This window comes from Acinonyx jubatus, chromosome A3, assembly GCF_027475565.1.
Source record: "Acinonyx jubatus isolate Ajub_Pintada_27869175 chromosome A3, VMU_Ajub_asm_v1.0, whole genome shotgun sequence".
NCBI classification, from domain to species: domain Eukaryota; kingdom Metazoa; phylum Chordata; class Mammalia; order Carnivora; family Felidae; genus Acinonyx; species Acinonyx jubatus.
This window is the reverse complement of record NC_069388.1, coordinates 115004741-115148919: the sequence shown is the minus strand read 5'-3', so window position 1 is coordinate 115148919 and position 144179 is coordinate 115004741. Positions and strand designations below refer to the sequence as shown.

At 38.5% G+C, this 144179-nt stretch overlaps 3 protein-coding genes and 1 pseudogene across 10 annotated transcripts; 3 read left to right on the top strand and 1 right to left on the bottom strand.

The window, feature by feature from the left end:
- The first annotated feature begins 41382 nt into the window (after nucleotides 1-41382).
- On the top strand, nucleotides 41383-84130 carry PPP1CB (protein phosphatase 1 catalytic subunit beta). Of its 3 annotated transcripts, none has more exons than XM_027033461.2 (9): nucleotides 41383-41535; nucleotides 41748-41887; nucleotides 64655-64786; nucleotides 66662-66892; nucleotides 69003-69107; nucleotides 70982-71053; nucleotides 76280-76431; nucleotides 79351-79485; nucleotides 82260-84130. In XM_027033461.2, the coding sequence occupies exons 2-9, from the start codon at nucleotides 41836-41838 to the stop codon at nucleotides 82362-82364; spliced, it is 984 nt and encodes a 327-aa protein (XP_026889262.1). In that variant the 5' UTR covers nucleotides 41383-41535; nucleotides 41748-41835; the 3' UTR covers nucleotides 82365-84130. The 3 variants fall into 3 exon arrangements, with proteins under 3 accessions (XP_026889262.1, XP_053057041.1, XP_026889263.1); XM_053201066.1 differs by having other exon boundaries at nucleotides 41480-41498; XM_027033462.2 differs by lacking the exon at nucleotides 41383-41535 and having other exon boundaries at nucleotides 41673-41887.
- On the top strand, nucleotides 57360-60228 carry LOC106967919 (40S ribosomal protein S2-like; annotated as a pseudogene).
- Nucleotides 84131-92451: 8321 nt separating the features above from the next.
- Nucleotides 92452-130328, top strand: SPDYA (speedy/RINGO cell cycle regulator family member A). 6 transcript variants are annotated; one of them, XM_027033466.2, is made up of 9 exons: nucleotides 93553-93691; nucleotides 96311-96392; nucleotides 97476-97728; nucleotides 100653-100711; nucleotides 102817-102902; nucleotides 108482-108653; nucleotides 122071-122359; nucleotides 124886-124950; nucleotides 129074-130328. In XM_027033466.2, the coding sequence occupies exons 2-8, from the start codon at nucleotides 96375-96377 to the stop codon at nucleotides 124903-124905; spliced, it is 897 nt and encodes a 298-aa protein (XP_026889267.1). In that variant the 5' UTR covers nucleotides 93553-93691; nucleotides 96311-96374; the 3' UTR covers nucleotides 124906-124950; nucleotides 129074-130328. The 6 variants fall into 6 exon arrangements, with proteins under 6 accessions (XP_053057040.1, XP_026889266.1, XP_026889264.1 ...); XM_053201065.1 differs by lacking the exons at nucleotides 93553-93691; nucleotides 124886-124950 and adding an exon at nucleotides 92452-92696; XM_027033465.2 differs by lacking the exons at nucleotides 93553-93691; nucleotides 96311-96392; nucleotides 124886-124950 and adding exons at nucleotides 92452-92696; nucleotides 93429-93535.
- TRMT61B (tRNA methyltransferase 61B) lies at nucleotides 126888-141658 on the bottom strand. The gene is given in 9 exon segments (XM_015064189.3): nucleotides 126888-127154; nucleotides 129381-129462; nucleotides 129549-129626; nucleotides 130329-130555; nucleotides 131228-131319; nucleotides 136252-136442; nucleotides 139355-139457; nucleotides 140592-141454; nucleotides 141457-141658. Coding segments are annotated over 8 exon segments (1731 nt in total). The 5' UTR covers nucleotides 141590-141658; the 3' UTR covers nucleotides 126888-127154; nucleotides 129381-129418.
- Nucleotides 141659-144179: the final 2521 nt, after the last annotated feature.

The window sequence follows — 144179 nt, the reverse complement described above, 5'->3', positions numbered from 1 at the left end:
ACAAGGGGACAGAGGTTGGAGATGGAGTCAACTGAGACCACATCATCTAACAACGGGCCTCTCTCCAGGAGTGCCTCTGTCTGTTCCCCGGGTGCCAGTGCTCAATGCCTGTAGCCTGACTTGCCTCAGACCTTCCCTCTGTGTTTCCCTGCGCCTCCCACATCCTGGCGTAGTTTCCTGCAGTTACCATAATGAATTTCAAGGTATTTGGTGGCTTTGAACAGTTGAAATTTATTCTTCCACGGTTCCAGAAGCCAGAAGTCCGAAATCAGTGTCCCTGGGCTGAAAGCATGGTGTAGGCTATAGAGGCTCTAGGGGACAATCCTTCCTTGCCTCTTCCAGCTTCTGTGCCCCTGACATTCTTTGCTTTGTGGCTGCATCACTCCAATCTTTGCCTCTGGCTTCACATGGCCGATCTCTCTTTCTCTCTCTCTCTCTCTCTCTCTCTCTCTCTCTCTCTCTCTCTCTGTGTGTGTGTGTGTGTGTGTGTGTGTGTGTGAAATCTCCCTCTGCTTCTCTCTCACAGGGACACTGCGGGGGCACTTGGGGCCCACCTGGAGAATCCAGGGTCATCTCCCCATCTCTAGAGCCTTAATTTAAGCACACCTGCAAAGACCCTTCTTTTTCTTAGAAGGTAACCTTACGCTCTAGGGATTATTCTGCCTCCACGGAGCCTAACACACCAGTGGCTGGGCGAAGATCCCAGCTTGCCTTTCTTTGGAATGAGGTGGCAGGGACAGGGGTGTGATGAGGAGGGGAGGAGAGCTGCCACCAGGGCAGAGGCAAGACAAAGCAGGGCAGAGCAGGGGTGTGGGAGAGGCTGGTGGGGATCACATGGCCACGGGCAGGCTGACATCAGCGAAGCCATGGGGCAGAGTGGAGCTCCGCACCAGCATCTGGGCAGGGGCATGGTAATGGCCTCCAGGAAAAGGCATGAGTCACTTGGACACCCGGCCAGGAGAAGGAGGAGGCCAAGGCCTGCTTGACCGAGGGCCCTTGCCCAACCTCCCTCTACTGAGTCCAGCTGAGCCACACTGACTAGGACACAGTCCCTGTCCTTGATGAGCTAATCCTAGTGCAGGAGGCAGGCATATCTTCATTTTCACAGGGTGTTCCCTCTTTCTTCTTCTATGCATATCTCTTAAAGGACACTTCTTGGACTCAGAGCCCCCTCAAATAATCCAGGGTGGTCTCATCTCTAGATCCTTGACTTGATTACATTTGCAGGGACTCCTTTTCAAAATGAAGTCAGTCGTATTCACAGGTTCTGGATGTGGCCTACGTTTTGGAGGTCATCTTTCCACCAACTACACCTCCCCTGTCAAAGTTTACCTGCCCTCTGCTTCCTTCCTTCAGGTTCCAGGAAGATGTTAAATATTTTGAGCTACAATGTTAATGACTTCATTTGTTACTTCTCTGATGTAGCAGATGATGCCTAGAGATTTAACCCCTTTGTCAAGAGAATGACTTTCTGGGAGCTAGAATATCAGGCTTCACTTGGGCCACTGGAAAAAATGGCTCTGGGAGGAGGCTCTTGTGCACTGCCTTCCCAGAAGATCACAGCTCACTGGATTTGCTGCCCCTCTGCCCCAATCACAGGAAATCATGGGACAAAGGGAAGCACTGTTTAACCATCCCGGCTCTTCCTGGGTTTCTTTTTTGATTTTTTGTTTTTCTAAGACTTTATACAACATAGGTTTACTGATTAATTTGATATAATAAAAATGGGGTCAAATAAAAATTACAACAAAGTAAATAATATTAATGATGTGATGTCTATTTTTTCAGATGAACAAACTATGTTTTTTTTAAATATAATTTATTGTCAAATTGGTTTCTGTACAACAACCAGTGCTCATCCCAACAAGTGCCCTCCTCCCTACCCACCACCCACTTTCCCGTCTCCCCCACCCCCCATTTACTCTTAGTTTGGTCTCAGTCCTTAAGGGTCTCTTATGGTTTGCCCCCCTCCCTCTCTGTAACTTTTTTCCCCCCGCTTCCCCTCCCCCATGGTCTTCTGTTAAGTTTCTCTAGATCCACATGAGTGAAAACATATGGTATCTGTCTTTCTCTGCCTGGCTTATTTCACTTAGCATAATACCCTCCAGTTCCATCCATGTTGCTGCAAATGGCCAGATTTCATTCTTTCTCATTGCCAAGTAGTAGTCCATTGTGTATATAAACCACATCTTCTTCATCCATTCTTCAGTTGCTGGACATTTTAGGCCTGGGTTTCTATACAACTTTTCCTTCTTTCTGTTCCTAACCCTTCCCTTCCAGCCCAGTTAATAGTAGCCCTACACTGTGCTGAGTAATTTACAATATCTTATTTAATCCTTAAGACATTCCTGTCAGTGTTTCTATGAGTATCAGTATCGCACTTTGTGGAAGAAGACACTGAGGCTTCCAGGTTCAAGGGCAGAGCAAAGACTTAAACCCAGACTATCTCTTGTCCCAAATCCCATGCTCTTAGCTACTCTCCTGAGGAAACTCCTACAGACCTTATAATGGTGTTGCTCTTGGAACTGGGCTGTCAGAAGCATGATGGGAGTGGTCAAGGGAGCCATGGTGGAGGGCACTGGCCCTGCTTCCAGAAAGTCAGGATGACAGAGTGTGATAGTTGATCCTTGACGTCAAGAGTGTATGTGTGTTTTTTTATTAATGCCACTATGACTGAGAGACCCTCTTCTTTTTAGGAGTGAACAGTCTCAGGGCATCTGGGTGGCTCAGTCAGTTAAGTGTCCAATTTCAGCTCAGGTCACGATCTTGCAGTCCATGGGTTTGAGCCCCAAGTCGAGCTCTGTGCTGACAGCTCAGAGCCTGGAGTCTGCTTCAGATTCTGTCTCCCTCTCTCCTGCCCCTCCCCGACTCACACTCTGTCTCTCTCTGTCTCTGAAAAATGAATAAATGTTTAAAAAGAAAAAGGAGTGAACAGTCTCAAATCAGCAAAACTGAGAGGGATGAATGTGAAGCAGAATCCCTCCCAGTGTTTTCCTGTGAGCATGGGTAAAGGCAAGAATGAGGGGAAAAAGACCATTGAGAAAACCAGCCTGAGTTTATGGTTAAGGTAGGATGCCTGCGATGCCCATAAAGGTATTAAGTAACCTCATTGTCACAGCCCAACCAGGAAGAACATTTGCCCCAGTGATGATCTGTCAGACTTAACTGCCTTACTTCTCAGGAGGGAAGGAAACTGACATGTATTTGATTTTCAGACTATTTCCCTTACATTCTTGTACTTACTCCCGAAATGATCCCCTGAGGAAGATATTACCGCCCTCGTTTTATAGAGAGGACGATGGGGCTCAGAGAGTGTTTGTGGTTTGCCCAAGGTCAGTCAACGAGTCAATGACAAAGCCACGATTTGAGCTCGTGTCTTCTCACTGTAATTTCAGGGCTTTTTTTTTTTTATATTTCAGCTCCACAGTGATTATAAAACCCTGGCAATGTTCGATGGCCTGTTTAGATGTAAAGAAGGAGCCACTTGTCTTATAGCAAGGTGAAATCTGGAGACACGCCAAGTCACGACTGGTTTCCACAACTGCCCTGTGCCTCCTTATCACCCTGGTGGACTTTGTCCACCTCTGCCTAGAAGACTCCTTCTTGAACTTTAAGATCCATCTGAAATGTCTCACCTCTTTGAAACTTTCTACATCCACCACTCTCTGGCCCCAAGTAGAATAGCGTTCTTTTTTTTTTTTTTTTTTTTTTTTTTTTTTATTTTCAGAAAGGGAGAGAGAAAGAATCCCAAGCAGGCTCGACACTGTCAGCCCAGAGCCTGATGCGGGGTCAATCATATGAACTGTGATATCATGACCTGAGCCCAAACCAAGAGTCGGACGCTTAACCAGCTGAGCCACCCAGATGCCCCAGTGTTCTTTTTATACACATTCCCTCAGATCCATATAGATAGGTATGCTTTACTAATAGAGCACTTTGAATATGCCTGCCTCCTGCACAGGATGTGAGCTCATCAAGGACAGGGACTGTGTCCTAGTCAGTGTGGCTCAGCTGGACTCAGTAGAGGGAGGTTGGGCAAGGGCCCTCGGTCAAGCAGGCCTTGGCCTCCTCCTTCTCCTGACCGGGTGTCCAAGTGACTCATGCCTTTTCCTGGAGGCCATTACCATGCCCCTGCCCAGATGCTGGTGCGGAGCTCCACTCTGCCCCATGGCTTCGCTGATGTCAGCCTGCCCGTGGCCATGTGATCCCCACCAGCCTCTCCCACACCCCTGCTCTGCCCTGCTTTGTCTTGCCTCTGCCCTGGTGGCAGCTCTCCTCCCCTCCTCATCACACCCCTGTCCCTGCCACCTCATTCCAAAGAAAGGCAAGCTGGGATCTTCGCCCAGCCACTGGTGTGTTAGGCTCCGTGGAGGCAGAATAATCCCTAGAGCGTAAGGTTACCTTCTAAGAAAAAGAAGGGTCTTTGCAGGTGTGCTTAAATTAAGGCTCTAGAGATGGGGAGATGACCCTGGATTCTCCAGGTGGGCCCCAAGTGCCCCCGCAGTGTCCCTGTGAGAGAGAAGCAGAGGGAGATTTCACACACACACACACACACACACACAGAGAGAGAGAGAGAGAGAGAGAGAGAGAGAGAGAGAGAGATCGGCCATGTGAAGCCAGAGGCAAAGATTGGAGTGATGCAGCCACAAAGCAAGGAATGTCAGGGGCACAGAAGCTGGAAGAGGCAAGGAAGGATTGTCCCCTAGAGCCTCTGTAGCCTACACCATGCTTTCAGCCCAGGGACACTGATTTCGGACTTCTGGCTTCTGGAACCGTGGAAGAATAAACTTCAACTGTTCGAAGCCACCAACTTCATGGTAATTTGTTACAGCAGCCCAGGAGACTAATATAAGCTCCAAAGAGATTAATTTTGCTCTCCTAGTTTCTTCCAACTCCTCCCCCACTCTCAGTTTAACAACTCTCTTATCTGCCTCACACCTTCCTGTTTCTTATGGCCCCTTTCTCTCAGAACCTAGAACAATAACTGCCATTTACTGAGCATCTACCATGTGCAAGGCACTAAGGCAGCAGCTTCACATGGGCTCATCACTAATCCAGGCAGGAATGCCATAAGATGGGTCGTGAGGCCCAAAGAAGTGAGGTAACTTATCCAGGACAACACAGCTGGAAAATTCTGGAGCTGAAGTCTAAACCCAGCTAACTTCAAAGCCTTTAGCCGTAGGCCTGGTGCCTCACTGCCCAAGTGGAGGCCTTCTCTAGTTGACTGTTAGTTGCCCAGAAACCTATTGACACGTCATACAAATAAATGTTTCTTATGTGCCAGGCGTTGGGCTCAGCATTTTGCATACATTATTATATTTTTATTGTCAAAGGAACTTCATGAGGTGAGAACTATTATTATCCCTTTTCATAGACCAGGAAACTAGTGCTAGTGGTAGAACCAGCACCTGGCTCTGTGGGGGAGGGGGTGGGGTCCCGGACCAGTGTCATTTCCTCTGATCTGCTCTGCCTCCCATTTGCTCAAGTACACTGGGCTGTAATTTGACTTGGACTTGGGTCAGACTTCTGAAAGGCTCCTGTGTTATCCGAAGCCTGGAGGACTTCCATCAAGTGTATGTGTGGAGCTAGCTTGTTAGTTTCCAGAGAGTTCAAAACACCCACCAGGCCGCAAAAATATTCCACTGCCCAGACATTCACAAACACCCTGCCCACATTTTCAAAGTCTCTCTACCTAGTCCTATCTGCGCCCTCCTCCTCATTAGAAAAGTTAAGAGTTATACTGCAAATTAATATACTAAAAAATTCTACAAAATATAAATCATTATAACATTGGTCATTATTAACGATGGTACTATAAAGATTGGGATAGAAGAAAGCTGTTAAAATATGTATCCCAAGTAAAGCCTTAAAAAAAGAAAGCATCTTAACGGAGGCGAGTGTAGGGAATAAATCCAGGGAAAAGAGAAATAAGAGGAAAGCAAGATTGTCCATATTTATAAACCCTGAATAAACTCTGATTTATTTAAAGTCAGTGGTAATTTGCATAATTTCATGTGAAATGTTGAAAAACTTAATTGAAACAGCAAGCTGCACAGCACGGCCAAGAGACAACAAAGTGTCTTTGGAAGTGAGTTAGGATTTCCTGGATCATCTTGGTTTTTTGGGGGGCTTAGGAAGGAAGAACAGTCTGACAAAAGGAGGAAAGAACTCTCCCTGGTTGTCAACAGAAGGAGAATAATGAAAAGAGAAGAGAACCATCGGCTGAGAACTTGGGTTTCAGGCTTTGCTCTTGACTCCTTTGCTGTGTGACCTTGAAGAAGACACTTCCCTTCTCTGGGCTTTGGCTTTTCCCATCTACAGATGACTTCTGTGATGCCTTCAAATTCCATAAGGATATTTTTAACTACTATAGAGTCATGACCATGGTGGTTGATTTTTTTTTTTTTTTTGAGAGAGAGAGAGAGAGAGAGAGAGAGAGGAAGAGCATGAGCAGGGGAGGGGAGAGAGAGAGACGGAGAGAGAGAATCCCAGGCAGGCTCCACACTATCAGTTCAGAGCCCAACCTTGGGCTCAAACCCACGAACCATGAGATCATGACCTGAACTAAAACCAAGAGTCAGACACCTAACCACCTGAGCCATCCAGACACCCCACAACCATGTTTTATATTTTGTTTTGACTTTCTTCTCACAGTCTCATAAACAACTAAGAGAATGAGTCCAGGAGATATGGTTGCTGCTGAACACACCCATTTCTCCGGGAGGCAAAATCACGCAGGTATTTGGCTAAAAATCTTCAGAAAAGAGTTCTGTCTCACAACCAAAACCTAAACTCAGTGGAACTACCTTCACGGTGCTGGTTGGAGCAGATTTACTAACAAGGAGGTCCATGGACGCCTCTGTCTGAGTCTTTTTGTTTCAACACTCCCAGGAAGCCAGTCCTGTCCTTAAGCCTGCAAAGTAAACATTATCCTCTGCAAAGACTGGAGTTAGCAGTCACGAAAGTCAACGGTACTCCTTGAAAGGGAGTGTTCACCATTCATCACTCCACCAGTCCCTGCTTTCAAAGTGTAAACATACACTCGGGTCCCCTGGCAGATCACTGTGGCCTTTTATCCCAAATCACCAAAACCCGTGGGCAAGATTCAGAATTGTATTTCACGGCTGGTCCAGACCATAGTTTGGGGGCAGGAACAGACACAGGGAACAAAGAGGCAAGATTCTGGGGGTGGAGGGCAGGAAGAAAAGGGTGTCTCTGCTGTGCTTTCCACGGAGCTTTGGGTGATATTAACATGCTCAGAAAATTTTACCTGTAAGTACAGAATTTAGACTCATCAGTAAGCATTTCTTGCCTTAAACATTTATTGTAGGTACCATATCATTTTGTTCTTGTTAATTAAGATGCTGCTTCATTATTGTGTTAAATCTGCATCTTGTATGCATGTCCTGGATCCACACCGGACTGGCAAATTCTTCAAAGGTAGAGGAAGTTCCACCTGTTTGGTTTCCAAGCCCAACAAGACGCCCAGCACAGAACTGAGCCAAGACAGGCAGATCACCTTCGCCAGGAAGTCAACAACAGCTCCTCACTGTGCCCCCAAGGCCCCTTTCCCACCAGTCCAACCCCATCCATTTCTGTGACCGACAAGGCAGTACCTCCTCTCCCAGGTCTGGGAAGAGTAAGGAGGGCACTGAGGAAAGTGCTATTAGGTTCCTACATTGCTCAGACCAGTCTATACCCCATCTTGGACTTTCTGAATAATGATAACATTTATTGAGTACTTACTATGTGCAGGCATTGCTAAGTGCTTTATCTTGCAACACAACTCTCATGACAATACTATGGGATAACCACTTCTATCATCATTTTGCAGATGAAAAAGCGGAGACCCTAAATACACAGCTATGAAATGGTAGACCTGAGACTCAGATCGGGGCTGGCTGATTTGAATCCTGTGTTTTAAAATCTAGGATATTCTGCTTCCTGAATTAGTTTGTGAGTTTCTTAAGAGCAGAGATCCTGTCTTTTTCTTTTCTGTACTCTCACAGAGAGTAGAGGAATCCTGGGCAATAGTAGACTTTTGGCATCTACCTGTTAACTGACTGATGGTTGAGAGATCCACACCCAGCGCAGTCAAACACCAGAGATAAGAGTGACAGGAGGACACATAATGATCTTACAAGGATTGTTTAGGGAACTGCTTAGAGTCAGGCCAATTTTGGGGGAAGAAGTATAGACATAGAGACACCACCCCACCCCAGGAAATCTCAGAAACTTCCAGAAAGCCTTGGAAAGGAAGGTGGTCCTCTCTGAGGAAGACTCTCGAAAGAATAATGACTCATCCAGATACAGGAGGGCACAATGGGTGGCTATGAGATCAAACCTAATTCAATGTCCCCATCACTGGTGGTCACTAAGGAGCCACAGTTGTTCTTTGCAAGAAACTGCTCATCTACTGTCCTGTCTAAATTCCAGTTTAGAAAAAGGCACAATTTTCAATTGTTCCTACATTTTGGGTGGCCTACAGAATTTTCCTTCCTTTTCCTGTACTAAAGATGTGCAAGATTGCAGCACCATTTTCCTAACAGTGGATGTTTCTATATTTTATTTGTAAATCAGTTATTTGGAACTGAAAATCCATTTGCCATAGGGAAGCATGTTATTTAAAGAGGTTAGAATCTCAGGTAGGTCCTGAAGATCTTTTTTTTTTCTTTTACCCATTATTAATAGCATGAGTCTGATAGTACACATCACCTACAAATAGTCACGTGTCATAGGAAAATGAATTCCCAATTCTAACTCAGCATGCTAGGACAGGACTCCCTCTCACCCTTGAAACAGGGATTCCTGAGAATGAGAAGTTTGGTGGCAATGTGGTATCTGATGGTTTTCTAAGTGGGTTTGGAGAGGAAATCAAGATTTGAGGGCATAAAGTCATGCCATAGTGTCATCAAGGAGGACACATCTGTTGAAACAGAGTTTACCAACATCCCTGATATCTGTTGGCTCAGGATAGTACATATGAGGATAGAAGTCACACTCTTGATCTCCTTTAGAGTGTCTTAAACTTCAAAAGGATTTCTACTACACTCAACTTATTAAGTCCCTGAAGTAAAAAAATCAATCATCCCTAGTTCCAGCTCCAACCCAATAACCCAACATATTATTCCATTATTTCATGTTAAAGGACAAGGGGTTGAAGAAGGAATGACTCCAAAAAGTCCTCATTTATGTAAAAAAAGTAATAATAATAACAGCTATCATATTTTAGTACTCACTTTATGCCAAAGGCCTTATAATTTACTATGTTTTAATTTATCAAATTCTCACAACAACCCTGTGTGTAGATTTAATATTGGCCTCACAGGGAATATGAGGAAACTGAGGGTTAGCATGATCAAGTAACTTGCCTTAGATCACATGGCTAGTTCGTGGAAGAAGAATCAGGATTCAGACCCTAGATTTCAGGCTATTCACTGCTATGCTGTACTTGTTTTTCCAGAAAAAAAAATCCAAAGAAAGATACCACAAAGCAAAACTTGCTGTAAGTATGTTAAAAATACATATTTATATTTAAATGATAATCTTAAAAAGTGATATAAACATATGCTGGATCACTAAGCAACCCAGTTATAACTGAGTCCTGTCACACAATTTAATGACTCCCTTTTCTTTTTGTTTATGATGGATTTCAAGTCAAGGGGAGGCCAAATACTATTCTGGCACACTGAATGAATGGGGGGGGGGGTTTGCAGTAGATTCAACAAAGACAAATCATGGGAAAACTGTTTCTCCATGCAGTCAAGCAGCATATAGTACAGACACGTCACACTCTCAAGGACCTCCCCTTAGCTACCATCCTCACAGTGGAAGCAGAGACATTACACAAATTCCATCTTTCTGTATCCAGCGTGACACTCTATGCTGACTCATCATTTTGAGAACCAGCTACTTGGCTGTTAAAGTGTTTTAGTCCTCACTGAGAATTGTTAACAAATAAAGTTTGTCTCCAAGTCTTCTCTTAGCTATTCTTCTTTTTTGATAATACAATGAGTAGTCATAAATATCCTTTAGAATTTTCTCATTTACCTAGTTAAAAGAAGTTCTAAGAAACAGGAAGGCAGAAACCTGCTAGTTCAATCCTCCCATACGAGTAGCACATCCAGCCTGTTTACAAAAAGGAAAGAATCACAAAGTTGAAGTTTATTACAACGTCAGAAAAAGTGGGAGAGCAGGAAGCAGAGAAAAAGCAGTACAAATAGAAACCACAAAATATGAGATTATAGCAATAAATCCAAGTAATCAATTATCAGTAATCACAATAAATGTAAATGGATAAAACTGTCCTATTAAAAATACAGAAAATATTAGATTGAAAAATATTATAAATCCTGATATACTTTTCATAAGAGGCTTGCTGAATTCTAAGGATGCAGAAGGACAGAAAATAGAAGTAATGTAAAAAGACAGAGCTGGCAAATACTAACCAAAAAAAGCCAATGTGGCTATTAGTAATATCAGACAAATGAGCTTAAGGCAAAAAAGGATTAGAGATAAAGCGAGTCACTAAATTTTGGTAAAAGTCTTAATTCATCAGGGATATGTAACAACTCTAAATATATATATTTAAAATTCACATAGAAGGAAGGGTGCCTGGCTGGCTCAGTCAGTGGAGCAGGTGACTCTTAATCTCGGGGTTGTGAGTTCAAGCCCCACGTTGGATGTAGAGATTACTTTAAAATAAAATAAAATAAAAATAAAAACAAATAAAGAAAATTCACATAGGAGTCACTTGAAATGGTCTTAAAGGTTGAGTAGGAGTTCACTAGATAGGCAAGGGGACAAAGCCAGGGAGAGGGGCATGCGAGACAGAGGAAACATCCCACACCAAAATCCAGAGATGTGGGAAAACGTAGCACGTACAGAGGTCTAAAGCATTGGATAATTACATTAAGAAAGAAAAACTAGGGGCGCCTGGGTGGCGCAGTCGGTTGAGCGTCCGACTTCAGCCAGGTCACGATCTCGCGGTCCGAGAGTTTGAGCCCCGCGTCGGGCTCTGGGCTGATGGCTCAGAGCCTGGAGCCTGTTTCCGATTCTGTGTCTCCCTCTCTCTCTGCCCCTCCCCCGTTCATGCTCTGTCTCTCTCTGTCCCAAAAATAAATAAACGTTGAAAAAAAAAATAAAAAAAAAAAAAGAAAAGAAAGAAAAACTAAAACATTTGAAGTGGCAATGATTGCACATCCACAAAGCCTTAGTTTCTGTGACACTTTTAGGTACCAGAAAGAAAAACTGGACCAAGTTCCTCTTCAGCATAAAATGAAAGCCACTAGAAAAAGAATACTACATCCATAAGGGGGGATGGGAGAAGTAAAAAGAGCTGATGGTTTCATTTTCCCGGGCCAAATCCTCCATTGCAGATTTGCAAAGCCCCAGAGTAATTCACTCCGGTGATGTCATTTTAGCCTTGGTTGGTTGCACATCCTAAACAATCATGTGACCAACACCCTTTGGCTCTCACCGAGAGTCCTAAACAAGACAGGCAGCATTGCTCAGCCTGTGTGCTAGCAAGCTGCTTGAGTTCCTCACTTTCATAATTACAATCTGACTTGTTACATGTAATACAAAGGCGGTAAGAAAGGAGAAAGACAAACAAGCGTGGAAACTATTTCATATTAATGCCATGACCTAACACATCCATTTGATTTCAGTTGGCAAAGGAAGCAGAAGATCCAGTTTGACAAAAAAAAGATCAAGAAAAGTTGCACAATGGGGTTCTGAGTTGGGAACATCCTTTATACATTGTCAGTTTCTACAATGACAGGTACTTCGCTCAGTCGTGAACAAAAGTACTTCAGTGAGTGGCCAAAAGTCTTAGGAAGTAATGTCACTTCAGAAGAAACTGCTTTTAAAATTTTCAGACAAGTTAGACAATTTGTGTCCTTTGAATCTGGATCCCATTTTTGTTGATATTTTTAACTAGGGAATCACCAAATACGTAGTGGGAATTGACACCCACCTGCCCATTTTTTATTTTGATGGTGAAACCTGGAAACTGAGGAGGAGTGGCTGGAGGGATGAGGGAGAGATTGTCTCCTTTTCTGGTGTTTTCAGAAATGTCCTTTTCTGCAAGTGAAACCTGGATTTGGCTTTAATCACAACGGAGATTATTTTCCACATCAAGGAGAGTGGAAAACAGGTCTCAAACCCTGTGCCCTATTTTGTCTCTAGCTAGCTATATTTGTCCCTTGCCCCGCAAGAGCTCGTATCCCCTCTTCTCTTGTCTGCTCCTCCTTTCTTTGTTCATCCCTCCATTCTTTTCTAGCCCACAGAATGGCAGAACTTACGCAACCCAGTACTTTTTGTAGAAGCTGCTTTGTTCCAGTAATTGAGCAGGTATGTATCTGCTGCCTGCCACATGCCAGCACTGTTATAGGTGCTAGGAAGACAGCAGTGAACAAAGCAGATAACAAAGAGAACAGAAATCCTCTGCCACTGAGCTGCATTGGAGGGCTGTCAGGGAAGGGGCTCAGAGGAATTGTGCCGTGGGCTGAGATCTGAGTAATGGAAGGAGTGAGCCCAGGAGAAAATACCTGGAAAGGTGTTCTCCAGCCACAGGGAACAGCCCAATGCAAAGGCTATGAGCAGAGCATTAGCTCTGTGCATTCCAGGAAAAGGAAGGAATTTGCTGAGCCATTCCTAGGGTCTAGTCACCCACACATGAAGGCCACTTGTAGCTGCTAGGTCGCTGGGCTGGAACCATGTCAAGGAATGCCCCTGCCAAAGGTAAGGTCAGATTATAAAAAGCCTCTAATTCTGTTCCAAGCTGGAGGGGTGGGGAGGGAGGGTCTGTGATTCCAGAAAATCAGTGTGGCAGCCATGGCATAGAGTAGTAAGAGACTAGAACCTGAAGAGAGGAGAGGAGAGGCCTGCACGGCAGTGCAGACTCCAAAGGTGGTGGCAGAGAGCAAGAGAAAGATGGGGTCTCCCTAAGAGAGAGGGAATGGGGTGGGGAGGGTATGGGACAAGTGTCTTCAGGAGGAGGTGATCAGTGTGGATGAGGTTTTGTGGGGGTTTGGAAGTATGAGATGGGAGAAATGAAAACATTTTGTCCACAGAGTTCCAGAGTTTGAGGAGAAGGAGGACAGAGAACCCTCGCAAGAGGTCTGACAAGGGAGAACATAGAACTGGACAGGAAGTGGAGCGGGAGCTTCAGGTTCACGGAGGGGTGGAGGAGACGGGTGGACCGGTGCTCACATGAACACAGGCACAGGCCCTAGCCCAGCCTGACACACACACACACACACACACACACACACACACACAGCAACGGCAGGTGCCTTTTCAAAGTGTGCCAGGGTGAGGGAAATGAGCTAACCATGTCTTTCTTAGCCTTAGAGGATGGCCAAGCCTCTGTTTTTATAGACTGCGTTCGAATACCTTCTTAACATTTGTTCTCTTTCAGTAAACATAAAATCCACATACCCTCTTTTGAAATAATTTGGAATTTCAAAACCAATACAGCAACTAAAAACAAAGCAAGGTGATTTCTCAGGTCTCTTCAGGTCTCTTATACATCCTCTTCCCATGTGGTCTGTACCCTCTGACCTGTGGGACTTTCCTGGAGAACCCTTGCTGAGTTGCTACAGCCTAGCAGTGTGGCCTAGTCTGCATCCCAGCCTCAGGCTGCATTCATTAACTCAAAAGGGAAAGGAAACAAGGTAACAACTTAGTGGACTGCAGACACTTGTCCTTACAAATAGGGAGAGGGATTTAGTCAAGTGAAGGAGAAGGGTGCTGGGATGAAGACAAAAGCTTGCCTTGCTTCAGAGAGCAAAGCTAGACTCAGTGACTAAGTCTCAGTGACTCAGTTTCAGATTTAAGAAAAATAGTTCTCAGTGACTCAGTTTCAGATTTAAAAAAAGCAGTTCTCATTAAAGATCAGGACTTTCTGACAGTGGAAGTAGTAAACATTCAGCACAGCAGGTGAGCTATGTTGTAAAGCAGGAGCCTGCCCTGGGTCGAAGGTCCCTTCTAACACATTTGTCCTATGAGCTGATTTCTATCTAACTACCATGAGCAAGGCACTGAGTGATGGCGTTCACAAAGACTTCCGTTCTTTCTCATCAGGAAAAGCCACTTAAAAAGAACTATCAATGTCATTAGCCATTAGAGAAATATAAATCAAAGTCACATTGAGATACCACTTTCCACCAACTAGGATGGCCAAAATCCTAAAAAAGACAGACAGTAAAAAATGTTAGCAAGGACATGGAGAACTTGGAACCTTCATGCATGGCCAGTGGGAATGTAAAATGGTGCAGCCTCTTTGGAAAACAGTCTGGCAATTCCTCAAAAGTTAAATATAGAGTCACCATATGACCCAGCAATTCCACTCCTAGGTACACACCAAAGAGAAATGAAAATTTATGTCCACACAAAAAACTTGTATGCAAATGTTCGTAGCAGCCTGACCCATCATAGCCAAAAAGTGGAAACAATTCAAATGTCCATCAACTGATGAATGGACAAATAAAATATGGTCTATCCACACAATGGAATACTATTCAACAACAAAAAGGAATGAAATCCTGACTGACAGCTGCTATAACATGGGTGGACCTTGAAAACATTATAAGTGAAAGAAGCCAGTCACAAAGATCATATATGGTAAGATGCCAATTATACGAAATGGCTATAATAGGCAAATCTATAAAGACAAAAGTAGATCAGTGATTGTCTGGGGTCAAGGAGTGAAGGGAAAACAGGGGGGAAATAAGGAGTGTCTACCAGTGGCAATGGAGTTTTCTTTTGGGATAATGAAAATGTCCTAAAGTTGATTGCGATGATGGTTGCACAACTCTGTGAACGTACAGAAATAATTGATGTGTATACTTGAAATGGATAAAGTGTACAGTATGTGAATTATATCTCAATAAGACTGGTAACTAAAAAGAAGAAAGGAAGGAGGGAGGGAGGGAGGGAGGGAGGAAGGAAGGAAGGAAGGAAGGAAGGAAGGAAGGAAGGAATCTGATACAAAGCTCAGAATGCAAATTGACTGGTAGATCCCAGACCTGTTTAGATTCAGGCTTGCAATGCGTTGTGGAGGGAGGGGGAGGGGAGTTGAGTGGAGAGAGAAAAGAAAAGGAGAGAATGAAAAGGAAAGGGGAAAGGAAGGGAAGAGAAGGTAAAAAAGAAGGAGAAAAGATAAGGAAAAAGAAAAAAAAAGAACTACTCTCCCCAAAATGGGAAGTAAAGTTTGAGCACAACTGTTATTTGTAATTTGCTTGTTATAGCAGGATCTCTACCATATAAATTCATCTGCTTCTGAATTCTGACGCTGGAAGTATTTTTTAAGATGATTTCTCCCAACCCTCCAGACAGCACCATCCTGATACCCAGACAACAGAGCCCCCTCACTTGTACCGCATGTCTACCCCACACACACCAGATTGATTAGAAGGAATAGGGGAATAGGGGTGCCTCTGGCCCTTGAGATCCAGCACACCACACTGGCCCAGGGAGCTCCCTGACCCTAAACATTTGTTCTTGAGATAACACCATCCAGGACTCCCAGAAACACTGCTGGACCTCTCTTGCCCTCTGTCTTCAAAACAAAAGAAGTTTCACGGGCTGTGTTGCTCGTGATCTTAGAAATAAAAATTGCTTTGGAAAGATTTGAGCAGTGGAAGCTCCTAGGTAAGAAAAGACAAATTAAGTTGTCAAATCCTTTCTCTCAAAGAGTATGATTGCAATAGACTCTTGCATAACGAAGTATCATTACCCAGCAATGCTGAGCATCCCTATTCTTGCTTCCCTTTATCTCACAGTCCTGGTGGTACTTTGAGAATTACATCGTACTCGCAACAGTTGTACACAGGGACTGAGGACATTTTGCAACAGCAAACAGTTCGTATTACTCCTCAAATATAAATATATAAATGTAGCTGTAGCACGCATGAAACAGAATGCTGATTCTTTATATTGACAACTGGGTATTAAACACTAGGATGGCAATAATTTAATATGTATATAAATGTATTTAGTAAGATTTAACAACTCTTTAGAGTTAAATTGAAAAGTTCAACTCTATTTAAACAATTTTTACTTAAAATGTTGTTGTTTTCATGTATTTTTATTTTGCCTTTTAATTTTAATAGATAATATGAATATTTTAAAATAACAACTTTTGAAAATATACAAAGTAATTACAACTTCAAAATTTCCATTCACTTTAACTTACATTTTGGTAAAAGTATACTCAAATTTTTAAACATTTTGAGAACAATTGCACTTTGTTTTTCATCTGTTATGACTGTCAATGGAACACAAATGACATGAAAATCTTTATGTAACAGCACAATTAATGGTTTTGCTGAAATGAAGAAAATAAAACAGATGTTGTAGAATAAGTGAATGATTTGTGAATTATTTATGTCTTTTGTTACTCATACAAAATGTGGCTAGCTCATCCAAACATGTGCAAAATAACTAAATGTACTCATCTTTGGTATATTGCCAATTTTCATCATACAAAGACCAAAGCTTTGTTTTTTTGTTTTTTGTTTGTTTGTTTGTTTGTTTTAAAGACCAGAGCTTTGTAAACATTTTCGGATTTCATCATTGATTTGTCAAGACAGAAAGCTACGACACCTTTTACTTAACATCTTTTAGCTTTCTTTACAACTTTTAAATGTATGGACATAGGGTATGTGGACCTCTGTCTGTGCCCTGACCTGGCCTGCTTCTTGAGTGGTCCAAGTTACCCAGGCAAATATAAAGGATGCATTGGGGACTTCAAAGGAACGCTTGAATCTATGCCTTTCTCTCCGAAAATAAAAATAAAAATTTCAGGAATTCCATTGGGTGGTCATAATTCTTTGAGCACACTTAAAATTCACCAGAGAGGGAAAATGAAACATGCCCCCACAACCTTGGAGATGGGGAAGGTTTATGACTCTTCCTTTGGGGTGAAGGAGTGTCAAGAAGGGAGGAAGAGGGAGAGGAAAAGCAGGAACTCACTCACACTTCCCAGTGCTGGTGGCAGGGGCCATTAGGAGCCACCCACCCCACTTCACAGTGGAGGTGGGGGGGGGGGGGGCTGGCGGGGATCGGGACTAAGAGATAGCCTCCTGCTCAGGACTTGATTCCCAGGGAGATACCCCTCTTTGGTGCTGATCTGGGGGCTCCTCACCCTAGTGGGGGTACTACAATCCCAAGGACACACAGGCCAGAAAGATCAAGACAGGAGTGGGATCAGAAGCTCTTTCTAGAACATGCTCAGCCTTGGGCCTGGGCCTTGCCAGCTCCTAAGACTTTTGTGCTAGGAAGAAAACCGAATCCCCTTCAGGCAAATGAAACATGAAAAGAGCCCTTTCCTCCTTGCAGAAGCAGCCCTGAGCCAGGGAGCTGAATTTGGCAAGGGGAGCCAGGCCTGGATTTTAGCCCTCCACAGCTCCCTTGTCTGGGCACCAAGCACAGGCACAACTTGTCCCACCACACATGTGGCTCTGGCCTGGGCAGTGGCGGCCACATAGAGCGGGGAAGGTGACCTGACTTCTGGTGGCAGCACACTGGAGCAGTGATTCCGAAATTCCATTCCATGCATCCCTTGGTTCCATTGAGCTGTGTCTGACCCCCACTCCCCAAAACACACATCAGCCACAGCAGCTCGTTGTCGCCTGATATCTAGTGTAGGTTGTGTTCTTGGCTTTGGCTTTGTTTTTGTTTGAAAGAAGGGATTGTACAACTTAAAAAAATTTTTTTTCTTTACTCCAGATCTAGACCAGCCACATCATGGTCTCTGGAGGCAATGTGAGAGAAGGGACAGTGAGAGAGTGCAATGGTGCGTTTCAGGGACATCAACAGCCACTGGTTTTGGGCCCCTATAGCAATAGACGGGCTCCTCTCTTTGACCCCACCAGGCACTGTCCTTTGCAGTGCCTGCAACTCAGAATTTTTTTTGGACCTTGGATGGGGAGTCTCTCTGTAAATCCAAATTACCACTTTGTTAAACCTTTCACATGCCAAAATAGGCAAATTTTATACATACATATATATATATATATATATATATTTTTTTTTTTTTAATGTTTATTTATTTTTGAGAGAGAGAGAAAGAGACAGTGTGTGAGCAGGGGAGGGGTAAAGAGACAGGGAGACACAGAACCTAAGGCAGTCTCTAGGCTCTGAGCTGTCAGCACAGAGTGCAACGTGGGACTTGAACCAACGAACCATGAGATCATGACCTGAGCTGAAGTGGGACGATCAACCAACTGAGCCACCCAGGCACCCCAACAATATATATTTTTTAAACTTCCACATTTGAAAACCCTTCTAGGTATAATCCACAGTAATATACAGCCAACACAGCAATCATGACAGTCCCTCATTTTCCTGACTAAATTTAGAAACAAACATTTTCGGAGTATGAAATTAAATAACAAAGGTCATAGGACAATGAATAATATGCCATGTGTGGTTAATTACACTTGGTTCTAAAAAAAGTCATCGTAGTCTGTACATAAAAATTGCATGTGTAGTTATTTCAGCTTGAAATGTCATAGGGTTACTTGGTTTCAAAGAGAAAATGGAAAAGCACAAAGATATTTACATAATACTGATAAAAAATACTTCTTAAGAGAATGTAATATTTAATTCTTTATTGCTTCCCTTTGTCCTGTGGCTGACTTATAAATATGCAATGCACAATTCTTTGTGTCATTGAAATTAAGGGTTCATAGTATTTTCAGTCTTTTCAGAGAAAAGAACCAAATAATTTAGATACAGAAAAGATATGATTGTTTCCCAGCAGTTACCAAATCTGAAGAACCATTGTAATCATAAAGTAGATAGAATTACATTTAATCTTTTTCCACGAGGAGATAACCTGTACCTTTAACTTCCAACAATGCTGTTTTGATGTTCCCTTAATACCTCAGGTTTCAAAAGTGAAACATGTCTGAGATCCTTGAATGAAAATCACTTGTCTGCCCAATTTTTATCTTTGCCATAATTAAAGCAGGAGACTTAATTGTGAATGAACTCATTCTAATACTCGAATAAGACAAAATAAGCAAGCCACATTGTTAGTAGCAACGATAGAAGTGATAGCTCTGGGCAGTCTAGCAAATGCTAATGTGACTTGGGGTGTTCACCTAAAAAATGACACACACTGAGGTCAAGATCACCGTTTCTTTTTTGGGTGATTTTGCCCCACCGTTGCCTAAGAGATCAGAGAAGGATTTTCCCTCTCTATTTGTGTTTCCTATCACCCTAGGAATTACACTTTTGCTCCTTCTGATTGGTTTAGCAAACATTATTGAATACTTATGAAGTGCTACACACTGTGCTAAGCATTAGGAATTCAAAGATGAAAAAAAAAATACAGTCCCTGTGGTCAAGGAGCCCAGTTTAGAGGATTCAGTGGGGATACTGGGGATACTCAGTGGGAATACTTTGAGATCAGAGGAGGGATTCAGTTTCTCCATCCGGATATCTTCTCTAGGGTCCATTCAAACTCTAAAATGTACATGATTCTACTTGATGACTCCGGGTTTCATATTATTTCAGATAAGGTGTTTAATAACTATACTGATACAGCCACAGTACTTCTAGAATGCTGATGCCAGGATCAGCCCTAGTGTTTTCCAGGTTCCTCTTAAAGTTTTCCTGGTGTTATTACCCTACCTAAAGCTCCACAGTTACCTTTTGCTCCTGGCAGGAGGGGTGTTGATACGAGCATGTTTTGCAGGTGCAATGCACCTTCAATTCACCCTCATTTGGTGGAGAATAGTTTTGTCATCTTATTCAAGTGACTTACTTGCCACAGATTGAAATTCTAAACAAATTTACTTGTCTCCATTCCTTTCGGAATAAATACAAGTCTGACACTCTCCCCTCTCCTATTTTAGAAGAGAGAGGCCTTAAAATGGTTCTATCTTGTGATTTATCGGGTGGCTTCTTGCCAGTGAATGAGACTGATCCCAGCCACAGTCTCTTGGTTTTGCATCATCCAAACTTGTGGGGTTTGCTGATTCAGGAATCATTCTGTTCTTTATAGCTCTTCTGTTGGCTGCTTCTAAATAAGGAGAACCATTCTCCAGCTTGAGTTATAAAACTCATGTTTGTTTTGGTTTGGTTCGGCTTTTTAAATTTTATTTGAAGAGGTGTCAAGAAGATCCAAAGCAACAGAAGATGAATTGTAGATCATTGGATGTCAACTGGGGGTAAGAAGGGGTAAGAGTTTTTTCAAACTACATAGCTTGAAAATCTGCTTCCACTCATCCTATCCATTGCAGCATTTGAGAATCATGGCAGTAGAGTGACAACAGATTAGAACCCGGAACCCAGGTTCCATTTACGTTTCTGCCACCAACTCCCCAAATGCTCTGTGATCCTGGTTTGCCCTCTGGTCAATTACACTTATATGTTCATCTGCATATTTTGAATTTGATAAATCATCTACCTACCTCTTCTTACTCAGATTTCATGCTCTAAATGCAGAATTTATTTATAGATTCCAGAGGGGAGGTGGGTAGGGAAATGGGCAAAAGGGTGAAAGGAAGTAGGAGGTACAGGCTTCCAGTTATGGAATGAATAAGTCACAGGGATAAAAAGTACAGCATAGAGAATTAAAAAAAAAAAAGTGATTTAAGTTCCCAAGAATAAAATATACAATGAAAAAGCTATCATGGAAAAAAATATATTTAGACTGTCCCTATACTTAACCCCAAACAGAAAGTTGGTTAATTAAATCTTGTCCCCCCCTCCCCATCAAGGAAACAGATATTCTATCATGTTTTTTTTTTTTTAATGTTTATCTTATGTTTGAGAGAGAGGGAGAAAGTGTGTGCATGAGCAGGGGAGGGGCAGAGAGAGAGGGTGAGAGAGAATCCCAAGCAGGCTCATTGCCACCCGTGCAGAGCTTGACATAGAGTTCGATCTCATGACCCAAGCTGAAATCAAGAGTTGGACAGTTAACCGACTGAAGCCACCCAGGCACGCAGTATAGATATTCAATTGTAGCTGGAGGATTGTGTTTCAACATGATGTCCATTCATTCATTGGGGTGCAATTGAGGTGTGTTATCCAAACTTGGGGGGGGGGGCAGATCCCTTTACCCAGATAAATAGTAGAGAACTGACAGAACCCAGCAGAACCAATCAGTTACAGATCCACAAAAGGGTGAGTGTGTAGCTTTGAGACCTTTATAAGATGTCTCAGAGATCCCTTGGATTTGGTATTTTCCACCAATTAATTACTTGAGCTCATCACATTCCTGGCCAAAGGCACTTTCTCCTTAGTTTTCTCTAGAAAACCTCATCTTGCTCTTACCCACCCCCGCCTTTAGTTCTGGTAACCCTAGTTCTCCCAAGTGTTCTAGGAGGCAACAGTTCTTGTCTGGCCCCTCCAGTCCACGTTCCCTTTCTGGGCTCACTTGTCTCCTCAATGAGCAAAGTCTAATGTGTTCATTATCTGGTCCTTTACAGGAAAAGTTTGTCACCCCAGGAACCAGAATGTGGCATTTGTGGCTCCTCTGCTAAAGCCCTGCAGTTCTTGAGGATGTGTCCAGCTGGAATACACTCCTGGCCTCTCATCTTTCTGTCACTCAATATCTCCTCGGAACATGAGTTATAGCACTGGTGAATTTGAGAGAAAGAACCGAGCTTAGGTCAGCCCTTGTCTTCTCAGAGCCAGCCTGTCACGGGCAGTATAAACTCTGGTCCATTCTCTGCCATGCGGTAGGGAGCCAACATAAGTCACTCTGCACTCAAACTTTATCTGAGGGGTAGACTCACACTAATCCAAGTTCACAGAGACTGCTGTATAGCCAGAATTAAAGTGTATTCCATTTTGGGGGTGCCTGGCAGGCTCAGTCGGTAGAGCGTAGGACCCTTGATCTCAAGGTTGTGAGTTCAAGACCCACATTGGGCCTGGAGCTTACTTTAAAAAATAATAATAATAAATAAAGTGTATTCCATTTTAATGATAAATGCAACCAGCTATCAGATGGACCCTCATATCAGAAGATCCCTGTGGACAGGGATCAAACTCATTTAAATTTTGTACTTAGAGCATGAACTCTGAATAAGGAGAGGTAGGTAGATGATTTATCATTTGCCACAGACACCTGAGAGCTCAAGTCCTTGGGCCAAGGCTCCTTTTCCCCTATCCCCTGAACAGAATTTGGGAAGGTACTCTCAACTTCTGGCTTCTTAGGCTTAGATTTTCCATGATTGGCTGATAGCATCTCTGCTCACCATCTCTATTCATCCAGGCTTTCTCCAAACAGGTGATTAGCTTTATACTTTTTAAATTAACAGTTACATTCTGGTGCTTGCCATCCTTGAGATTATTCCCATGTCACCTTGGCTGTAGTTATAGGTGTTTCCAAAGTCTCCAGTTACACACTGGTTACCTATCATTTACTCCTTCAGTCAATTTATAATCTGTGTGTGTGTGTGTGTGTGTGTGTGTGTGTGTGTGTGTATTACTGATTTAAATTAAAAAAAATTTAATGTTTATTTTTGAGAAAGAGACAGACAGAGCATGCATGGGGGAGGGGCAGAGAGAGAGGGAGACACAGAATCCGAAGCAGGCTCAAGGCTCTGAGGTGTCAGCACAGAGCCCAACGCAGGGCTCGAACCCACAAATAGAGAGATCATGACCTGAGCCGAAACCAAATGCTTAACCAACTGAGCCACCCAGGCGCCCCATGTGTTTTACTGATTTAACTTTTAGAAGGCACCCTCATTTCCTATTTATGTGGGAAGATACTTTACTATTCCCCAATTGATTGCCAACAAGGTATCTTTGAACTCTTTGGAAAGAAAGCCTTTTAGTGTAACTGTTTTTATTATACTTTGAAACTTAACCTCCTGAATTCAAGCACCAAAGCAGTTTTTCCTGATTTCATGTTGTAATAACCACTGAGACTGAGCTAATGATGACAAATATCTAGCAAAGACTCTCAGGGTAACTCATCCGTTTTTTTTAAATCTGTTAAATAGTCTTATACAATAAAGTCAGCACATCTTTAAGATCTCTAATTTATTTCCAAAGGAAGTAGATAAAAATATTTCACTCTTAAGCAAATAAATAGCCAAGTGGACACCCCTGACAATCAGAATCAGCCTCAGATCAGACATGGCTCTCCCCACTGTCTTCCTTTTTTTCCTCCCAAAACATCTCTCCTGTGTTAGGCATAGTTTTGAGCACTGTGGATATAAAAGTGAAAATATGATCTAATAGAAGATTCTTGACCTAATGGGGCTTACATCTAGTTGAGGGAGACAGACTATAAAAGAACAAATAAACAAGAAAAATATCAACAACCGATAAGTGCTGTACAGAGAATAAGACCAAGTAATGTAATAGTGACTGCTTTAGAGGGGTTAGCAGTGAAGGCCTCTCTGAAGGGCCATGTTAAAGCTGAGACCTGAGAGACAGAGGAGCCAATCATAGCAAGAAGTGGGTAAAGAACATCACAGGTAAGGGACAAAGGGGGTGGAACAAGTTTGGTGAGTGTGGGAAGAGAAAGGTAGTAGAGCTGGAGTGTGGCCAGCAAGGAGGCGGGTGGCAATAAGTCTTATCCAGAGCATAGGATGTGGAAAGTATGCAGGAGCAAATACCTTGATGATTTCCTCATGGAGAGGGACCATGGAAACTATAACTGCTTTACACTGCCTCATGTTTTTGCTCTATTTTAAAAATATATCATAAGGAAAAGTGGGTGTATAATATGGGTTGGTTCAGTCTCCACAGTATTGTCTCTGGCCAAGCTCATTTGTGTGTCTTTTCCAGATTTACCAGGTGATACGTGTTCCAAATCTGAAAAATGACATTTGAGCAGAGCGAAAGGACAAGGATGTAGAAAATTCATCATCATGCCCTTCAGTATCTCAGAGGTCACGCGTGTTTAAAAGCCAAGGATAGAAGAGTATATGAATGATTTCTGAGGAATTGCAAGATGAAAGCCATATGAATGACTTTTTGTGAATTGCTTTGTTAAACTTGATAAACTTACCCTTTTGAAGAGTTGGATGTGTCAACATTCTCAGTCTCAAAATGAATCTTCCAGCTGAGTGATGTGTGTGTGTTAAGGAAAGGATAAATAAGGCTTCAAAAGGTATGTTGGCCCTGAGGTTTACAGATTCATAAACCATTATTCTCAGTTCATTCAGGAGAGAATTGATTCACATTAATTAGAGTTATAATAGGTCGATTAAAAAAGTACAACCAAAGAAAGAGAGAGGGAGAGAGAGAGAGAGAAGCAAACCATGAGATGATAGAGAACAAACAGAAGGTTGATGGAAGGGAGGTGGGTGGGGGATGGGCTAGATGGGTGATGAGTATTAAGGAGGGCACTTGTGATGAGCACTGGATATTATATGTAAGTGATGAACTCTACTCCTGAAACTAATATTACACTGTATGTTAACTAACTGGAATTTAAATAAAAATTTGAAAGTAAAATTAAAAAATAAATTACAACACCATTTATTTATTAACTGTGAGAGTTAGAAATCCATGTCTGTTGGTCAACACATACTCTTCCTGGTAGGAAAATCTGTTAAGAAATCAAATTAAAGTCAGAAAGGTTAAATGTCAAATATGGAAAATGAATGAATCAAGTTGGATGTTTTGAAGGGCTATTTTCATTAAGCAATGGCAGCCTGATACAGTCTTTTTTCACTATAAGGACATATAGTCCCAGCTGGGCAAATGGTCTACTATTCAGCTAGACAGGGAAGGCCAGGACTGGAGAAACACTGGAAAAAGCTGACTCCCAGCCTCTTATTTTTCTAAGCCTGGGCCACTATTTCAAAGGATGCTCAAAAGGCCACCTACAGTAAATTTGTGTTGGGAGTTTATTAGAAATGTATTTTTCCAGGCCCCATCCCACACTTCTGAATCAAAATCTCTGGTCTTGGGTTGGGAATATTCATTTTAACTAGCTTTCCAGGGAACTGTAAGCACACTGATTTTTTGTTTTTGTTTTTGTTTTTGTTTTTAGCACACTGATGTTTTGGAAACACTGCTAGCTGCAAAGCTATATAACCTTAGGCAAGTTAGTTACTTAACTTCACCAAGCCTCAGTTTATTTGTCTGTAAAATAGAGGTGATAACAGGTCTTATCTTCTAGGACTATTGCCCAGATCAAGTGAGTCAAGACAGGCAAAGCTCTTGGAACAGTGTCTGGCACCTAGTAAGCCCTCAATACATGCTTGCTGTTATTATTACCACCATCATTGTTACCATCTTCACTGTCATTATTCAGCCCACTACATTCCTGTTTGATCACAGACTTAAGTTTTTTAATCAAGCAAAGCCAAGTTTACTGGCTATGGTGTTTAAGGACAAGTGTGCTCTTGACAGAGTCTTAGTAGTATCTCCCAGATTGTTTTTCATAGATGAGATTTCAGGGTTTCTGCTTCTTAAGGATGGAAAAGATAGTATCCTAAGCCATTTCAAATCATGCAGCAGGATGGATTCTTTTGGGGGAAGGTTTCTTATGGCATCCACAGTGTTTGACTTAAAGCTTGTATTTGATCTCAGAGTTTGGCATACCCTAGCCCTGTCTTAAAAGTTCAATTCCATCTTCCTTTGGGGCTAACATTTCTGTCGACTGGTAACAGCAACATCCCAACTTGTTTCAAGTCATCTCCCTAAATGGGGTCACTTGTTACGAATTACTGCCATATTTACACTGTCCTTTAACAAATCAACAAAATGTAGAAAGAGATTCCTCCTGAGTCATATGGGCTGAGTGACAGCGATTGCGATCAGGCGAGGTAGAATCTTGGAGACACCACGCTGGCACCTTGGAAGCCCAGTACCACGTACTACTTTTGCAACTTGTCATAGTTTGTAAATGAAACCTAGCATGGCACCATTCCTATCAACTCTCTCTTCATCTGAATACTTCAGAGCCGGTTATAAACATTAATTAAGCTGCAAAACATCCCTGTGACACGGATAATTACTAGTCGTTCCTGCATTTGAGATGGGCACATTAAAGGAAGAGGTTAAACGAAGTCAATTCTTCAGGTTAAGCTGATTCAGCAGCAAAACCATTCAGGGAGCTCCTCATCATTACAATCTCAATAGCTCTGCAACTGATTTCCTCAAACTTAAGCCTAACATTTAACACTGAGCTGTACACAGGGCGCGTGGGTGGCTCAGTTGGTTAAGCGTCCTACTTCTGCTCAGGTCATGATCTCACGGTTCCGTTCGTGGGTTGGTGGGTTCATGGGTTCGAGCCCTGTGTTGGGTTCTGTGCTGACAGCTCAGAGCCTGGAGCCTGCTTTGGATTGTGTCTCTCTCTTTCTATGCCCCTCCCTAGCTCTCTCTCTCTCTCTCTCTCTCTCTCTCAAAAATAAATAAACATTAAAAATATTGTATTAAAAAACTGAGTTGTAGACAGATGAATACATCTTTTCCAAAACAAAAATTAAAAGTCTAACCTGGTGAAGAGCAAAGGAAGGCATACCCTGGTTTAGCTACTCTGACTTCCTTTATGGGTAATCTGCTTACAGCGCTGGACCTCTCCCCCTTCTAATCAGGATGGGTTCTTGTTCCTCCCTTTCATTTCCACTCCGCAGTAAACTGAGCCTACACTCTGCTGTTGCTCTGCAGCGGAAGAAACAGCCAGTTGCTGATGACAAATAAGGCCTAAACAGCCTGCTAGGAGAGCCACGCCTACCACACCCTGGAGGCTCCACCTGACTCCACCCCATTTCACTCGCGTGCTGGGTCTGCTAAACATTGTCCAGCTCCCGGGTCACAGGCTGGCAAGACCCTGAGCTATTTTTAGCTGGGTCCAGGGCTCAAGGCACTAAATCTGGATAGGTAGCTGAGATTCAGCTCTAGCTTTTTAAAAATAACTTCTATTTTTCCTCTCCTTACAATGTATCATGACTTCACTTTAGACTTTTTGGAAAATATAGCTGAGAAAAAGGTGAGAACATTTAGAACACATAGCAAAAAGAAGAAAATTAAAATGTTCTGTAATACTCTTTATTGAAGTGTAATATATACATAAAGAGTAAGGCATACTGATCTTTCATATGCATACTGATACATTTTTCTCTTTTTTTTAAAGTTTATTTATTTTGAGAGAGAGAAAGCACGCAAGCAGGGAAAGGGCAGAGAGAGAGGGAGAGAGAGGATCCCAAGCAGGCTCCAAGCTGCCAGAGCAGAGCCCAACTCGGAGCTCCAACTCACCAACTGAGAGATCATGACCTGAGCAGGAAACAAGAATCGGTTGCTTAACCGCTTAACCGACTGAGCCACCCAGGTGCCCTGGTACGTTTTTACGTAAGTTCATACTTGTTTCACCACCACCTCGGCATCATAAAGGACACTCCAGCACTCCAGAAAATTCTTAACTTGCCACTTACCAGTCAGTGTCCCTGAACCCCATAGGTAAACTATATTGACTTGTATTACTTTTGATTACCTTTACCTGTTTTTGAATTCCATATAAATGGAATCATACAGTAAATACTTTTTGTCTTCCTTTTTTCATTCATTATAATATCTTTGAGGTGCATCTGCATTACTACATGTAGCAGTGGATTGACTTTTTGTTTGTTTTTACTGTATAAAATTCCACCATGCTAGTATACTATAATTTATCAGTTCCCTTGTTGAAGGATATTTAGCTTGTTTCCAAATTTTTATTATTAAAAATAAAACTGCTGTGGACATTTTGTCCATATATTTTAGAAATCACACGTACTCACTTCTGTTGGGTATAATCCAGGAATGGAATTACTAAGTCATTGGATAGTCAGATCTGGCTTTTGTAGATGTGCCAGTTTTCTAAACTGATTGTACCATTTTATGGTCCCATCAGCAACGTGTGAGAGTTCCAATATATACCCTCACCAGCACTTGATAGTCTTAGTTTTTTTAATTTTAGCCATTCTGAAGAGTGTGACTTGATACCTTATTATGCTTTTCATTTGCATTTCTCCAATGACTGATGAAGTTGAGCACTTTCTCAGAAAGTTATGTGACATCCTCTTTTGTGAAATGCTTGTTCAAATCTTTTGCCCATTTTTAAATTGGGTTGTTTGCCTTTTTCTTTTCTTTTTTTTCTTTTCAAATCTTTTGCCCACTTTTTAAGTTGGGTTTTTTGCCTTTTTCTTCTTTTCCTCCTCCTCCTCCTCCTCTTCTTCTTCTTCTTCTTTTTCTTCTTCTTCTTCTATTTAGAGAGAGAGAGTGCAAGTGGCAAAGAGAGGCAGCAGGAGAGAGAATCTTAAGCAGTCTCCATGCTCAGTACAGAGTCCAACACAGGACTTGATCTGACAACCCTGGGATCATGACCTGAGCTGAAATCAAGAGTCAGATGCTCAACTGACTGAGCCACCAAGGTGCCCCTTGTTTACCTTTTTCTTATTGGTTTATAGAATTCAAGTTCTTTGTTGGATTTATGTATACTATATATGTTCATATGTATATATAATTTATCATTTCTCTTTATATATTCTCTCTATATATGTATATTCTCTCTCTATATATATATATACACACATATATATGTATACATATATACACATATACACATAAGATATATATATATCTTCTCTCAGTCTATGACTTGCCCTTTCACAAAAATTTTTAATTTTAATGATGTCCTACTTAATCAATCTTTCATTTTATGGTTAATGTTTTCTGTATCCTGTTTAAGAAGTCTGTGACTGCCCCAAGGTCTTGAAGAAAGTCCCCTATGCTTTCTTCAGAAGCTTTGTTGTTTTAGCATTTAGGTCTCTGATCCATCTCCAGTTAACTCTTTGTGTATAGTGTGAAGTAGAAGTCAAAGCTCATTTTTTTCCAATTAAAATATCCAATTGCTCCAGAATCATTTATTGAAAATACCATTCTCCCCCCACCATATACATGTAAGTCTGTTCTTGGGCTCTGTACTCTCTTCTACTAGTTTGTCTATTCTCACACCAATACCACATTATCTTAATGACTGTAATTTTGTATTGCATCTTTCAATCTGATAGTAAAACCCACCAAATTTGTTCTTTCTCTTCAAGATTTTCTTATCTATTTTAAATTCTTTTCATTTCCATATACATTTTAGGGACAGCTTGTCAACTTTGACCACCACATCCCCACTCCCAAGAAAAAAGTAGTTGAGATTTTCATTAGGAATCCATTAGATCTATAGGTTAATTTGGAAAAGACTGATATTTTAATACTGAGTTTTCCAATTAATGAGCATGCTATAAAACTCTATTTAGACCTTTTAAAATTATTGTTCACTTTTCAAAATTTTACCAATAGATTATGTATATCTAAGTATGTCATTAAATATTCTTTTACAGTGTGATTTATAATGCTTTGTAGTGTTCCACTCTATGGAAGCACCATAAAACTAACTCCTAATCATTAGGCATTTAAGTTATTTCTAATTTTTCACTGTATGAGAAGCCTTGTGATAATTATCATTGTAGATACATAGCAGAGCAAATGGACTGCTATTTAGAAGGACTTTTGAGGGGTGCCTGGGTGGCTCAGTTGGTTAAGTATCTGACTCTTGGTTTTGGTGCAGGTCATGATCTCATGGTTCATGTGTTGGAGCCCCGCATCTGGCTCTGTGCTGACAGTGTGAAGCCTGCTTGGGATTCTGTCTCTCCTTCTCTCTCTCTCTACCCCTCCCCTGCTCATGCTCTCCCTCTCTCTCTTTCTCTCTCAAAATAGATAAATCAACATTTAAAAAAAAAAAAAAGAAGGACTTTTGAGGAGAGGAGTGAAAGGTTCTCTCTCTTTCTCTGTCTGTCTTTTGCTTTTCTTCTTACCAGTCATCCATCAACACAGATGTACACACACATTCAGAGTATAATACATAGATGACAGAAGGTGTTAAACAGTGCTCATGCTCTGAGCAGTTTAACATTACATATACATGTCTCATGGCCCAAGCAAATCCCATCCTATACAGGAGTATCTGGGATTTAAAAAAACAAAACAAAACAAAACAAAACAGAAAACATTCTATTCACCCCAACTACAGGAGAAAATTTGGTTTCAGCTACTAAAAACTGACAATTTTGTGGCATTAATTAAGTCAGATTCTGGGACCCTCCAAATCCTCATCCATCAAAAGATTCATGACATCAAAAGAATCATGACAGTAAAGTTCCTCCAAGCCCTAACATTCTACTGTTTTACTTAATGGATGCCATTGATAGTGACAAAATAGATGAAGTTAAACAAACAAAATACAGCAGAACATAAAATATATAGTTATTTTTTAAGGTTATTTATTTACTTTTGAGAGAGAGAGAGAGAGAGAGTGGGGAAGGACAAAGAAAGAGAGGGAGACACAGAATCCGAAGCAGGCTCCAGGCTCTGAGCTGTCAGCACAGAGCCCAGAGCGGGGCTTGAACTCACAAACCGGAAGATCATGACCTGAAACTGGAAGATCATGACCTGAGCCGAAGTCAGATGTCTAACCGACTGAGCCACCCAGGCGCCCCATAAAATATATATTTAATACCTATGCTAAATATAAACAATAGGATCTTCCCGTCCAAAATATATTGATAGTAATTGATACAAATATATAGATTCAAATATGTATGACCAGTATCTAATTATATTCCATAAGCAATCTAGGGGAATGAATCAAACGTTTGCACATTTTATAATAAATGTAGTAAATCACCATCTGCAAAAGTGGCGAGGCTCATTAAAAATGCAAATTAAACTGACATTAATGTATCACTACCCACCTATTCAACTAGCAAAACCAAATGGACACGATAAAAGCCCAGCAAGGCTGTTGTGGAGAAATATGGTATTTAGTGACTGCATAATGTTCTGCTGCACAAAAATAAAACCATAATCTCACCAGTTGCCTGTTTAAGTTGTTAATGCACAAGTCTTTCTGAAGAACATTCTGTAAATATGTATACAAGCTATGGAATTGTTCCTTTCGTTAACAGATAATTCCACTTTGGGAAATATATTACAAGGAAGTAACAGAAATGAAGATAAAAGGTTTACAAAAATATTAATAACAGCATTTTTTATTAACAAAGGTTTGGACATAGCCCAAATGTTGCAGTCAAAAAAGAGCTCAGTAAAGAGGGGGAACAAAGTCTTTCAAAGAAGATTTGCTTATGTCTTTGTTCAACAAACATCTGAGTGACTATTAGGAGGAGATAGAAGAATTTTTAAGAAGAGAATTACATCTAGTGTCATCCTTCATGGAACTCAAGCTCAGGAAGATAGATGTAATAATTACAGGCAATGTGTCTTAAGGGCTTACAATGTAGGAGGTACTATTTAAGTGCTTTAGCTGTATTAACTCTTACTATTCACAACAACCTGTGAGGTGGGTATTGTTATTATCCTTGAAGCACAATGATGAAATAACTTGCTCGACTATTCCAGTATAGAGAAATATCATTGTCTTTTAAATTAATCCCTACTCATTAGGCTCAGCTGGTAAGTAACAGGGCTGGGGTTGAAATGGAGAGTGGGTAGCTGCAGAGCAAGAACTCTGAACCCCTGCACAAAATACCATAGCCCTTTTGTACAGAAATAATGGAGAGATAAGTGGCAGTAGGTGCAAAGTACCACAAGAGCACTAAGAATGAAGCTGTGCACTTGGCGGGGGTGGAGGATGGAGGGCAGACCAAAGGTGGTGGGGGGGAGATCAGGGAGGTCAGAATATGGGAAAGTGGGCAGAGGCAAGTGGACTCTGCAAGGGGCTGCTCGCTGTTTAGATTTTACCCTGCAGATGATGTGCAGGGCCTGAAGGATGAGAGAGTGGGAGTGGGAGGGTGAGACCAGGGAGGTTTCTGCAGCCGCCCAAGGGAAAGGAAAGGTAGATTTGCACAGAGGCAGTATCAGTGAGGATGAAGAAGAGGGACCAAGTGATGACCGGCCGGGCCCTGCCACTACACAGAAATGTGTTTATGGAATAAGTGGGCTGGGGAGAGGGAAGGGAGCAAAGAGCATGGAATGGCATATAAGATACTGATCTCTTCTGAAAGTGTGTAGGCATACATACTGAACTCCAAGGGTGCAACCAGGGGGAGAGGATGAACCCAGATTGAGGGCTCGCCATGTCCTGAACTAGGTTCTTCATGGGTGTGACCTCATTCAGTGCTTCCAACCCTGTCAGCAGGCATCATTATTCCCATTTTACCAGCAGGTACACTGAGGTCCCCAGAACTTCGATGAGCTGCCTTAGATGTGGCTTGTCTGTGGTGGAGCTGGGGTGTGAGCCTTGGTCTGTATGATCCCAAGTTCCTGCTCTTGCTACAGTATCATGGAACCTTCCTCATTCTAGTAGAAAAGAGTATACCACATTCTTTTCCATGAAGTTTAGATCTGGACAACCCGAGGGAGAAATTCAAACCTGGAACACTAGCCTGGGAAAGATTAGCTAGGAATCATCTTTGATTCCTTCAAAGGAATCTCCTTAATCTCCCTTGTAAATCTTGCCCCACCAACTTCTGCCAAGTCCATCTCCAAAACAACTCTAGATGCTTCCTCCTCTTCATACCTGGTGCCATCACTGCGGGGTAGCCTGGGTCAGCCCAATCCTGCCCAGCCCGGTCTGATAGCAGGCTAATTTACTTGAATGGCACTGTATCCTGCTCTTTCTCTGACCAAACATTTTGAGAGGAAACTCTTCAAGACTTCTGAATGAAATTGCTTCCTAAATGCTCTTCCTGCTTCCACTCTTATTCCCCCACCTTCTGACTAATTAGGTCATGCCTCTGTTCTCAACCTTCCAGTGGCTCCCATCACATTTGGAATATGATCCTGGGTCCTCAATGTGGCTCGCTCTATCTGGCCCTTCTCTGCTTCTGTCCCTTCTTCTCAACCTCTCCACCAACTTGCTGTTCCCCATCTATGCCCATCATGTTTCCACCACAGGGCCCTTAGGTGGTGCTTCTATCAGCTAGAAATAGTCACCCCTCTGCAACCCACCATGAGATATGTACACGGTTCTCTCTCTCATTTTATTCAGATTGCTGCAGAGAAATCCTCCCTGACTGCCCTCTCTAAAGTAACATTCTTCTTTATCCCTCTTACCCTGCTTTACTTTTCATCATGACCCTTAGCAACGCCCATCCCCACCCCCCCGCCCCAACACACACACACTCCATCTCCTAAGGAACCAACTATCTTGGTTTGCCTAGGGGATTCCTGGGCCGAGGGACTTTCGGTGCTGAAATCCAGAAAGTCCCAGGCAAACTAGGATTGACTGATCACTCTATACTACCCCTACCAGAATCTAAGCTTGATAAGGAAAGGACTTTTTGTTCTCTGGTCTACAGCCAGCACATAACACAGTGCCCGGCACACAGTAGGTGCTCAATAGATATTTATTGAACAGGTAAATACATAAATAGTTTCCTTTTTCAAACAGCTTCAGGTTTAAAGTCTCCAGCCCAGCATTCCAGCTCCTTCTTGATGGCCCATCTTAATTACCCCATGCTGTTTCCGACTGCCACCTTGCTGCAACCCTTGCCACCAGTCTCCCCACACTTTTGCAAACTTCACCAGAAATGAGCCCTCCACTGGCTCTTCTACCTGAGTTAGTCTCTTGGGTTATGTTTTATTTTTTGACTCCATACCAATGAAAAGTGGATGAGGGATGCATGGGACCCTATCAGAATTCCCCAGGGCATTGTTCCAAAATATGTACCCCTCCACTCCCAATCCTGAGGATTAAATTGGACTTCCTTGGTCAGAGGAGAGGAATCACACAGTGGTGTTTTGAAAAAGCTGCCCAGATGATCCTGACACCAAGAACACACCCACTTTATCGGAAGGGGGCTGAACCAAACCCCATAATGCTTCCCGTCTGTTAACGTCCCTCAATTGCATCACCTCTGTAAAGGCCTTCCCTGACCTCATTGCCCTCTCCCTCTTTGGAATTCTAAAAGGCTTGGGATCTGGACCACACTCCTGAGCCCTAGCCTGCAGGCCTGGCAGAAGAATATGGACATGTCAGTGTTGCTCATGGGAGCCCTCTCAGGTGTGTGAGGCAGGCGTTCCAACCTTCCCCTGGTTCTGGCTGAGAATGACCCCTCCTTCCTTTTCGTCCCTGAAGACTCCCACCCACAGTGAAATCACCCACCTTCTGCTCACTCCTAGCCTGCTGCGAGCTAATGGGCCCTGCCATCACAGCGGATCTAGGTCACCGACCCAGCCCATCCCTTCATTCATGTCTTCCTACTTCTCCCACAACAGTGTCCCAGAGCTGGTCGGTAACTAGCTCTGACCTTTCCATCTCACCAGCTGGGTATTCCAAGCCTCTGAATCTTCATCCCCACATCTGTCACAGAAAATACTTACTTCACAGGATTTTCAGGGGGCTCAAATATAATGCCAGTAAAAATTCCCAGCACTAGGTACACTTAGACACCGCATCCAAAAGCCTTCTTTCTGACAAAGGAGCCATGCCTGTCTCCTGGGCATTGGGACCCTGGCTCTCCCAGCCAGTATGGGTTCTGTCTTAACAGAAGCATCACTATTAGAAGTATCCTAATGTTACCAGAATTTAGGATTTAGGCTTACTCAGTCACATTCTCTGGACTGGAATATAAGGGGTCAGAGCAACCCTTTTTCTTTTTAGCAACTAGAAAGTCATTCTTTGAGCTGGTGGCGCTGTTTAAAACACATTGGGGCAGAAAACAGAAAACTATTGTACTTATTCTTGACTAGGCTGCCCTGGAAGATGAGAGAATGAAAACTGAAATGAGAATTGGTGTGCAGGTACAGGGTTCTAGGTGATCCATGCACAGGAAAGCAGGGATGAAAAGAGTAGGTCCCTGCCCAATGCAACTGCTTCCAAGTGAAAATAAGAGCGAGAGAGAAAGGAGGGAGGGAAAGAAAGAAAGGAAGGGAGGCAGGGAGAGATAGGTAGCTCACAGGCTAAGAACTGTAAGTTCCAGATTCAAGTTTTAGTTTTGTTATTAAGACAATGCAATCTAACCTTCCCAGACCTCAACTTCCTCAACCACAAAGTGAGCGAGATCAAAAGTAATAGTATCTTTTTTTAAAAGTTCCCAGCACATATGTTCACTCCCTTTTTCCCTTCTGCCCTTTCATTCCCTATCCTTTTGTTTGGAGCCAACTCCTTCCTGGCAACCAAACCCCCAGACTCCATGAACAGTCCTCAGTGTCCCCCCTGCTTATGGGATCAGAGGTGTCCCAGCCTCCTTCACTCTCCATGCTGCCAGTCCCACATTTAGGGCCCAGGTCTGCCTGTGAATTACAACTCAAACTGTCTTCATGCCTATTGCACAGGGGAGTGGAAAACACAGATAGATGTTTTCTGCCATGCCAAATTAGAATCCTCAATGGCTCTTCCCCATAAACTTTGTTATAATTGGTGGTTAGAGTCCATATTACCATGGATACTTTCCTACGGTTACATTAAGGATTAAATTGATTTTGCAGACTGATCTGGGAATTTAACCACCATTTGTACCACAGTCTCTGTGGGAAAATATATTCTGTGTTCCAAACAATTGACCTTTTGGAGTTGATCCAGTTCCTACGTTGGGGACGGCCTGTACAATATTGTGTTACATTTTGGGTTTCGTTTTTGTGTCCTAGAATCAAAGACTTGTTAGAGCTGGAAGAAAGTTTTGCAGATCATTTATTAATGAACTAATTTTGTAGGTAATAAAGCCACGGTTCAGCGAGAGTGAGATTTGTCCCAGGTTATTCAGCTACTTTGGTCTCCACCTCCAAGCCAACGTCCAAATCATTTGGTGGTCATTCCCCCCACTTGTCAGTAAACCATTTCAAAGTTGGGAAGATCACGTCTTCAGCACAAAATCAAATATACTAAATGTTTCATAAATACTTAATTCGTTCATTATTCACTTTGCTTTCGGGGTCCATTCACTGTAAGATTTCCTTAAATAACAAGTACCATTATGACATTTTAATTAAGTATTTACAGTATTTGTAATAGACCGGATTTGGTTTCAATCAAGATTTGAATAAGAATTCATAAATATTCTATTTAACCAGTGTTTCCTGCATAAAAGGACCTATCAGTGCTGCATCAATAAATATTTTTCACAGCTCAGAGACACATTTGGGTTTAGTTTTAGGAGACACATGCCATTAATTTTAACAGTCTTAGGAGAGAGCTACTCATTTTGTAACTACAGTAGAAAGCTTAATAATGCTTTGTTTTATTTACCAAAACCAACTGACACAGACTTGTGAAATCATTCAGAAGTAAACCTTCTCCAACTGAAAAGGTGACTCATACATAATTTGGATTTGCTGTATGAGGAGAGCAGCCATCATTAGAAATAAAACATTTAAACTGTTCTATTTGGAAACAAATTTTCACATGTTGTATACTCTCCTTCACCGACAGACACATTTAGTTATTTCCTCATATATTGTTTCAATGAGCAGGCCGGGAGAGCACCTAAAGAGAAATAATTTCATATATGCAGATGACATGGTTTTATTGTAACAAACTAGGAGTGACCTAAATAGACAGCTGGCCCTGTAATCTAATTACGAGAAAAATAAGGACCACAGGATCAACCCTTAAAAAATTAAATCATCATCCTTTGTGGTATCTGCCCATCCAACTGTCACTGCCTTATAGTTAACAGTTCTATATAGCCTTTATTATTATTAATACTAATACTACTAATAATGATAGTAATAAATTACTAGGCATTTATTTTTAATCATTTTATCATGAAGGTTCTACCAGAAATTTCTCCTAAAAGACAATGCTCCACTGAGAGTTTGTATGTGTGTGTTAGGTGGTCAGAATTGGGAGGTGGGGCAGTTACTGGCCAAGGGCAGGGGAAGAGGCATTTGGTTATATCTGGCTTTATAATTTGGGGGGCTAAAATTCCTGAGGACATGCCTTATGACTTAGCTGGTAACTTTGGCACTTGGTTATTCTCTCATATGTGTATTGAAATGAAACCAAAACTAAATCTCAAAAAACAGTCTTGGCTCTGACCTGGTGTACCACCTCAGCCTGGCCGTGGATTGCAAGGGGCAGCTTCTGTGTCTTTGTGTGGTTTCTCAATATCCTTGAATTGAGCTGACCACAAAAGCCTATAGCATTTGATATACAGATGGCTGCCCTCAAGCTGTATCTAGTAAAATTTAGAACTTGCTGCCACTGTAGACTTATTAAAGACTTGATTAAGAGGAATTACATTTATGGAAGGACAGACCAATGAATGCCGATTCATTCATGTAGAAGCTATTTTGGATTAGTCAGGGCACAAAGAGTTGTACATCACTACCATAGCCTCCACATTTTGCCACCTAAACCTACTTAATTTCACATCTTATTGGCTATTGGCTAATATTGAATAGTATATAGAACATCTTTTTTTAAAAGATGCTGTGTTTACTAAAAGGAGTAATGAGGCTTCTGTTCACTATGTTCCAAAGTGCCTTGTTTGAGAACAAGCCACAGGGACATCTCAGCATAGTGATGGTTGGGGTCCTCTGAGCACTGGTCTGTCTTTATCTAATGGGCACTGATGGACCCCAGGCATTTTCTGTTTGGAAGAAACAGATAATACATGTATCATGATGTTATTAATACCCCAAATTATGATTCCCCATGTCCCTTGATATCAGGAAGTCCAAGTCCCCTCCACAGACATTTCTGGAATTACCCAAGGATATTGGCACGTGTAACCCAAACGTCTCCCTAAGCCCAGTGGTGTACTGGTAAAGGTTTAACAACGAGCAATATGGCAGGGGGGAAAAAAACCTACAGATTCATAGCATTTGCTAATTTCCTTGCTGTAAATATTTCTGTGATGGCCAGTGTGATGTCACTGAACATGGAGTTGGAAAAGAGATGCATAGTAGCTTATCATTGTATGGTGTTTCCATCATATAGATACAGTAGATGTAAACAACCTCTAGGATATACATAATAGTAAAATGCAGCGAAATAAACAGGATATGATGAGTTTTGAGTAATCGTTACCTTTGTTTCTAGTATAATTTATTCATTTGTAAGTCTATATAATTTAATTTTTAATCATGGCTCTGTTTAACAACTGGCTTGCAGAATTCCTGAAAGTTTAACAACTGACTCTCATGAGCCAGCGTAAGATGGCTACAGCACACCATTATCTAAAGCCCCCACTGGGTTGGGAATCCCAGCTAATAGTTTGCCCTTTGGTCTGTGAGATTAACAGTCCTGGTCTAACAAGAAGCAGGACCTCACCATGGTCCCTTTCCTGAGTCTTGCCACATGTTCAGAAAGACTGAGAGGCAATTCCCTATAGGCAGCCAGGACCACTATCGGCCAGTCCTCTGCTCTGAAGTTTTCTGGTCTCCAGGTGTGGGTTCTCTACAGAGCTGCTATCCCCCACAGTGCCTGGCCCAACGAACGTCTGTTACACCCTTGGCAGCCTCCTCGTGTCTTGCTTCTGAGCTGCTGACTTCCCTAACTGATGACCCCTACTCCACCAACAGGACAGACCTCGAGTCTCCTCAGTGCCCGTATCTGCCAAGTGGGGCTTCTCTCTATTTGGTCCTCACCTACCTCTGAACCTCATGGTGGTTCCAACTGCCTCTGCTGTTACTGCCTGTAGGATTGTCTCCAGCAGCCTCCAGGTCTCCCCCTCCTACCTCTTCTTCTGTCCTCAATCTCTTATACACATTTTAAAGTTCAAATAAACTTTGCAAGCAGAGTTTCATGTAAATATGAAACTCATTTAACAAAGTAGGATATAATGGAAGTGAAGCATGATCCCAATTTCATAAAATAGGATATAGTCAGGTATATGATAGGAAAGATGTTATCTATAGCTGGTGAAATCATAGATGATTTTTATATTTTATCTTTGTTTTCAAAATTTCCTTCAATAAATATTTTATTCCGGGGACATAAGAGGGGACTACTTTAATGGCAAATCTAACCTGTACTGATATGAAGCATAATGTCATCTTCTTTATCTTATGTGATGTGAATATTCATATGATTTTCTTTTAAAAAAATACAATGTTTCAGATTACAGTGAGCTGCCTGTGAGTGAGCTTCTGGGCTGCTAAATAATATGTAGTATATGTACCAGTTAAACTTCAAAATCTGAGGAATTCTGAATCTGAATTCTTATGTAATTTTTTTGGAAGGAGATTCCACAGAAAAGTTGACTGGGCCCCTAGTGATATATAGCTCTTTCATTTTTATAATGGCCTTTTCTTTCCCAGGATTCCAAAGCACTAGAAAACCTAGAGAAGGGGATATCTGCAGGCAGTACTCAGGATCACTTTCCAATCCCTTCTGACTCCCACAACTCTGTTGAGACTGGCCTCTCGCTGCCCCACTTGTGGTGATTTCTCTATAGAAGCTTACTTTCTCCCTGTGCAATACAGTTTCCTTTGGGTGTCCCTTGTCTATTAAACATGTCTGCATGTATTTAAACCCTAATTGTGGACAGGGTTCAAAGCTTCATGGGATTCACGGGTCCCATGAAAGTTGGAAGATAAGCAGTCACTTACTTAATTGTTCCCAAGCATTCCGTTATTCTCAAAGAGTGTCATGGGAGAGATGTGGGGAAGTGGCATCCAAAACCACAGCTGGTGTATTTGAGTCCTAGTTCCAGCTCAGCTAGAACACCTACTCCACTTGCAACTGATCTTTTCCCTGGTTGCTAAAAAGCTGAGAATCATATTTGTGGCCTATCCCTAGCAAACCAATAGTATCTCGCACCATGCATTTTGCATACAAAACTGCTGGCTTTATCTTATCTTTCCCACTTTTTTTTTTTTTGGTCCTATTTTTCTCTTTACTTACTTTTAATTTATCCTACTGCATGTATTTTCATAAGCTACCTTAAATCCCTTCTTTTGGAATAAAACAGGGTATAAATAAATGTTCTTTAACAGAACAAGAGTGTGATGAAGAGCCATTTCTTCACCCTAAAAGCCCCAACATGAACTGGCAATGAGCCTGTGAAAACTATTCAGGATCACCATTATTGCTTGTCACCTGTTCTATGCCCACTGTCGATATACAAGCTAAATCCTGAAATGGAGAAAAAGCTAGGGGGAAAAAGGCACTAGGAAATCCTAGCTCTGTCAGTCATCTGGGCCATTATAAAGCACTCGATTGGACAATCGAGTTTCTACTCGATTGGTTTCTACTTTCCAAGTTTGTGAGATAGCACATGCATATTTAAGTCTCAGCTTAACATGTACTGTGATAACACTTCACAATTGCTAAGAATGCAGACACTGGCACTAGATTCCTGGGTTTGAATCCCAGATATGCTAGTTACTTGTGTGATTTGGGCCAACATAATTAATCATTCTGTACCTCAGTTAATGCCATCTGCAAAGTAGAGGTAATAATAGTTCTTACCTCATAGGGCTGGTTTAAGGATTAAATAAGATAATGTAGAAATCTTACAACAGTGCCAGAGTACATCCAGAAATCTCAATGTTGGCTAGTATTAGTGATAGGTGAGTGGAAGAAGCACTGCCTTGACCTCAGGACAGCACCTTGCCTGGGTTTCTGGACTAACACCTGAGGAATGAGTACAGTCCTTTGATCTGGCCACTTTCTTAGAACAGGCCAAAAACTCTGGCTTGCCAGAGTATCTTTTTCGTGGCTACTCTCCCTCCTGCCTTTCCAGAGGTGAAATTATGTGGAAAGAACAGCTGGGCAACCAACCTTTCTGAACTTCCGTCTTTCTCTGTCTCTTCTACGTGCCAGACACTGGGTGGGTCTACCCTGTAGAAGCTTACAGTCGAGTGTAGGAGACAAATGCATAAACAATCACAAGGCAGGATGATTAATATAACGGAGGTCTGGACAAAAAAAAGCACTGGGATAAAATAGTATGCAGAGTGAATAAAGATGTAAGATGTGTGGATGTACTACACAGAAGGCAGAGAGCGGTACCCACGTTGAAATATTATTGCTGACCTTTCCAGAGCCGACTTTAACGTATTTCATCCAGGGACACTTGGGCAACTAGCCTTGTGGAATGATGGGGTAGAAAATCCCTCGTTTGCAATGTCAAACTTTTCCATCAAAGTAACTCAACCCCTTCTTGCTTCCCAAACGCGCAAACCTGGGTTTCAAACGTGGATAATGTAGTCTACGTTTCCCGATTAACGGAAACATGAGGAATTGCTTGCAAAACTAGAGAAGGAAGACAAGAAAAGAAAAAAGAGGCGGGAAGGGCACAACAACGCGGTGTGCACAGGGCCCCTGCCAGGGCAGCTGAACAGCGGGAAGGTCAGCTGCTGCCCACGCTCGTTCTGCCTAATGGGAGCTTCCCCAGCGCCGCGAGCCCCGCGAGCCTCGGGGCGCCTGCGCCGCCGTGGCGATTCGGCGCAGTGGAAGTGGCGAGTGAGGGCGACGCACCTGCGCGAAAGCAGCAGCGGCGGCCGCGGCGGGAGAACGGAGTCCAGTGCGATTGCGCAAAAGCCAGGGCTGTGGTGGGGGCCGCGGAGGCGTGCGCCGTGCGCCTGCGCGGAGGGTTGCGTGGCGCGGTGGCGGGGAAGGGTGGTGTGCTGTAAGTGGAGCTGCGGGTGGGGCCGTCGGCGGCGCTGGTGAGCTTTGCGGAGTTGGGCGGTGCCGAGGAGGAGGAGGTGGCGGCTGGGTCTGACGCGGCCCGGTTCTTGGGGGCTCCACTTGTTTATTTATTTATCGTGTGGGCCTCCGAGTGTACGCGCGCTCCACTACTTGGTGGGGAGGGGGTGGGGGGAGGGCCCGGGGAAAAGAGGGAGTTGGAACCGGGGTCGAAACGCCGCGTGACTTGTAGGTGAGGGAGCGCCGAGCCGTCGCCGCAGCCTCCGCCGCCGTGAAGCCCTTGTTCCCGCTGCTGGGAAGGAGCGTCGGGTGCCGACAAGATGGCGGACGGGGAGCTGAACGTGGACAGTCTCATCACCCGACTGCTGGAGGGTGAGTGCGGGGCCCGGCCTGCCGCAAGGAGGGGGCGCCCCCTTCAGCCTTCATTCCCCCTCGCCGCCGAACCCGAGGGGACCCCCGTTTCCGCCCCACGGCGGCTGCGGAGGAGGGAGGCGAAGAGGCTGCTTGGCTGGGGGGGGGGGGGGGGGAGCGGCCTCCAGGAACACGGTCAGCAGGAGGCAATTCGAGAGGGGCTGTCCCCGCGGGCGGCCCGGCGGGTAATGTCCCCGCGAACCCTCGGGGACCGTCATGGCATCGCGCTGGCCGGGGGCTACGAGGAGCCCAAGGGTGCTGGGTGACCCTTCCCAAGGAGGGTGCGAGGATGCGAGTTTCTGTGCATTGTATGTCCGTGGAACGTGTATTTCTTCTCTGTTCTCTTTGTGCATTGCCCTTGGCTGCCTCCGATTCTTGTTCCGGGAGTGAATTTTATAAAAATCTTCTCATTGAGACAATTGTTGGATCTCTTCTGCATTTTTGCATGATGCTGTAGGACGAACTCTGTTTAAGGAGGGGATAACATTAGCGGGAATTGAGTACCTCCTATTTATTATTTAGGTTAAAAAAATAGTAAAACAGAAGTCTTTAACTCGAGCTGAAGATGCACTCAAGAAAGAATATGTAGACACGTTTGCTGACGGGATCGGCTTTCGGGTTTGAGAATTTAACAGGCTTGAGCAGGACTTAATTTCTGCACAAACTTAGAAAGGTCTACTTTATTGTAAGAGCCTCTCGTGTGTGAAAGGTATTTACAAGTCTTCGCTGCTTTTGAAGTTTCCTGGTCCTTCTGTTTTTATTGAACAGTTTTATGTTGGGGTGGGGGATAGAGGGAATGGGAAGAGATGGAGAGACCAGGGTATTATTCACACTTAATCGTAGTCTTGTGCCAGTGAATCCCTTTACCCTAAAATTTGCCTCACCACTAATTGCTTTGTGAGTGTGTAGAAAAGATACTAAGCCTTCAAAAAAATTTAGCCTTTTCTGTTGGAAATCGTTAGAGTGCATATGCACTAACTTACTTGCTTTCAGGTTACCTGAAGGTAACTTGACAACAGCGAAGCGCAGTATATTCTTATATTTGGAAAATCATCAAAGAAAATTGTATTCCTGGGGGTGAGGGGCCGGCTAGTTCCTTTTTTCAGTCTGTGTGTTGGTTTCTCGTCAGTTCTGTATGTGCTGGTTGTGTAACAAACTACAGTTTATTTGCTCCAGATGTGAAAGCCTTCCAGCAGTCTTAAGACTGGATAGGAAAGTTTTACCAGGAACTCTTACTTACCTTTTCTTTTACTATCGAGTTATTCTTGGGAGGCCCCCTGGTGCCTGTAGTCCGTGTTCACTGCTTAAGTCTTGGTGGACTTTTAACAGATGTGGACATCTTGCTGGGTCTACGAGATACTTGCTTTGGAAAAAATTTTGTTTTGTGATTGTGCATTGTTCTAAGAGGGAAGTATAGCTACTTAAACATTTTAATGTCTTGATAACTTTTGGGGGAATCTGGGCCCCGCTTTCTTACACATTTTAAACTTGAGTTTGTTCATTTAAGTATTTTAAAAATCTGATGTTTGTATTTCAACTTCTTCACTTCTATTTTTCATGTACTTACATACTTGTATACTTTGTAGGCATAAAACAGTAGATTTTGTGTTTTAAAATGTTTGATCTGGGACCTTTTAAATCAGACGCACTTTTTTAGGATACTTAAGAAACTTTACTAGTGGACTGTTCGAGTTTATTGGAAAAAAGATACGGAGGGAAAAATAGGCTGAGGGATTCCATTAGTTTTGTGAATTCAGATTTAATATTTGGTGCTGGCTTTGAACAACCTCCCCCTCCCCCCGCCTGTGTGTGTGTGTGTGTGTGTGTGTGTGTGTGAGAGAGAGAGAGAGAGAGAGAGAGAAATAGTCTAGACATTTTCCCCTTTTAATATTGATCTCCTTTATGCCAATCACCAGGAATCCAAAGATAAAACACAATCTCTTCACCCAGGGAGCTTCCAGGCTAGTGATTTCTGGGCTTTTGCGACCTCTGTCTATATTCAACACACTACCATCAGTAAAAGAGTTTCATTACTTGCTTCTCAATCCTGGGAAGTATATTTAGTTTGACAGTCCCTCCTTGGAATTCTTAAATTCTGCAGGCTCCTTCTCTTTTCCTCTTCCAAAATCTATACCTGTTCAAAGACATCCAGCACAGACGTATTTTTTTTTTTTTTGTCTGCCTTTGTTTTCAGTGATGTTACTTGCTCATTAAAGTTCATTTAGATTCAAGTGATGGTGTTTTGTAAAGCTGCCTAGCAAAATAGCTGCAGTAGGTGTTTTTGGTTTTTTTTAGTATTAAATGAACGTATAAGTGGGACGCCTGGGTGGCTCAGTCACTTGGGCGTCCAACTTTGGATCAGGTCATGATCTTGCGGTTGGTGAGTTCGAGCCCCACGTCAGGCTCTATGCTGACAGCTTGGAGCCTGGAGTCTGTTTAAGATTCTGTGTCTACCTCTCTCTCTGCCCCTCCCCCGCTTGTACTCTGTCTCTCTCTCTCAAAAATAAATAAACATTTAAAAAAATTTAAAAAAAATAAATGAATATATAAGATAAAACTTAGAATGTCTCCACATAGGAAAAATCAGCAGAACTTCATCTTATTTTAAAACGTTGATTGTTGGGGTGCCCGGGTGGCTTGGTCGGTTGGGCGTCCGACTTTGGCTCAGGTCATGATCTCACGGTCCGTGAGTTCGAGCCCCGCGTCAGGCTCTGTGCTGACCACTCAGAGCCTGGAGCCTGTTTTAGATTCTGTGTCTCCCTCTCTCTCTGCCCCTCCCCTGTTCATGCTCTGTCTCTCTCTGTCTGAAAAATAAATAAACGTTAAAAAAAAAATTAAAAAAAATAAAACGATTGTAATTCCAAGGCATGCTCTTGATTTCTTTTTTATTATATCAAATTGCCAGTGGGCTATAACACGTTTGGTAACCATATTTTATAAGTTGCTTTTGTGTTTTTTTTTCTTTTTTGAGTGGGCATATCATTGATGTAATATTTTCAAAGTGCCTTCAGAACAATTTAAAATTTTCTGTTATTTAATGCAAACCATATACTAATTTCTTATTTGAATAGTGCATATTCCTCCAGTATATTGGGTTAAGTTTTACTTAGAACTAAAAGCCAAGGACGCCTGTGATTCTATCCCCTGTAGTGAACCCTGTTACCACATTCTCGTGGCTTATAATAATGCTCTTGACTGATTGTTTAAATCTAGTTCCTGTGGGTGTCCTGGAAAACCCAGTGAAAGCTTTTTACTTTGATCATTAGTTCCAAAAGGAGTTAGGGTGGCCATAGGAATATAGCATAATCACCTTGCAAACATTGTTCAAATTATAAATGTTGAGTTTATTTTGGGAGGAGGTGAAATAGAATGAGTAGATGGATCTGTTTGGAAAGAGGATAGGGTGAAAAACTGCTTCCCACTAGCTGTTCCCAACCAGACTTTATCCAAGTGTCTAAAAACTGGGCTGTACCGGATGATAATTAACACATGCCTATTATGTAGATCCTATATTTTGTTATGTTTATCATATATATCTGTGTGTATGTATATATCTCTGAATTTGTGGAACTTCTGTGATCATTTCCGTTCTTGTGGGTTATGTATTCTAAAGATTTAGTCAGGCTGAGACAGACTAAGCAAATAGGAAGCTTTGTTTGTGTCCTTTTGAAAGTTAAAAAAATGGAATGGACTTGAAAAATTAAATAGATTAATAAAAGCACATTAAAATCCTCTTTAAATAAAAGTTTTATTGAGATATAATTCACATACTATGTATTTCACTTACTTCAAGTGTATAATTCGATGATTTTTAGTATATTTACAGAGTTGCCCACGCATCACCACAATTTTAGAACATTTTCACCAACACAGCCCTGTTCCCATTAGCCAACACACTCCCTTTTTCCTTTCAGCCCTCCCCCAGCATTAGGCAACGACTAATCTGTGTATCTCTATGGATTTTGCCTGTGCTGGACATTTCATGTAAATGGAAACGTAATATATGGCCTCTTGTGATTGGCTTTTTCTAATGTTTAAAAATTCATCTATGTTGTGTCATTATTAGTATTAGTATTTCATTCCTTTTATAGGTGAATAATATTCCATTGTATGAGTAGACCACATTTTATTATTCATTACTTGTTGGGCATTGGAGTTGTTTCCCCTTTTTGGCTGTTGAGAATAATACTGCTATAAACATTGGTGTACAAGTTTTTGTGTGGGCATATTTTTACTTCTCTTGAGTCTACAGCTAGGAATGGAATTGTTGGGTCATATGGTAAGTCTGTATATGTTTGACCTTTTGAGGAACTGCCAGACTGTTTAAAGCCTTTTTTTCTCCGATTTAAATTGTTTAGTTGTGATCCAGAAGTCTAAAGGTTAGGCAGTTTGAAGGAAGTGCTAGTCTGCTTGTTCCTGGCAACCCCAACTTCTGCAGAAAAGTGTTGTTTATATATAGATCCAAGGCCAGGTTTGTTAGAAATGAGCAGGTTGAGGAGTAGGAAAGATCATCTGAGGGATACTTTCGCTCTTTCCTTGCTGCTTCCTAGATGAGAAGCTATAGGATGTATAAAAGTGGTACATTTTTTTAACTGATTCAGAGATTAGGTTTGTTTTCCTGTTAATCCGTTGTTCCAACAAGTGAGGGAAACATTGAAAGTTTAAAGTAGTGCAGAAGTGTTTTTATTTTGTTATTTAAATGCAAAGCTGAAGCTTTTCTGGTAAATATCTAAATCCAAGATTAAAATTCATTGGGATTTAGAAATCTGTTTACATGAGTCTAGAGACAGGATTATATTTTAAGATTTAGGGTTAACAGGAAGATAACAAATTATATCTAGCAGGCTTTTTTCTCTATTGCTTTCCATATTTACTATTTTAACAGTATTCATTCCAATGGCACGTATTCTCAGTTCTAACAGAGGTAAAATAATATAAGTATATAAGAATGTCAAAATATTTAGAAATAATAATTGAAATCTCATTAAGTATTTCTGAAACAAAAGTTATTCTGGAAGAGTTGGGATATGGGGATGCAAAGAGAAGCAATGGTTTGTAAATGAGGTAGGTTTAGGAGTGATGTGGTGGAGGATGGGAATTCCCAGTTGAGTTTTCTAGGATTTAATTTTTAGTGGATACAAATTTATACCCTCAAGCAGCAATCCCTGCCCTTCTAGCAGCTGTATATAGCCATTCCAAGGCTTATTTTTCCTGGAAAGATAGAGGGTCAGTGAATATAGGAAGGAGAAAGTGATCAGGGACACATCTCTTTCTTGTACACCCTCTATGTCTCCCCAAGATTGAATTGGATTACCTTCGAAGTCTTGGTTACTGGTAGGTGAAATGCAGTTTTTTTACACTCTATTCTCTGAAATACACCATACGACATCTGTTAGATAAAATTGAAAATGCCTTAATGGAAATAGTCTTCATTACATAGTTAGAGGTAAAGGACTAAAAATGCAGAAACTCATTCTGAAGTTTAGCAAGTATAAAAAACCACTAGCCAGTCTTTTCCTCGTGTTGGAGGAATTCAGTCCCTGGTCTAGGTGGGTTCTTGTAATACAGTAGAAAAAGTAGTAGAAGGACAGTGGCAGTTGTCCTTTATCCTGCTTCTGCTCTACTCATGTAGCAGAGTGATTTATGAGGGTGTATATACATAACTTTCCTGAAAATTCCTGGCCTCTCTCTCCCTTCCCAAATTTACCTGCAAGAACAAGTAAGAGTTACTTATGTAATAGTGGAAACATGGCCTTTGGGTCCTGATAATGTGCCCACACTGTGTAATTTGGAGGTGACACAGTTTATTTCACCATAAAAGAATTTTATCCCCAGAATCTTCATCAGAATATCGCTAAGTTCCAGTCTAGTCAATTACAGATTCACAGAAGCATTTTCTTGCTTTGAGTATTTGTTTAATAACACCATTTTAACTTTTCCTCTAATTTTACCTCCTCTATTTTTAAGATTTAGAGAAACCAAAAGTTACTTTTCATAATAAAAGGAGTTTAATAAGGACATCTGTTATGTAGCTTTCTTTAATATTATAATTCACGGTTATAATGACTTCTATAAATTGGGAAGGAATCTTCATAGGTGTTTGTTCGTAGGTTATCTCTGTTGTTTGAATATTTGTCAAATAATTGAACCAAAGTAGTGAGAGAAAATGACCAGCCTTCTGAGGAGATCTAAGTTTACACAGTGATAGAAAGGAATGTGTTTTTTGAACTTAACTGCAGTAGTTATGCTAATCAGATGTTTACTCAGTTGTGTATTTACTCAAGATATATCTGTAAGTATTGTTATAGTGGGAGGCCATGTTTATGCTGGTTTAGGATACAGGTTCTGCATGTATTTTAATTTCAGCTCTGCCTCTGTTCTGCATATTGGGGATGATAGTGTCTATTTCATAATGTATCTGTAAAGACTAAACAGATAAAACCCTTTGATACATAATAAAAGCTCAGAAAATGTTAGCTGTTGTTACTCTTTCTGTTTGGTATAAACCTGAACTGAGAAATAGGCAATAGAAGACTTTTTATGCTGCTGAGCCCTGAATCCTTCCTGTAGTAATTATTGAGAAGGCCATTCCTTATGAGGATCTAACATGTATTGTGTCTCCACATTGTGTTATTGCATGCAACCACTCTTTTCATATATGTGTATATATGTGTAAAACATTTTGTTCCTATTTCCATCATCCGGAGTTTGTAATCTGGTTTGAAATAGTGTTGGTGCTGAAGGGCAGAGACAATTTTAGGCAGAATAAGATGGTGAAAAGTAAGTTAAAGAAATTTGTTGTATGCCTTCTTTTGGCTGGGGACTAGAGCAGTGGATTTCAAACTTTTTGACTCTTGGGACCACTTTATATACTCCTAAAAAGAACAGAGGACAAGAGCTTTTATTTATGTGATTTATTAGTACTGTGTTAGAGATTAAAACAGAATTTTAAAATATCTTTTTTAATTCATTTAAAATAATGGTCCATTGCATGCCAGCATAAATAATGTTTTCTAAAACAAGAAATATAGTGATAAGTAAACCTCTTTAATGTCTGGTTTTGTAGAAGTTAACCATATAACATATAGCTGGAAAGTGAAGGAGTATTTTATTAGTCTTTTTAGGTAATTGTGGATATTCTTTAATGTTGTGTTTATTCTTTAATGATATTCTTTAATGTTGTACTAATCAACAAGGGGTAATTTCTTAAAGGTTAGTTGTAATGTGGAATCAGAAATATGAGTTTTTTTGTTCCTTTACATTAAAATCCATTGATCCGTCTTACACTTAAAAAAAAATTATTTTAACACTTACTCATTTTTGAGAGACAGAGACAGAGTGCAAGCAGGGGAGAACAGAGAGAAAGAGAGAGAGAGAGAGAGAGAGAGAGAGAGCGACACAGAATCTGCAGCAGTCTCCCGGCTCTGAGCTGTCAGCACAGAGCCCGATGGGGGGCTTGAACTCACGAGCCATGAGGTCATGACCTGAGCCGAAGTCGGACGCTTAACTGACTGAGCCACCCAGACGCCCCTGTCTTACACTTAAATGGTTCTTATACGTTCTTTATAACATGCATTGGTCATATGGAAAATATCAGTTACATCGAGTTATGCAGATGTTCTAATGTTGATACATCTTACACAATATCAAAAAATAATATTTGTTGATATAACAAGGTATCAGAAGAGTCTTTAAGTATGGAAGAAGCTGTCAGATTCATGGTGCTGGATACAAAGTTTCCAAAATTTTAATTTTCACTTGAAAGGTTGATTTTTATCATTAGCAACAAATGCTGTCAGTTGTTTTCTTTGAAACGACACAGCCTCACTTTGTTCATTTTCAAGAGTATCTGTTAAATCTAAGTGTAGATAGCTATAGTTTGTCAGCTACACTTTCCAGTAAAAAAGATGTTCTGTGAAAAATGTGGCTAGATCGCTTGGAGCTAAAACTGTCACACGAGTGCTTTTCTTGAACACAGCCATTGTGCTTTGGTATGTAGCAGAAATGCCTAATGGATACTTTTCATTTCATTATCCAGAATATTAAAAAGATGTATATTCAATGGTGGAGATGTAATAAAATTGATAATTTTTACTACTTGAGGGCATTCTTAAGTGAAACTGGACTTCTTTGTGTTTCACTATAAATGCATGGCAGTGAATACCACCAGTACATTTTGGCACCACTGATTTTGTTTTGTGCTAAGGTGCTAGCAGTTTTGCCCACCATTGGCTTCTGTGTCATGCAGATGTCAACATAGTGAAAAAGGGGATCCCGCTTGGAGAACCATAGAGCTAGGGCACTCTTCCTCTGTTCTGAAACATCTGGCTCTCAGCTATATCTGCTACTTCTTTATTCTTTGCTTATCATTTGTTTACTGGTATATCTGGAATCACTTTTTAATTTATGACTCTTCACAGGCCCCTTTGAGAATTCATGAAAGCCATAGGCCTTTTCAGAAAAATATGTATGTTCATATATATACACAGTATTACAGTTTGAGGTATTATACAGAGCTTCTGAAGGCCACATTAATCATTCCTATCAGGCAGACTTAAGATAAATTGAAATTGTGACAGCTGCCTAATTCTTTCACTTGAAACCAAAATTCCACATTTTAACCACTTGTAAAAATTTTACCGTTTTTACTTTTTGTGGCTTAAAGGGAGACTTACATGCTAAATAGGGAGAAATAGCCACTTCATCCTACAGAAAAAACCAGGAAATTTAGCAAGTCTGGATTGAAGTTAACTTTGCTATTGATTAATGTGTAACCATGAGTGAATTTTGGGGGGGTGTAGAATGAATTAAGATATTAAAGGTTATGGAAGATTCCTAAGATTTCATGGGGCAGATATGATAGATAGTAATGGGGTTCGTTCTTTTTTCTTGACATCCTTTCTGTTTTAGAGAAGGCAGTTATTGTGAGAACTTGCCGGAGAAAATAGCAGATGGTTATTGAAAGATAAAATTTAATATACACACAATACACATAAAACACATATATCACACACCATTTGTATTTTTTTTTTAAGTATATTTATTTTGAGAGAGAGCACAAGCAGAGGAGGGGCAGAGAGAGAGGGAGAGAGAGAATCCCAAGCAGGCTCCGCACTGTCAGTGCAGAGCCCAACATGGGCTTGAACCCACGAACCATGAGATCATGATCTGCGCCAAAGTCAAGAGTTGGCTGCTTCACTGACTGAGGCACCCTGGCGCCCAACACCATTTGTGATTAAAAAAAACCTGCATTGAAAAGGTTTTTTACATGAATATGAAATTTGAAATATAATGATTGAGTGCAATTTGTGTATCTTCTTTTGGCATCAGATAACATTTTGTTTAATTGAGGTTCAGAGTTAGTGTTCTGTGTCATCAAAATTGATTGCAAGTGTTCATCTGTTAATGCTGATCTGTAATGAGATCTGTATTTCATCTTGGAAGGTATCTTTTTTATAAAAAAAAATTTTTTTTTTCAACGTTTATTTATTTTTGGGACAGAGAGAGACAGAGCATGAACGGGGGAGGGGCAGAGAGAGAGGGAGACACAGAATCGGAAACAGGCTCCAGGCTCTGAGCCATCAGCCCAGAGCCTGATGCGGGGCTCGAACTCCCGGACCGTGAGATCGTGACCTGTCTGAAGTCGGACGCTTAACCGACTGTGCCACCCAGGCGCCCCTTGGAAGGTATCTTTTAACATGGATAGGTATTGCCAAATACTGATACCAGTCCACAAGAATGTGATTTTAGTTAATGATTTTAGTTATCACTTGGAAGGTATTTATAGACTTCTTCTAGTCCTCCTAATATTTGCCTTTTATTATGTTATCACAGCACACAAATCAATTCCAATCAAGGGCAAAGTGGAAGCTCTTCACCTACACAGTTAAGTAGATTTTGGTATAGTGTGCACTAGCACTGACGTCTGAAGAGTTCTGTTGGAACTGTGATTTAAGCTTAGAAAATATATTTAATGCAAATCTGTGAGGAAATGAAGATCTTGTTTTAACTTTGACAGCACTGGGAGTGTGTACAGCAGCTTTGACATTTGCTTGTGAATTCAAGCATCATTAGTTGTCATGACTTAACCACAGTATACGTTTCACATATAAATGTTTTTTTGCCTTACAATTTTAGATTCAATCATTAAGAAACATTATCAGGTTTGCAACAAAATCTAGTTTATTAAACTACCCATAATAGTGATACTGATTGTTGTCATTCAGAAAAATTGCAGTATTGGCCCTGAGCTCAAAAAAATCACAATAAAACTATCACTACTAGGCCATTGAACTGCTGTGTAGTAGAGCAATTTGAGATATTCAGCTTTTATTTCTGACAAATACGGAACTAACAATAGTTCATGAGTGCTAATGATGTGCACTATTGATTACCGCTGAGCCAACAATACATGGTAAAGTATCTTTCTACTGAGTAATTGCACCATACACTATAAACACCTTAAATGTTCACAAGTTTGTAAAATTGTCCAACTAGGGTTTTTTTGTGCTCCATGTATATTTTTACCACCATTTTTTCTTTTGTTTTTCTCAGCTTCTTGAAAATATTTTTGATAGCTAATTCAAGGCTAACTCTTCAGTCACTCAATTTAGTATTGGCTCCTTAAATAAGGCAACAGTTAGGTATTGGTAGTATCTGTGAAGTCACGAAGAGCCAAGGAAAACCACTTGAAATCATTTGTTTTTGTTTTTATTTTTTAAAACATTTATTCATTTTTGAGAGAGATAGCATGAATGGGGGAGGGGCTGAGCGAGAGGGAGACATAGAATCTGAAGCAGGCTCCAGGCTGTGAGCTGTCTGCACAGAGCCCTGATACAGGGCTCAAACTCACAGGCCACTAGATAATGACCTGAGCTGAAGTTGGAAGCTTAACTGACAGAGCCATCCAGATGCCCTCATTTTTTATTGGTTTTTTTTTATTGTTTTTGTTGTTTTAATGTTTATTTATTTATTTTGAGAGAGCAAGAGCATTCGTGCACGAGTGCAAGCTGGGAGGGGCAGAGAGAGAGAGAGGGAGAGAGAATCTCAGGTGGGCTCCACACTGTCAGTTCACAGAGCCCAGTGTGGGGCTCTCACTCACAAACTGAGTGAGATCATGACCTGAGCAGAAGCTGGATACTTAAACAGCTGAGCCACCTAGGTGTTCCTCATTTGTTTTTTTAACTGATGATTGGTTAATACTGTTCCCGTTGTCTTCGATGCTTCAAGAACTGTTTTTACAGAAAGGGTAATAGTCTTAAACAATATTGTTTCAGGACCTATTTCTTTGGCTTTTCCAATCAAACATGATTTCAGGAACTCACCATTAGTACATGGCTTTCCTTGCTTGCTAACAGTAGCCAGTTGGAAATTTAATTTTGGTTGCAGTCTCATTTTTATTTGTGTGAAGAAATTCTGCTGTGATGAGATTCCATTTAAAATGTTTAAATTGTCTTTGCTTTTGAGTGAAATAGGAATGTTGTGATGATAGTGCTTAGCCTGGTAATGTGAACATATATTGTATTTTTTTAAGCATAGCTATAATGTTATAAATACAATGCTTAGCTGTCTAGTTCAGTAACAGAATAATCCACACTCCACTGTACTTTAAAAGTGCAACATTTGCATTCCATTTTTCCTGCGTGATGAGTATGCACTGTAATAAAAGTAAAAAAATGTTTTTAAATGTTGCAGAACAGCAACAAGCAGGAACTCAAGACACTGTTGAGTTATAACTGTATTTCTGTAATTCGTAGTACCATGAGAAGCAGTGTGAAATGATAGAGTGCCCTGTGTCTCTGTCACAATGACTCTGCTCTGCCATTGTATGGTGAAAGTGCCCATAGATGATACTTAATGGGCGTTGGGAGTGGGAGAAGTAAAGAAAAAACATAACAAGTAAGAGTAGTTGTGTTTCCGTAAAACATTTTATTTATGGATGCTGAAAATTTATATAATTTTTATGTGTCTCTTCCTCCCCCTCCCCCCCCATCATTTCTTAAAAAGTAAAAACTCACAAAACCAGGCATTGGGCCAAATTTGATTCATGTTTTCCCTCTTTTCTGATGTGGACATGCTTGCACAGAAAGATTCTCTTATCAGGAGTAGAAGACCTTTACCAGTCAGGACTGGTAAAAAAAATATGGGGTTAGGGCCCATAGTGTTTAGTCCTTGCAATGTATTCCTCTAGTTTCTGTATGTAATCATCCAAATTTCTCCTCTGTGACCAATAATCATATTTTGTGTCCTTTTCTGTATGTACTTGAGCAGTGAACACAGGAAATTTTTGAGGGTTTTGATCCTTGAGGAAAAGGAAGCAGCAGTGAGCTCACCAATCACTCTGGCTTTTTTCCTGGAGGTATAGGGGAATAGATCCCAAACAAAAAGTGGCAGTCTTCCTGGACTCAAGAGGAGAGATGGAAGTCTGAAGCCATTAAAGCGTTGAAACTTAAATCCAAAAGAGGAGAGAACCACATAGATTCTAACCCCAAAATCTGCAGTCAGGTCCCCCTTAAGTCATTGACTTCTAAGGTATACATATACAAGAGAAGATTCTAAGAAACTCAGAAGAAAACAGTATCTGGAAAGCTAAAGATCTGAGCAGAGATTCCAGTATCACCCTAGTGCCAGAGAGGCAAAAGTTGAAGTTCAGACTGCCAAATTAGGGGGACTGTATTATAGTCTAAATTTTCCATTGATACTCCATCATGACCACTCCCTAGGATTGAGGGCAAAACTGAAGTAGACCAGCCCTCAAGAAAATGTAAGTCATTATTACTCTTACCACTGAAAGGAAACAATGCTGTCTGGAAGATGTCGTCTAGAGCTCATACAATTTCCATCCATAATCAGATATTTCATTCAGTGAAATGACCACAGGACATGCTAATAGACTTAACTGACCAGAAATCAGAGGAAAAAAGGGAACAAATCCCCAGATTATTCAGATATTAGAGTTTTCACTGAGAGACTTTAAAATAACTGATTTAATGTGCGCAGGATAAATAAGAAATGATGGGAAATTTTATCAGAGTCCTGGAAACTTTACAACTAAAAAAGTACATTCACTAACAATGAGAATTTGAGAGTTGGACTTACTAGCACAGTAGAAACAGCGGCGTAGTAAAAGCTAGGAAAAAAGTGTTGTGTAGAAATTATGCAGTGCTGAGAAAAAAACGGGAAATAAAGAAAGCAGGAGACAGTGGAAAGGTTTAACATACATAATGGGAGTCCCAGAGAGGAGATACAGGATAGAGGAAATACTGACCAAGACTTCTCCAAAGGGAGAAAGATACCAAAAGATTAAAGAAGCTCCATGGATTCCAGGAAGGAAAAATACAAATAAAACTATATTGAAACCCATTGTAGACTTAACTGCTAAAAATTAAGAAAAAGAAAATCTTTATGTTTTAATCTTTTTAATGTTTGTTTATTTTTGAGAGAAAGATAGCACGCAAGTTGGGGAGGGACAGAGAAGGGGGGGGCATGGAATTGAGCTGTCAGCGCAGAGCCCGATGTAGGGCTCAAACTCATGAACCATGAGATGATGACCTGAGTTGAAGTTGGCCTCTTAACTGACTTAGCCAACCAGGCACCCCAAAAGAGAAAATCTTAAAAGCTACCAGAGGAAACAAGTCATTACATGACCTTCAAGAGAACATTGATGGTTGATATATCACCTGAAACTACAGATGCCAGAAAACAATAGACTGTCCTTTTAAGGTGCTGAAAGAAAAGGAAGAATGCTAATCTAGAATTCTAAATCCAGTGAGCATATCCTTCAGAAGAGAAGGCAACGGATGCCTTCATGATCTTGCGGTTCCTGAGTTCGAGCAACATGTCGGGCTCAGTGCTGACAGCTTGGAGCCTGGAGCGTGCCTGAGGCTCCAGGCTCCAATTTAGACTATAATACAGTCCCCCTAACTTGTCTCTGTCTGTCTCTGTCTCTCTCTCTCTCTGCCCCTCCCCCACTCACACTCTTGTCCATGTCTCTCTTTCTCTCTCTCTCTCTCTCTCTCTCTCTCTCTCTCAAAAATAAACATTAAAAAAAATTTAAGTGAAACAAAATAAAAACACAAACAAGCTGAGAAAATTTACTGATACGGACTGGTACTGGAATTTTCTAGTAAAGTTCGTATTGAAAGAAAATGATTCCAGATAAAAGCACAGAACTGCAGAAGTAAATGAACAACAATAAGGATAAATGTGTGTAATTATAAATTAATGCTTTTTAAAACAATTATGGTTTGTAGGGTTTAAACTATGTGGAAGCAGTATATGACAACTGTAGAACAAAAGGCTAAAAAGTGCATTTGTTATTTCTAGAGTAACTACCAAAAGAAAAAGAATATATAACTGAAAAGATAACAGAGGAGAAAATGGAGTAATAAAAGATAATTGTTCCAAAGAAACGCAAGAAAAGAGAAATAAAGGAATGAGGAACATGTGATACAAACAAAGCAAATGACAGGATTTGTCCATAATTATAGTAAATGTGAAAGGAGTAAACACTCAAGACAAAGTCCAGAAGACCTAACTGTACTGTATACAGGGAACATATTTTCAATTGAAGGGCAAAGATAGAAGAGTAAGCACCAGAATGGGAGAACTGCATCATGCACACATTAACCAGAAGAAACCTGGTTGGCTGTTTACATCAGAAATAGTATGCAGGCAGGAAGTATCACTAGAGGTAAAGAAGGGCACTGCGTAATGTTAAGAGGATGAATGCCACAGGAAGAGACAATAATCTTAAAATTTTTAGGTATCTAATATTATAGGTCTAAAGCACAAAAAGAAAAACTTGATAGAACCAAAAGGTTAAAATAGACAAAGCACACTATATAGATTAACGTACCTTTCTCAGTAACTAATAGAACAAAGAAAAAATCAAGGATCTAGAAGATTTAAACAACACAGTAAATTTGACCTAAGTGACACACACAACACTTTACTCAACAACTACAGGATATACACACTTTTCAAATATGTACGGAACATTTACTAAAGTATGCAATGTGCAGTACCAAAAAGCAATTCTCAGTAAATTTAAAAGAAATGAGATCTCAGGTTCTCTGATTTCAGTAATGATAAACTAGAAATCAATAGCATGTAAATAGAAAATTCTCAAATACTTAGAAATAAGCAGTGTACTTTTACATATTTTACTGCTACTGAAGAAATAGCAGTGAAAATTATAAAATGTGTTGACCTGAATAATAATAAAAATACATGTCAAACTTGTGCAATTGCAGCAAGAAGCAATGCTTACAGGGATATGTATAGCTTTAAAAATACATATAATAATATATATTGGTAGGGAGGGGGGAAGGCTGAACATTAAATTTTTATTTCAGGACAGTAGAAGAATAAGGAAAGATATAATAAAGAGGAGAGCCGAAATCAAATAGAAATCAAATGTATGATTTTTTAAAATGAAAATGTTGAAGCTTCTTCTCTGGGAAGACTCCAAATAACAGATGCCACCAGTGCTGTGGGAGGGCCCAGGGGCCCTGGAATGGGAGGCCATGGCGTCTTCCACAGAGGTTTCAGCAGCAGCATCTGGGGCCAGGGCCATAGCCGGGGTCAGGACAGGAGCTGTGGAGCTCACGGAGGCAAAGCCAAGGACAAGGCTGCCACTAGGCTGGGCCGCCTGGTGGTCAATGACATGAAGATCAAGTCTAGAGGACACCTGTCTCCTCCCTGCCCATAAAAAGAATCTGAGATCATTGACTTCTTCCTGGGGTCATCCTTCAAGAATGAGGTTTTGAAGATAATACCTGTGCAAGAAGCAGATTCATGCTGGCCAGTGGACCAGGTTCAAAGCATTTGTTGCCATCAGAGATTACAGTGGGCACATCGGTCTGGGTGTTAAGTGCTCCAGGGAGGTAGCCACTGCCATCCATGGAGCCATCATTCTGGCCAAGTTTCTCGTTGTCCCCAGGCAGTGAGTCTACTGGGGAAACAAGATTGGCAAGCCCATACTGTCCCATGCAAGGTGACTGGCTGTTGTGGCTTTGTGCTGGTGCTCCTCATCCCTGCTTCCAGAGGCACTGGCATTGTCTCAGCCCGTGCCCAAGAAGCTACTGGTGATGGCTGGTATTGATGATTGCTACACCTTGGCCAGGGGCTGCACTGCCACCCTGGGCAACTTCGCCAAGGCCACTTCTGATGCCATTTCCAAGATTTAACAGTTATCTCATCCCTGACCTTTGGAAAGAGACTGTGTTCACCAAATCTCCTATCAAGAATTCACTGACCATTTCGTAAAGACCCACACCACAGTTTCCATGCAGAGGGCTCAGGCTCCAGCTACGGCCACAATATAGTTTTATACAAGAAAAATAAAGTGAATTAAAATTGTTTAAAAAAGAAATTGTTGGTAAGATTAATAAAATTGATAATCCCCAGAAAGACTGATAATGTAAGAAATAGAAAACAAATTATCAAAAAAGATACAGGAGATGTGACTAGTAATGGAGACTAACGAGATGGAACAAACAAAAGCAATAATGTAATCCTGGCTGGGATTCTGTACTAGAGGAGAAGAATGTGCTATAAAGGACATGATTGAGACAATTATTAAAATTGTAGTATATTCTTCACATTAAAGATTTATATCTGTTAAATTCCCTGGATCTGATAATTTATACTGTGCTATCTTTTTTTTTTTTTTTAAGTTTATTTATTTTGAGGGTGGGGAAGGGCAGAGAGAAAGAGAGAGAGAGAATCCCAAGCAGGCTCCATGCTGTCAACACAGAACCCGATGCGGAGCTCTGTCTCACAACTACGAAATCGTGACCTGAGCTGAAATGAAGAGTTGAACACTTAACCAACTAAGCCACCCAGAATACAGTCTGTTCTTAAATGGGTCAAAGAAAAGTTATGTATATGTATTTTAAAGGAAGTTAAGATTTTATAAATAACTTAGTGCTAATAACTTTTATAATTTAGATGAAAAACTAATCTTGACAATACTGATAAAAAGGAATAGAAAATCTGAATAGTTTTATATATGTTAAAGAAAATGAATTTGTAGTTGGAATACTTCTCAAAAAAAATTCCAAGCCCATTTGGTTTTGCTGGTGACTTAAATATTTAAAAAAGAAGAAATTAGGCCAATTTTGTTGAAAGCAGAAAAAGAGAGAACACTTCCCAACTTGTTCTTTGAAGCCAGCACAACCCTAATACTTAAATCTGACAACTATCAAAGAAAGGCAATTACCGACCAGTATCGCTCATGAATATAGCCACAGAAATCATGAGCAAATTATTAGCAAATTGAATAAGAAAGATAAATGTCATAATGTGGTGGGGTTTATTCTAGGAATCCAAGGAACACTCAATCGATATAAATCATATTAACAGAATAAGGTGGAGGGGGATTATTATCTCAATGGATGAGATACAGTATTTGATAAATTTTAACATCCTTCATGATAAAAATTCTTAGCAAACTGAGTATGTACAAAACTATAGCTATCATGGTGAGAAATATTGAATGCTTTTTTTGCTCTTAGTTCAGGAACAGGACAAGGAAAACCTTTAGCACACTTTTCTTCAGCATTGTCTTGGAGGTCCTAGTCAATTCAATGAAGAAGAAAAATAAAAGATACAACGATTGGTAAAGAAGTAGTAAAAGTCTTCACAGATGATATGGTTGTATACTTGGTAAATCCGAAGGGATCTTCAAACTGTTAGACTAGGAAACAAAGTCACTATTCATAAATCAATTACACTTAACATCAAATAATTAGAAAATGAAATAAAACACATTTACAAAGCAGCACCCCTTCAATTCAATTTAATGAAAATGTGCAGGACTGCCCCTTAAACACTACAAAACGTTGGTGAGAGAAACGCATGACAACTGAAAGAGATACCATGTTTATGGAAGACTCAAAATTATTACTAAGGTAAATTCTCCCTGGATATATTAATTCCCAGTTAAAACTCCCACAAGCTGAGGGTGAGGAGAAATAGACAAGCCAATTTTAAAACATATTTGAAAATGCAAAAGGACCTAGGTTAGCAAAGGCAATCCTAACAAAGTTGGAATGCTTATATTATGAGATAACTTTATAAAAAAACAACAGTAGGGGCGTCTGGGTGACTCAGTCCGTTAAACATCCAAGTCTTGATATGGGTTCAGGTCAACTCAGGTGATCTCATGGTGGTGAAGTTGAGCCCCCCCACCACCATCACCATGCTGAGCGTGGAGCCTGCTTGGGATTCTCTCTCTCTTCACCCTCTCCCAGTTGTTCACATGCACACATATGGTGCGCGCACGCTCTGTCTCTGTCTCTCAAAATAAAGTTTCTTTTAAAAAGCTACAGTAATTAAGACAATGTAGTACTGCTGTAAAAATAAACAGATTAATGGACTATACGGAGTGTCCATAAATGGATCCACTCATGTATGGTCAACCTGATTTTTCTACACATCTCCCCCTGCAGTTCTGTGGAGAAAGGATGGTCTTTACAACAAATAGTGCTAAATCAATGGATTATTGAATGAGATAGGCTAAAATAGTAAAGCGTCTAGAAGGAAACATAAGGAAATATGTTTAGAGGAGATAAACATTGCTGAACACAGTAACATGGATAGATTTCACAGAAGAATGAGCAAAAGAGTATGTATACTGTATATTTCTATTTATCCAGAATTCAATAACGAGTCAGATTAATCATACTGAAAGAAATAAAAATAGTAACCTTCGGCATTATTATTGAATGGTTAAGGGTATAAGGGAGCCTTCAGGGTTGCTGGAAGTATTCTGTATCTTGATGTGAATGTGATTACTTGGTGTATACATAGTTAAAATTTGGGGCACCTGGGTGGCTCAGTCGGTTAAGCCTCACACTTCGGCTCAGGTCATGATCTCACAGCTGGTGAGTTCAAGCCCTGCATCTGGTCTCTGTGCTGACACCTCAGAGCCTAGAGTCTGCTTTGGATTCTGTGACTCCCTCTCTCTGCCCCTCCCCCCCACCTCAATAAGAAATAAACATTAAAATTTTTAAATTTATTGAGTAAATGCCCATAATGTTAGTGTACTTTACTGTATATGTGTGATACCTCAAAATATTTTCTAAACAGCAACAGCATGGTAGATACTTCCTATAATGGCATATTTACCTGGTTTACAATTATTGGCTGCTAAATTTTTTTCTGGGAAACTTTTGACTAAGAATTTTTTTGTGGTAGTAGAGGGAGGAGTGTGTTGAGTTAGAAGACTGGTTCTAAATTCTTCTCTGCTGCTTTTTACTCATTCTAGTTTTATAAACCTGGGCTCCCTGATTTTCAAGTTTTTAAATTTTTCTGTTGTATAGTGTGGATAATAGCTTCCCTTTCTAATTCTTGGGACATCAAAAGGATTAAATGAGATGATTGATGTGAAATTGCTTTGCACCTAATGAGTTATAAATTGTGCAGATTTTTAGTATCTTCATAATCTAGCTAGGTGCTTGTATCTAAGCTCATATACCCAAATTCTGGAACCCCTCATGGATATTGTGGCAGTGAACTCTTTGTTAACAGGTTGCCTTGTTTTACTCCCTGTTTTCAGATGACTGAGAAGTTTGAAATGCTCTTGGATATTTGGGTGTACATACTGGCGGGAGTACATGAGGGAGCAGGACTTTTGAATTGACAAGACAGCTGGAATTGCCCTGAGCCATCTATCATTTTTTTCCAAATATTTGGATAATTTATTCCTAAGATTTGGTCATTTGTCAAATGCTTAACCTTTAGAAGAACGTTTAGTTTCTCTAACTGCATTTCATCAACTTTTAGAAGTGATTTGATTACGCAATGCTCCATTGTTTTATATGCCAGTAAGAGGCAAAAAGCAACTGCCAATTAAAATTGTAAGAAATTATTGATTGCAAAGTATTTCTGAACTTAAAAATTGGGGAAAACCATGCACCTTAAAAATCAACGAAATTTCATGTGTGTTTTTGTTTTGGTAAATTTTTAGTTTTATGGATTAGCATGACTTCTAAATTGAAGCGTTTTTAGCTTTGTAAAAATATTAGTCAAAGTACACCGTAGTGTAACCTAAATTACTTGGGAGGTCGAAATTAAACAGATAATTTACAGAGAAAATAAAACAAATATGAGATAAAATATTCACCACTGTAATTTAGATGCTTTAAATTGACATGTCAGAGTGACACACACTAGTTTTAATGATTGTCATCAAGTTACAACCAAGTGTTGGTAACTTAAAGTGTTTTATGACTACAGAATCGTAACAAAAATTGTGGGAACTTTTCTAAGAGCCAACTTTTGTTTGTGTTGTCCATTGCTGTTATCTTTAAATAATTATTTTTAGGTGAGTATTTGTCATCTGAAAGCAACAAGAGATCTTTAATCCTTCAAGAAAAATAACTTTTTCCCTTCAAGAAAGTAGACAGGTACTTGATGCACTGATGGTAAAACTGTATTTTGCAAATATCATTTCCCATACAGTTAAGACTTAATGCCAAGATTAAGAATTTTACAGAGAATTGCATCTAAGCTAGTATTGTAGATACTTACTGGAAAGTACAAGTAAGATGCCCTTTTTGGTCTTAGAAAAATCCACATATCTTGGGGCGCCTGGGTGGCTCAGTCAGTTAAGCGTCCGACTTCGGCTCAGGTCATGATCTCGCGGTCCGTGAGTTCAAGCCCCGCGTCAGGCTCTGTGCTGACCGCGCAGAGCCTGGAGCCTGTTTCGGATTCTGTGTCTCCCTCTCTCTCTGACCCTCCCCCATTCATGCTCTGTCTCTCTCTGTCTCAAAAATAAATAAACGTTAAAAAAAAAAAAAAGAAAGAAAGAAAAATCCACATATCCATGGGAAGTAGGTAATTGATGATTATGAGCTAGTACTAATGTAGAAGCTATGATAAAGTTCCTATAATAAAAGCAGTTCTGATGATGTTTTGAATTTCAGGGGTGATCTTATCAGCAGTCATATTTACTAAAGCACATTTCAGCAGAGTCTGTCTTTTCTGTTACTTAGATATTACTATATTAATGTTATGTATACATGGATTGACTTTTGCATGTGGGGGCCCTTTTTTTTTTTTTTAACCTCTGAACCTGACAAAAGAAACATAGTCTTTAACAAGAAATGTGTGGACTTAATTGTAAATGGGAAATAGTAGGGATATGTAGAGATACAGTCTGCTTTCTTTTTTTAAATACCTTCTCAGCCTTTGCTCTGTTGATGGGAATGCAAACTGGTGCAGCCACTTTGGAAAACAGTGTGGAGATTCCTCAAAAAATTAAAAATAGAACTTCCCTACAACCCAGCAATAACACTACTAGCAATTTATCCGAAGGCCAGAGGACTGCTGATTCCATAAGGGCACTTATACCCCAATTTTTATAGCAGCTCTTTCAACAGTAGACAAATCATGGAAAGAGCCCAAATGTACATCAACTGATGAATGGATAAAGAAGATGTGGTTTGTATATACAGAATGAATACTTGGCAAAAAAAAAAAAAAGGAATGAAATCCTGCCATTTGCAACAACGTGGATGGAATTGGAGGGTATTCTGCTAAGTGAAATAAGTCAGTCAGAGAAAGACACATACGATGTTTTCACTCATAGGTGGAATTTGAGAAACTTATAGAAGACCATAAGGGGAAGGGAGGGGGAAAATTAGTTTTAAGCAGAGAGGGAGGCAAACCCATAAGAGACTCTTAAATACAGAGAACAAACTGAGGGTTGATAGGGGAGGGGGCAGGAGAGAGGAGAAAATGGGTGACAGGCATTGAGGAGGGCACTTGTTGGGATGAGCACTGGGTGCTGTATGTAAGTGATGAATCACAGGAATCTACCCCCCGAAACCAAGAGTATACTATATACGCTGTATGTTAGCTAACTTGACAATAAATAATATTTTTAAAAAAATAAAAAATAAATGTTTTTTCAGTTAAGATTAAATGGGAGCAAGCAGTGTATTTAGAGAGAAAGAGCCAATGGAGAAGGTAATGAGAGGAAATGATTTCAAGTTCAGTTCAATAGGGCAAATAAGAACTCCTCATGTACCATTCCTCCCTACTCTGTTCCAGAAGTTACTTATTAGTTGATAGATTTTATTGTTCATTCATAGGAAAAATGCTTTCCTCCATCTAAATAGCTTTTAGAGTTTTTCATATAGTGCCCTTGTGTGACATAATAACACATTAAAATTTAATAGCTATCTGGAACCTTTTAAATTTTGTTTTGATTAGAAGTTGGAGGGTGGGAATTGTTAAAATTCTTAAGACTGTTCATAATTTTCCAAGGACGTGTGTGAAACTAAATCACCTACTGACCACCACTTTTTGTTTCATTTCCCTTTCTTCATAGCCACTGGTTCTTAATGATGCTATTTTGGCCTTTTCCTAAATGCCAGACTTTACTGAGAGAGTAGGCTATCCTCAAAGGTGCTGTTCCTAAAATCGTTTAGGTCTCTTGGGCTGCAAGGTTGGCCACTGGAAAGCACAAAGGACTGCATTTCTGTGGCAGCAGCCTTGAGGAGCATCATTAGAAACCAGCAACAATAAGATAGAAAGGCAAAGATCACTGGAATAACCTTACTGTTAGCCATAGAACACTACAGGGTATCTGGTAGTTTGCTGTCTGTGTGACTTTCTGGACCTTCAAAATATGGGTATGACTTTTTTTTTTTTTAAGGATTATTTATTTTATAGATACATTTTTAAAAACTGACCATTTTATTCATTGTCTAACAGTACGAGGATGTCGTCCAGGAAAGATTGTGCAGATGACTGAAGCAGAAGTTCGAGGCTTATGTATTAAGTCTCGGGAGATCTTTCTCAGCCAGCCTATTCTTTTGGAATTGGAAGCACCGCTGAAAATTTGTGGTATGTAATCGGGTAAAGTTGGAAACAGTCTATTTTGAATACCAGTTTTCCTCCCCTAATTAAATTGAAGGTGATCTAGAGAAAACATTTAAAAATTTTTGTATAAGAGATTGATAGGTTTGATAACATAAAATATAAAAATTAAAACTTTCATAAAATAGTTACAGACAATATTTTTAATATACATCAGATAACAAGATTGCTATTCACCGTTTTTAGTTCTTAGAAACAAGACAGACAATACAATAGAAAGATCTTTTTTTTAAGGCAGATTTTAGAAGAAATTCAAAGGGTCAATAAATGTAAGATCCTCAGCCTCACTAGTAATCAGTGAAGTACAATTTAAAAACAAATCCTAAACTCTAAACATGTTGGAAAAAAAGTCAAAAACTGATAATCCAGTGTTGTCAAGGATGTAGAGAAATGGGCATTTTGGTGTACCAGTTACAAACTAAAGTTTGGGTGGCAATATGGCAATATCCATGGTGTTATAGTGGCTTCTGGCCAAAAACAAAAATTTACAACCTTAGGTTGAGTGATCACATTGTTTTAGCCAGAAAAATTGTTGTACAAAAAGCGTTTTTTATAGTTCACGTAACAGTGGGAAGTGGTATAATTATCATTGGCTTTTGGTTTGATAACTGGTAGTGGCTGTTTGCGTCTATGACATAGCTTTACATGGACTTTGATGATGGACTTAATCATCATCTTTTGCTCAGTCAAGGACTATTTTTATATGTAAAAATTTTCACTGTCCTGTATGTTTCTTAGTGATCCACATTCATACCTTGTAATCTGCAGATGCTTAGTGTGTTCTTTACTTTTTTTTCCTCTTTCTTGTGTTTACTAAGTCGTGTGCTTGGTGCTTCTTGATACAGTATCTAGCAAATAAAAGATATTAGCTAAGTAAATGTTTGTTGAATAAATTAATTTGCTTAGAATATCACCTTTAAGTAAGAGGTAATATGATATTTTGTGGAGTAGAGCCTGGCTGGCTCAGTTGGTAGAGCATGCAACTCTTAATCTCAGAGTTGTGAGTTCGAGTCCCAAGTTGGGTGTAGAGAGGACTTAAAAATAAAATCTGAAAAAGAAGAATTTTGTGGAAATGATCAGTCTCTTCTATGAATTTAAATGAAGCAAATGTAGTTACTTGTAACATTTTAAAATCATTCCAGTTCTCTGCAAGATACTCTTTAAAATGCTTTGATACAGAAATAATTGGAGGGTAATAGAAATTAGTTATACTAAATATTTCTAAATTCTGGCTGTCTCACTCTTGGGTATAACAAAGTAATGTTAAACTACCAGATAATAAGAGTAACTGTAGTAGTTATCTGTTATATAACAGATTACTCCAAAACTTTATGGCTTAAAACAGCATGAATTTATCACCGTACTGTTTCTATGAGTCAGGAATCCAGGCACAGCTTAGCTGGATCCTCTGGTTTTGGGTCTCTCACAAGGTTGCGATCTAGGTGTGATCTGGGACTACATTCATCTCAAGGCTCAATGGTGAAAGGATTCAGTTCCTTAAGGGCCGATGGACTGAGAGCTTGGTTCCTAATAAGTGTTTGGCCAGAGGCCTCCTTCACTTCTTTGCCATGTGTGCTTCTCCATAAGGCAGCTGGCTTCAGCATCAAGAATGAGAGATGGCAAGAGAGTACAAGCAGATTGGAACTCGTGATCTTTTGTAACCTAATTTCAGAAGTGACAGCCCATCCCACTTTTTCTGTCTCCTGTTTGTTAGAAGCGAGTCACCAGCTCCAGCCCACATTCAAGGGGAGAGGATTACACACGGGTGTAAACATTGGGAATCATTTGAAGCTGCTTCCCACAGTAACCAAATGCTCTAAAATTGTCTTTTTCTATTTTCAGGAGATATTCATGGACAGTATACAGATTTACTGCGATTATTTGAATATGGAGGTTTCCCACCAGAAGCCAACTATCTTTTCTTAGGAGATTATGTGGATAGAGGAAAGCAGTCTTTGGAAACCATTTGTTTGCTATTGGCTTATAAAATAAAATATCCAGAGAACTTCTTTCTTTTAAGAGGAAACCATGAGTGTGCTAGCATCAATCGCATTTATGGATTCTATGATGAATGTAAGTAAAAATAAAAATTTATCTTTTATTAATGGGAAAATTCCCTAATACTCCCTAATACAATTTTCCAGTTCAAAAGATTTCTTTTGATTCATTTTTTTTTTTAAATATAATTTATCAGGCATAGGACCAAGAATAATCTTTCATGGAAGAAAAACCTGAAACCAGGAAACATGTTACCAATTAAACTAGTTCTTTGGGATCTCTTAAGATTATGGTATTTCAGGTTGACTGCACCTTACTCAGCTGAAAGGGCCTCTTGTAATTAATCAGTTCATTTGGCAAAATATCCACGTGAAACAGAGGTCACTATACATAATAGCCTCTGTTTTTCTAGTATCTATTAAGATTTTAGCTCTCCGCATTCTTGCGATAAGATGGAAATTTTCGTTGGCCCTGTGTCACAAGAAATATTCACAAGTTGTAGGGCGCCTGGGTGGCTCAGTTGGTTAAGCTGCCAACTCAGTGTCTGCTCAGGTCATGATCTCACCTTTCGGGAATTTGAGCCCCACATCCATGCTGTTAGTGCAGAACCCACTTGGGATTCTGTCCCTCCCCGGCACACGTGCAGTGCTCTCTTTCTCCCTCTCTCTCTTCCTCAAAATAAATAAACTTTGAGATAAAGAAGGAAAAATATTGAGAAGTTCTATGAAATTTTTTCAGAGTTTAAGTTTATTATTAGAATTTTAATTTGTGCCTATAAAACGAGAGATGAGGATAGCAACTACTCAGGTATATTTTACTGTACTCTTTTTCTTCGGTAAGAAATCACTGATTTCCTGTTTTGTAGTAATGTTTCCAAGTGTAATTACTAAATTACTACACTTGAATTGGTCTTTTGCTTTTGTTAGAGTGTGGGAAAGAACACATGTTTGGTTAATTACAATTTAGAACCAAATACAACGATTTTCAAATTGAATTTATTGTTTTTTGGTGGTGAATTCTCCATTAGAATCTATTTTTGTTTTTTTCCTTCCTTAAATATGGTAGACTCCTATTCAAACTCCTATCTTCTTGGTTTGTGTAATTTGACAAGAGGAAGTGTGTATACCAGGCACTACTCTACACACTAGGAATGCAGCAGCGCACAAGACAGATCATCTCTAGTCTCGTGGAGCTGCATTCTACTAGGAATGATTCTACATCTGATTTTACGTGTGGCATTTTTACTTCTAAGGTGTAATGTATGGTTTCAACTGTTCAAATCAGACCAGTAGACAGGAAGCAAATTGTAGTACGTCTAACTATAACCACTTTCCTAAAGCTATATGAGGAATAGAGGTGTGTTTTTAAAGAATAAAATATGGGCTTGAGTATCCTCAAGGTTTATAGAAATGACATCAGTTGAGCTAATGTACATGAGAGCAGCTTGTAAAAACTGCTTTGAGTTATACTTTTTCACAGAGAGGCAGGTTATGGCATAAAAGCATAGGAAATTAGTGCTGTGTCTTTCATCGCTCCCCAGCGTTAGTTGTTGCAACTTCTTGCCAAATTCAGGAAGATCAAGTAACTCTAATAAGGTGAACATACACTTGAGATTTCTCTTGTCGTAGCTCTTTATGCTAGACTATAGGAAAATTATAGCCTTCGTGTCTCTATTTATACTTTATGTAGTGCCAAGTTGTAATTCACTCAAAAGTGAATACCATTGAAGCATTTGGAAATTGTCCTTTCTTGGCAGTAAATTTATGCTGTGTTACTCAATGCATTAGAGTTAAAATGGACAATCTCCAGAGGTACCCCTTTCACTTTTGCTTACTTATTTGGCTAGGTATTCAACTAATGTACACATTGAATGGAACAGATAAACTAGTAGTCTGTTAGACTATTTCAAAGTGACTATATTATAGTGATCTTAAAAGACAAAAGGATTTGATATATGTGTTCCGTAAAATACCTAGCACAATCTTTCAAGTTTTTTTAACTTTATGGAAGGTGTTGAATGTTCATTAAATTTATTACCTTTTTAAAAATATACAAGAAGCACTCATTACAGAAAAAACAAAGTGCAGTATAAAGAATGAAGTTGAAATTATAATCCTGTGGCTATGAGATAACAAATGAAAACAGTTTTAGATTTATTTCTTCTATTTGCTTGTTCTTTTTATAGGCAAACGAAGGTTTAATATTAAATTGTGGAAGACCTTCACCGATTGTTTTAACTGTCTGCCTATAGCTGCCATCGTGGATGAGAAGATCTTCTGTTGTCATGGAGGTAGACTAGTAAATTTGCTTTATGGGTTTTTCTCACTGTCATTCCATTGTTTGGAAAAGACCTACAGTGACTAGGATGCACACTGTGGAAAAGTATAGCTGTGCTTGTGTAAAAGGTCAAATTATTAAAACTGTTCTGAACATGGCTAAAATCTCTTTTAATAACTAGAAATTTATGAAGGTTTATACAAAATGAATGTTTAGTTGAGTACTTATCTTTAAAGAATTTCACATGTGAGGAGGATAACCAGAGTTTTATTTGAAATAACGTATTCCCTTTGCTTCATTTTTGATAGAAAGATACCACTACTGTCAGTCAAAATGAGAGGATCATGATTACTTTCCTGCCAGTATTAAATACCTTTCATTAGAATCCAAATGAAATTGGGTTTATTAGTCCCACATATCAGGAGTTCTAGGCTGTATGTAATATGTCCATTTTCATCCTAAAGATAATTTTTGATAGAATAATTTATTCTGTATAACTTTTAAAATAAGCAGGAATAGGTGCCATGAAAATATATAGATTGTATATTATCTGGCTGTCTTAAGAAATTAAAAACCTATTGATAAAATACATGTTTCCAAAAAGTTAAGATAAAGTATATTTCAAAACAGATACTGACTAATGAAAAGGATTTAATTATGTCAAAGCACTTGTAGAAGCAATAGTTTTTATGCAGTCTGGAAAGGGAGAGAATTGTTGGACACATGTTTATGGAAGCCGGAGTTAGAAGGATGGAGTAGACTTTGAAGAGGTGTAAAGAATTTGAGACGGTCTTTTTTATTTGCCTAGTTAAAGGAATGTGTGAGCACTAGCCTAACTAGAATGTCAAGCACATAGGGAATAAGGAGTATCAGATTATAGAGATTTGAATACTGAGCAAAGTAGTTTGTTGAATGGTTTAATAACCATATTGGGTTTTTGTACATGGAAATAATATAGTAAAAATACTGTAAGAAAATTAGTGTTTTATATAGTTATATAAATATTATTTATAATTATTATTTATTAATATGCAGGAAGAATTAAAGTGAAAAATGCTGAAAAGATAGATGTACTTGTCTAGGCCTGAGGTAAAAAGCGATTTATTCTTGGAGCGCCTGGGTGGCTCAGTCAGTTAAGCATCCCGATTCTTGATTTCGGCTCAGGTAATGATCTCATGGTCTGTGAGTTTGAGCCCTGCATCAGGCTCCATGACGACAGTGTGAAGCTTGCTTGGAATTCTCTCTCTCTGTCCCTCCCCAACATGTGGGAACACATGGGCTCCCTCTCTCTCTCTCAAAATAAATAAACATTAAAAAAATGATTTAATCTCTGATAGAACATGTTACTATATTAATTGAAGTATTTTATAGTAGATCCTAAACATTTAGGAAATTGTAGTTCTTGCACATTAGTATACTTAAAAGTAGAAATTAAGAAGTTATGTGTTGGTATTTGGATTATCCATAAAGGAGAAATAATAGTTTATGTACTAAAGATTGTGAAGTGTTTTCATGTGCTTTTTCTTATCCTTGTGATCAACAATTACACTTTACGAAGATAATGAGCATGTTACAGAGAGATGTAGGAAGGTCTTACAGGACAGTGAGGCACTTAAACTTGGAAGTAAACATCTTTAAGATTAGGTGGTGAGAAGTGACAAAAGTGGTCGGAAGGATTGGAATTGGGTATATTCCTGGAGAAAGGCAGAGAATGGTTGGAAAGAAAGAAGAATGGTAAGATTTCTAACTCTGTATATTGAAGATAACATTAAAAGGAACACATTACATATTTTTAATTTCAGATAGTGAATCTACTTTGATTAAATGTTGCTTTATTTAAGTGAAAATTGTTTAGATGTCATTACTCTGACCATCTTTTATTTATAGGACTGTCACCAGACCTGCAGTCTATGGAGCAGATTCGGAGAATTATGAGACCCACTGATGTCCCTGATACAGGTTGAGTATATAGAGAAGTTTAATTAGTTGTTTTATGTGAAATATTGACATATTTGAACTTAACTATATATTTAGTTGAAGATTGGTTTATGTAATAAATAATAGAGCTTTTTCAATAGTAAGCTAACTACAGATTACTTGCAGTAATATATTTTATTTCCCACTACTTACTTCCCAAGGTGCAATACTTTTAAGTTTCATATTTAACTGTAGTATGGTTCTTTCAAACTTATTTATCACAGAAGATCTTGTTAACTGATTCCCTTTATCTTCCTGTCATTCTAAATTCCTTCATTCACATCAACATTGATTATGTCCTTCAAGGACTTGTTAAAAATTAGTCAAACAGAGATGTCTGGCTGGCTCAGTTGTTAGGGCATGTGACTCTTGATGTTAGAGTCATGAGTTCAAGTCCAGTGTTGGGAGTGGAGCCTAGTTAAAAAAAAATAAATAAATTGGCCAGGGCGGCGGGGGGGGGGGCATGCCTGAGTAGCTCATTCGTTGAGTGTCTGACTTCTGCTGAGGTCATGATCTCACAGTTCGTGAGTTCAAGCTCCACATCATGCACCCTGCTGTCAGCGCAGAGCCCATTTCAGATCCTCTGTCCCCCTCTGTCTCTGCTCCTCCCCAGTCTTGTTCCCTCTCTCAAGAATGAATAAACATTTATTTTTGTTAAAAAAAAAAAATAAAGTTTTTTTAAGGATTTTTAAAAAATTAATCAAAAGTTTTAAAAAAATTTTTAATGTTTATTTATTTTTTGAAAGAAACAACACAAGCTGGGAAGGGGCAGAGAGAGAGGGAGACACAGAATCCAATGCAGGCTCCAGGTTCAGGGCTGTCAGCACAGAGCTTGACATGGAGCTCGAACTCACAAACTGTGAGATCATGATCTGAGCCGAAGTCAGAAGCTTAAACTGACTGAGCCACCCAGGTGCCCCAAAAGTTTTTTAATTAAAATAGTTTTTCTTGGGGTGCCTAGCTGGCTCAGTCCATGGAGTATGTGACACTTAGTCTTGGGTTATGAGTTTGAACCCCACTTTGGGCGTAGAGATTGCTTAAATAAAATCTTTAAAAAATAATAATTTTTCTTAGCTGAGGATACAGTTGCCTTTTAAAAATTACCATTTAGTTTTCTGGTATTTTTTTGCATCTTCTATATTTCACATTTGTAGAGCTCAGAAAGCTGTAGAGATACATGGTGAGTTTGTGAAAAATTTGTGAAAGAATAATGAAAGTTAACTGTTCAGATGTTCAGAATAACTCTTAGGTAAGTGAAGCAAGTCAAAACAAAAGCAAATTAAGTTCCACTTGAGGATAAATTGCTTTGTTGATTAACACATGAGCCTCATGTAATTTTATAAATAAATTCTGGACACAGTGGCCTAACTTTTCTGTTGGCTTTTAGTAGTAATTATTCATAGTTGAGTGCCAGTGTATGTACTAAGATGTGTACTAATCATGGCATTTATATTCTTAAAATGCTATGATGGGGCACCTGGATGCCTCACTTGGTTAAGTGTCCGACTTCAGCTCGGGTCATGATCTTGTAGTTTGTGACTTTGAGCTCCATGTCGGGCTCTGTGCTGACAGCTCAGAGCCTGGAACCTGCTTCAGATTCTGTGTCTCCCCCTGTCTCTGCCACTCCCCCCACTCATACTCTGTCTCTCTCCCTCCCTCTCTCTCAAAAATAAATAAACATTAAAAAAATTTTTTAACAAAAAAATAAAATGCTGTGATAACCTGTGAATTGAATGCAGTAAAATTCTCCTTTTCTGTTCACCGTTTGCTTAAAACATCAGTACCTTTTTTGGTGGCATTTTCTGACACAGTGTTTATGGTTTTTCCACATCACAACCCATTCTCCAACACTTACGTGTCTAACATTTAATTACACTAATTCCTGAAGTTAGCCATGACTCCACAGGTTAAGGGCTTCATTTCACAAGACTGCCTCCACATTACTGCCCAGCCACAATTCTGGGATTCCCACAACCACTTCCTCAGATGCTTTACTTGTATTTATCAGCTTATCATAAAGGGATACAACTCAGGAACTAGGAGATATCGGTTGGGGAACAACTTCCACACCCTTTGTCATCAGTGTGTTCAACAACTGTAAGCTTCCCAAGTCCAGTTGTTCAAGAGTTTTTATAGAGCTCAATTTCCAGCCCACCTCTCCAGAGAGAGGGGACAGCTGAAAGTTCCAGTCGTCTAATCATATGTTTAGTCTTGCTGTTGACTTGCCTCATTGTGAAGTGCTTTAGGGGATCTGGATCACTTCATTAGCATACACTCAGGTGTGATGGAAAGGGGCTCCTTATGAATAATAAAAGATACTCCTGTCTGGTTGTCTGGGTGGCTCTGTTGGTTAAGCATCCGACTTTGGCTCAGGTCACGATCTCATGGTTTGTGAGTTCAAGTCCTGCTTCAGGCTGTGCGCTGACAACTCAGAGCCTGCTTCACATTCTGTCTCCCTCTGTCTCTTCTCCACGCGTGCATGCCTGTGGTCTCTCTCTCTCTCTCTCTCAAAAATAACTAAACATTAAAAAATAAAAAGATACCTCTGTCACTCAGGAAATTCCAAAGGTTTTAGGAGCTGTATGCCAGGAATAGGAACAAAAACTAAATGTATTTTTATGATATCACACTGTCTTACCATTAAAAGCATTAACATAAGCAAAACTGTCCTTTCTCTCGGTTTCTACCAGACTTTTTTTTTTTAATGAATTTATGTTATTGGATTCGTTGTCCCATCATTTGTGTAATCAGACCCACCCTTTATATGTTGTATTCATCAGTTCTCAACAACTTGAATATTTTCAAAATGAGGATTGCCTAGAGTGCCACAGGGGTCTAGAAAATCTTGATATATTAAGTATGTCATGTAAATAAAAAAAGATGTTTTAGCTTACTGATGAGAGGATTGTTTATTGGTAATTTTTTTCTCCTCAAATTTTTATTTAAATTCCAGTTACAGTACAGTATTGGTTTCAGAATTAGAATTCAGTGATTCATCACTTACATACAGCATCTAGTGCTCATCACAGCAAGTGCCCTTCTTAATACCCATCACCCATCTAGCCCATCACCTATCCACTTGTCTCTGAATTCCACATATGAGTGGAATCATATAGTATTTGTCTTTCTCTGACTTACTTCACTTAGCATGTATACTTTAACTCAATCCATGTCATTGCAAATGGCAAGGTTCTGGTTTTTTCTGTGGTTGAGTAATATTCGTGTGTATGTGTATACATACCACATCTTTATCCATTCATCAATTGATGGATATTTGGGCTCTTTCCATACTTTGGCTATTATTGATAATGCTGCTTTAAACACTGGGATGCATGTGTCCTTTCGAATCTGTATTTTTGTGTTCTTTGGGTAAATCGTAGTGCAACTGCTGGATCTTAGGGTAGTTCTATTTCTGACTTTCTGAGGAACCTTCATACTGTTTTCCAGAGTGGCTCCACCAGTTTGCATTCCCACCAGCAGTGCAAAAGAAATCCTCTTTCTCCACATCTTCGCCAACACCTGTTGTTTCCAGTATTGTTAATGTTAGCCATTCTGACAGGTGTGAGGTGGTATCTCACTGTGGTTTTAATTTGTATTTCCCTGATGATAAGTGATGTTGAACATCTTTTCATGTGTCAGCCATCTGTATGTCTTTGGAAAAATGTCGATTCATGTCTTCTGCCCATTTCTTAACTGGATTGTTGTTTTGGTGTTTGATAAGTTCTTTATAGGTTTTGGATACTGGCCCTTTATCTGATATGTCATTTTCATGTATCTTCTCCCATTCTGAATGTTGCCTTTTAGTTTCATTGATTGTTTATTTGCTGTGCTTTTTATGTTGATGAAGTCCAGTGGTTCATTTTTGCTTTTGTTCCCTTTGCCTCTGGTGACGTGTTTAGTAAGAAGTTGCTGCAGCTGAGGTCAGAGAGGTTGCTTGCTTGTGTTCTCTAGGATTTTGGTGGTTTCCTGTCTCACATTTAGGTCTTTCATCCATTTTGAATTTATTTTTGTGTATGGTGAAAGAAAGTGGTCCAGTTTCATTCTTCTGCATACTGTTTTCCAGTTTTCCGAACACTGTTTGTTGAAGAGACTGTCTTTTTCCATATTGGTAATTTTGTAAAGGGGAGTTGTTTATTCATCAAGTAGGGTTGGACTAGATGGTTACTAAGTACATTTCCTACTCTTAAGATCCAAAGAGTCTATAAAAAGGTAGGCATTTTTTGGTTTTTATCCTGCTCTACTTGTTCATTGTACTTGAATCTTAACCATTTCCTACTTCTAGATAATTCTTACCCCTTTCAGGAGATCTCTACTGTTCTAATCTCTTCCTTTTGTTTTGACTATTCCTTCTCAGTACTTTTTGCTCATTCCCCTTTCTCCTTTCTCTGCCTGCGTATTAAATGTTTGCTTCCTCAGAGTTCATTTACTGGTCTTCTCACTTGACATTCCCAAGGTGGTTTGAGTCCCTCCTAAGATTTATACTACTATGAGTATGATGAAGATACTCAAATATTTTTAGCTCTGACTTCTTTTCTTATGCCTGACACTGAAGCCAAGGATCCGTTCTCATTTTGTTCATCCATATTTCATTTAAATCCTCCAGGTTTTTATAGAAAATGTTTTCTTCCCTCAAATTGATCATTAGATCAGATACAATTCCAGTGAAATCTCAGTTGGGTTCATAGAATTGTACTAACTGATTCAGAAATATATATGTGAAAGTAACCAAGTTAATCCTGGAGAAAAGCATTAAGTGGGGATACTACCCCTACCAAATATAAAGATTTTTTTAAAAGCTTTAGTGTGTTATTGGCTTAGGGATAAATAAAATGGATTAATTTAATAGATTGGCCCCCAGAAATAGTGTAAGTAGCCTCTCTATTCAGGAAATGCTGCTGGGTCAATTGCTTGTTCGTATGGAGTAACTATGTATAGAAGGAATGGCCTTTTCCATATATTGTGTGCTTAGAGTGTGCCATGCACATATTTCTTGTATGTGGGAAGAGTTGGGAAGTGCTACTTTCAGCCAGGCAAAATTATATGGGTGGGATAGCAAAGAGTGGCTAAATTCAATAGGCTGGGGTACTAGGAAGCAAGTGATTGTTACTCTTTATTAGAGGGTAAGAGGGCATGAGAAGAAATGTGATACAGATATACTTTATAAACTTTGTTTTATTTTTTTCATTGTTGTGTTTTTATTCTTTAAAGGTTTGCTCTGTGATTTGCTGTGGTCTGACCCAGATAAGGATGTGCAAGGCTGGGGAGAAAATGATCGTGGTGTTTCCTTCACTTTTGGAGCTGATGTAGTCAGTAAATTTCTGAATCGTCATGATTTAGATTTGATTTGTCGAGCTCATCAGGTATGAAATCTGAAACTTTTGAACATTTTAATATTTATTTACACAGGTCTGCTTTTTTTGTTTTTGAGGAAACGAAGATCTAAAACTAATTATATAAGGAAAGCAGTGTAGGAGAGATGAAGCCTATATACCTTGATCTCACAATTAACAATCTAATGATTTGTTAACCCTTTCTCACCCTCTAGGAGGGTGTTTCAAACTAATTTATATTTTGCAGTATACTACAATGCTGGCAGAATTTTTGGCACTTGTCTGAAGCTTTCTAGAAATACTTGATCCCATTTTAATATGTTTATATGTATTTTAGATAACAATCAAATGACCATAGTATTAAAGGATACTTTTGAGACACTTGGAAAAATTCAGTTATAGACTGGGTGTTAGATATCAAGGAGTCATTGTTCATTGTTTAAATCTTAGGATAATAACGTTACTATGTAAGAAGGATGTCCATTTTTTAGAAATACATACCCAAGTATATAGAAGCAAGATGACATGTCTAGGATTGGCTTGAAAATACATCAGCATCGGGGTGCCTGGCTGGCTCGGTCAAAGGAGCGTGCACCTCTCTCTTGGTTGTGAGTTCAAGCCCCACGTTGGGTGTAGAGATTACTAAAAAAAAAGTAAAATACATCAGAGAAAAAAGGGAGAGTAAATGAAACAAATGTAGCAGAATCCTGGTAATTATTGAATAAGGATGGTGAGAATGAGAGTTTATTGAACTCTATCTCCTTTTGTGTGTCTTTGAGCTTTCATTATAAAAATACATACTTATTTTTAAAATAAAGTTTATTTAGGTTTACTTTTTTTTTTTTTTTTTTAATGTCCACCACCACTACTATATTCTGTACTCTTCAAGGAGGGGATTGTGATTTGTTGACTTTTAAATACCCATTGCTTTGTTGTTGTTGTTGTTTTAATGTTTGTTTATTTTGAGAATGCGTGCGCACGCATGCAGGGTAGGCACAGGTGGGGTGAGGGGGGGGAGAGAGAGAGAGAGAGAGAGAGAGAGAAAGAAAGAATATCCCAAGCACAGAGCCTGACACAGGGCTCAAACTCACGAACCATGAGATCATGACCTGAGCCAAAGTCTAGAGTGAGACCCTTAATTGACTAAGCCACCCAGGAGCCCCAAATATCCATTGCCTTGTAAACTTACATACTGCAGTGTGCACTTAGTGTTTGAATAAATGAATTAATTAGCAAAAGCTTATTTTAATGATTTGATATGTCAAGTCCTCATGCTCTTTAAAATATGACTGGTAAATACATTCAGTGAAAGACATTTTTATAAATCTTTTCTGTTTACTTTTGAAAGTACTAAAAGTATTTGAAATTTCTAAGTGTAATACTTTTAAAGATTCCTTGTTTTTTCTTTGTCTGTTAAAAGAAAGTTTGTTAAGTAGATGCTGTGCCACAGTACTTCCCTTTTTGGGAGGGCTTTGCTCCCTATGACACTTGACTACTTTTCTATGTGATCTATGGATAAACAAAGATGATTGGTTTCTCATTTTCTGCATATGTTGTATATCACAGGTCTTCTTCCTACCAGAATTAGGATCCTAACTCAGTTGAAATGAAGTCAAGTCCCCAAATCCTTTGCTTTTGCAAAGATTTGGTAAATACTGTGTTTATGATTTAGCTAATTAATAGAAGTTTTCTACTAGATAACAGTGCAGAGTTGCTAAGTTTCCTAATAAGATACCCACTAATAATCAATTTTTTTAGCAATATATTTCCCTTCATAGATCTTTTCAAAAATAGATGATGGGGGCACCTGGGTGGCTCAGTCAGTTAAGCACCCAACGTCAGCTCAGGTCATGATCTCACGGTTCATGAGTCTGAGCCTCATATCAGGCTCTGTGCTTGGTGGTGTAGAGCCTACATGGGATATTCTCTCTCTCTCTCTCTCTCTCTCTCTCTCTCTCTCTCTCTCTCTGTCTCTCTCTCTCTCTCTCTCAATAAATGAATAAAACTTTTAAAGGATTTTTTAAAGAAGTCAGATTATTGAACTACCTTGGTTTGGACAGTCTTTTTCCAGACACTTCCAGAATCCTGTTCTGCTTATTTTCAAACCTATCTCTAAAATTAAGAGACTTCTGATGGGAAACACCACAAACTACACATATGTCCTTTTACAATAAACCTGTTTATTTAGTAAATGTATGAATGAACAAGTGAATAAGACTAGGAACTAAAAGGATACACTGAGTTCCAAACACTGTGGCCGAGCTGGAATAGATAAGGTGACCAAGATCTTAACAGAAAAGGTTAATATCTAAATTCTACCATGAGGTAATTACAATAGGAACATGTACCTGATAGTATAGTAGGAATTCTTTTAAAATGTAAATTGTTTTGGAGGTACTTCTTAGGAGCAAGTATTGTAGGATAATTTTGCTTAATCAAAGGATGCCTAAAAGACTTCAAAAATTATTCTTGCCTACTGTAAATAAATATAAAATATTTATGTTATTGACTTCTCATAATTGTAGAGCTGAGAAATATACATTGTTTAAATCGTTCAAATTGACAACAGATTCTAGAAATCATGTTAAATCATTAAAGATTAAGGATTCTGTAGTTGTGATATAATGTCATCAACAAAGAAGTACTAGGTTTGTAAGGTTCCTGTAGACACTATACCTATCAGCATACGGAGAGCCTTAGAAATGGTATGATTTTTAAACATTTTATTTATCATAAGTGTACTATTTCATTTAAGCTAAATCCTTGCCATTATAGAAAAGGCATACTAAATATTTTAATATTCTAAGACAAGTTTAGAAATAAAAATCAAGCTTCCAAAACAAAACAGTGTTTATTTTTAGGTCTTTGTCACATTAATCTCAGTAATATAGACAGTTGAGAATCAGCTATAAATAAATGTGGTTTTTCTTTTGACCTTTCCTTTCACAGGTGGTGGAAGATGGATATGAATTTTTTGCTAAACGACAATTGGTAACCCTATTTTCAGCCCCAAATTACTGTGGCGAGTTTGATAATGCTGGTGGAATGATGAGTGTGGATGAAACTTTGATGTGTTCATTTCAGGTATAGTATAAATACATATAAATCAGTTTTATTCAGAAGTGATTATCACTCATAGACTTGTTAGAGATTTCTGTTTTCATTCGCAAATGCTCTGGACTTTTTGGTGTATATCAAGTATTAGAGTTTTAGAGACCCTAAGTTATGTCAGTCATTCTTGATGCAAATGTTTAAGTTGTTAAATTCCTGTATGACTTCTTGAATAGGGGCTTAACCTACTAAAAGAATGTGAATTCAGTTAATAACTTAGATTTTGTTTCCTTTTGCTAGAAATAGACCAACTCTGGCTTCATAGTGTGCTACTTATAAATCATTCTTGTTCACAGACTAAAACAACTTCAGTGCTTTATTTTTGCAAAGGGTATTTTATGTGCCTCTCCTGCATATACTATATGTCTCTTTCTTTAAATGTGGACGGGCTTTTCTATCCCTCTTTCCCTTTATTTTATTACTATTTCTGTCAGCTAGTACACCTGAATATAAACACGTGACTTCTCATTTATAATTTAAGGATAGGAACTAGACCTTATCTTTCAGCATTTGCCATAGTGGAATTGGATTTCTTCTTCAGTGAGACACTGTGATGCTCTGAATAGTTCTAAGAAATGCTTCTTAAATCATTTCTACACACTTGTATGTAAATACTGAAATTTCTATGTATAATGTAGGCTAAAGCTCTGTTTACATCCACCAGAATAAATACAATTAAAAAATCAGATAATAACAAGAATTAATGAGGATGCAGAAAAGTTGGAAACTTCATATAGTGATGGTGGGAATGGAAAATGATGCAGCTGCTTTTGGAAACAGTGTGGCATCTCCCTAAAAAGTGAAACATAGAGTTTCTTTGTGGCCCAGCAATTCCACTCATAGGTATATCGAAAAGAACTGAAGGCAGGTACTCAAATACAGGTATATGCATATTCATAGGAGCATTCTTTATAATTGCCAAAAAATGGAAACAACCCAGATGTCCATCAAGTAAAGAACGAAAACAAAATGTGGACTATCCATAAAATGGCATATTGTTTGACAATTAAAAGTAATGAAATACTGATACATGCTACAGCATAAATGAACCTCAAAAACATGATTTCAGTGAAAGGAGCCAGTCACAGAAGACCACATATTGTATGATTTCATTTATGTGAAATAGCCAGAAAAGACAGGTCAATAGAGAAGAATTAGTTTTTCCTCAGAATTGAAGGGAGTTAGAGTAGTGGAGAATGATTGCTTATGGGAGCAAGATTTCTTTTTGGACTGACAAAAACTCTAAAATTAGATTACAGCAATGGTTGTACAACTATAAATACTTTTAAATCATCGACATGTACATTTTAACTGATATGATACATAAAATATGTAAATAATTTTAAGATCTACACATAAAAATTAAAGGGTTTGTGACTATCCTGTAAATAGTGGCAGAATTATTATTATTTTATTGTTTCAAGTTTTTATTTAAATTCTAGTTAGTTAACATAAAATGTATTCTTAGTTTCAGGAGTAGAATTTAGTGATCCATCACTTACATATAACACCCAGTGCTTGTACAAGTGTACTCCTCCTTAATACCCATCACCCATTTATTTTTTTGCTCCTAATATTTTATAATGTAATAAAATATTAGCATTTAATACTAATAACCAAATGTCAATAGCTTTAAAATATGAAAACCACAAGCAGTTAGAAGATATAATGGAAAATACAATTCTGTTTACAACTGATACTAGATGAGCAAATATACTATGGGATAAACATTGTGACTGATCCATCACCCGTTTAACTCATCCCCCTGCCCACCTCCTCTCAAGCAACCCTCAGTTTGTTCTCTATAGCTAAGAGTCTGTTTTATGGTTTGCCTCCCTTTTTTTTTTCTTTCCCCTGTGTTCATCTGTTTTGTTTCTTAAATTCCACACAAGTGAAATCACGTGGTATTTGTCTTCCTCTGACGTATTTCGCTTAGCATAATACACTATAGCTCCATCCACATCATTGCAAATGGCAGGATTTCATTCTTTGGATTGGCTGAGTCATATTCCATTGTATGTTCTATTCATCAGTCAGTGGACATTTGGGCTCTTTGCATAAATTGGCTATTATTGATAGCACTGCTATAAACATTAGGGTGCACGTGTACTCCATTTGTTCCTTTGGGTAAACACCTAGTAGTGCAATTGCTGGATCATAGGGTAGTTCTATTTTTACCTTTGTGAGGAACCTTCGTACTGTTTTCCAGAGTGACTGCACCAGTTTGCATTCCCATCCACAGTGTAAGAGGGATCCCCTTTCTCCACATCTTCGCCAACACCTGTTGTTTCCTGTGTTGTTAAATTTAGCCATTCTGACAGGTGTGAGGTGGTATCTCATCATAGTTTTGATTTGTATTTCCCCAGTGAGTGACATTGAGTATATTTTCTTGTGTCTGTTAGTCAACCTTGGTCTTTTGACTCATAAACTAAATGTTCTTTCCTCACCACAGAGATATATTTAAAAAAATTTTTTTACTTAAATCTAAGGATTGGGTAGTTGATAGGATTTGTGTGTTTAAGGTTTTGAATTACCAGTGGCTTGACAGATGATAAGAATATTCAAATATTTAGTCATCTGCACACTTTAAATGTGAGAGCTGTCCATGGAACTTTCTTGTTTTCCATACTTTTATTGAACCTTTAAAACTTATGTCATTTTTTGAAAAGCCCACTATTATAACAATAATTTTCTTAAACTTATTGCACTTGAAAGAGTAACACTGTTAATAAATTATTTATTTTAAGATATTGAAACCATCTGAAAAGAAAGCTAAGTACCAGTATGGTGGACTGAATTCAGGACGTCCTGTCACTCCACCTCGAACAGCTAATCCACCGAAGAAAAGGTGAAGAAAGGAACTCTATAAAGAAACCATCAGATTTGTTAAGGACATACTTCATAATATATAAGTGTGCACTGTAAAACCATCCAGCCATTTGACACCCTTTATGATGTCACACCTTTAACTTAAGGAGACGGGTAAAGGATCTTAAATTTTTTTCTAATAGAAAGATGTGCTACACTGTATTGTAATAAGTATACTCTGTTATAATATTCAGCAAAGTTAAATTCAAATTCAGAATTACCCATTAAAGTTACATCTTCACGTATCACAGTTTTTAAAGTTGAAAAGCATCCCAGTTAAACTAGATGTGATAGTTAAACCAGATGAAAGCATGATGATCCATCTGTGTAATGTGGTTTTAGTGTTGCTTGGTCGTTTAATTATTTTGGGCTTGTTTTGTTTGTTTTGTTTTGTTTTTTGCTAGAATAATGGCAAATATTAATTTTTTTTTTCCCTGAACATTTTTACAAGTGAAATGTGGGAAGAGCTTTAAAGACATTCACCAACTATTATTTTCCCTCGCTTATTTACTTATGTACCTGTTTAATCTTACTAAGAAAACTTATGCCTCATTACAGTAAAAAGGAATTTTAAAGATTGATATTTTTCAAAAAAAATAGACCAACTATCCAATCCAGTGATTGAATCAAACAGTTTGACTGGGCAAACTTCACAGCTGATAGTGAATATTTTGCTTTATACAGCAATTGCCACTGATTTGGATTTGTGCACTCTAATTTTTAACTTATTGATGCTCTATTGTGCAGTAGCATTTCATTTAACTTTAAGATAAGGCTCATATAGTATTACCCAACTAGTTGGTAATGTGATTATGTGGTACCTTGGTTTTAGGTTTTAATTCGCACGAAACACCTTTTGGCATGCTTAACTTTCTGGTAACACCCTCACCTGCATTGGTTTTGTTTGTGGTTTTTTTTTTTTTTTTTTTTTTTTTTGGGTTTTTGTTGTTGCTGTTGTTGTTGTTGTTGTTGCTATTTGTTTTTAGATCCACAGAACATGAGAATCCTTTTTTGACAAGCCTTGGAAAGCTGACACTATCTCTTTTTTCCTCCCTCTGTACGAAGGATGTATTTAAATGAATGCTGGTCAGTGGGACATTTTGTCAACGATGGTTATTGGGTGCTTAACTGTCTAATATTGCCATGTGAATGTTGTATACGATTGTAAGGCTTATGTCACTAAAGATTTTTATTCTGATTTTTCATGATCAAAGTTCATCCAATATTGTATAGACATGCTTTGTAGTGAGCTATAGTAGCAATAATTTCTGTACATGATCAAGGGTTTATTGCAGCATTTCTTTTCCTGTTCTCTTTTTTTAAAGGGTTAGTATTAACAAGGAGTAGAAAAGTCAACATAAGGATTTTAGAAGGAGAACTTACAGGACACAGATTTGAGATACTTTGGATGCGACCCTTTTGGATGTGATTCTAAAAGCTTTTATTGAGTATTGTCAAATTTGTAAGCTTCATAGGGATGGACATCATATTTATAATGCCCTTCTTCTATATGTGCTACCATTGATGTGAAATTCTTGACCTTAATATTGTCTTTGAAAATGTTAAATTGAGAATTCTGTTAACTTACATTTTATGAATTGGTGTATTGTATTTCTGCAAGAGATTTGATTTTCAGCACAGTGCAAAGTTCTTTCAAATGCATATGTCTTTTTTTCTAATTCCATTTTGTTTTAAAGCACATTTTAAATGTAGTTTTCTCATTTAGTAAAAGTTGTCTAATTGATATGAAGCCTGACTGGTCATTTTATTCCTCTTTTTTTTTTTCCCCTTTACAATGAGACATTTAAACACACATTCTATTCAAACAGATTTCAGTATCTTTCGCATATACTGAGTTGATTTCTTTTCTGAAAGTGTTCTTGTATTGCATGTGTTCTATTAGGTTAGATCACATAGGCTTTTATGTAATGTGATTTAAATATCCTAATTGAAATGTAAGGTGAGCAGTTTCTAATAGAATTTTAAAGTAATCATAGTGATGGAAGTCTAGAAAAATAAACCTTTGGCAGGAGACAAGGCAGTCTTTTATTAATCTCTGTATTAGTCAAAACACAAATTTGAATTTGACTTACTATGTTTTTAAAATAATAATTCATCCTGGTCAGTATTGAATATGAAAAAATAGTAAATTAAGGAAAGTAATATTGGTCACTGAATGAAAGGATGGAAATTTATCATGTTTTAAAAATTACTCGAGCAGTAGGATGCCTGGCTGGCCCAGTCAGAGGAGCATATGACTCTTGATCTCAGGGTCATGCATTCAAACCCCACATTGAGTATAGAGATTACTCAAAAAAATAAATTCAGGTTATTTGAGGAGTCTTAAAACCACATTACAAGTTTCTGTCATATAATGTGTTACAAAGATTACTTACTTGGTAACAGTGCCACTTCAAATAAATAAAACTTCATTTCTTAGGAGAAAAATACCCGGATTCTAGTGTCACTGATTTATAGCATTCTTTCTCTCTGATTTTTTAATGATTTCCATATTCAAATTTATCTGTAATCCAAATGTCATGACATTTAAAATCAAACATGCTAATGTGATGGATCACATGGATTAGGTTAAATTTTTGCTAGTTCTTGAATGGAAAGAATCATTTGCAATGTACTACCCCTTGTGTTTGAAGTTTTAACAAATTCATTGTTTTAATTTTGTTTGTGCACAAATTTTAATCATGATCATCCAGACTGGTTTGTACAAAGTGTTGAGTCAAAATGCCAGCAAGAAGAATTTTAAAGCTTAAAAGGTGGTTGGTAATTGGAAGTGTTAACAGTGTTCAGAGGATATATATGTCATTCAAAAAGAAAACTCATATGAGGGAAAGCCAGGAACATATTGAGATGTGTCCCTAAGGAATATAAAAAGTGCATTATATTGAGCCAAGGAACTGAAGTAACATCTTCATTTATAAATGCAGTTCTATTCCTTTGTCTCCTTGGCAACCATAACTCTTGAACCAAAAGAACCAATTATTTTCTGTCACATCTTTACGCTGAAAATGTGGTCAGAGAAGGAAATGGTCAAGTTTACTCTGCTCCTGGTGCATTAACCTCATTAACCTCATTTCCTTATGAATCCAGCCCTGAATCAGAGCTGTGCCTGAGAAGACCCTACCTGACTAGACCAGGGGCATCCACTTAGAAATACTGTATTTCTTTGCTGGTAGTTTTCAGTGTTTCATAATTTCCTTAAACAGCTAAAAAGCAGTTAAAAATATTTTAAAGTGACAGCATACCTTGCAAAACAGTAGTTAAATAAGACATAAACTGATTCCATGCAAGTATACATGTAGAGTTTTATCTATAGTCTCTTTAAAATTTACTTCAACAAAAGTGAAGTTTAGATATAGTGTAACAATTTTGATTTGTTGAGATTGGATTTTACCTGTGTATTTGAATTCCAGAATTTTTTTTTTTTAATGTTTATTTTTGAGAGGGGGAGAGAGACAGAGCGTTGAGTCGGGGAGGGACAGAGCCAGAGAGAGACACAGAATCTAAAGCAGGCTCCAGGCTCTGAGCTGTCAGCACAGAGCCCAATGTGGGGCTTGAACCCACGAACCGTGAGATCATGACCTGAGCTGAAACCAGATGCTCAACTGAGTGAGCCACCCAGGGGCCCCGAATTCCAGAATTTCTAAATAAATTCCCTAATTAGGAAATTATAAAAGTCAAAACTTAGTTACTCAGCCACCACCTCCTATATTGGTTGACTTATAAACTTCTTTAATTTCTCACTGTGATTTACTTTCCTGTTCAGGTTGCAAGTTTTATTAAACTGTATTTTTATAAAAGTGGCCATAAATCTTTGCTTTTCTCCTCTTAGGGACTTTGCCAGCTAATGCGGTTATAAAATCTTGTTACCCATGTTTTGAATGTCAGTAGGGTGGAAGGTAACTAGTGGAATGGGGGAGGAGAATAAGCTAACTGCCTGAGGCTTACAGATTCAGCATTTCTTTGATACGACATGCAAAAAGTTGGGAGCCTTGGTCTATTTCTGGAGACAGGCCTGGGATCACCAAGTAGGAGGGTGTGCTCAGTTTGCAGCTGCCTAATTTGAGCAATGCAGCAGATTTACAGGCCAAAATTCTTCCTCAGAAAGCAGTGACACCACAACTCAACATGTGAAACTATCATAGATTATTCATATATAAACACCGATTATTGACAGAGTCACAAAGACGAAATACAGTACAACAGGAAAGGAGTAGTCCAGAGGAATCCTGTATGTGTTTACTTTCAACTAACTTCAAAGTAAGTCTTAAGCCTTCTAGTATATTTATCGGAGAAAAGAGCTCGGAAACAAAAGCAAAGTGTTGCGACTTTTTATATCCGGCTACCTCACCTATATCATTTTCAAGCTGGTGTTGGCACAGTTTCTGAAAATGCTGCCATTTCCCGACAGGTTATTGACAGACACACCTGTTCTGTCTACTGTTGTGGGGTAACTGTGAGCTTTGTTGCTTTAGCTCTCTCAAGTGTGGTAAGGATTCCTAAGAAGGCAGGGGTGAGGGGTAGAATCACTTGAGAAATCATTTTCTGGTAGATCTTGTAAAACTACTGAAATTTATGAAATTGAAAATTAATAACCTACTTTCTTACCTTAGAAAAACGTGAGAAGCCCAAGACCCAACTCTCAACATGGAACTGTTATGTAGTGTACAACTAAAGTGTGAAGTTTTAAAAACAGGTCCCTACCTTCCAGGATAATGGCCTCAGGTTTTGTAGCTCATGCCTGGGTGGAGACTGGTAACTCCACTGAAGAGAATTTGTACAGTAACACCTGTTTTGAGTGCGGTACCTTAATCTTTAATCAACTGAGTTCCCTAAACTCCGTATGCTCACTGACAGATTGAAACAAATTGTGGTCTATTCTATTTTTTGAAGAAAATCAATTCTTCATTGTACAGATCCATTTAGTACAGTGGGCATTCCTTCAAGACTGTTGTATTTGGCCCTTAGAAGCCTTTGGGTTTCAATCAGTTTAATTGTATGTGACTAGAATGTAAGCTCATACAGGCAGAAATTTTTGTCTCTTTTTTTTCTGTGGATGTGTCTCCAGCTTCTAGAGTGGAGCCTGGCACGTAGTAAGCACTCAAATGTTTTTTTTAATGAATGCAAGTGAGTTTCAAAACTTACTGTTTAAACACCTTGACCTTTTGGAGAAATTAGCAAAAAAAAAAAAAAAAGTTCCAGTTTTCATTTATCCTCCTTGAACTGCTTTTTGTCTTTCACAAGAATGCTGGAGTAATTTCAGGAGAAAATTGATCTGGGTCTGTGAGACCAAAATAAATAGTTTATGGTCAAAACTAATCTTCATTTGGTAATAATATTGGTAAGTGCTAGAAGTTGTGTCTAGTTACTTGAAGAAACGCAGCTAGCACCTGACAGGCACGTAGAGAAAGTTGCCTCTTGTTCGGAATCAAACTTTCCAAGATCTTTATGGTTATTTTCTTGCCCCTCCCCCTTTCTATCCTCTAGGTTCTCTGTGTAATTGACCTTCAAGTCACCTTTGTTGTGAGCCACTTCAAACATTTTTAGAAAAGTGGTGTGTAACATTTTGTCTTGCAAAAGTCACCTAGTATTTGTGAATACTTAAAACTAGGAATCAAAACTTGAAAGTGGTGAGGCTGTTGCCTCAATTTAACAAATAAGGATTATGTCATAGGCAGAAGCAAGTATGGGGAAAGATCAAGAAAGTTATTTTCAGGGGCGCCTGGGTGGCTCAGTTGGTTAAGCATCCAACTTCAGCTTCAGGTCATGATTTCATGGTTCGTGGGTTCGAGCCCCACATCCAGCTGTATGCTGATGGCTTGGAGCCTGGAGCCTGCTTTGGATTCTGTCTCCCTCTCTCTCCTCCCCTCCCCCACTCACGCTCTGTCTCACTCTCAAAAATAAACATTAAAAAAAATTTTTTTAGGTTATTTTCAGTAAGGAACAAAAAAGTACAGTGAAGAAAACTAATACAGTGCTTATACCTTGTTAGATTGATTATTGTTCTATCCTCATACTTCTCAGTTTTTATTGCCTCCATATAAAAGAGCAGTCAGCCATGCTGAATTCTGGGTCTTAGTGCAACATTCCAGGAAGAGAATTTGGCTCAACTTGGGTCAAGTGCCCTTAGGACTCCCAGCAGGTGAAGAAGAGAGATGATAGTGTATGAATATAGCTGCTATCCCTGCACCCAAGTGGTTTGGGAGGTTGAGTAGAAAATTTACCAGAAAAGGGATGCTAGAAAGAAAATCCAAAGGTACTCTCTATGACATACTTTAAAAGATAATCTAGTCACAAAAAGTCCGAAAATACAAACTTGGCAAGATGTAGACTAATGGGACCCTTACTTAAAATTGGTACAACTAGGGGCACTTTGCTGGCTCAGTCGGAGGAACATTCAACTTTTGACCACAGGGTCATGAGTTTGAGCTCCACTTTGGGCATATAGATAATTAATTTGGTACAGGTACTTGGGAAATAAATTTAGCATTCATAATTTTGTAAAATGCATATCCTAAAATCCATCATTTTCACTTTAAAGCCTTTATAAGAAAAGTACATATAAAAAAGTGTGCACCATGGGGCATATACAAGCACAAGTAGTATTTGAATATTTGAAACATGGGCACTGACCAATCCAACACCAACTAATCAGAACCTATGCCCACTATAACTAACACGGTTTTACAGAGGCACAGCAGCTGATAACCAACCAAGTCTGTGTACAAGAAGACTCATGGCATTCATAGTGAAAAATGACCAGTGAGAGGAGCATGGTGATACATTACAGTATATTCATAGAACAGAATTCCATACAATGAAAATGCTTTACAGTGTCCTGCATTTGCATGTTAAAATCTTAAACTATAAAGAATACAAAGTATTAAGAGTACAAACAATCTGTATTTAAGGATACAGTGAATCTTAAGGGAATGGGAAAAACAAAAGTCACCTCTTCAGGAAAGTATGCTCTTCCACCAAAGAGCATACAGGATCTCAACAGTATTGTTTATGTTCTATTTCTTGGATGGTGGGTTCATGCTTTTTTGGTTAGTAGTGGCTTCTTGAAGTTTTTGCTTTATTATGCTCTGCCTGCATATATGTTACGATATATTCTTTTGTACATATCACATATTCCATTTTTTAAACCATGTATGCAACCCCATTTATGTAAAATTGTATCTATATGTACACATAATAAAAAATTTTGTATAAAAAAATAGCTGGTTAATAAGATTGCAAAAATCAGAACTTCAGAAAGTGCTGCAGGGGGCACCTGGGTGGCTCAGTCGGTTAAGTGTCCTACTTCGGCTCAGGTCATGATTTCAGTGTTCGTGAGCGAGCCCCGAGTTGGACTCCGTGCTGACAGCTCAGAGCCTGGAGCCTGCTTCACTTCGGATTCTCTCTCTCTCTCTCTCTCTCTCTCTCTCTCTCTCTCTCTGCCCCTCCCCTGCTTGCTTGCTCTCTCTCTCTCTCCAAAGTAAACATTTTTTTTAAACCTTTAAAAAAGAAAATGCTGCCGGAATTCAAGAATGGCAGAGTCCTGCACTTATTAAGTACTCAGATGATGGACTGATGCCTTGAGCTGGGTCTTAAAGGATGAATATCATGTAGAAAATTTAAATGAAGTTTAAAAAAGAGCACATTATATGCCAGCTCAAAGAAGAAAGTTTTTGTTTTTTTAAAAAGGGTCTTTTATTTATTTTTACTTTTTAAAAATATTTATTTATTTATTTTGAGAGAGTGTGTGTGAGGGACAGAGAGAGACAATCCAAATCGGGCTCCAGGCTCTAAGCGGTCAGCACAGAGCCTGACGTGGGGCTTGAACTCCCGAACCACGAGATCATGACCTGAGCCAAAGTCGACGCTTAACTGACTGAGCCACGCAGGTGCCCCTCAAAAAAGAAAGTTTAAGACATACTCAGAAAAAAGTATGTCACTAAGAATGGAGTAAAGAATCACTAGATAATAGTGGGGAGATATAAGGTGGAATGTGGACAAACTAGAGGCGATGCACGCGGTACAGGGAATGGTCAGGCTGTGGGCAATCAGTAATATTTTAGTGAGGAGATAGCAAAGCCATGCATTAGGATGGATGAAAAGAGGAAAAGGACTGTAGGCAATAATGCAAAGGCTCTTTAGATAAATGTGTATTCAGTTCTATCAGCCAGTTGCCAGATCAAATGAAGGAGGCAAGAAGGTAACACACCTCCTGTGTGCCAGTCCACTGCTGAACAACTTACCACAATATCAAATTTGTCCCATACGCTTACAAAGCAGAGGGTATCATCCCACCTTTACACTTACCTGAGGCATACAGAGTTAAATAATTTGCCCACGTTCATATAGCCAGTAAAGTGAAAGAGCTTCAATTCAAACCAGGCCTGTGACTCTAAAGTACATTTTCTTTCCTCTATGTCATGGGCCCAACATAGTCAAAAACCCAAGAATGAGAAGGCTCATGAAGACCTTGCTGGTCATAACCCTTAACTTGAAGCCAAAACTTAAGTGGTAAGCTTCTTCCCCAATAGCTTGCTTTGTTAACATCTATGTATATTTGCTGACTTTTGTGTACAAATTTTACTTAGGTGAAAACAAATTCCTGTGTGGAGACTTGGGGATCCTAAGGAGTACCCTCTCCTAACTGTACTTTGCCTTTGCGTTATATATGCATCTCTGGTGCCACAACTCGTTTTAGTTATTCGTGTCTGTATCTGTCTAGAAAGTTCTAGAAGGATAGCGCCGCTATTCATTATTGTGCTACTTTCCTTGCTTCACATTTGTAACAGTGATTTCCATATAGTGGACATACGTGGGCTTTGTAAACATTATGCAAGGCTGGAAACTAGTTATCACAGTAAACTCTGCTATTTTGGGGAAAAAAAGAACGACCAGGGAAACCAGAGGAATGAGGTTTAAAGCAGTCATTTTCCTAGGAGAGGAAATATTACAGGTTTTCACAACTAGTTGATGCTTCTTGGTCCATTCCCCCATTTAAAGGCCAAGGGGGAAAGGTGAAGGCATTTGTAAGGAAAAATGAGTTTCCAGACTGCACCGTCTTCCTACCTGAAGGTGATTTTGCCCTCATCTTGCTGTGGTGAGAGCCCAAGAAAGAAGGAAACTAGCTTACTCATTCTTCAGGGTTGCTGAGTAACTAATTGCTGGGAAGTTCCATAAATAGGCAAGGCCACATTCTTTTTAGGTGTAATAATTGTGGTTGCTGAAAAATCTGGAAGCAACCCGAATATCAGAGTGCCAGGTCAAATGAAGGAGGAAAGAAGGGAACCGTCAGGAAAGAAGGGTCCATCCACCCTGGAGTATTATGCATTCAATAAAAATTTAGAAACATTGTAGCAACATGAAAAAAAAAAGGCCATGAGATGTTAACGGGGGAAGAAAGCAGGTTATACAGTAGGTAGAAGGGAAGTGAAGAGGAAAGGATATCAGGGAAAACATTTTAAAGCTATGATGAATCCTTTTATTTACTCAATTCAACATTTACTAATCACCTACTACATCTCAGGCACATGGCCAAGGGCTAGGAGGAGGCCAAAATCAAAAGGTTCCTGTAGAATTTACAGCTTAAAACAGTAGATTAAACGGAAGAGTGCAATATGACCCCTTGTCACAAAGAGCCACACGGTATTCACACCTTTCTTTTTTAGTTTAAGGGGTGTCCCTCTGTTTAGTTATTTTAGCCTAGCAGTCACTGTATGGGCATAATAATTGCTGCTGCAAAGTTCACCTCTGATTCTTTGTCTTCCTACTATTGACATCTCTCTTTGTCGAGTACCTGCTGGTGTTTGTGTGCAGGCATCGCGCTTGGTGCTGTGAAGTGGAAGTGATTCAAGGAAGGCCTGTAGTCCCAGCCCCCCAGGGCTTCCCCATCTAACTGGAGACGAGGTACAGGGCTCGGATACAAGTCAGACTTCAATGAGCGTCCAAGGGAAAGGGGATCAATTCGGAGGCCAGAAGAGATCTGGGAGGGTGGTGGCTTCTGCCAGGGTCCGGCCCCGAGGGTTAGCAAGGCCCGGTAGAAGGCTGGCGGGGCGGCGGGCAGGTGCAGCGGGAGCTCGAGCTGGAACGCTCCAGCTAGAGCCGGGGGCGCGGCGCGCGCAACCTGGCCCCGCCCCCGGCGGCGGCTCTGTGCGCTGATTGGCCCGCGCCGGCCGCGCTCGCGGTTGGCGGGAGGTCTCTGAGCTGGTAGTGCCGCTGCGGAGCGAGTGGCGAGCAACCGCCTGAGGCCTCGAAGCGTGCCGTGGGAGGCTGTGCGGCGCCCCGGCCCCAGGTTTAGGCAGGTATCTTCCGCTCGCGCTCCGGCTTCGGGCCTCGCCGGCCACCCTCCAGTTTCGGCTGCGCCGGGTCCTTCCATCCCTCTCGCCCCCGGCCCCGCCGCCCACCGGGTGTGAGGATGGGACGGCGTCCCGGCCCCCTTCCCCCACACGCTTCGGCCCGCGAGTCTCCTCAGGTGTCCTCGCCGCGACGGGAGCACACCCTCCCGGCGCTTCGGGCCTGGGCTCGGGCGGGGGGCGTACGAGGTCGGAGTCCGCGAGGTTGCCCCTTCCTCGGTCGCTCTGTGGGGACCGCGGAGCGGCGTTGCGCTCCTCCGTGTCGCCGGCGGGCCCTTCCCTGGCGCGCTCGCGGGGAGGAGAGGCCCCGGGGGACGCCGCCCGCCGCCGGTCGTGATCCTCTGGGGAGGAGCCGCCCCGGTCCGCTTGGGTCCCCGTCAGCGCGTCCTCTTCCAGGAGCCGTGGGGTCGCAGCCTCTGTCCGTCCGTGCCCTGGCCCCGCGCCACCTCCCACAGTTTCCAGCCGCCGGTTTCTTACCCGTCGGCACGGCTGGGGGCCAGCGGGCTTCGATTTTTTTTTTTTTTTTAAGAACCTTTTGAAGGAATTGAACACTTCGACACGGATAAATCCCATGCTATGTGAAAATCGAGGTCCCGCTTGTTTAACAAATTTTGTTCTCGAACACAAGCACGTTTAAAAATACCTCTGGTCTCTGTTACCAGTACCATCTTAACATTTCAGTTATATCGCCGGAGGTGAAATGTGACTCTCCGGGCACCGTCTGACTCTTCTTCCCTCGAAAGACACGCCTCCCTGCAAAAAAGACACAGTAACGCTGCTGCCATGTAGTGAGTTTGGGCCACGGATGCAGCACTACGCTCGGCAGATCCGTATACTTCCTTCGCTCATGAACCGTCCTAAATATGTATTATGAACAACGTCTAAGAATAGAATACGTAATTTTTACTGAATGCTTCTGTGTACCAGGATCTAAGAGCACCTAGGTGTGTCTCGTGTCTTAACATCCGGAATGAGGAAATAGGTGCTCCCAGGAGTGGTGCTCCCAGGAGTGCGGTCACAACTCACTCCTATGGTTCTGTCCAGCCCAGCTTCCATTTATTCCGACCACCTCATCATCAAAGTGTCTGCTTTTCTCCACCTAATTGCGTGGATTTCTAATCAGACTTGAACTTCTTATTGAAACAGCTCTGCCCTGCAATTTTACAAGTGCTGTAGCACCTAGCACTTGGCTGAGGCCAAAAGTATTCAATAGCCATTTAGATGTTAAATTAGAAAAAAAAAAAAAAACATTTAAAAATCAAAATTATGGAGTTGTGATAATAGCCCCAGCAAAGCTTCCAGCAGTTTTGCCAAGAATATTTTTTCTTAAATTTGCTGTGTTGTTTTTTTTAACAGTTTACAGTGTGTGGTTATGATGGAGAAAAAATGCTGTGGTCATTTCCATAAGGATTCTGTTTTTTAAGAGTTATTTTATTTTAGCAAAACGGTGGTAAGCCCGTCTTTCTTCCCTAAAGCAATGGCTAATATTTGACCACTAAGTCACAATTTATTTTGCGTATTGACCATGCAAATGCTTGACTTAAATTTTTATAAAGTGTAAGCTTATAAGCTGGGTTTGTTTTCCTGGCAGGGTGACAGTAAGTAATATCGGGCTGCATACCATGATGTTTTACACATGATTTCATTTAATTTTGCAAACACTTCTTTGGTGGTTAAAGGATATGGGCCTTTGGTGTCAGACATTCCTGGATTCAAATCCTGGGTTTATCACTCGTTAATTATGTGACCATGGGCAAATTTCTTCTTCCCCAAGCCTCAAATTTCTCATCTAGAAAATAAGGATAAAATAATAACCCATTTTATAGAAATGTTCTGAGGATTAAATGAGATAATGCATGTGAAACTTTTCACACAGTGCCTGGCACATATTAAGTGTTCAGTGTAAGGCTGCAATTATAAGGAAGTTAAGGTTTCCCTGCCTGCCCTGAATCGCCATCAGATGTTGCTATTAGATTTTTCATATAGGCAGCTGAGTCTCCCAGTACTGATTCTGTCGTATGATTCTGTGCACCACACCCTAACACTCTTTATATTACCCCCAGAGAAAACAACTTATTTTAGATACCTATAAATTAGCTGTGGTATATTTACCAAAGGGGGGGAAAAAACCCCAGACATCCTATTCAAGTGTGAATTCTGGTACAATTTTTTTTCAGATTGGTGGAGTCCACATAAAAACCCACTACAGGGTTTTGCCATTTGAGTGTAGTTTCTTCTGGTTCCTTCCTTCTTCCCTGTCTCTTACCCTTTCTCATATTTTTAGTTGCCTTGCATTCTTTTCCTCTTGCTTCCATGAGAACTCTATTTTCAGTACATCTAAATGAAGAGCATAATTTAAAACTACCTCAAGGTGGAATACGAGTAAGAATGTAGCATTGATCGCTTCTCTCCTTAGTGTCTCCATAACTTTTCTGCCAGTGTTTGCTGATTAACTTCAATGTTTGGGGAATTTCACAGTTCTTTCTCTATTTCCTCAAATTTCATATGAAGTATCCCAACACATATATAGAATTTAACGGAATAGTGTAAAGCTATACTATGAACATATTTATCTATTTGATTGACAAAATTTGCCTTCTGGTTTCATGATATGTCCGTGGTTATCTTAGTATAACAACACTTTTAAAGTTACCTAACATTGAGTAAAACTTACCTTCTGGGAGATATGCCATAGTTATTCTATATTCTGGCACATTCCACCCCCAAGCCTAGCTCCCAGTTTGGGAAGCCTGACTTTAATTTTTTCCATCTAGATTGTAAGGCTGCTCTCACTTCGGGGGGAAAAAAAAAAAAGATGCAGATGAGACCTCCAGCTGTCTCCCAGACGAGGTGGGTAGGAAAGAGCAGAAAGTTCTGAAGTCTCAAGGTTCAATTTATCACCCATTCCTTTTTCTATGGAGTTTGTAGCACCCATCCCCAACTCCATAATTGCCTTAAATTTGGCTGGACCTTAGATATAAGAAGAAAGATGAGCGGATGGGAGGGAAGTGAAACAGAGGGAGGAGAGCAATTATAGAATCAATTGAATATAATTTCCTCTGCTTAGTTTTTCATAATCTAGCCCTCTGCTGTCTAATATGATAGCTGCTAGCTACATGTGGCTGTTGGGCACCTGAAATGTGGATGGTGCAACTGAAAATTTTTTATTTTAATTTAAAATTAAGTACTGAAGGAGTGTAAAATATTTGTCCCTTACACACTACTTTACTGTATTGGTAGGACTATTTTTCACTCTCACTATTGGAAATTTAGCATCTGAATTGAGACCTACTATAAGTGTAAAATACACACCAGATTTCAAAGACTCAGTATGAAAAATAAAGTATGTAAAATATCTCATTAATTTTTATGTTGATTATACACTAAAATGATATTTTGGGTATACCAGATTACATAAAACATATTACGAAGATTCATTTGCTTGTTAGTACTTCTTTAATGTGGCTTTAAAAATATAAAATTACAAATGTGGCTCACATTACAGTGGACATTGCTGATCTAGCCCTACTATATCCAATCTTATTTTCCATTCCTTCCTTCAGCAGGGAAGTTTCTGAGGGTCAGGAAGGAGAATCTGTACCTAACTCCTTGAACACCAAGGGAGGCATGGCTGCCTGGGTCACTGTGAGTTATGGATTGCCATGCTTGGGTCACTGTGAGTTATGGGTTCAGAAGTTCTCATTAGGATCTCAGAGTAGTTTCCTGCTTTGCCTATGCATATGTCCATTTCCTACCACCGTATAAAAAAGGTATTACAAAAGTAATACAAACTGTAGTAATAATTATGTGAACTAATTACCACCAAACATGGTAGTGATTATGCATATTGTTAAATATTGATGAATTAACTTTGTTTCTAATTTTATTATAACACTGTACATTCATATACACTTAAAATCAATCACTCAAATTAACAGTTTGTGGTTATGATAGAGAAAAATGCTGTAGTCATTTCAATAAGGATACTGTTTTTTAAGAGTTACTTTATTTTAGCGAAACAGTGATAAGCCCATCTTTCTTCCCTAAAGCAATGGCTCATTTAACCACTAAGTCATACACTCACAAATTTAAAAATTAGAGTGATCAATTTATGAGAATCCCTCACGTATACCCTACATTTCTTTGCTAGAATTGTTTTTAACTTTTCAATAAATACCAGTAAATGCTTGTTGAATAAGTGATTTTTGTAGCATATCAAAGAATTACCAGTAAGAAAATATTTTGTGTGGGGAGGTGGATTACTTTCAGTGTAAGATTTGATATGATAATAATTTATTTCTGGAAATAGCTTGCCTTGTTCTATAAAAAGTTTGAAGTGTCATATAACAACTATATGATAAAAGTATGTCAGTAGAAGCAGAATTTAAAACTTTAGGAAAAAAGAATACCACAAATAGATTATAAGTGCAGCATAGTTTCTCTAATTAACTTTCAAATTTGGTTTTGGGTTCCCTAGTAGTCAAAGCAAAATGGTATACAGGATCTTACTGAGAAGAGAAGGTGTTATCAGTTACCCAAAGGAAACATAGCATTTCTTACCAATGAATGATAAAAACAATTTCTTATGTGAGTTACTATCACAAATAGTATTTTAGTAGCAAGTTCAATAACATTTTATATGACTGCATCTGGTAATGTCATCTGATTAGTTGTTTTTATATAGAAATGAACAAGAGTGTGGTAAATTATTATGTTTTATTTTTACAGGAATCTTGGGAAACCAAAATGAGACATAATCAGCTGTGTTGTGAGACACCGCCTACTGTCACTGTTCATGTAAAATCAGGGTCAAATAGATCACATCAGCCTAAAAAACCCATTAATCTGAAGCGTCCTATTTTTAAAGATAGTTGGCCAGCATCTGAAAAAAATGCACATAATAGCAACAAGTCTAAACGCCCCAAAGGACCCTGTCTAGTTATACAGCGACAGGAAATGACTGCTTTCTTTAAATTATTTGGTACGTTTAAAATGTTGTAATAGCAGTAATTGTAAGGTACTTAAAAATGAGAGAATCTAAAGATCTACTTTATTATTTTCATAATAATCAAAGAAGATGTTGTTATTTTCTATGTCAGATTTTCTGTCTCCAATCAATTTGTTTTTATTTTACTTAGGGTTTGTCTCTCCTTTTTTTTTTTTTTAATGTTGGATTTTTGTTGTTTTGAATTGCTTTTGGATTTGAAGTTCAGATTCATCTTGCTTCTAGACTACTTAAATCCAAGTGTCAAATGTGAATTCTGAGCAATTCACGTTCATAGCATGAGTTTTGTGTGACCTAAGTAAAATACTACATAAAGTCTCAGGTGAGCCAACCAGCCCAGTTTGACTGGGCCTGAGGTGTTTCCCAGGATTTTCAGTGCTGAAACTGAGCAAACTGGGAAGGTTGGCCAACCTCGAGAAGTTTCAGTATTATATGTAGGGATTTTTTTTTTCTTTGAGAGAGAGAGAGAGAGAGAAAGAGCACATGTGCACATGGGGAAGTGGCAGAGGGAGAGAGAGAGAGAGAGAGAGAGAGAGAGAGAGAGAGAGAGAGAGAGAGAATCTTAAGCAGGCTCCGTGCTCCTTGCTTAGTGGAGCTTGATTCCATGACTCTGAGATCATGACCTGAGGCAAAATCAAGAGTTGGATGCTTAACTGACTGAGCTACCCAGGCGCCCCAGGAATTATTTTTTAATATTTTATTTTTATTTAAGTAATCTCTACACCAAGTGTGGGGCTCCAGCTCATGACCCCCAGATCAAGAGTCCCATGCTCTTCCTACTGAGCCAGCCAGGGAGAGAGAGAAGCCCAAGCAGGTTCTGCACTGTCAGCACAGAGCCTGATGCAGGGCTCAAACTCAGGAACCATGAGATCATGACCTGAGCCAAAATTGAGTTGGACACTTAACCAACTGAGCCACCCAGGGGTCCCAGGGGAATATTTTTAAAAATTATGCTTTATCATCATGCTCATGAAATGAGTTTAAATTTATCTGTTCAGATCATGAGACAATGCTACTTTGCTGACAAATTTCTTAAAACAAGAAACTTTTTTATATTCTAGTAGCCAAGGAAGGGACGAATTTTTTTTTTAAGGTAAGGTAGTAAGGTAGACAGATTAGACTAAAGGGTAGGATAGATGGATTCTGGTAAATATCTGTAGGAGTGAATCAAGTCATGTAGGTACCACAGTCTCTTAGATCCAGGTAACACGCAGAAGTCAGTTGGGGACAAGAGTGTTCGCCCTGCTCAGAAGACAAAAATCTTAAAAAAAATATATGAAAAAAGAAGGAGGAGGAGGAGAAGGAGAAGAAGAAGGAGGAGGAGAAGGAGAAGAAGGAGGCGGAGGAGGAGGAAAGGAAGGAAGGGAGGAGGAGAAGGAGGAGAAAAGGAAGGAAGGAAGAGAAAGAGAGGCAGGCAGGTGCCTGGGTGGCTAAGTTAGTAAGGGTCCAACTTCTGCTCAGGTCAAGATCTCATGGTTTGTGAGTTCGAGCCCCGTATCAGGTTCTGCACTGACAGTGTAGAGCCTGCTTAGGATTCTCTCTCTCTCCCTCTCTCTGCTCCTCTCCCACTCACACTTTCTCTCTCTCACAAAATAAATAAACCTTAAGAAAGAAAGAAAGAAAGAAAGAAAGAAAGAAAGAAAGAAAGAAAGAAAGAAAGAAAGAAAGAAAAGAAAAAAGAAAGGGCAAGCTGGTTAAGATTTAAAGTAAAGTAAAATCAGAAGATGAGCTAAAAAGAAAAAATGTAAGTAGTGTAAGTATAATACTCTTAATATAAGTTCCCCCTTCTCTTTATTAAGACTAGTGCAAAACTATTACCAACAAACTTTTCTATTATTCATAGCTGATCCTGAGAAATAGAAAATACCTGGTTCTACCATAAGTAATTTAAGAAATAGCTGGATGCCTGGATGGCTCAGTAGAGCATGAGACTCTTGATCTTGGGGTTGTGTGTTAGAACCCCATGTTGGGTGTAGAGTTTACTTTTTAAAAAATGGAATTAACAAAGCAGAAATTAATTCTAAGAAAATGTGTACTTATTCTTGGAATTTTCCATGTATTTGACCATATTGATATTTCTAGGATGTAAAAATTAGTGTAAAGAAGTATGTTTTGTTTGTTATTTAACTTAAAATGAAGGGGGGAATGGAAAAAGCAGATTTTCTCAGATTGTATTCAGACAACTACTCATATATTTGGGGATTATATATTTTGACCTTTTAAAATTGAAGTAAGTACTTTTGACCTACTTTTTGCATATTTTAAAAGTATTTTTGTTAATCTTTTGTCATAGTACTCAGTTTTTCCAGAATTAAGTATTAATTGTAAATAGATAATAAATTATGAATCTTTATATAGACATTTTCATTATTATTTGTATAATAGATAATTGGACAGAGATAAATAGGTGAAAAGAAGAATTCAAAACTGAAAATACCCTGAGACCTAACAGGGGAAAGTAGTAGAAAGAGTAAAAACAGTTTGAAAATCAGTAATATTCATTTAGTCATTATTTCTTAAAGACTGAGTTATCTTTTATCAGACTCCACTTCTACCAGTAAAGATTGATTTTTGAAAGTAATAAAGAGCTAATCTACAGTTACCCAAGACATCTTTCTCAAAGAGCTATTGGGATAGTCAGGAAACCAAACACTTCTACCATACCCTCTCTGGCCCGAGCAAATCAGATGGGAAACCCAAGAGTAAAAGCTGTAACTTTTTGTACAGTGCTTGCAATGGTAAATGCACCAAAGAAGTGAAAATTACATTTTAGACAGTACTTGTCCAGGCATTTTTGTTTGATTTCTAAGCATCATTTACAATCCCCTATCTTGAAATTAATTCTTCAAAAGGAGACATTCTGTTTTTAAAAGACAAGTCATAGCTATCTTTTGTTCTAGATGACGATTTAATTCAAGATTTCTTGTGGATGGACTGCTGCTGTAAAATTGCAGACAAGGTAAATTTGGTAAAGATGTAATTATTATGTTACTAAACCGTCAGAACTTTAACAAAACCTTATAAGAATTTTCTATCCTATTAATTATTGTTAGGAAAAGGACTAGCCTGCATTGCTCCTTCTAAGGGTAATCCTTATGCATTAATTTTTGAAATTAGCATATATCATAGACTCATTTTATACTTGAGGAATTGCAGAATATTATTAATTATATTTAAGTGACCTTAAGTCTGTTATCTGATTGAAAACAAGAATCAGTATAGACTTAACATGTTTTGATCAGAATTATCACCTCTTATCAGGCTATGGAGTAATTCTGAATTACTGAATATTCTGAGATTAATTTCACTAAGGCGGTCTGTTATACAGTTAATATTTTATAGGTAAAACAAATCCCAATAATTTTATAGATAAAATTAGGTCCTTGTGTTTTTTATTTCAGAATCTGTGTTTCTAAAAGATCGTCATGATGCTGACTTACATACTAGGGACCATATTTCTGTACTTTTTAGATTTAGCAGAACAGTTATGATCTCAGCTTTATAAATGGTATCTTAGACCAGGTAGTCATATCAGAAAATTCAGCATGACTTCATTTCACACTTAAATTTAATGTCCCATTTAATGTGGGAAAGGTATGAATGGAAGCCTGGCTTATGATTAAATATACATTAAATTAATATTGATGTGAACTTTTTTATTTCAAGCTTAAGATAACACAGATAAAATCGAAGTTTGGTCTTTTTAATCTCTAATTTTGGAAACTTAATTTTGGAAAATTTCAAACATGTATACCTTGAGGTAGAGAAAATAGAATTAAAAAACCTCTATGTGCCTATCATGGAGCTACAGTAATCATCAGCTCATGGCTCTGCTTGTTTCTTCTAATCCTTCTTCCCAAAACTAGACTATTTTATCCATGAATATTTCAAGATGTATTTCTAAAAGATGAGATCTTTTTAAACATAACAATTCTTCTAACACTTCTAAAAATTAATATTAATGCCTTCATATAAAATAGCTGTGTAATAATGTGCATGTGGAGTTGTAAGTTTCCTACTTTACAGTTTTAAATGCATTACAGTAATTAAAGTTGCTGGACAGCAGGGGGCAGTGCTTTTAAAGTAACTAACCATGCATACCGTATTTAAGAGTTCTCTACTGAAAGTTATCTTGAAAACTTGGAGTCACCTTTGTAGTGAATCCTGTGAAGGTAGGATAAAAAGGCATTTTATGAGAGAGAATCTAATACATCAGTACTTTAATTGTTTTTAGTTTTAACATATAGAACCTGGACAGTGCCCTAATACCAGGAAAGATATGTCTTTCTAATAACACATTTAAAATACTTTTTTTCTGAAGAAAATAGAGCCATTTGAATAAATTATTCTAATTTCTGATTTGAAGTTATTTTTAAAAGTGAGTATGTGAAATTTCTAAGAGAGTAGACCCTAGGTGTTCTTAACAAAAAGGGAAAAAAGATAATTATGTGAGGTGAAGGATATGTTGATTAACCTGTTTTTGCTATTCACTTCACAATGTATATAACAAATCATCACATTGTAAACTTTAAATATATACATCTGTGTCAATTATACCTCAATTTTAAAAATCCCCCCCACAATGAATGAATGAATGAATGAATGAAAAATGAGTATAGGTGTCTGCAATTAACTGGAAGGAATCAGGAAAAAATTTTTGTATAGATACATATGTCAAGCCAATGTGGCAACACACTAACAATTGATGAATCTAGGTGAAGGATGTATGGTTATTTGTCTTATTATTATTTCAACTTCTCTATGTATTTGAAATTTAAGATAGAAAAAAATTAGGGTTTTGGTTCAAAAAATATTGGCAATAATAAAATTTAGGAGTTCTTCCTAATCTTAATCATGATAAATGGTTCAGAACTATTTCTTACCATTCACATGGATTACAGGAAGCCAGCAAATAAGGACCCAAATAAATAGGTAATTCTGTAATAAAGATAGATAATGCTTTATTGTTTTTAGCTTATTATTCATCGTAAAGATAACTATCTTAAAGCAGTTTTATGTATGAACATAAAACATTAATATTAACTTTTACTTTTTTCCCTATAGTATCTTTTGGCTATGACCTTTGTTTATTTCAAGAGAGCTAAATTTGCCATAAATGAGCATACCAGGATAAATTTCTTTATTGCTCTGTAAGTATGCTTTCTACTAAGTGATTTTTGTTGTCCTTATTTATAATATATATGATAACTTATTTGAAACAGTCTGTTTTGGGACACTTGGCTGGCTCATTAGGTAGAACTTGCGACTCTTGATCTCTGTGTTGTAAGTTCTGGCTTCACATTGGGTATGAGCTTACTTAAAAAAATAAGTAAATGAAGTTTACATTGCAACCCATAAAAAAATAAAACAGAGGCTTTTAAAAACCTGATGTATATCCTTGAATAGGCTTTATATATAGAAGTTATATATTTTTTTATTTTAATAGAATATTTTTATGTTCTTTTCACTGATCTTATCCTGTCATATGCGTAAGATTTATTTTTCAGTATTCCACTTGGGTTTGTATTGTATCTTTTACATATTTCAGAGTGCTCCATATAAATTATCCCAAATTCTCCTCTTTTGGACTCAGATATGTTTTAAAATCCAGAATATTCGGTTTGAAATTTCCAGTAAATTGATAGCAAAAATCGTCGTCATTGGGGCACCTGTGTGGTTCAGTCAGTTAAGCGTCTGACTCTTGTTTTCGGTTCAGATCATGATCTTGCAGATGATCTTATGGTTTGTGGGATGGAGCGCCCTGTTGGGCTCCACCACACAGTGTGGAGCCTGCTTGGGATTCTCTCTCCCTCTCTCTCTCTGCCCCTACCCCACTCATGCACATGCACATGCTCTCTCTCTCAAAAACTAAAGTCATCATCATTTTCCTTTTACATGAAACAACTTGTGGAAAATGCTACAGACATACTAATTATAGATTTTTGTCTGTAACCTAGAAGTTATTCATATCTGGGGTGCCTGGGTGCCTCTGTGTTGACAGCTTGGAGCCTGAAGCCTGCTCCGGATTCTTTGTCTCCCTCTCTCTCTGCCCCCCACCCACTCGTGCTCTGTCTGCCTCTCTCTCTCTTTCAAAAGTAAACATCAAAAAACATTTAAAAAAAAGAAGTTATTCATATCTGACACCTTTCTTTAGTAACCACTGACTCTTTTACTTAACACACTGAACTTTGACCAAGGAATATAGCTGTTTTTTCCAATTCTTCTATTCTTCTATTGACTTTATATTGGATTGTTCATACTAGCTTTGATACTAACCATTTCTGTTAAATGGTTTTAATAACATGGCTTTCCAGCCTATAGGTCAGAATTATACTAGAAGCAATGTTTAAGAAAATGTATCTCAATCTCGAAACTTTTTATACCCAGTACCTGGATATAATACTGCAGTTGGGAATGTATGAATATAATTTTAAGTACTTAATTAGGGAACTACATATAAAAAATACTTAAGTTGAATACCTCAACAACTGTTTGCACTGATGAGTGAGTTTTTACTCAAAGTCTATTTAATTCAGACTCAAAGTGTGATTCAAGAAATAGGACTAGAAGAAACTGATCTCTCCTTGTATTTAGAAGACATATTTCCCCATGCATAAGGGATAATGAACCTTATAAAATTTAGTGATGATTGATAAACTGTGGGAATATAATAGTACTAACTAATACTGAGTGTTATGTGCAGGACACCACAAAAATTGTTTTTTTTATAAGCTCCTTGAATCTTCTCTGTGAGATACATTATTAAATTCTCTTCATTCTACATATGGGGAAATTGAGACTTAGGAAGGGAAGTACTTCCAAGTCTCACAAAAGTTAGTAAGTGGCAGGGCTGGGGTGCACAGTCAGGTGTGACTTGCCCGTGGCCAAATTTAGTGATTAACCACTAAGCTACATTGCTGTTAACATGTCTCCTTAGTATTATATTATACCTCTATGTTGATACAATATCTATTTTGTAGTTTTTTCTACCTGCAAATTAAAAACAAACCAAAAGAAGCTTTCTTTTTAATTCTTACAAATGCCTGAAATTGGATTTGTTTGACATTTTGGTAATGTTATTACCAGTAAAGTAAAGCAGCACGAGTTTACCGTGTAGTAGTCTGTATAACATGGATTATAATTTCCATTTTATATCTAATCATACTTTTTTATATATCCTGACTCAATAATTCTCAGTAAATATTTTCTTAGCGACGGTTCTTTTTTTTTTTTTTTAAGTTTATTTATTTATTTTGAGAGGTAGAGAGAGAATCCCAAGCAGGCTCCACACTTACATCATGAAGTGCAGCACAGGGCCTGACGCAGGGCTCGGTCTCACAGTTCCTGAGATCTTGACCTGAGCTGAAATCAAGAGTCAGATGTGTAACTGACTGAGTCACCCAAATGTCCCAGTTAGCCACAGTTCTAACTCAAGTTCTTTTCCTTCCTATATGTTCTTACAACACTCAGGACTTTTATTGTCATTATTCCATATTCTCTTGTACAGTTATTTGTTTCATACTTAGTTACTTCTTCTTCTTGACTATAGGCTGCTTAAAGGGAAGGAACATGTATCTAAATTGTTTTTTTTGCATCCTTTAACGTGTGGTTGTTCTTAATTCTTTATTTGGATAAGCATAATTAGCTATTATACAAAAGAAATGAACTCTGCTCCAAGAAAATCTATTTCAAATTAGAAGACAACTTACATGCATACAATACAAATATTTTTATAACATTGAGCCTGAAAAATTGTTAATCTAGAGTAGAATTACAATGTAGTTCTGATAGCATAGTACCACAGTATGTTATAGATTTTGTTTTATTTGGTTAACAAGCGTGAAAGGAGCCAACCTCTGGCTTCTGTCTACCCTTTACTAAGAACTATCAAGGATACTAAAGTAAGAAATTATGTAATTTCACAGAGGACATGATTGGATTCATATAACTGAATGGGTTTCATAATAAGGTGCTTTTATATTATGGTAATTTAAAAATATGTACAGTTATTTTAAGGGAAGGCAAAGTAATAGGTAGGTGCTATTTTTATATTAATGTAACTAAATTGAATATGCATGTAGTTTTTTAAAAGGACATAAGTAGGTATACAATTAAAAGTAAGTATTCATGTCTCAAGACGTTGGCATCCTTCCTCAAGAACAATGACCATTTCATGTGTATCTGTCTAGAAATAATTTTCTATACATGAACCAGTGTATATATTATATGAATAGAAGTATACTATACATTTCTGTGCCTTTTGAATTTTTCTAATGTGACATATCTATAAAAGGAGTATATGGAATGTGTATATGTTTATGTTAAAGAAAAAGCAAAACAAATACTCATATACCCATGACTCAACTTTAGAATAGAACATTGCCAGAATCTTAGAGGCTCACAGTGCACAATTTCCCAGTTAGAGCCCCCTCCCTTCCACAGATAGTAATTTTCTTGATTTTATTTATTCTGTATATAACCCTCTAAATAATATATCATTTGGTTTTTCCTGTTTTTAAGCTATATGTAAAAGAATAATGTGCACTGTTCTTCTGTAACTTCCTTCTGTTTCTTTATGATTTGAGATTCATTTATATTGATATGTGTAGCTCTAGTTCATTCATTTTCACTGCAGAATAATAATATTCTATATTATTGCTTATATATTTGAATTTTTTACTATCTTGTTGTCTTTATGTCCCACTTTTTCTGTGAGATCTTTTTAATTTTTATTTTTTGATACCTTTTATTCCTCTGCTTTTTAGGAAATTATGCAGTCTATATCCTTTCAGCAGTTATCCTAGTTACCTATTTTTTTAACTTACTAGATTACTGGTTTCTTATAAAAGGATATAACTCAGGAACAGCCAGATGGAAGATTTGCATAGGGCAAGGTATGAGGAAAAGGCATGGAGCTTCCATAACCCTTCAGCACCCCTTGATCTCTGCATGTTCACCAACCAGGAAGCTCTATCCCAGTTATTTTTAATCAAGAGCCGTAAACATTTTAACTCCAGTCACCCCTTTCTCAACTTACATTCTCTTGTTTTGCAATTCTGTGGTTCTACATGAAGCCCTCCAAAAACTTTGAGACATTATTATTGTTGTTTTTACACTGAACATTTGTTTAAGGACTTACTCACATATTTATATCTTTGCTTACTATTCCTTCTTGCATCTCAAACCTTCCACTTGGGATCATTTGCCTTCCTTTCTTATTGCTTTTAGGATTTATTTATTTCGTGTTGGACTATTAATTTCAGTATCTTCAGACCTCAGGGTCCGTTTATGTTTATGGTACACTGTTCCCTTACATGTTTTACAGTTTTTTTATTGGAAGTTGCTTGTTTTTCTTAGAAAATCATCTATGGTGCTTTCATTGTTTCCAGTGGGAAATCTCTGTCATTACCTCTGTTTCTGTGTTATCTAACGTCTCGTTTTTTGTCTGGACTGCCTTTACGTTTTTCTCTTTATCACCTGTTCTGAATAATTTGATTATGTTGTGTGTTGATGTAATTTTCTTCATATTTTGTGCTTTGGAGTTCATCCAGCTTCTTTGTATGTTTATAGTTTTCATAAAATTTCAAAAACTTTCAGCGATTATTTCTTCTAATATTTTTTCTGTCCACCCAGCTCTTGTTAGGGACTCCAGTTTCGCCTTCATTAGACCACTTGAAGTTGTCTCACAGCTCATTGATGGCTGTATTATTTTTGTTTCTTTTTTTCTATATGTTTCAGTTTATATAGTTTATATTGCTGTCTTCAGTGCACAAATCTTTTCTTCTGCAGTATTTAGTCTATTAATCCTACTCCATGTATTTTTCATTGTACAGATAGTTTTCATCTCTAGAAGTACACTTTGTGTCTCCTGTTCTTTTTGAACATCTGGAGTAAATATAACAGTTTTAATGTCCTTGTCTGTTTAATGTATGTTACTTCTAACGTGTCAATTTTGGTTGATGATTCTTTTTATTATGAGTCATGTGTACCTGTTTCTGTGCATGCCTGATCCCCCTCACGTATTTAGGAGGATACTGATTTCCATATGTATATAAGGAAACTACTTGGGTGTGGGGAAAGATTAGAGGGAACAGTGCCTAACATTCACCCAGAGCTGGGAATTTTGCCTGTTCCCACCAGCCAGACTGAAAAAACTCATAATTAACAGAATATTGAGTAAAGTACTCAAGAATGTCTTGCTTCAGTAGTGGGGAATAATTACCCCAGACTGAACATTGCTCTAGATCCACCTAACAAATCATTAAAGCAAGGCCTGAAAGGATCAGACTGTTTCTAAGTAACTTAACTGCATCCTGGAACAAAGTTCAAATTTTATAGGAATACAAAAATATCCAGAACTTGGGTCGCCTGGGTGGTTCAGTTGGTTAAGCTCTGACTCTTATTTCAGCTCAGGTCATGATCTCATGGTTGTGGAATCAAGCCCCATTTTGGGCTCCATGCTAAGTGTTGAGCCTGATTGGGATTCTCTCTCTCCCTCTCTCTCTGCCCCTTCCGTCTCTCAAAATAAATACACATTAAAAAACAAACAAAATATCCAGAACTCAACAAGGTAAAATTCATTGTATTTCTATTTTTGGTCTACATTTTTTAATTATGAGTGAGGTTGAACATCTTTATGTGTTTGTAAGTAATTTATATATTTTTTTGTGAACTGCCTGTTCTTGTCCTTTTCCCATTTCTTTTTTGAGTTGTTGGTCTTTTTTGTTAGGTATCTGGCTAATACAGTTGAAGAAGATGAAGAAGAATCCAAATATGAAATTTTTCCATGGGCTTTAGGGAAAAACTGGAGAAAATTGTTCCCTAATTTCTTAAAATTAAGGGACCAACTCTGGGATAGAATTGACTATAGGGCTATTGTAAGCAGGCGATGCTGTGAGGAGGTAAGGTTTTTAAAAAACTTTATATATGTAATCTGTTTTCTCTTTATGTAATTTCCCTTGTCTTGTTTTTAAATGTGCTTCTAATACATTTTTTGTATATGTAAGGGTAGGCTATTAACCTTGATGGTTACCATGAATACATCTTGTATATTACAATGTTGATATTTTAATTTTTTACCACAATAATTAAAAATTGTCATTTCTGTTTTTCAGAACAGTCTACTTCTGTAGTAAGTATTTTTGTTTTAGTGTGTTTCTTTAGTCTAAAAGATGACCAGTATATTGGGAAAGGACAGTGTGCAGATTGCAAAATATGTTAATAACATTTGGAGGTGAATGATAATTTCCATCAAATAAAGTATGTGAAATTTCAAGTTCCCAAGATTAAAATGCAAACTACATGGTGTAAAATTTAAATAAATTTAAATATGTTAAAAATCACACCTCTTTTCACATAGAATAATACATAAAGTAAATTTCCTTGATGCCAGATTCTATTAAGTCAAACAGAAAAACACTAAAAATTAGAAAATGGGTTATTTTACCTAATGTTCTAGGTTTTCAATAAAGAAAAAAGTTAATGTTTCAAACTAAAGAAATATTCTAAAATAGAAAATTAATGGAGGGCAGTAATCATTGTAGGCCAGTACTAGTAAAGTTTAGTAAATGTGAATTAGTTAATGCTGTAATGAAATGAAGTTATATCCAGTTAAATGATGATAGGCAAAAGAACCAATTAATGGATTAGTGTCAAACTTCAGGCAAGACTTTGGAGGTGTGTCACAGAACTCTGCCTGGAATTAACCTTGTTAATTATATTTATGAATGAGATGAAAGTATTAGCAAGTATGGATAATTGTGTATTAAATTAAGAGGATTGTTGAATGTTGAGGGAAATTAAAGGATTCAGAAATAACTTAGAAGACTGAAATAGCAAGGCCAAGTTTTTTCAAGGTTAAATTCAGTGGGGGTGCCTGGGTGGCTCAGTTGGTTAAGCATCCAACTTCAGCTCAGGTGATGATCTCACGGTTTGTGAACTCGAGCCCTACTCTGGGCTCCACACTCTCTCTCCCTCTTTCTCTGCATTTCATGGGATTCTCTCTCTCTCTCCTCTCTCTCTGCCCCTTGCTCACTCGCTCACTCTTTCTCAAAAAAAAAAAAAAAAAAGATGAAATTCAACAGAAAAATATGGAAAATTGAGTGTATATCTCCCCTCCCCCAAATTAATAGATCCTCATTAAAGGATTTAAACAACTCATTCCAATTAGAGGACATTGAAAGAGTCATGTATTGCTATGTTTTATCTCTATGTCCCCAGGTCAGAAGTGGATAATTGGTGCCCCTGTGCCATCCTTGGACATGGTAGTAGATCTTACTTGAACACTCTGATTTTTTTCAAAGTAAACACTTTAAGCCCCATGGTACACTCAGCTAAGAGCATGGAATGGGCACCAGAGGCAAGAGGCTGGGATAGGCAATGCTCACCTCATGGCAGATTGCCCACCCACTCCTAAGATAGAACAACTAGCATTATAACTGCAACAACTTAATTTACACAATTGGAGATGGAATTACTTCAGTTGCTGGCATAAGACTATTAAAGAGCCAGAGTATGATGTACCTTAATGGTGTATGTGTAAAAGACTAAAAAGTTTTAGATAACTGTAAACTCAGTTGTGTAATGGGATTTACAGAAAAGTTTAGTATCTCAAGGCTTCGACATTGACAATAGATCTCTCCCCTAATTCTAGATGTGCATATTAAATTTCCTATTCATATTTCATTATCTAGTAAATACCTCATACTTAACATGCTGACAATCCAGTTTCTGATTCCCCTACACAGACCTCCAAAACTTCTCCTTCTATATATAGTCTTCCACATCTTAATAAATGGTAACTTCATCATTCTAGTTGTTCAGACCAAAAAACTGTTGCCCTACACTTTTCTCACATCCATACCTTAAAAAAATGTCCAGCATTCTACCATTTCTCATGACCTCTACCACTAAATCCTACTGTGATTGTCTCCTCATGTCTCAGTCATTGCCATAATCTTCCAAGTAGTCTCTCTTATAATCTTTCTCTCCTGTAGTATATTTTCATACACCAGCCAGAGTAAATCTTTTAGAAAGTAAGTCAAATCATTGGTCCTCTACTCAAAAGCCTCCAGAGGCTTCCCATCTTACATAGAGTAAAAGGCAAAACCCTTATCATGGCTCTACCTGGTCTGCCAACTCTCTTCTCATCTCTTCATCTCTCTTCCCTCCAACTACACTGGCCTCCTTGCTCGTCTTCAAACACACCAAGGACATTCCCACCTCAGGATTTTTTTTTTTTTTTTTTGGCCTGGAATGTTTTTCCCCCAGATATCCGTGTGCTTCACTTCCTCACTTCATTTAGGATTCTACTTAAATAGCACCTCAGAGAAACCTTTCCTTAGCACTGCATCAAGTAGTATCTCCCTGAATGGAATAAAATTGAAGAGTCCAGAAATAAACCTTCATATTTATGTTCAATTGAATTTTGACAAAAGTACCAAGAAAATTCAATGGGGAAAGAATAGTCTTTTCAACAAATGATGCTGGGACAAGTGGATATCTACATGCAAATGAATGCATTTGGACCCCAATTTTCATATCAGATATAAAAACTAATTCAAAATGGATCAAAGACTGAAATGTAAGAGCTAAAAACTACAAAATTCTTCAAAGGAAACACAGGTGTAAATCTTCATTACCTTGGATTAGGATTCTCAGAGATCATACGAGCACAAGCTTGAACTCAGAAGCACAAGCAACAAAAGAAAATAGAGATTATCATTGACATTGAAAACTTTTGTCCTTCAAAAGACACCATGAAGAAAGTGAGAAGCCCACAAAGTGGATGAAAATTTTGGCCAATTTTCTGTCCAATAAGGGAGTTGTGTCTAGAATATATAAAGAGTTCTTACAACTCAACAATAAAAAGACAACTTTTAAAAGGGCAAGGATCTGAAAAGGCTTTTCCAAAGAAGATCTACAAATGGGCAAAAACCACATGGAAAGATGCTCGACATCATTAGCCATCAGAGACATGAAAAATCAAAACCACAAGTAGATATTACTTCACACCCACGAGGATAGCTATTGTGAAAAAGACAAATATAACAAGTGTTGATAAAGATATGGAGAAAATGGAACCCTCATACACTTTGGTTTGGAATGTAAAATAGTGTAGTTGTTTTGGAAAACTGTAGCAGTTCCTCAAAGGACTAAACAGGGTTACCATACAACCCAGCAGTTCCAGTTCTAGTTGTATATACAAAAGAAAGGAAAGGTATGTCCACACAATAACTTGTACATGAGTATTCATAGCAGCATTATTTGTAATAGTCATAAAATGAAAACGCAAATGTCCTTCAGTGAATGGATGGATAAACCATATAGTATATTTATACAGTGATATATTACTTGGCAATTAAAAGGCTGATACAGGCTGCAACATGGATGAACCCTGAAAACATTATGCTAAGCGAAAGAAGCCAGTCACAAAGGACCACATATTGTATGATTCCATTAAGTGAACTGTCCAAAATAGACAAATCCAAAGAGATAGAAAGTAGCTTAGTCTTTGCCAGAGGCCAAGGGGAAGGAGAAATGGGGTGTGATTACTTTTTATATGGAGTGATGAAAATGTTCTAAAATTGACTATAATAATGGTTGTGCGACTCTGAACATACTGAAAGCCATTCTATAAGTGGGTAAATTGTATGGTATTTTGAGATATAGCTCAATAAAGCTGCTGAAATAACAAGTACTACTTCCCACTGTCCCTCTGTATTTCTTTTCGTAGTTTCCTCCATAGCACTTAACCATCATATAACATACTCTGTTTTAATTATCTTACAAATACGATTAACCCCTACTAGAATATAAATTCCAAGAGGGTATGGTCTTTATTTTCTTATTGTACCTCCAGTGCCTAGAACAGTGCATGTCACATAGTAGGTACTCAGTAAATAGTGCTGGCTGACAGAGTGAATGGGATTTAGAGCTTCTGATTCTTTTTCATACCTTCTTATCCATGTAGTAGAAAAACAAACTATAAAACTTGCTGACTTAGCACTGCCTCTTACAACAGGGGCACATAGATAAGCTTTTTTATGGTTGTTCCGACCAGGTACATTTGAATCATTGTAGTACATAGGAAAAGAAATTACGTAGACTTTATCCTGTTCTCTTAACTATTCATTCAATAGCTACCTAATGAGTAAGACACTTAAGTTCAGTATTATGGGGGTTTGTTGTAAAAAAGTGTTACATCATCTTTGCCCTGAAGTTTGATGCATTAAAGTGCAAAACATGGCGTTAGAAATTTAGCTAAGTATTCTATACATTTGTTATTGAGAGCCTGGTATTGACATACTGCCAACTCATTTCTTGAGTCTCACCCTAAAGTAAACCCAAGTTATGATAGTACTTATAAACTGGCTTACAATGATAATACTTTACATTTGCATTGTGCTTCATAAATTCATAAATATTTTCATATGTAGATTATCTTCTTATCCTCACAAAAATGCCTGTGAGAGTTGCAGCATTCTTATTTTACATCTGATGAAATTGAGGACCAAGGAGTTTGAGGTTTACTCAAGATCATACATCAATTAAATGGTAAACTCAGGATGTGATTTCATATCTAATGACTTCTCAGTGCTCTGTTTTCTCTGACATCTAGCTTCTACTGCTCATACTGGTTAATTTGAAAGGCACACATATATCTATTATGTTATTTTATCTCAGGAACTAAATAGTATATTCTGTCCATTTTTCTGATGAAGAAACTGGGGCTTAGAAAGGTTGTAACTTGTCCATGGTCATTTATTTAATAAGTGGTAGGGCCAGCTAGTACTTAAACTTGGCACTCTATATATATATATACCACTGTCAACTTAATTCTCTCCTTCCAGGTTATATGAATTTTGTAATTTGTCTCTTTTTTTAACCTTAGTTGCTGCAAAGAAGCTAAGAGCCAAGTTTTCTCTCTACCTACCTCAATTCTATTACTCATTACTACTGGCAAATCTATTTTCTTCTTTTTTTTTTAATTTTTTTTAACGTTTATTTATTTTTGAGACAGAGAGACAGAGCGTGAGCGGGGGAGGGGCAGGGAGAGAGGGAGACACAGAATCGGAAGCAGGCTCCAGGCTCTGAGCCATCAGCCCAGAGCCCGACGCAGGGCTCAAACTCACGGACCACGAGATTGTGACCTGAGCTGAAGTCGGACGCCTAACTGACTGAGCCACCCAGGCGCCCCTCTATTTTCTTCCTGTAGCCAAATTTTTCCCTTTTGGGTGCTAGTTTAATGAAAAATTTATTTGCTGTTTTTGTCAGCTGCCAATAATCCTTTTTTGGAAAGAGGTGAGGTATGATTTAATTGAAAAATATATGTAGGCCTTTCCAGAAAAGAGTAAAGACTATTTCCCTACTCATTCTGATATTATTATCTTCTTAGTTACAGTTAGTTTACTTTTTTGGATAGCAGCTCCTCTGAGGTGGAATTTATTTAGGTTGATGATAGCTTGATTTCTAGATTGGCTCACAAATTATGGAATATGCCAATCTGATGAGAGTTAGACTCCAATTCCAGTCCCTTTATGCATCATGGAGGGTAGCAATTTTATCTAAAGGAATCTTTTCTCTGATCTTGTTATGTACTCTGGCCTAGATGGCACAGTATCATCATAGCTGATTTGTCTATCAGCTACTACTTGATTCCAGATTAGAATTTAGAAATCAGAGATGTGATATAAACAGAGTTTTAAACAAAATAATCCAATGACCATATGCAGCAGAGACCCAATATAGGGAGGGTACTGAAAACTGCTAAACTTGGTATAGGTCAGAAAGGAAGGTATCAACCTAGTGCTGAATATAATGATGCCAAAGAAAAATCAATGTTATGAAATTATAATTGTCATAACTTGCTGACCAGTTGGATATAGATTATATGGGAAAGTCCACTTTCAGGGTTTCAAATCTGTAGAACAGAAGGAGTAATGGGTTCCATAATGAAAATAGGGAATGCTAAAGAAACAAACTGGTTTATTGAGAAAATAAGGAATTTTATATCACACATATGAATTTAAGGTGATACTTGGATAATTAAGTGCATGGTCAACAGGTATGAATAAAGTATGAGTCAACACATATAAGTGATGTTGAAAGCTTGGTAGAGTAGATAAGAGATCCATGGTGAAAGTGATGTTAGTACTTTTTGGGTACTTGTCAGGCACTGTTCTAAGTACTGCATATGTGTTAACTCTCATAACTGTTCTTACAGCTAGCTAGATAATCCCAGAAGAGGAAATTGAGGCACAGAGAGAATAAATGATTTCTCTAAGGTCACACAGTTAGTCAAGCAGCATACCAGTATTCAAACCTAGGCAGTCTGATTCCAGAGTTGGTGTTTGTTTGTTTATTTTGAGAAAGAGCAGAGGAGAGGCAGAAAAAGAGGAGGAGGAGGAGAGAGAGAGAGAGAGAGAGAGAATCCCATGTAGGCTCTGTGCTGTCAGCATGGAGCCCAAGGCGGGGCTTGATCCCACGAACCATGAGATCATGATCTGCGCTGAAATCGAGAGCCAGGCACTTGACCAATTGAGCCACCCAGGCACACGCAGAGTTGGGTTGTTTTTTTTTTAACACCTATACTACACTATCTCTTGAGATCATAACCAGTAAAATATATAGAGAAAAACAGAGGTCCAGGTATTAAATTTTGTAACACCCATCAAAGGAACAACAACAACAAAATCACTAAAAATGACAGAAGAGTAAGATAAAGTAAAAACTAGGATAACATTCCCAGTAGATCAAGTGCTACCAATGCTTTAAAGAAGTTACTTTCATAAATCATAGAATTTGAGGCCTATAAGTGACCTGTTTGCTCATATACAAAAGTCACCCTGTAGCCCAGAAAATTACGTAATTTGCCTAAGGTCATAGAACTAAATCCTGCTTTCCTGACCCTCTTACAATTTTCTTTTTAATTAACTTATCACAATAATATTCTAATTATATTTGTGTGTATAAAATATGTGCAAACATATTTAAAAGCACACAAATGGGGCACTGGGTGCTCAGTTAAGCAACTGACTTCGGCTCAGGTCACAATCCCATGGTTGGTGAGTTTGAGCCCCGTGTCGAGCTCCGTGTGGACAGCTCAGAGCCTGGAGCCTGCTTCAGATTCTATATCTCCCTCTCTCTCTCTCTCTGCCTCTCTCTCTCTCTCTCTCTCAAAAATAAAATAGATATTAAAAAATGTGGGGCACCTGGGTGGCTCGGTCAGTTGAGTGACCGATTTCGGCTCAGGTCATGATCTCATGGTTTGTGAGTTCAAGCCCCGTGTCAGGCTCTGTGCTGATGGCTCAGAGCCTGGAGCCTGCTTCTGATTCTGTGTCTCCCTGTCTCTCTGCCCCTCCGCCACTCATGCTCTGTCTCTTTCTGTCTCAGAAATAAATAAACATTAAAAAAAATTTTTTTAAATGTATTTAGAAAAGCGCACAAATATGTGTGCATGCATTTTTCTAGCTGGTTTAGCATGTGGAGAGACTGATGCCTAGCTTGTTGTAGAAAGAATGGTTTACCAAACTTACTGTGTGCCCTTTGCTTCCTATGTTTCTCTGCTCTTCTCACTAGAGTTTGTGACAGAATTCTTATAAAAATCATGCTGTTGAAAGTTTATAATGTCAGTGGCCTCTAATTCCTATTTTCATCTATCAATAAAAAATATATGACTAAATAATATTGTGTGGAGGGCCTTTGATAGGTGTATGAGAGACTCTTCCTGCCCAGAGTTCTTCTGTAGATTGGTTACATTCATAAAAAGATAGATAGATAGATAGATAGATAGATAGACAGATAGATATCTGAGTACTAGACACGTTAAAAGTCCTAATGTCAGATTAACAATGAAACAATACAATCTAAAAGCTGGAGTATTTAAAATGTGGGACTTATGCTCAGCATTGAAGGAAAAGCGATACTAAGACAAATAAAGGGAGAGGACATTCCAGAAATAGGAAATAAAGATGTACAAGTGTTAAAGAAGAAATACTAAATATGGAAGAAATAAGAAATTCTGACATTCTACTTCCTCACTTTAGGTAGCTCTGAAACTAATTTTACATTGTTATGGAAACGTTTGTAGTTAGAATCAACATCTTTATTTACTTCTACTTTAAAAAACTTTTTTAATGGTTATTTTCGAGAGAGAGAGAGAGAGAGAGAGAGACAGAGCAGGGTAGGGGCATAAAAAGAGGGAGACACAGAATCCAAAGCAGCCTCCAGGCTCTGTGCTGACAGCTCAGAGGTAGGGCTTGACCCCATGAACCATGAGGTCATGATCTATGCTGAAGTCAGATGCTTAAGCGACTAAGCCACCCAGGCAGCCCTATTTACCTCTACTTTTTAAAAGCTAATGTAATGAAAATGAAAACATGACAGTCCAAAACCTTTGAGATGCAGCAAAAACAGTGATAAGAGGGAGGTATGTAGAAATACAGGTCTACATCAAGAAGCAAGAAAAGTCTCAAATACACAACCTAACCTACACCTAAAGGAACTAGAAAAGGAACTGCAAATAAAGCCTAAAGCCATCAGGAGGAGGTAAATAATAAACATTAGAGCAGAAATAAATGATATAGAAACAAAAACCCAGAACAGATCAATAAAACTAGGAGCTGGCTAACTTCCTAGCCAGACTTATCAAAAAGAAAAAAGAAAGGACCCAAATAGATAAAATCATGAATGAAAGAGGAGAGATCACCACCAACACCACAGAAATACAATTATGAAAGAATATTATGAAAAATTATATGCCAATAAATTGGGCAATTTGGAAGAAATGGATAAATTCCTAGAAACATATAAACTACCAAAACTTCAACAGGAAGAAATTTGAGCAGACCTATAACCAGCAAAGAAATTGAGTCAGTAAGCAAAAATCTTCTAATAAAAGTCCAGGACCAGATGGCTTCCCAGGGGAATTCTACCAAACATTTAAGAAGAGTTAATACCTATTCTTCTCAAACTATTAGAAAGAAAGAAAGAAAGAAAGAAAGAAAGAAAGAAAGAAAGAAAAAAAGAAAAAGAATACCTCCATTCTATAAGGCCAGCATTATTTTGATTCCAAAACCAGACAAAGACCCCACCAAAAAGGAGAATTACAGGCCAATATCCCTGATGAACATAATGCAAAAGTTCTCAAGATTCTAGCGAGTTGAATCCAACAGTATATTAAAAGAATTATTCACTGTGATCAAGTGGGATTTATTCTTGGGTTGCAAGGGTGGTTCAATATTCATAAAGCAGTCAATGTGATACACCACATTTATAGAAGAAAAGATAAAAACCATTTGATCTTCTCAATAGATGCAGAAAAGCATTTGATAAAGTATAGTATCCATTCTTGATGAAAACCCTCAACAAATTAGGGATAGAAGGATCATACCTCAACATCATAAAGGCCAAATATGAAAGACCCACAGCTAATATCCTCAATGGGGAAAACGAGAGCTTTTCCTATACGGTTAGGAACAAGATGGGATGTCCACTCTCACCATTGTTATTTAACATAGTACTAGAAGTCTTAGCCTAAGCAATCAGACAACAAAAAGAAATAAAAGGCATCCAAATTGGCAGAAGTCAAACTTTCACTATTTGCAAACAACATGATACTCTATATAGAAAACCTGAAAGACTCCACCAAAAAAAATTGTTAGAGCTGATACACAAATTCAGCAAAATTGCAAGATACAAAAATCAATGTACAGAAATCTGTTGCATTTCTATATGCTAATAATGAAGCAGCAGAAAGAGAAATCAAGGAGTCAATCCCATTTACAATTGCACCAAAAACCATAAGATACCTAGGAATAAACCTAACCATAGAGGTAAAATATCTGTACTTTGAAAACTATACAACACTGATGAAAGAAATTGAAGATAACACAACGAAATGGAAAAACATTCCATGCTCATGGATTGGAAGAAAAAATATTGTTAAAATGTCTATACTACCCAAAGCAGTCTACACATTTAATGCAATTCCTATCAAAATACTGCCAACAGGAGCACCTGGGTGGCTCAATCGGTTAAGTGTTCGACTTAAGCTCAGGTCATGATTTTGCAGTTCATGAGTTTGAGCTCCACATTACACTCTCTGCTGTTAGCATAGAGCCTGCTTCAGATCCTGTGTCCTGCTCTCTCTGCCTCTCCCTGGCTCATTTTATCTCTCTCCCCCTATCTCTCCCTCTCTCTCTCTCTCTCTCTCAAAAAAAAAAAATACTATGAGTATGTTTCACAGAGCTAGAACAAACGATCCTAAAATTTGTATGGAACCACAAAAGACCATGAATAGCCAAAGCAATCTTGAAAAGCAAAACTGGAAGCATCATGATTCCCAACTTCATGTTATGTTACAAAGCTTTAGTCATTAAGACAATATGGTACTGGCACAAAAATAGATATAGATCAGTGGAACAGAATAGAAAACTCAGAAATGGACCCACAACTATATAGTCAACTGATCTTAGACAAAGTAGAAAAGAATATCCATTGAAAAAAGTCTCTTCAACAAATGGTGTTGGAAAAACTGGATGGTGACATGCAGAAGAATGAAACTGGACCACTTTCTTTCACCATACATAAAAATACGAAATGGATATGAGACAGGAAACTGTCAAAATCCTAGAAGAGAACACAGGCAGTGACCTCTGACATCAGGTGTAGCCATTTCTTACTAGACATGTCTCTGGAGGCTAGGGAAACAAAAGCAAAAATGAACTGTTTGGACTTCATAAGATAAAGATCTTCTACAAAGCAAAGGAAACAATCATCAAAACTAAAAGGCAACCTATGGAATGGGAGAAGATATTTGCAAATGACGTAGCAGATAAAGGGTTGGCATCCAAAATCTATACTTATCAAACCCAATGCCCAAAAACAAATAATCCAGTTAAGAAATGGGCAGAAGACATGAACAGACATTTTTCCAAAGAAGACATCCAGATGGCTAATAGACACATGAAAAGATGTTCAACGTCACTCATAAGGGAAATAAAGTGCGCATGTGCGCACACACACACACAATGAGATACCACCTCACACCTGTCAGAATGGCTAAAATCAACAACACAGGAAACAACAGATGTTGGCGAGGATGCAGAGAAAAAGGAACCCTATTACACTGTTTGTAGGAATGCAAATTGGGGCAGCCACTCTGGAAAACAGTATGGAGGTGCTTTAAAAAGCTAGAAATAGAACTACCCTAAGATCTAGCAGTTGCACTACGAGGTATTTACCCAGAGGATACAAAAATATTGATTTGAAGGGGCACATGCACCCCAATGTTAATAGCAACATTATCAACAATAGCCAAATTATGAAAAGAGCCCAAATCAGTCCATCAAGTGATGAATGGATAAAGATATACAGTGGAATATTACTCAGCTATTAAAAAGAATGAAATCTTACCATTTGCAATGATATGGATGGAGCTACAGTGTATTATGCTAAGTGAAATAAGTCAGTCAGGAAAAGACAAATACCATATTATTTCACTTATATGTGGAATATAAGAAACAAAACAAATGTAACATAGGGGATGGGAAAAAAAAAGAGAGGAAGGCAAACCGTAAGAGACTCTTTATAGAGAACAAATTGAGGGTTGATGTAGGGGAAGTAGGTAGGGGATGGGCTAAATGGGTGATGGATATTAAGGAGGGCACTTGTGATGAGCACTGGGTGTTATATGTAAGTGATGAATCACTAAATTCTACTCCTGATACCAATATTACACTATATGTTAACCAACTAGAATTTAAATAAAAACTTGAGTGGGGGGGAACCTGGGTGGCTCAGTCAGTTAAGCTTCTGACTTTGGCTCAGGTCATGATCTCATGGTTCATGGGTTCGAGCCCCACATTGGGCTCTGTGCTGATGATGCAGAGCCTCCTTGGGATTCTCTCTCTTTCCCTCTCTCTCTGCCCCTCCCCTTCTCTCACTCTCTCTCTCTCTCTTTCTCTCAAAATAAACTTAAAAAATTTTTGAACTTGGTAAACATTTTTAAAAATAAAAGATATGTAACTGTTACATGTTTGTTGAAAACTTCTTTGAAGGATTTAAGTAGATTATAAAATAATTCACTAAAGAAATTAGCCTAGCTAGCATTCTTTAGCAATTATTTTGGAGGAGGCCACCGGTACCCTGTTTAATAAGCAGACTGGTTTTAATCAGGGGGTTTTAAGGTTTTCTTTTCATTTCTAAGTTTATTTATTTTGAGAGAGAGAGAGAGAGAGAGAGAGCGCGCAAGTGGGGCAGAGGCAGAGAGAGAGGGAAAAAGAATTCCAAGTGCAAAATTATCAGTGCAGAGCCTGACGTGGAGCTCAGTCTCACAAACTACAAGATCATGACCCAAGCCAAGGTCAAGAGTTGCACACTTAACCAACTGACCCACTAAAACAAAACCTAAGGTTTTCATTTTTAACAGCAGAAGCCTTTCTTTCTTTCCAAGCAAAATTTTCAAGAGTCCCCACAATTCCCTTCATATGTTGGGAAAGTACCTATATATGACTATCATTTGCCAGCTTCTTACTATGTGATAAGGATTTTACACATATCTAACCCGCCGAAAAGTCCTGTGAGGCAGATAGTATCCTCATTTTAAATATATAGAAACTGAGCCTCAGAAAGTTTAAGTAACTTGCTCAGTATCATACAGCTAGCAATTGGCAGAGTCAGGATAAGGAAATAGGTCTATCCAGACTCCAAAGGCAGGATTTTATTTAACCTTAGAGAACAATGCCCAACATGTAGTGAAGAATTATAAGAGTTTTATAATTAATTGTTCATCTAATCCTTGCAACAATCCTCTAACGTAGACAATATTATTCTCTCCATATTATGGATAAGGAAACTGAGGAACAGAGAGGTTATGTAAATTACCTGTGTTATTTACCATTTCCCTTGCCACAATTGCAAACATGTTAAGATTAGCCTAACGTATAGTTAGAAACCTCAACAATGATATTTTTGACCCAGTATATTCCAGTTAAAAATTATGTGTCATTTTGGACTAACTGTATTATCTATCCCAAACTTAGAATACTCAGAATTGAAAAACCTGGAAGGTTGCTTCAGTCTTATTTCATATTTGAAATAAGTACTTTGTCAGTTATTGTCTTTAGGATCTAAGCAGTGAATCACTTTATAGGTAGTGCTGTCTTATCTGGAGATGCCTTTTTTTTTTTTCTTAACAACAGTAACTTAGATTTTTAGATCTAGTTATAGAGCTAGCTGTGAGTTTTAATTTTTGTATTTAATTTTACCAAATTTTCAAATCTTATTAAAATTCTAAAAGGAAGCTTTCCACCGTAGGTTATGGCTATTGCCCCAACCCATTATATATGGCAGCGGGAACGCTCTGTGCATCACAGTGGAGCTGTTAGAAACTACAACAGAGATGAAGTTCAACTGCCCCGAGGACCTAGTGCCACCCCAGTAGATTGTTCACTCTGTGGCAAAAAAGGAAGATATGTTAGACTGGGATTGTCTTCATCATCTTCATCCAGTGATACAGTAGAGGTGATGGAGAAACATTCTCAGGAATCACACAAGTCAATGGACATAGTAGTCAATCCTTCTCAAGCTTATAGCTATTCTCAAGGTATGATTTAGTAATATGTCAGAATTAGATTTATGCAAGTTATTAACAAACCTCATTTATTGACCTGTAGTCAGTTCTTACAGGCAGGGGTACATAGTAATTTATATATCACAACATTATGAGTGAATTAGTATTGAAAGTTTTCTCCTTTTCAGTTACTATTTGTCTTGTGTCAGTATCTGTTTTTGTGGTAGTGTACCTAAGCTAAAAGATTTTTAATGTGACTTATGTTACACTAACACACCAGGGATCTCAAGTATTTTAAAGTATTAAGTATTTGAAGAGCCTGAAGCATTTTCTATGAAATGTTTTATTCAAAAGAAGTTTCAAGAAGAAAATAAATTTACTTGAAATCTCACCAGCTTTATCAGTGATTAACTACTGGTTTTCTTTTATATACTTTTTAAAATTGAGATATAATTGACACAAAATATTGTATTAACTTTAGGTGTACAATATAATGATTTGATATATTGCAAAATGATTACCACCATAGGTTAACATTCATCACCACATATAGTTTTTTGTGTGTGTGTGTGATGGGAACTTTTAAGATATACTCTCTTAGCAACTTTCAAATACACAACACATATTGTGAACTATAGTCACCCTGTTGTTCATTGCATTCCAGGATTTATTTATCTTATAACTGGAAGTTTGTATCTTTTGACCACCTTCACCAATTTTGCCCACCCTGCATCCCTGCTTCTGGCAAACACCAATCTGTTCTCTGTATCTAGTTCATTTTTTGGTTTAGTTTTGTTTTTAGATTCCACATGTGAGATCACATGTTATTTTCTTTTTCTGAAGTATTTCACTTAGCATAATGCCCTCAAAGTCATCCATGTTGTCACAGATGGTAGGATTTCCTTACTTTTTATGGCTGAATGATATTCCATTGCGTATATGTGCATGTGAGTGTGTGTATCCTTGTGATTTTTTTTACATACAGCATAAATGCTTTATTAATAATCACAAATCTCATTGTGGTTTTGATTTGCATTTCCTTGACAATTGGTGATGCTGAACACCTTCTTACGTACCTGTTGGCTATTTGTATGACTTCTTTGGAAAAATGTCTATTCATTTCCTCTGTCCATTTTATTTGGATACTTTTCTATTGAGTTGTAAGAGTTCTTTATATTTTTTTGGATTTGAACCCTTTATCAGAACAGAATGGTTTGCAGATATTTTGCAGATATTTTCTCCCATTCCATAAGGTTGCCTTTTCATTTTCTTGGCTTTCTTTGCTGCACAGAAACTTTTTAATTTGATGTAATCCCACTGTTTATTTTTGCTTTGTTACCTTTGCTTTTGGTGTCAAATCCAAAAACCATTGGCAAGATGAGTATCCTTCCATTTTGTTCCACTTTTATCGTTTCAGGTCTTACATTCAAGTCTTTAACCTATTTTGAGTTGATTTTTGTGCATGGCATAAGATAGTGGTCTTCATTTCTTTTGCATGTGACTGTCCAGTTTTTCCAACACCATTTATTGGAGAGACTGTTTCCACTTCTTGGCACATCTTGTCATAAATTAATTGACCATATATGTGTGGGTTTATTTCTGGGCTCTCCATGCCATTCCATTTCTCTATTTGTCAGTTTTATGTGAAAATCATAGTTTTGATTACTATAGTGTAATATTATACACTTTTCTACTATTTAAAAAAAATTAGAAACATACTATATCTAGGCCTGCTTTTTTTCACTTACCATAAAGCATTTCCCCATGTCATTAGTCTTTGAAAACCTGATTTTTAATCATGACATGGTATAAGTATCATAATTTATTTGCACATTTCATTTTTGTTGGTATTTAAATGGCTTTGCACAATGATATATTAATTAGAAAATAATCATATGAACTGGAAATACTTTTAGTCGACCACACCATAATTTTCATTCAAATTATGTTTATAGAGTATTTCTGACATTTGAAACCAAGCCAGAATAATATTCTACCAGCAGTGATCCTTTTTACTTCTTATAAAGCCTTTTTCTAGATTTTCATCCAAGATAGGACTGACAGATTTCTTATAGTTCTGCCTAAATTCTATAATGAACCTCCATTATTTCAGAATATCACGTATTTATTTTTGCTATATCCTTATGAGATTAATAGTGGCTACTGAAGTTTTAGTAAAAGAGAAACCAAACTCTTAAGACTCTCCAGGGTAGGGATCACACCTCAATCATTGTTTCATTCCCTGGCCATAGTAAATCACTAAACAAATTTGACAGTATAGTCTCTTCCCTTGCAACACCTCCAAGCATAATTTTCATTTGTTCACTTGTATCTTAAGGTAAGTTGGATCTACCATAGGCTAAAGTATAAAATAAAAATTGCCTTTTAACATCTTTCCCTTCTATACCAGCAACTTTTACCTACACTTTTTGGTTCTTATAATAGGTAAGAGTTACTAGATGTTTAAAATGTTCCAGGCAATATGTTAAACATTGTACATTGATAATTGCAATGTTCACAGCCAACCCTATGATAAATACTACTATCTCTACTTTGCAGATAAGGAAACTGAGACTTAGAGAGGTTAAATCATTTGCCCAAAGTGGAGCGACATTTGAACCCAGGTCTGACTCTAGACTACAGCCTGAATTTGTAACTATTATGCTCTGCTGCCCCCTTTGATGAAATCTTACCTTTGGTGATGAAAATAAGCTGCCACAGAAGTCTTTTAGCAAACTAAGGGCTAAGGAAGTGGTGAAAGCGTTAAGAACCAGCCCTAATGAAAGGTTGTATGGAGTGAATTGGGAGAGAATTCCAACCACAATTTGAACAAATATTTATAGAAAGCAGAACACAAGCAGTTATGGTTTACTCAAGCTAATCCCTGTAGATATCAAAGAGTAGTAACACTCTCTGGGGCGCCTGGGTGGCTCAGTTGGTTGGGCGTCCAACTTCAGCTCAGGTCATGATCTCGCAGTTTGTGGGTCCATGCCACATGTTAGGCTCTGTACTGATAGCTGAGAGCCCGGAGCCTGCTTCGGATTCTGTGTCTCCCTCTCTCTGCCCCTCCCCTGCTCGCAGTCTGTCTCTCTCAAAAATAAATAAGCATTAAACAAACAAAAAAAAAGAGTAGAAACCACAGTGCACCCAGGGAGGAAGGGGCTCTGCCAGTTGGCTTGCTTTGAAGCAAAAGCACAACTTTGACAGATGGTGGGTGAAAAGTGGAGCACTTGACTTAAGGGAGTTGTAAGTGGAACTGTGCTTTCATTCTGTCCCTGGAGGAAAGTCCTGAAGCCCTGGTTTAGAATATATACAGATCCTATACAGGAAAGAACAAGTATTTACTCATTACTGTTTTATTCAGAATATTAAAGTTAAATGTAAAAGCTTTTGTTTCAGGATGGCATTTTCAATGTAAATTTTCGATGTAAAGAAAAATTATTAATCATACACTTGACCAGGAAACATATACATTCATTTTCCCTCAATAGGCTTAACTGGGAGTGAGCTCAGTAGGGGTGTGGGGGCATTCAAGGGTAACACAATGTTATCAGGAGCAGTGGTCAGTGTCTTACTGCCTCAGCAGCTGATTTTTAGTGATGAAAAAACAAACTCAGAAAAGTCACAATTGTAAGGTAAAACAACAAAAGCAGCAAGATGGGACCCAATTCTATCTGAATATGGCCTATTTTAATACTAAATGACACTGTTTACCTTAGGCATTTTTAAGCCTTGTGACACCTAAGTTAATCCCTCTGAAACATGAATATGCAGAGGACTCCTCAGATTTTAGACTGAAGCCAGAGGAAAAAAGCAATATATCAAACCTTATTCCTGGATCACAGAGGCACGCATGGGACAGTACAACTGTTATATAATCTAAAATCGAGTAATTTTTCCTCAAAAAACAAATCCTTATTGAGTCACTACAACTGTTCTAGTCACACTGGTTTAAAATCCTAATACCTAATAAAGGCATAATCAATGTTTGTAAATTAATGATGTAATAGGGCAATGCTAATTATATAACATTTAAGAGTACAAAAGACTCTAGGGTGAGAGACTTTTTAGAGGCTGTTGAAGGCTTTTTAGAGGAAGTAATATGTGAACTGAACACTGACTAAGTCCTGTTTTGCCCAGCAAAGTAAGGGGAAGGGCTTCTGAATAGCAGATAAAAGTTTGAAAGCATATGCTCTCACTGTCTCTATAGCCAATGAATGGCTTATCTAGTTATTCCTTCACAATGTTTTTTAAATCTACCCCTTTTCCTTACCTCATGCTTATATATTACAACCAATCACCTCATAATGTATACCACGTGGTACTGTGAAATTGCTGATTCAATTGTTTTTTCCTTCCTTCAAATACTCATAGACACTACTAACAGACTAACTTAAAACAGAAAAATCTCCTTTTACATGACCAGAGAACCCTCAGGAGTTCCCTACTGCCTCTGAAGTAGAGTTCAAATTCCCAAGTCCCCCACAGTCCAAGAGGTGTATGCCTAAATTTCCCCCCAGAACAACCAAGTCAACAGATAAAAACAATACATGATCAAATGTAGGTTTACAGCCATCAGCACATTTTTATTGACCATTAGTGGGTGGAAAAGGTGGGATCTCTGGAAGGTACTAGGAAGACAACGGAATCAGTCACAAATCTGTAGGAGTTTACAGTATGAGAGATGACAGCCAGACACGAATTTAAGAAAGGTTAACTTTAAAAGAACACATCTGTAGGTGGTGCGTGTGGCTGGGTCAGTCAGTGGGACATGCGACTCTTGATCTCGGAGTTGTGAGTTCAAGCCCCACAATGGGTAAAGAGCTTACTTTAAATATAAAAAAAATAAAAAAGAACACATCTGTCCCATAAGCAAGATTGTTAACATGCTTAATGTTCAATGGAGACATGGAGAAAGGGCTTAAGCTGGACTTTAACCATATAAATAAATGCTTATTTGCTTATGTAGTTTGGTTTTCAATTCATCTTAATATTTATTAGAATGGACACCGTTAAAGACATCTTGTTCAATTCAACATCAATAGTTGAATTGAGCGCAGTGTACTGAACAGAAACTAATTATTCTACGTGAAATAGGAGTAGAGGCACAACTTTTCTTTGCTCTTAAGCCAGCCCCTTCTCCATGTAGTACAATTAGAACTTGCATTTAAAATAATACATGAAGAATTTCACTACTGGTTAAACACAGGACAGAAGAAAAAGGCATGTTCCATGATAGAACTTAAAATTGTACTTCAGGGGTGCCTGGGTGGTTCAGTCAGTTAAGTGACTTCGGCTCAGGTCATGATCTCGTGGTTTGTGAGTTCGAGCCCCACATTGGGCTCTGTGCTGCCAGCTCAGAGCCTGGGACCTGCTTCAGATTCTATGTCTCCCTCTCTCTCTGCCCCTCCCCTGCTCACACTGTGTCTCTCTCTGTCTCTCAATAATAAATAAACTTCCAAAAAAAAAAAAATAATTCAGAGCTTCTATGTATCTGAAGTGTTATGAAAACTATGAAGCCATTATTACTGTATGAGTGTTTAGATAGTTACCATAAAGAAATCTGACATCAGAAGACTAATCTGCTTATATGATTCAGTCTGTTCCCCAAATACAACGAGAGTGATTTTTTTCCAAAACACAGATCTAAGCATGTTACCCCTCACTTCACTAAATCCTTCAATGAGACCCTATTTTTCTTAGGATAGACAAGCTTAAGAGGTCTAGAAGATCCTGCATGACCTGACCCCTACTTATTTTTCGGGTCTCTTTCACTCAACCCCAGCATCACTGGCCTTTTTTGTTCTCATTTTCCCTGCTATAGTTAACTTGTACTTACCATTCAGGTCTCAGCTCACCTGTCACTTGCATAGGTAATTACTTGGCCAGAGCAAAACCTCTATTATAGTACTCTGTACTTTGGAGCATATAACAATTTTCTATTTGTGTGACTATTTAATGCCTAGTTAAACTTTATGGTCTAAAAAAACAGAGATGTTAAAATTTTCCAAAAAATGAAAAATATGTAAAATGTTATTTAGAATATTTATTATTTTAAATAGCCTAAGGGATAAATCCAGGAATAGCAGCATTTATCCTCCCAGGTACTACCCTTTAAAAACTATAAAACATTGGGGCGCCTGGGTAGCTCAATTGGTTAAGCGTCCGACTTCGGCTCAGGTCATGATCTCACAGTTCATGAGTTCGGGCCCAGCATCAGGCTCTGTGCTGACAGCTCAGAGCCTGGAGTCCGCTTCGGATTCTGTGTCTCCTTCTCTCTCTGGCCCTCCCCAACTCGTGCTCTGTCTCTCAAAAAATAAACAAACATAAAAACTATAAAAACCCGTATCTAAACAATAACCTAGCCACTCTACGTTTTTGTTTATCTGTAGAATATAGATAACCTTAAAGATAAGCTACCTCTATTAAATGAAAAAACATTATATAAAGTTTAAAACAATGTAGGGTACTTGGTAAATGCTAAATAACTGATGCCTATGAATAATAAACCCCTAATTAATTCTGATGTTCTTTCAAACAAGTTAAATTGATTCTGATAAAAGAGTCAATTGTTACATCTTCTATTACAGTTTTTAAGATGGTTATATGATTCTTACCAGTTTTCCTATTATTTACTATAACCCAGATTTCGCTACTTTTTAAGATACAGACAAGCCATTAAAATATGTACTTAAAATACACAAATACATTAAAATTTATCTTAAAATGCATATTTTATTTTGGTAGCCAACGACCATCAATCAGACAAAGAAAAGAAAACTAATTTTATGAAGAAAGACAAATCTATGGAGTGGTTTACAGGAAGTGAAGAATGAAATGGCTCAACTAAACCAACTTGGAATCATTAACTACAAAATGTCAAACTACAAGACAAGTGTCAAAATGGGACATTTAAATTGTTTTGAAATGTTACACATCTTCCTTCAGCTTTTGTTATTTTTTGAAATTATATGTAAAAGTTATACAAATCATATAGCAAAAAATTTCAATCTATGAAAGTAGTGTTTTGCAATATAAAGTTCTATTTTGATACCTTTCCTTCTTCACATCAGTTGCTACCCTCTGAGGTACTCAGTTAAGTTGTGGTTTAAACTTCCTCAGCTTGACAAGAAATGCTAATTTAAGGAGAGAGAAAAAAAGTAAGGTCATTACAATAATTAGAAGAAAACACCATTTAATATGACCTGAAAACATCACTCACCTGTATGACCAGTTTGCCAGTGTATAGGTCTAGCAATATAGGGAAATGATCCATATGGAAAATCCGAACGTGATTCTTCTGTTGTAGAAAATATATATTATAAGCTACATAAAATATGTTATAATTTGCTCACAAAACTGTTAAAATACAAATTACTGTTTCTTTAAGTTTTTTCTCTCAGACATTTTTTTCAGCATTTGTTTTGGAGCTACTCTGCCAGTTATCTTACAAAACAATTTGAAAAGGATTAAATGATAAACTTGTATATGGTTTTATAACCAAATGGGTAAGCTTATATATCATAAATCAATGGATATTTGAAAACTTGTTCAAGACCTAAATAATGTGTACATACAACAAGGACTTAAATTTAGTTCTTTGACAAATTCTAGCAGTGTCCAGAAGTTGCTTTTTGGAATATTAGCCATTTGCATATTAGGTCCTATTCTTTGCCTTCAGTAATAATCACTGATCTAAATTAAAAACATCCTTTAGTATATTTAAAGTATTTCATAAGCCAACCTCCTTGATACAAGTAAAATACAAATATTATAAGAAGTTCAATTCTTCAAAGGTATCAGAGTTTTACATAAAAGGCAAAAAAACATTACTCTGTCCCTTAAGAGATTTTAATTTAACAAAGAAATAGTACATTTCATCTTCTCTAGGGGAAAAAAAACCCAAATCCCTGAGAAACAGCTCTGATTATTGGTCAATACACTCAGGAGCCTATTCTCGATTTATTATTGCAAACACATATGAAATAAAATTGAAGCTTACCATGGTCATCCTCTTGAAACATCTCATCTTCAATGCTAACTTTCTTTTGAGAATGTAATTGTAAATCTGTATTGATTTTAGGTTCTACTTTTTGAGGTAAAGTTCCATTTTTCTGTTTTGCAAGGCAAACCAACCAATCTCTGACAATAACTTCACTTATCTTTTCACATGTGAGAGCAAGTTCACAGATGCGAATTCCATCTAAAAGTTCAATAACCTGTGTGATGCTTTTAGAAAAGTGGAAAAAATGTACTTTAAATTTCTACAAAAATAGTAACTTTATACTTAAGTTCACTATATCTCTTGACCCAAATTCAAAGGCTATAGTTAAATGAAAGGGGAAAAACAAATACGCAAATTAGAGCACACAATAAGCACTTTCATAGAAAGTAAAAAAATACAGAGATCGTAATTTAACATTATTGTTCACAATACACTTTTAAAAATTTTCTTCTAAATTGTCAGAAGAAATACACATCTTATATTACCATTTAGGTAAAGGATGATTTAAACAGCAATATAAATTAATTGGGACATATGTCATTTCGTAAGTTTTATGAGATGACCTATATACCTAATTCTAATTCAGTTACAAAATGAACACTTCAACCAAATACTTAAGACAAAATAAAAGTGTATTTAAAATCACATTACAGGGGCACCTGGGTGGCTCAGTCGGTTAAGTGTCCGACTTCAGCTCAGGTCATGATCTTGTGGTTCTCAAGTTTGACCCCCATGTTGGGCTCTGTGCTGACAGCATGGAGTCTGCAGCCTGCTTCAGATTCTGTGTATCCCTCTCTCTGCCCTCCCCTACTCAGGCTCTGTCTCTCTCTCTCTCTCAAACATGAAAAAAAATTTTTTTAAATCACATTACAAAGAAGAATAGCCACACTACTCACTTTGCTAGATATACAGCACATATACCACCCTGTTTAAGATTTGGGTATAAAGCAGGCAAAGCAACTTGAGGATTCAACATATCCAAAGCAACCTGTTGAGAGGAAAGCAAATCAGACTGAGTTTTTTTTAAACAAAGCACAAGTTTTCTTTCCTTACTGTGGTATAATGATACACTTTAGAAAGCGATTACCCAGTTACAGTTTTCATTTTTTAAAATATAATACTATTAACTATCATTTTGCTGCTCCCCCCCCCAAAAAGCATATTTACTGTTACACAATTTGTCATAGTACTTGACTATATGAAAATCATAATGGCATGTCTTACGCTTGGCAATACTGATAATACAGGAATCTTTATTTAGCTGTATTTCATATACACATATGTATACAAATACATACTTTATAAAGTTTCACTCAATACTTTAATTCAGCTTTTGGCAGTAGGAATTCACATGATCTCAAATATGTATTTTTATGCTCAACAGGAAAGTTATGAATATTAATTTCAGAGATTCTAAAATGTAAGAATCATGTCCCTTGTTTGTTTATTCTTTATTCAACTGCAGACTATAAGGCTATAACTCACAAAAGCTGTTAAATGAATTCAATGAATAAACAAAATTTTTAAAAATCACTTAAAATAAAATAGGGTCAAAATAGAAAATACAGTGGCTTTCATTGATGGATAACTCTGAAAGCTAAGGGTAGTTGGTACAACAACATATTTATTAAATTAGAAATTACTCCATTATTTGTCTTTTTTAAATGGCATTAATGGTTCATCATTCATTCACCAAATATTTACTGAGCACCTTCCATGTGCCAAGCATTTTGCTAAGTAGTAATAAGAAACTCTGTTTCAAGAGAACATATATCCTAATAAAGGGATAGACATTAAACAAAAATCCAATAGATATGTAAATCAGAGGAGGATAAGTGACAAGAAGAACTATAGAATTATAAAGCAAAGTAAGAAGGATACAGAGTAACAAGGAAAGGAAATGCCATTTTATATATAGGTTGGTCAGTAAAGAGACCTGAAGAAAATCATTAAGCTTACCCTGTGGAAATTTAGGGGGTAAGTATGCTCCAGATGGAAAGAACAGCAAATACAAATGTTCTGAGGCTGTAGGATACTTGGTGAATCTGAGAAGGCCACTGTCACTGCAGTGGAGACAAAAGGGGGAAATGGTAAGAGATGAATTCACTCACAATTCAGTGGCATGAAGTACATTCAGACTTATTAAATCCATACATAGAGAAGATTGAGAGAGGGCAAGGAAGGATGAGGACTTGCAACAAGCAAACAGCATTGTATGCCATGAGCGGTATACATTTTGAAAAGGTAGAGCCAGTTGCAATTAGGATTGGTTGTGGCATGTGAGACAAAGAGGAATCAGGATGAATCCAGTGTTTTCAGCCTAAGCCACAGAAAGAATAGAGATGTCCTTTTCCAATGAGGAAAATGATGAAGACTATGGGAGGAGCAGGCTTGGCAGAAATAATCAAGAATTCAGGTTTGGACATGAGTTTAAAATGCCTATTAGATTCCAAGGAAAGATCCCAGTGACTGAATCAAAGGGTCAAGACGATGAACATTAATGGGTTTCTTTGGGTGTAGTTTGTCTATGTTATTGACGGGACCAAAAATCAGACAACCAAGAAAACTGCCAATCCTGTTGAATACTTTCTTCTCAGTGAACATTTCCATCTAGTCACTCAAACCAGAAACTTGTTGGAGTCATCATTTTCTTTACCTTGAACTCTCTTTCAAGGATCTGTGGAGTTTGACACTTCTGTTTGGATTAAAATTATCCAGCCCCACAAATATACCTCTGAAGTATTGTTCAAAGTCATCCTACTGCTAATGCCTTAGATCAGGACCTCATTGTATCTTGTTGAAACATTACAATAGCTTTCTACATAGACTCACAGCTTCCGTCATTGCACCACAATTACTCTAAAATAGAAGAGTACACTTATCTTGATGAGTACTAATACATGGAACTGCTGAACCACTATATTGTACACCTGAAACAGATCACTGTATGTTAACTACACTGGAATCAAAAAAAAAAAAAAAGAATTACTCTAAAATGGGAATTTGGACATTCTGCTTCTCCATTAGGAACTCATCAGTAGTGGGGCGCCTGGGTGGCTCAGTTGATTAAGTGTCTGATTTGATTTCGGTTCAGGTCATGATCTCGTGGCTCGTGAGTTTGAGACCCACATCAGGCTCTGTGCTGACACCTCAGAGCCTGCTTGAGATTCTCTCTCCTTTTCCCTCTCTTTCTGGCGCTCCCCCCACCCTCTCCAAAAATAAATTTAAAAAAGAAAAGAGCTCATCAGTTGTTCCCATTACCTATAAGATAATGTCCATATGCCCTAGCTTGAAATATACATAAGTGTTCTTCATTATCTAGCCTCCGATGACTACATTTGCAATTTGCAGTTTCATCTCATGACACCTAATTTCTACAGTCGTGGTATTCCACACTTGTGAGTCTTTCCAGTAATTGTATGTCTATCTTCTAGAATGAAAGCTCCTTTAAATGTATACTTCATTTCTGTCTTAGCATAGTACATTGCAGTACAAAACAGATCTTTAATAAATGCTTATTGTATCAAGAAACAGTGGTTCAATAATTCAGAGAATGATGATAATCCCCCAGTTAGATGAGTAAGGTATATTCCAGTGAAGAAGGTGACCTTTGATCTAAACTTTGAAGGAAAAGTAGAATTTAAACAGGTGAGGAAAAGGAGAGAAATAATAAGATGAAAATCATAGCTAATATTTCTTTAATGCTTACTATACATGAGGCACTGTTCTATGCACTTTATATGAAGTATCTTATCTAATCCTCAACAACTCTATGAAATAGGAAATATTGTTATCATTCCTGTTAATATGTGAAGGGACTGAGGTACAGAAAGATTGAAGTAAATTACCCAACGTCATCTTGGCTATTATGGGAGCCCAAGAGTGAACCAGGCTGAGTGGACTCTGAAACTTATTTCCCTCTTCCCCATTCCCTTTCTCTCCTCAGAGATAATCATTGTCCTGAAGTTGGTAATGTTCCCAAATAATTTTCTACTTTTACAACATATGTATATTGCTACAAACGATACATGGTACCGTTTTACGTAGTTTTAAATTTTACATATACACACATTTTTTATAATGCTTTTTTCACTAAACATCATGTCTTTGAGATTTACTGATGTAGATATAATACACTATTTCACTATGTTAAATAATACTATTTTCAGTATCCCATTGTGTGCATTCCCCTTCTGCTGGTTAGGCTTTTTAAAATTTGTCAAAAATATTTTATTAGCCATTTTTTCTCCTTTTGTTCTCTTTGTGGTTTTCCACCTTTTTTGTTCAGTTTAGCATCATTTCGGATGGCAGGAGTATGACTCCTCCTAGATTTCTCATACTGATAAACATCTGGCACTATGCTCAAGAGTCTGCTGAATAAATCTAGTAAGGAATATTCTTTTAGATCAAGGATGGTTCGGCAGGTTTCTAAAAAGCTTCAATGATATCATTAGAATCCTTGTGTGTCATGATCATCAAACAAACTTCTGATGACCAATTAACCTCCCAGGTATCTATGACATTCTTATGGATAGCCTAGGTAGAGAAAAAAAAAAAAATTGGGGGGGGGGGACCCTTACTGAGCTGTAATATGCAAAACAAACAAGGATAAAGAAAAAAAACTGTATGGGGCACCTGGGTGGCTCAGTCGATTAAGTGTCTGACTACGACTCAGGTCGTGATCTCATAGTTCAGAGTTCAAGCCCCGCGTTGGGCTCTGTGCTGATAGCTCAGGACCTAGAGCCTGCTGCAGATTCTATGTCTCCTTCTCTTTCTGCCCCTCCCCCATTTGCACTCTGTCTCTCTCAAAAACATTAAGGGGAAGAAAAAAAAAAACGGAATTGTGATCCTTGTGTCCAGGATCTGTGTCACCAAAACTATAGATTTTAAGAACGCTACAGATAGGAACCAGTCTTGATAAAAATCTCATTTTTCAACCAGTTTCCCTCATAAATGTCCTAAAGTAATCCAACCTTCCAAAAGCCAATTAAGAAAAGCAAAGAAGACTCCTTACCTAGACCTCAGTCTGTAGTGTCAAGCTATGAAATGATAATGGAATCATCAAGGATAAGGTAACTTATTCCAATTCTGAGGGGCACCTGGGTGGCTCAGCTAGTTGAGCATCTGACTTTGGTTCAGGTCATGATCTCATAGTTCATGAGTTTGAGCTCCATGTCGGGCTCTTTGCTGACAGTTCAGAGCCTGGAGCCTGCTTTGGATTCTGTGTCCCTCTCTCTCTCTGCTCCCCCCAGAGCTTTCTCTCTCACAAAAATAAACATTAAAAAAAATTTTTTTTAATAAATAAAGAATTCTGAAACTCTGAGGCCACCTAATACCTCCACGTCCCACATCTCCACCATAACTGGTCACAGCCTAAAATATCATCCTGTCATCAACTATCCTTCTCCCCTAACTGAACCTCCCAGTGCTCCTCCTCCTTACAAATCCATCCACTCCACTTTCTGGAGCTGTGTTCATAACAAATGCCTCTGTCCTCAACATCTTTAATGAGCGCTCATCTACATCCTGACATTAACTGTTCAAAGATTCCTCTTGGCTATTCTCTCACAAATGGAGGCCATTTATTCCCCCAAATCTCACAACGTGAAGTCAGGCACTAGGATCAATATGCTTCCAATGCTGCTTCCAAATTATTATTCCTTTATCCTGGAAATGCTGAAGTTAGTCACTCCTCTTCGTATTTGGTTTGGTTATTACTCCACATTTATTAACAACTTTGACATCTGATTCAGTATGTCTTTCTACTCTAAATCCTATCATGATATTAAAGGAAAATGTTCCTCCTACAGATAGAAATGGTGCAAATAATGAAGGAAGAGCCTTCCGTATAAAGTATGATGCCTGTTTTCTTTGTAATCAGTATTAGATAATATCATAGCACCCACTTTACAAAACTTACCGCATCAAATGTTAAAGATTTTATATCTTCAGTTGCTCCTGAAATATCCTTATGAATAAAATTCACATTGTCTGGCCACTCTTCTACATGACTTATTTTCCATGAATCACACCAGTTTTTATAATTCTTCTTAGCCAATTCAAGGTGGTCTTTTCGTATTTCAAAACTGAGGACTTGTCCTTGTGATCCCACTTAATTAAAAAAACAACTTATGATATTTCATTGTATTTATTAGTTCATAAAAGATTATAAAAAATTATTTTGCAAAGGTAGTATATGGATGTGAAAAAATAATACAAATAGTGCATGCTGTAATACAAATAATACAAAACTCTCTATGGCATCGCAGAGCCTTAATCAATCTTCTTCAGAGGCAACCATGTTACTTTGGTTACCTACTTTACCATGTAAAGTGTCTCTCCCTGTTTTTAACACACATTAAAACATACATGTATTATATATACTGTCCCATGCTTACCTTCTTACTTACCAGTGATATTTCAGTGATTAATGATCTACTACATTCTTTTTAAGAGCTACTATGTTCCATCGTATGGCTATTCCATAGTTTATTTAACCAATCACCTACTGATGAACATTTAGCTTGTTTCTAGTCTTACCCTATAACAAACAATACTGCAATGAAAATTATTTTCCCTAAATCTTTGTATTCATGAAATGACAGTCCTAAAAATGAAATTGCTAGCTCAAGAGGTATGTGAATTTTTTATTTTGAAAATCATTACAAAATTTTCCTCCAGAAAAATGATACCAATTTACACTCTACCAACAATGTAGTAGAGTGCTTATTTCTCCATACTTTCTTCAAGAAAAAGTTTTCAAACTTTTTATCTGTGTCAATCTAAAAACTGAATATAGGGGTGTCTGGATGGCTCAGTGCATTAAGTGTCTGACTTTGGCTCAGGTCATGATCTAGCAATCTGTAAGGTCAAGTCCTGCACGGGGCTCTGTTCTGACAGGTCAGAGCCTGGAGGCTGCTTTGGATTCTGGTCTCCCTCTCTCTCTGCCCCTTCCCTGCTCATGCTCTGTCTCTTTCTCTCAAAATAAACATTAACAAAATTTTAAAAAAGGAAAACAAGAAAATATAAGTAAGTAAAAACTGAATAACTTATCACTGAAGTTATAATTTACATTTCTTTAGTTATGGATGAAGTTAGGCCTTTTATTTTTGTTTTAGTACAAGCTTTTTTTTTTAACATTTATTTTTTAGAGAGTGAGAGTTAAAGAGCAAGCAGGGGAGGGTCAAAGAGAGAGCAAGACAGAATCCCAAGCAGGCACCACGCTGTCAGCACAGAGCCCAACACAGGGCTCGAACTCACAAACTTTGAGATCAAGCCCTGAACCAAAACTAAGAGTTGGATGCTTAACCCACTGAGCCACCCAGGTACCCCAGCCATTCATACATTTAAAAGAGATTTGTATTTTTGTGTGTGTCTGAAAAACTTTTAAACTGTTTACCATGGTAATAGTGGAGTTTCTGCAAAAGACTAATACGTATTTTAATTTACAGCAAAAATTTTCCACCCACCTCTGTTTGAGGTGATTTGAATATCATTTGGAAGCTGTCCCACATCAGTCTGTAGTTTACTAATGGAAAGTTTAAATTTATTTATTTATTTGTAATGTTTATTTATTTTTGAGAGAGAGACAGAGTATGAGTGGGGGAGGTGCAGCGAGAGAGGGAGACACAGAATCCGATGCAGGCTCCAGGCTCTGAGCGTCAGCACAGAGACAATGTGGGGCTCAAACTCACAAGCTATGAGATCATGACCTGAGCTGAAGTTGGACGCTTAACCAACTGAGCCACCCAGGTGCCATGAAAACTTTAAATTTAAAAAAGAAAATTTTTTTAATGTTTATTTATTTTTGAGAGAATGTGAGAGACAGAGAGAGAGAGAGAGAGAGAGAGAGAGCACGTGCATGCGCGAGTGAGTGGGGGAGGGGCAGAGAGAGAGAGAGAGAGGCAGACACAGAATCCTAAGCAGGCTCCAGGCTCTGAGCTATCAGCACAGAGCCTGATGCGGGGCTTGAACCCACAAACTGTGAGATCATGACCTGAGCTGAAGCTGTATGTTCAACAGACTGAGCCACCCGGGGGACCTCTCTAATGAAAAGTTTAAATTCAAGGATGTCTTTTTAAATGTAACTCCAGCTGCAATGCATCATGTTCTCAAAAGATAAAAATAAGTGATAACAATAGCATAAGCTAAACAATTAGAAAAGAAAATTATGGAGAAAAAAATCCATCCCAAAAGTAAATAGCAATAATTTGATCACTCATAGTTTGGGATTATTCATGCCATGACACTCCTCTGATACTATAGATGTTAGAAATATGGGCACTCCTCTCACAAATTTTTTATAAATTCACTCTATCAAATGCCTTTAGGAATCAGTCACTGTGAAGAAATTACTGCCTTTAACTATGTACAGAAAAGAATCAAACAAAAGATTTGAGGAGGCCAGAATGAATTTCCTGACCTTGTATAAACTGGATTATGTTTGTATGTGATGGCATTAGGTCAAAGAACAAAAGGTTTAATTCAGTGTATTTCTATCTGTACTCTTTATAAAATCTACCCATATACACCTTCAACAGCTGTAACAAAGTTTATTATTTAAAAAAGAATGCAGGAGGATTATGAGCAAGAGGAGACATGAGGAGGTTTCTGTGATGCAGCAACATTCCTTGTCTCGATCTGGGTGATGAGTACTTGATATGGTTACTACATTAAAAATTCTTTGAAGTCTACACACTTATGATCAGTGCACTATGGCTACATTACATCCCAATAAAAAGTTTAGTTTAAAAAAAAAAAAAAAAGGAAGAAGCCCTAAAATACATGGAGGGAGCAAGAGAAAACACAGAAAATGGAGAGAGGGTTACAAAGAGAATGACTAGAATGAACGTACAATATGGAAAGAAAAATAGTTGCCTGCATTTAGTTTCAAGGAGAATGCTCTTGATCACAAAGTTATGTGAATATTTTCTAAAACATCTTCATTTTACTTTCTGTTATTAGGAAAGATCGAACATTTTCTTTGCCCATCTAAACCCTGTTCATTTATCCCAATCTCTTACCTGCTTTGGATAAAAATAAGCTCATTCCACCAGAGCCTGAGCCAGCTTCCAAAACAGTATCACCTGGGTGGATATCCATCATCGACAGTATCATATTCATATCCTATGATTGAAACACAGTATAGGTGACTCAGTGACCAATAAATATGTACTAAGTACACACTCTTACCAAACACTGTGTTGGACTCAGAGAAGAAAGGTGTGAAAAAAAAGGATTAAACTCTGGTCCAGTCTACCACGAGCTTATATTTTACTTGATGAAATAAGAGATTCAAGAATTGGTTAGTAAATAAAGCAGCACTTTAGCATAATACCAAAATTACAGACATTAAGTAACAATAGGAGTTCAAAGAACAGAGAAATCAGCAGAAGGCCCTCACTTAAAAGGCGTAGAGAATTTAAGGAAACAATCATGAAGTAGAACCGGTATGACCATGATTAAAAACTGAAATAAACCACTAGCAATGGACGATTATGATAAAACTATAACAAGGAACCTTAGGAAGTTCATTTATTTATAAAGAATATCTTTTATGTTTAGTGGTCAGTGTCAAATGTTTTAATACAAAAATTTTTTCTCTAAAGAGAAAAAGCATTACCCCTAGTAACATGGCTTATTAAATGATGATTAAAATATCTCCATATGGTACTAAAAGAGTTGAACATTCTCGAGTCCTGAATTTGCAAACTTAATGGTTATGGGAAACAAATGTAAGTACTTATTAGTGCCTCGTTAGTCCACATTACTCTGTATAGTAAGTCAATATTCTTTTCACTTTGCAGATGAGAGAACTGACACTCCGAAATTAAAATTAAAGGTGACGGTTTCCTCCCAAAATTAGCAATCATAAGATATGCAAAGTTCATATGCATTGTTTTATTTTATTATTATTTTTTTAAGCCTGAGAACAATTTAAATGTTCTGAGATGTGCTTTTTTTTTTTTTTTTTAATGTTTATTTTTGAGAGAGAGAGAGCATGAGCAGGGAAGGGGCAAAGAGAGGGAGACACAGAATCCAAAGCTGGCTCCAGGCTCTGAGCTATGAGCACAGAGCCCCACGCGGGTCTCAAACCCACTACCCCTAAGATCACGACCTGAGCCAAAGTCGGAGGCTTCAACCGACTTGGGCCACCCAGGCGCCCCTGAGATGTGCTTTAAGTACATGAATCAGGACTGCAGTTCCGCATCCGTTTTGTTCTTTCTGGAACCAGTACACACTTAATTCTCACCGCATTACCTTCGGATATGTTATGGCAGGCCCTCTTTTCATCAGTAATACATAGTCTTCCAACGCCGGCCTCCTCAGCATGAAGTGCTTCCCAGAGGAACTCCTCAGTATCTGGCCGGGAAACTTCCCCACGATCTCGCTGAACGGGACTGTCCCCCAGCTACTATTTAAGTGTCCGGCGTTACTCAACCTAAATAATTTTTTAAATTGTGTCTCTCTCTTCCCCGTCTCGGCTAAGATCAGCTCCCCAGCGCGAAAGGGCCCCTCTCTGGAAGTCGACCGGGAAGAGGAGCCATGAAGCTCTTCTACCTCGGTCCCGGACTGGGCCAGGGAGGGCGGCAAGGGACCCCCGGCTCCCCGGTGGGCGGGACCGGGCTGGCCCTGGTCTCCGCTCGAGTCCTCGCGCTCTTGAGGGGGTGACTCCTCTCGTGGCGTCGGCAGTCTGAGGCTTTCCAGCGACGAAAGACGTCTGGTCCCAGTGCCTCGGACGCGCGGAGGGAGAGACGGAGGCGACTCTGTGCCGGGGGCTTTCCTCCGTGCCGCTTCGCGCCGTCCCTCTCCATCCCGTGCGTCTCTAGGGGAGGATTCGCAACACAGTGACCGGGCTGTCTCCAAAGGCTCTGGCACAAGGCCGCGCAGGAAGGAGAAGGTCGTGAGCCCAGGCCACCCCCGAAGGAGCCGCAGCCGTACGAGGCCCAGACCTCGCCGCGCGGCTGGCAGCATGCTCTCCGGCGCAGGCGCCGTCGCACACAGTGACGTGAGGCCGTTCGAGGCCCTCTCGCGGCCACACGCGCTGACGCAGCCGCCGCTGAGTGTCCGCAGCTTCTTCGCAGGAAGAGCTCTGCGACTGCGCGTGCGTGCAGAGGGGCCGAGGAGGCCGACCTGGGGGTGTCGGGGCCCCCGGGTGTCGCTGAGTTAACTGTCTCTGGAGCGAGTCGCACTCCCGCGCGGGGGCCCATTTTCCTCCTCGGAATGTGGGCCGAGTAAACAGTTGACCGCTGACCCATTCCGCCAGCCTCACCCCGGGGACAGGAGGCTTACGAGAGACAAAAGCTGTCAAAGCGCTGTGTAAACTGAAGTCCTGCACCAGCGTAGGCTCACTAGCCTTGAGGAACACTAACGTCACCTGGTCACCCCCAAGATGTCGGAGGAAAAAGCCCAGAGATGCGTTTGGCTGGCGGCGTTTGGACGGGCCATCCGCTGACCTGCGTTCTTTCCCTGACCGCGAAGTCCTTCCCCACCCCCTCACCCCCAACCCTAGCAAGTCCCTTGGACCGGGCTCTGACCCTCTGCATGCCTGCCCCAGGCCCAGGGAGTCCCGAAGGGCCGATTAAAGTGATAGTTGTCACTGTGTGCTTATTTAGCAGAATTGTTTTTGATAATTAAAATATAACAATTATGTTACCACCCCTAAAACTAAGTAGAATCATCTTTAAGGGTGGAAAAGGTCATTGCTAAAATAGGGTTGTAGGGTACAGGGATATTACAGGCTGAATTTAATCCCTTCAGGATTCATATAGCGCGGTCCTAATCCCCAGTACCTCAGAATGTGACTGTATTTGGAGATAAGGTTAAAGAAACAATTAAGTTAAAATGAAGTCACTGGGGGGGGGGGGGGGGTGAAGTCATTAGGGGGTGGGACCTAATTCACTATGAGTGGTGTCCTTACAAGAAAAGGAGATTAGAACACAGGAACTCAGGGAAGACCAGCTAGACAGGCAGCAGAGGTCCATCTACAAGCCCAGGAGAGAGTCCTCAGAAGCAACCAAACCTGCCCACAATTTGACCTATGTGTTCCAGAACTGTGAGAAAATAAATTTCTGCTGTATAAGCAAAAAAAAAAAAAAAAAAAAAATGCATCGACTGGATTTTTGGATTCTTTTTTATTGGATCTCTTTAAAAATCATTTATTCAGGTTTTGGCACCCTACCCCAAAAGAATGAAATAAAAATAAATTTATTTAATCCTAAAACCAAAACAAAACCAGGAAAAGGTTATCTTTGGAGTCCAAGGTCTAATTTGACATTAAATGTCACTAACTTGTTTATTAATTTAGTTGGTAAAAGTTTACTGAGGGTTTGACAATACCAAGCATGTTGGATATTTTACTGATTTAACTTTACAACAGCACTGTGTTAGAAATAAGTATTCCTCCTTTATGCATAAGAAAACTGACCCAGGGAGGTTAAATTATTTGGGCAAGGTCCCAAAGCTGACGAGCGGCATGACAGGGTTTCTGACCTAGGTCAGTCTGCTTCAGCAGTCCACGCTCTTTGTACTGTAACACCCCTTCCCAAAAACTGGTCAACAGCACAATTGAATTTAGAATTCAAGTCAAAATATGCTCAAAAGGCTATGAATTCAGTTTCAGTTTGATAAAAGAAGTCTTTTTGTTGCTTTTGAAGACAAATTAAAACTTTCTAAACTGTGCTTTCTAAAACATCAGCCACCACAAACTCCATTATCAGGTTTCTCTCTTTCAGTCCTGAAAATGAATAAAGAAACTGCTCTGACCCTCCACCCCAACTGTTCGTCTCACTTCTGTTTTTGATTTGTTTGTTTGTTTTGATTTGGTTTTAAGGAAGTTTTCTTGTTTTGTTTGTTTGTTGAGAGAGAGAGAGAGAGAGAGAGAGAGAGAGAGAGAGAGTAGGGGGGCGGGGAGGGAGAAGGGCAGAGGGAGAGAGAGAATCCCAAGCAGGCCCCACACTCAGTGCAGAGCCCCACTTACCGCTCTCCATCCCATGACCCTGGGATCATGACCTGAGCCAAAATCAAGAGGTGGACGCTCAACTGACTGAGCCGCCCAGGCACCCACCTATGTTTTTTAAGAAAGTTTCTATGATTTTAAGAAATCTTTTTATTATTACTCCCAAATGAGGGCCTGGGTTGGAACTGTCTGAATCCTAAGCCCTACTGATGGTTTTAAAATTTATCATTCCTGCTTTATTATCTCTTAAAGATGATTAAATTGTATTTGGCTGTTATTTCAGAAGGAGTAGGGCTTGGAAAGAAGAAGATATAATGACAGAATATGGGAAATAAGTTTACATATCTTTGATTTCTAACATAAACTGTAAAAAGCAAATAGCACCCCTTTTTATTATTTGAATAAGACACAATGTTATAAATCTTTGTCCTACACACATCTAATGAAATACATTAACATATGTTGAAAGATACAATTAATCCTTATTAATTGATGATCTTTCAGAGCATTTAAGCTCTCAACAAGTCACTATGCGTGCCTTTCTGTTTTTGACTATCCTTTTCCCTTTCCTTCCGTCTTCCCTAGGAAACTGTCAGCCTGTACTCTGAAACTATTCTCTGACAATATGAGGCATCATCAACTCATATTTATAAGGCCAGTGTCATTTAGTCAAGCAATTACTTTAAAGTCCAAATAGCTTTCAAGAAGTACTGTGGCTGATGGCTAACATCTTAAAATCTCAAGTTGAATTAGACCATCAGTTCTAATTCCACCAATGTTCTCCTCTACCTCTTTGAGTGTGCTTCTTTCCTCTCTTTTGTATAATTTTCCCTCATCCTTCAGGTATCAACCTCACCAGAATGGTGGCTTATAATAACTCCAAAACACTG

Excerpts from the sequence above, each read along its gene's own strand:
- PPP1CB (XM_027033461.2), top strand. The coding sequence starts at position 41,836 with ATGGCGGACGGGGAGCTGAACGTGGACAGTCTCATCACCCGACTGCTG. Across the intron at positions 69,108-70,981 it reads GATCTTCTGTTGTCATGGAG|GACTGTCACCAGACCTGCAG; the intron begins GTAGACTAGTAA and ends TTTTATTTATAG. Across the intron at positions 79,486-82,259 it reads CTTTGATGTGTTCATTTCAG|ATATTGAAACCATCTGAAAA; the intron begins GTATAGTATAAA and ends ATTTATTTTAAG.
- SPDYA (XM_053201065.1), top strand. Across the intron at positions 100,712-102,816 it reads GCTGTAAAATTGCAGACAAG|TATCTTTTGGCTATGACCTT; the intron begins GTAAATTTGGTA and ends TTTTCCCTATAG. Across the intron at positions 108,654-122,070 it reads GCAGGCGATGCTGTGAGGAG|GTTATGGCTATTGCCCCAAC; the intron begins GTAAGGTTTTTA and ends TTTCCACCGTAG.